Source organism: Girardinichthys multiradiatus, chromosome 12 (genome assembly GCF_021462225.1).
Source record: "Girardinichthys multiradiatus isolate DD_20200921_A chromosome 12, DD_fGirMul_XY1, whole genome shotgun sequence".
NCBI classification, from domain to species: domain Eukaryota; kingdom Metazoa; phylum Chordata; class Actinopteri; order Cyprinodontiformes; family Goodeidae; genus Girardinichthys; species Girardinichthys multiradiatus.
The window spans coordinates 14549817-14659986 of record NC_061805.1 but is presented as its reverse complement, the minus strand read 5'-3'; the positions used below and the strand labels follow the sequence as shown (position 1 = coordinate 14659986).

The following is a 110170-nucleotide window of genomic DNA, read 5'->3' as shown; positions in this document are numbered from 1 at the left end:
TGTTGTAAATTTTCTATGCAGATATTGCATAAAAACATACATAAGAACTGCAAAAATGATCACTATTTTATTGCCTTTATAGTTAAAATGTTTTTAATATTTGGCTCTATGAGAGCCATGGTCGAGGGGCCAACGAGTCAGATGTAGCTTAGACCCTGGTGTAGTCAAAGTCCAAACCCTAACCAATCGAGAATCTTTGGCAAGAATTGAAAATGGATGTTCATTGAATGAGTGACTGAGGTTGCACTATTTTCAAAGAAGAACAGACAAAAATGTCTGACTCTAGATCTGCAAAGCTGGTGCAGACATGCATCAAAAACATATGCAGCTGTAATTGCAGAGAAAAATGGTTCTACAAAGTATTGATTCAGGGAAGTCATTCAAAATCATCCCCCATGTTTGAGATTTTTATTGTAAAAGATATGAAAATCTATGTATCTCTTCAACTTCACAATTATGAACTACTTTGTGTTGGTTTATCACATAAAACATCCCAATTAAACACATATATCTAGTTGCAAAGTGACATGTGGAAAGGTTCAAGGGTATGAATACTTTTGCAAAGCACTGAATATCTGTACATTTGAAAGCAGAAATGAGCTTTCTGCAATAATTTTTGCTTTCTTATCTCCTGTGGAATGTTTAACATTTCTTGACACAAGTTGACATATTTTATGCAGCAATGCAGCAGAGCACCAGTCAAATGGTTAGAGTGCAGGGATGTTTACTGGGACGCCTATGAGTTAAATGTGTTTGAATTCCTGTGCTGATTAGTCCTAAACACAAGACATCTGAAAAAAAAAAAACGAAAAGAGGAGGAATCCTAAATACGTCTGGGATGTGTGTCCTACAGCTGTAACTTTCTTATGTTGTACCCCTTGAAAAGAAATCCTATTTTCACAGACATTATAAGATGAAGTCTTTATAAGCATAATTATAAATCAACTGCAGTAAAATAGGCTGACCAGAAAGAGTGTTGCAGTATAAGTTGACATGACAATTGGATGGCTGAAATTCCAGTATTCCCAAATTAATGTGGATTCCACATTTAAAGACAATTGCTTTGAGTTAAAAAAAGAGCGCCCATCTCCCTTGACACTGTGATTAGAAACGTCTTAATTAGACAGTGAGCTGCTCCTCATTCCACACAGCACACAAACACTGCCCTCAGACTGACTCTATAAATCACAACCTTGGGCCAAGCCTAAGCAACTCAACTATTGCCACACTAGAGCACAGATAATGAACTTTGCTCCACCAATCTCTTCCTGTGCCATCTGTCAGAAGTGATAACACCCTTCACCTAATCGCACCTCTGCATCATTGGCAGGTCGTAAAGCAAGGCCTTGCCTGCACTTTCTATTCTTAAATACAGCTCTTCAACGTCACCTCCACCACAGCACACAGATGATTCTTTGTTACTGCCTGTCTCCAGGATGTAATGTTATTTTTTCTAGTAGCAATAAGATCATGTGTACACCTGAATCTTGAAACGGTATATAAAAAATTCTTGTATACAGCTCTTTGCAAAAGAAGAATTCATAATTAGTCCTTTTCACATTTTATTGTGTTACAACCACAAACCTCGTTGTATTTTATTGGAATTTGATGGGATAGATAAAATGGAAGGGCAAAGGTACCTGGCTTTCTTTTTTGCTTTACAAATAATAATTGGTCAAGTTTGGCATGCATGTGTATTCAGCGCCTTTTAACCTGTCACACCTAAATAAAATCCATTGAAACTATCGCCAACAGAAGTCTCCTAAAAAGTTAGTGGGCTACGAGTAAAAAACTGCACATCCGCCTGAACATACTACCCCCACTGTGTCACATCATGCTGTGGGGGTTGCTTAAAACAGGGCAACTGGAAGAAAATATGTAGATGATGCAAAAAGATTTGAGACTGGGGCAGAGGTTCGCCTTTGAACAGGACAGAACCTCAAACCACCATGGAATGGTTAAGTTAAAATGTATTCATGTGTTAGAATGGCCTAATCAAAGACCAAACTTAAATCCAATTGAGAATCTGTGGAAGGCTCTCAAAATGAATGTTCACAGACTATTTTGCAAAGACAGAAAAAAACTCTAGATGTGCAAAGCTGGTAGAGATGTATCTCAAAAATACTCGTTTATGTAAACCTGGGCTACACACGAATGCCCCAGGCATCCTTTTCTTTCCATTCACAATTATGTTCTACTTTGTGTCTATCACTTAAAATTCAAATAAAATACAATGAAGTTTGCAGTTCAAGGATGATAAGTACTTCTGCAACCAACTGTAGACAGATATGGACAGTAGTGACCCGACTCAAGCACATAGCATTGTCTTTATTCTCAAATGCTTTTAATACCAGTTGGTATTAAAGTACCTTGAATCTGTTATTCATTAGCAAATAAATCACCAAGACCCTTTCATGCAATACAAAATGTACTGAAGGGTAACTGCATTGACCTAAGCGGTGAGAGCTTGCTTTTAAAAAAGGGTCGGATGTTTGCCTGTTGCATGGAGACTGCAATCCAGGTGATGCATCAGCCAATGGCAGGAAGCCAGAGCCGGGCATCAAGGTTGGGGCAGTTGATGGATTGGGAGAGTAGCACCAGCACTTGCCAAGCCATTGAAAACAGTAATAAATCACCAGTTTACTGCCAGTTGTGACTCTATGCACTCTCCAGCGTTTCTTCTGATGTCAGCAGCACATCACCATATCTAATCAGACACCAGCAACCCACGTTGGAAAGACGGGAGATTGAAGTGGCAAATGTTCCCTTCATCTCTGTAAACATAATTTACATCCAAAACATAAAAATAAATCATGATATTTATAGAGCAATTTATGGAGTCAAGTTCATACTCTGAAAGCTCAGCTTGTTGAACAATAATATTTTATTTAATGTAATCCTTTTTACGGTGCAATACGTGTTCCGCCCCTGTTAAAGCATTTACATTACAGTAATACAGTTCATCACATGAAAGTCAGGCACAGTGGAAGTGCATGATGTTGACAAAGGCAGGATCTCTGGATTTTACAAAGCATGATGTACAGCCAGGAATATTTACAGTTGTAACTTGTCTTGACAATAAACATAGTTGCAAGCAAGAAAAAAGATTTTCAGAAATCTTTTCCTCTGCTGGAAAAAACTCGAGCAAAAGCTCGAGTTAGTTTATACTGCAAGGTTGAGCTATGAAATACAGTTACAGATTTCCATTGATATATTCAGGGGAATCATAATTGTTAAAAAAAAACAAAAAAAACAAACTCGCCACATATTCCTCAACAATTATTTAAGAAGCTCATGTAACAACTGCCCCTCTCTGGACTATATTAGAAAACAGATCAAACATCCTTGTACAAAACACAATAAATCAATTAAGGTAATAAAAATAAGAGTACTTTGTAAATATATATTCATATTTTAAATTTTCTAACTGTATTTACAAGAAGAGAGTGAATGAGGGTGTTGCACATTTCTGGATTTGGTCCAAAAAAACCAGACCAAACAAGCAATTATGACCATTACAGAGCAACACAAAAAAGTCGAAAAAAATCCAACTCTCTATCAGTCCATTCCGTTCTCCTGATCGAACGGTGGAATGCCCAAAGTGAAAAGAAAATTGAGAGTCCATTCATTTTCCGAAGCTGCAAGAAATCACTACTCCTGGCAATAAAAAGTGCCCCTCATAACACCACTGCCACCAAGAACTGGCTGCAACCCGCAGTCCGAGTGGTCCAACTCAGTGTCCTCAAAGCTCCTCTCTCACGAAGGATCCAAGATATTTTTTTAGCTTCATTTCTGGGAATGTGTGGGGAGAAGTCCCACCCCATGAGGCAGGGAGCTGAGGATATGCCAGTGTCTGTGAGTGAAAAGGAGCTCTCAACGTTTTTTGATGGCTGCCCCATTAGAGTGAGGAGGGAATTTCGGTAGGCAGGGCTCCTCTGCTCCTGCGTCGTGGGAGAAAACCGAGTCCTCGCCGGAGGAGCAGGTAGAGCTCCGGGTGTCGGGGTAGCTTGGGGAATATTGGTCCAGAGGCACAGAGAGCTCCAAGTATTCCTGTAAGGAGTAAAAATACAAGAAAATGTTAAGCAATTCGTCATCCAACGCAACCACAGATGATCTGCTGGCCACCGGGCAGAGGGCAGCCTCACCTGGTTGGACGTCATGGCCAGACATCGATCTAGGTCCTCTACCAGCTGTTTGAATGTGGGTCTCTGAGAGGGCACAGCATGCCAGCAGTCCCTCATCATCATATACCTGCAGAGATCATAAGCTTCAATAATATAAAGCTCCTTGAATAACAATCTCAGCTTTATTCTCCGAGATCAAATCTCATGCTGAAAGAATGTTAAACTCGACAGAGGAGAGTTCAAAAAGCAGACATTCGGTCTCAGAAGGTAGATAACGTAACAACAAAACTGCACAATGTGTTCCAGCTGCAGCTCACACCGTGTTAAGCGTTTTATTTCATCGGTCATCACGCAAACATTTGGAGGGAACATTATAATGTTGCCAAGCACCTGGAATGTTTCTGCTATGTAACAACATGGGTATTATAAATATTAATGCCAACTTTCCAGGCAGAGAACAAGGTTTGAGACCAAGCTAAGAGTCATTCTGTGAGGGCTGGCATACCGATCTGTTAGTACTCTTTAACAATAATATTTTAGTGTTGGAAGGACTAGTCAGTTTAAACAACGGTTATTTATAGCGTAGACACTGCTACATGTATAGCGCCTTAATGTTAACACCTTTCCCTCAAACCCTGTCGGTTTTTGTCAGGCTACCAACCATAAACCTTCATGTATTTTAGTCGGAGTTTCTCTGATACAACAAACACAAATCTTAAAAGTGTGGCGTGTATTTCTTTTCTACTCCCTGAGGCCTTCTGTAAAGTTCTCAAGGGTTTGCAAGAGAACAGTAGTAAAAAAACAGCATCACAAAGACCAACTAGCCAGCTCATAAATATCATGTTTAAAGCGGGCTTGGTTAAACCCCGGTTTTCCGGCTTGGCACATCTCACAGAGCAATGTCCAACCGATCGCCTGAAATGTAAAACCTACTGAGACATGGCAGACCATTTCAACTAAGAGGCTGGGCTAAGATAACGGTGATCAGACAAGCACCTGAAACGGGGAAGCAGCAAACGTGTGGAAGAAGGTGCTCTGGTCAGATGACACAAAAATGTGGACTAAAATGGCCTACCTGCAAAATACTGTGTGGATAAAAACACATAACCTTTTAAAACACCATCCCTACGGTGGAGCAGGGTTAATAGCAGCAAAATACTTCGGGGACTTTTATTTTTATTTTTTTAAGTCGGCATGGATTGGGAAAACTGGTCAGAGTGGATGAGATGAATAAAGGTAAATACTACAACTGTGGAAGCAAGCTTGTTAGAAGCAACAAATTAATTAAGACTAGGGCAAAGGTTCACCTCAGAGAACAACAACCCTAAAAATGCAGCCAGAGCCATGATGGAATGATTTTGTTTAAAACATATTCATGTCAGAGGGTTGACACAATGCAGACAGCAAAGCAACTAAAAACTTGTGGAAGGACTTGAAAACTGATGTCTGACTAGAGCTATTTTATCACTGAAGGAAGAAGAATGCAGAAGAAAATTAGGCCATTCCATTTTTAAAGCTGGTAGAGACGTAACCTAAGCTGCAATTCCAGCAAAAAGTGGTTCTAGAAAGTCAGGGGAGCTAAACACAAAGGCACACCACACTTAAAATAATATTGGTATAACATATCAAAAACATTAATAATTTTGATTTCACCTCTAAATTATGCGGTACTTTTGTTTGGGGTCTGAGGCCAGTGGCTGTAAAACGACAAATGTGAAATGTTGCTGTGCAAGCATCTGGTGACATCGTCTAACTTGTTACTTTCAACAGTTTACCCCATGAAAGGTCACTGCTGTTTAAGCAGTCCGATCTACAGAACGATGCAGTGTTTCGTTGTTTCCTTACAGCTCGTGAGTGCATGTTGAAGGCTTGTCCATTCGGTGACCTTCCTTCAGCAGCTTGAACAACTCCTCCACTGGTACGCCAGGGTACGGAGAGCCTCCCAGGGTGAAGATCTCCCACAGCAAAACCCCAAATGACCAGCTGAAGAGAGGCCCAGAGAGAAGTGTCTCGTTTTATGATCATCTAAATCACACAAGCACCAAGGAATTAGGAAACTGAGATGAGACACTCACACATCACTTTGGTGTGTGTATATCCGGTCAAACAGAGCCTCGGGAGCCATCCACTTCACAGGCAAACGACCCTGTGAAAAAGACAAATGTTACTATGATTTATTAGTTACTTTCTATGAAGTTATAATAAGTGTTTTTTACACTAATACTCACATTGGTGGTCTTCTTATAGTAATCAATATGATGGATATCTCTTGCGAGGCCAAAGTCAGCGATTTTCATCACATTGTCCTCAGTCACCAGCACATTGCGAGCTGCCAAATCTCTGTGGATGCACTAAAAGCATAAAAACAGACATTATCAAGACTTAATCTCAGCCCTTGGGATAAACGTTGGGAGGTAGAAAGACTAAACGGTTAGAACGTCACAGTCTAAAGTAAGCTGTGAACTGGTTTGTACTCCTTGGTTACCTTTTTGGAAGCCAAATACTCCAAGCCTCGAGCGACTTGGTAAGCACAGGACACCAGGTCTTTGATGGACATGGTCTCCACAGGAACCTGGTCTGGGTTGTAACAGTACTCCATTCCCGGAGGGCGGCGGGCTCGCAAGTACTCCCTAAGGTTGCCCTTGGACGCATATTCAACTATGACATACAGGGGACCTAGAAACAGAAGCAAGCAAGAATATATGAACAAAAAAAAAAAAAAAACACACCTGCAGTTTGGGTTTCTGATTTATCCTTTAATAATATGGGTTAATATCTGTTAATTAAAACATTTTAAACTAAACAATAACAGCTGGCTGAAAGAGCACAATTACACTCTTTCTACACAAACTTGGCTGTTTGGAAAGATTTCTGTGTGGAAATTATTTCACAATCATTATGTTCTTTAATGCTACAGCTGGAGAGGCTACAGGATGGATATGTGTTAAGCAGCAATGGCAGACTGGCTGGCAGGGCAAACAGCCACAGAAATAAACCAGCTAATATCAGCTTGTTATATACTTGTTTTAGTCTCTAAAGTTTAGAACAGCTAAAAAAAGGTATTTTTCTTCAGCCAATATATGAAAATCTAAATATTTAAGATAAGATTATTATAACTGAACACATGACACCTATGCTCCGGACACCTTGCTGGCTCCTCACCCACCTCTGTTATGAATACAATCTTTGTCTGTTGATCCACCAGTGCCTCCACGGGAATTTTTCAAGGAACTCCTAAAACCACAATCCTCAACCAGAAACCTCTGTTCCACAAACACCATCTGTAGGAGGCCTGCATCTACAGCATGTTTTTTTTCCAGAGTCACGGATGCCTTCTTTGCAGACATTTTAAAGCTCTCTAGTGCCCGGTATTCTGAATTTTTCTCTGGGAAAACAGTCCAAGATGGAATTTTCTATACAAATTATCACACAGTTAGTTTTGTTTTTCTTTCGACTGATGCATTAAATTCACCACTTTTTACAGGGGTCTAAACAACTACAACCTCTTGTTTGTGGACAGTTTTTGCAATGACAACTGGCCATCAATTCTCAGTTGAGTTTAAAACTCCAGCACGTAAAGCCAAGACAACATTTAAAAACAAAAAGCTTACCACTCATCAGAATGAACTGTGAAAGCAGATTTCTATGGCTAATAAGTTAAACATATTAGAGCTAAAGGAGAGTAGAACAAGAAAACCTAACAATGTTGCAAAAAGTAATTAATCAAATTGTGTCTGTGTGGATTAATAAACTGCAATTTAATGAATGCTTTTAATTTGAAATGTGAGCAATGTCCATGTAGGGTCATTGAAGCTTAGATTTTTTTTAAGCACAAATGATTGTAGCGGAACGACAGCAGCCATAGTTGAATCAAGCTGCGAGCTCGGAAGCTGGTGTCAGAATCATTTATTCATGCTTTTCCACACACACCCCCCCGCCCCTCCCAAAGTGAGGCTTACAGCAGCACCATTGTCTGGGGGACAACTATGTGTGTGTCTGTGTGTGCGAGTTGACTGGAGCAGGTCAGTATCAGGCTCCTGTCCGTCTTCTCTTACCATCCTGTGTGCAGGCTCCCAGCAGATTAATGATGTTCTTGTGCTTCCCAATGATCTTCATCATCTCCATCTCTGAAATGAGGTCTGACAGGTCTTTCTCTGTAGCATCAGCTGCAAAGCATGACAAAAAAAAAAAAAAAAATCATCATATTAAAGTACTTAGTCCTTGCTTTGCTGGTGAAGTGGCAAAAAATAAGGCTTCCCAGTAATGACTTTGCGAAATATTCACACCATCACTCCAGCTGTTTAGTGACAGAGTGCTGTTTGTTGTTTTGTAGAATACTCCCTGAGGAAAAGCACTTAACAGAAGAAAGAAATGCTACTTTCCATCCATCTTCACTCCTTGGTGGTGTTTAATGAACACCATTTTATATGGGATGGCAAGGGTTCTCATAAATTTTTACTCTGCTCTCCCATTTGCTCCATGGCAGGGAGGGCATCCTTGTTCAAAGTTTTTTTTTTGTTTGCATGTCCCAGAAGTCTACAGATCTTCCTTTGTACCCATTTCTATAAGCTGAAAACTTTCCAATCTGCAAGATCCCCATGACTCAACTTATTTCTGTAAATCACAGAACTACAATAAAGCGCCAGAAGTTTACAGCACATAAACCTGTCAGGTAAACTACTTACGCTTCAACATTTTCACTGCAACCTTGGTCACACGATTTGGTTTCTCTTTGTCCAGACCCAGAACCTCCCCCATCATCACCAGACCGAAGCAGCCTTCACCCAGTGGCTTACCAAGAACAAGTCTGTGAGACGGAGAGGAGACAGTGGAAGAATTTCAAATGAAGCAACAGCATTCAGATGTTAAGTGAGTAAAGCTTGTTTAAAAGGTAAAAACCACAAAATGCTTCACAGAAACTAAAAAAATACAAAGTAAACAAAATAGCTAAAAAAAAAAAAAAATGAAAGAGTCTTAAAAAAAACTCACATAAACCAAACCAACATAAAGCAAACAGACCCTTTGTAATTAAAAGTCTATCAAACAAAACAAAAAAAAAAAGTTTTAGCTGCTTTTTAAAAAAGTCCAAAAGAATCACGGCAATGGCAACATTTCTCGATCTGACTAGAGGTGTGTAAAAAAATTTCCAAAGCGAATTCCAAAATATATTGGCAGCCAGTGCAAAGAGACTAAAATGGACGCAATATTTTGTCTCTGTCTTGCGGTCACATTTTAGACTGACTGGAAACAATCAAAACCCTGCTGGAACTGCTCAGGCATGAAGACAGAAACATGTGATGTTCATCTCCAGCGCCGCTCTCGAGACAACAGATTTAATCATAGGTAGAACATGTGCCGCAGGTAGCGTCACTGTCTATGCTGAGCACCAAACAGAAACATAGGAGCCACCACAGATTAGCTCAAGGCTTCTGATAAACTGCATTAAAACCTACTTGTCTCTGGGGATCTCCCAGCGGGGATCCTGTGGTAGCTCATATTCAGATACTCCTGACAGCATTGGAGTCCCACTGGAGGAGAGGCGGGAGGGACGAACTAGCATCACTCCAGAGTGGATGGAGGAACTCGAGTCCACAGACACCTGAGGTAAAAAAGGGGGACATTACTTCTCTCAAAGTGGAACAAAGACAGATAAAAAGGTGTTCAGGAAGCCAGTAGTACCCCTCGCTGCAATTACTGTAATAGAAATGTTCCTGTAAAAACAATAAGGTGGTGCACAGTGTACAGTTTTCATATACCTATACATACCTGATACAAGACCTTCACCAAATATTAAGAACCTGAAGGCTTTGTCAACATATTATCACGGTCATATCAACCAAAAGATAAGGTAGAAATATAAAGTTTCGCTAAACTAGTGTCACATACTGAAAAGCTTTGTGTTTATAAGACAAAATGAGCTGTAGACAGAAGAAAAGGTGAAAGAGTATAAAAATGGCAAACCCCCTATCTACTTTCTGTTACCTGTCTGCGCAGAGGAATGCTTTTGGCCAGCTTGTGGACAGCCAGCTGACCGTTGAAGTCACTCTTCTTTGAGGAGGCCCGAATCTTGAGGATAATGACAATGGTGATCATGATGGCGATTAGAAAGAAGCCCACACAGTAGATTACCACCTCCAAGTAGGTGCTGCTGGCTGGGGGGTACGGTGTGACAGCTAGATGTGGAGCAGGATGACAGGGGGCGGGAGAAGCACGGTAAGCAGTCGTGAATGAACTAAAGGAACATGTCAGTCCAAAAAACAGCTCACAGCAAGGAATAACCAATGCGGTTACACATACATATAAAATAAACCTGCATTGTTGTACAATGGTTAAAAGTCAGAGCCTTTAAACTGTATGGGACTGAGATTCAGCACACACCACATGGACTAGTCCAAAGGTCTGAAAACTCATTAAAAAGATGTGATTGTTTTGATGTCTGTCTGATTTCTAGTTCTTTATGTTTAGTGTATTGAAAAAATATTCATGCCTTCAAATTCTTCCCACATTTTCTCAAGTTAAAACCACAAATGTCACTGCATAGTGGTTGTTAGTTGGAAGACCAACACAAAGTAGAACATATGTTAGGCAGAAGGAAAACGATACATGGTTTTCAAAAATGTAAAAACAAAATCTGAATAGTTTGGCATCCATTTGTATTCAGTAAAAGCATATCCACAGCATGATACGGCTACCACCATGCTTCACCATGGGGATGGTGTTTGGGGTGATGAGAAGGGTTAAGTTTTCCAAAGGTTTTATATGTATGCCAAAAAGTGAAATGTTGGTCTCATCTGACCTGGCCAGAGCACCCTCCTCAATATGTTTGCTGTGGTCCCTACATGGCTTGTGGCAAACTGTAAGCATCACTTTATTTCAGCAATGGTTTCATTATTTCCCCTCTTCCATATAGGTCTGATATTTAAAGTGCTGAACTAACAGTTGTCCTGTGGACAGCTTTTACCAGCTGAGCCGTTGATCCCAGGAGCCTCTCCAGAGTTACCCTCACCTTCTTGGTTCCTTCTCCAATGAATACTTTCATTTCTCAGTCTCTAAGTTTTGGTGGACAGCCATGATTTTCAGTTATGCCGTACTCTTTTCATTTTCAAATGAGGCTTGGAACGGAAAATTATTTTATAACCTAACCCTTCCTTAAACATTCCAGCAACTTTATCCCTGACCCGTCTGCTGTGTTCCTCAGCCTTATCAGGATGTTCTAAGCTGGATGTATATTGGCATTAAATTACACACAGGGGGGGCTGTATTAACTAATTACGTAACTTGTGAATGCAACTGATTGTGCTGGAGTTTATTTAGGAGTGTCAAAGTAAAAGGGGCAGAGTACAAATGCCCTAAACATGTTTTATCATTTCCTTCCAGCTCCCCACCATACTGTACTTTGTATTGGTTTATCACACAAAATAAATCAAGGTGAACTGAAATATAAAGTTCAACTTGTTTCTTGATTTCCGAAGATAATGTGTATATGAAAGGTTGCAGCTCCAAGGATCTGACTTTTACACACAATCATTACTTTATACACAATTGTGTTTACTAAATAGTCTAAATCCCATTTTACATGTACTGGTAGGATTCAAGAAGCATTATATAAGGTATGTGCTCAGCCTGAATTAATTGGCTGATTCTCATGCATGAAACTTCAATCTTAAAACGGGTTGTGTGTTGGTTCTGGTAAATCAAAGCTCGTCACACAATCATTTTGGAATAAATGGCAGAAAAATATATTCAGCAAAGGAAACCGACAAATTAAGATCGTGTTTTTTTCCTCCCACTTGATAAAAGACACCAACATTTATTCATACCAGTAGAAGGGGTGTAATGGATCGCACTTTTCACCAAACAAACTAAAAAAACCAAATGTGTGGAATATAATTTTGTTTGAGAGGCAGCCTTGTGCACAGAAGCCACAAGCAAGGAGCAGCTGTGAATACAGATTTTGTTCATGCTTAGCACTACTGACGAACAGCACTTATAAACTCTAGAAATAAAAATATAATCTAAAGTCAGATTTAATAGAATATTACATTTCAGTCTCTGTTATTTCAGCCTGTTTTACAGATTAATTATAGGCCAGGATTAAGTCTGTTTAGTTAGGGACCTGCCTTTGCACCTAGATACACACGCTGCCAGGCCCAGACCTAGAGGACATGCTAGCCACAGAAAAGGCCACAGCTAAAGCATCGGGATGTTTTAGAACCAAAACTATTGTTGTGGAGGATGCAGGATTTACATAATTAAATGTTATCTTGAGCCATATATTTTTCTGTCCTGCTGATGCTTTGGAAACAAATTTCCAAAGTTTGTGAGGGGACACGAAGAGGAATTGTTGAGGAGCTGTTCGGCACAACAAAGGTAGCCTAGAAAGGAGACGAGGACTCAAAAGTTAGCTATTTTAAGCATCACTGGGGTATTAGAAAATAAAGGCAAAAGAGGAACAGAGATGTTAGTAATTATTTAAAAGTAAATGGCATTATCTGACACATTGAGACGTTCCCGGTTTATTCAGACTGCGAGACTTTTGACAGGAAGGCTGACACAACCGAGATGTTTTTATCCTCTGTTATGACAGATGCATTGGCAGCATTTTGGAAATCTGAGAGGTAAGGTAAGGGCTACATTTTCAAAGCAATACACAGAAACCATCTTAGTTTGTGGACTCTGTAACAATCCTAAGCATCTTGTATTTACAATGAGCAAATGTCAAATCTGCAGTAATTTTGTCTCATATGCTCACAGTAGGTAGGAAAGAAAAATGTAGTTTGAATGCTGTTCTGTTTAGGGCTGAAACAATTATTTGGATTAATCGTGATTAATCGATTTTTGAATTAATCGTTAGCTAATTTAGTAATCGAATAATTGTTAACTGGAGTATGAAGACTAAAACATGCTGTTTACTAAAATAACCCACTCACAGCACTGATTGAGCCACAACTGTACAAAAACATGTACATTTTGCATTAAGATAAAAAACCTTCTTCGTCTGTAAAATTGCTCTCTTCTGGTTCAAGTTTTGTAAAAAAAAAAAAAAAATCTTATTTTTCTTCTCTGTTTTTGCACTGAAAAAAAAAAAAAATCAATAAGAGTGTAACGTGGCATTTAAGTATGCTACTTGGGTTTTATCTGATCTGGATAACAATACGATTTTTTAGGTTGAAAAACATTTCTTTAAAGATCCAAAATGCAATATGCGAATGGCACTTTATGCACTTTTTTGTTTGCGACTTGCTGTGTTATTACATTTTAGGCAATACAATGTTGATTTTTGTTTTCACTAAATGATTATTTATTTGTTTACTTGCATTGTCTCTTATTTATTTCTATTACTCTATATTTCTACATAAAATAAGCTTAAGTAGTTCAATAAAAAATCTGCAGAGTATGCCAATCTTTTATCCAATTTCTCAATCGTCAGAATAATCAACGGAATACTTAAAATAATCGTTAGCTGCGGCGCTAGTTCTATTATCTTTTGTATTAGAGTTCAAGCTAAAATCAGTGTGAAAAAAAAAACAGCCACAAAGTTCTGGTCAGTGCATCTGTACAAAAAAAAAAAAAGAAAAGAAAAAAAAGAATCAGTGTCATTTAGAAATTCTATAAAAGCTTATCTTAAACATATTTGCCGACTGAAAAAAAAGGAACAAATGTTTTGTCTTTTGTGAGGAGCAGAGTATTTTTGCACTGGAATGAGTCGGTGTTGCGAAGCGCATCTCAAACTGAACATACTGACTGAAGTGCACCATTACACCCCTAACCAACACCAGCAACACAAGTGAGTTACACCTGTGTGAAAAGGCTGACTGACAAGCAGCTTGATAATTGGAGAAATGCCCATTCCAGCATTCTGAGGAATGAGGCACATCCTTCGCAGCGAGCCAATTATCAAAGCCAGCCACTGTGTTCACAGCAGGAAATGACATCAGCAATACATGTCATTTTAAGCCCTTGTCAAAGAAAATCAGCCTGGAATCAATTAAATGCAAACACCCGTTAAGTAGCAGAAAGGAAGATCATTCAAGGTGAAATCTGACCACAAAGCTGCCAAACAACCCCTTTATAAACTTCTAGGTGATATTTTACCCTTTAAACATATTCCTAGCCCTTAACAGCTCTTGGGCTGTTTGGCATTTGCTGATTTCCCAAACAGAAGAAACAGCAGAGCATGCCTCTCCAACTCTGCTCCATCTTAGGAGTTAAGATGGAACTGGAGTCATGCTGAGCTCAGAGAGGCACAGGCTTCCCCTCAGATTTGTCACATGAATCGTAGCCAGTCAAGACCCGGTTCAGGCAAATCCGAAGAAGAACAGCCAGGCTTGAGATGGAAAAAGGTGAATGACAAGTGTAAGAAAGAGACAGAACCACTGATACCTTCCAAGACTGTCAACCATGCGGAGTTATGAGAGAACCCGATAGAATTGCCCGCCAAGCACGTATACTCCCCAGCGTCATCAAAAGAGACATTTCTCAGTTGAAGGACTTCCATTTCCTTGTCCGTGGTGTTAAGGCCAGCAGTCTAGAAAATAAAGGAAGTAGACCCAACAAGGCCCAGGAGGGAAAAGGGACCATGAGTTTAGGATTCTGAAGGTAAAGCAACACAAGACCATCTAGCCAAAAGGCAACACACCAAAGAGACCCAATGGGGAGCTCTGTCAGGAAGAGCCCTCCAGTATCTGTTAGTGGAAAAAGGTTGTTAGACTGCGTCCGTACCGCTGAACCTCACTTTGGACCATCCCATCACCACCTAAAATACCTCAGTCTCATCTCCACATGCAAGAGATGGGCATGGAAGACTCCACAGCAGAACAGGACATATTTATGACTCAAACTTTGACAAAAGACATCACATACACACAAACAGGAGGTATGGAAACACAGATAAGCAAAGGATGAGAATCAAGAGGGGAAAAAAACATATATAGAGAGGGAGAGAGAAAGAGTTTGTGAACCGTGTAAAGAGGACTTTGAAGGGCAAGGGAGCAAGAGTAATAGAAGGAGGCAGGAGAGGCCCTTATTAGGGATCTGCACAGCACAGGCATGAGGCAGAAATGAGAGTGGGTCCAACATCAACCTGAGACTAAACACTTTCAACTGTTCTGCTGGGAATTTTCCATAGCGTCATTTACAGTCAGGATCACTGAGGAGAGAGGGAGGGCGGATCGGATGGAGGGAGGAGAGAAACAGCTGAGCTTGTCTCAGGTTCTAAGTTTTTGCAGGTGCTCCTAGAATCGCCTCCCATGTGTTGTCCCTCTGCTGCTGCGTGGTGGTTACCTGCAGGGTCATATTTGATGACAGTCAGCCAGGCCGACTGATTGGCTTCTCCTATATAATTGGACACTTTACATATATACTCTCCGCTCTCCTCCTCAGTCACATTGTAGAGGGTGAGCACCTGAGCGTCCGAGCTATTGACCCCCGAATGCTAGAAATAAAAACAAGTCAGGTGCAGCACAGGAAAATAAAAACTGCATACAATGGTGAATGCAGGATAGCATGGCAACAATCATTTCAGAAATAAAACAGTCAACAAAAAAGTACTTATTTCACAGGCAGTTCTGGGCTAAAAAACAATTCCACAGGGTTCCTGTACATTTGTCAGACCTTTTCCACAATTTTCATGCCTTTTAAGCCCATTTTTACATTTTAGAAATATAATCTTTACCACAAGCCTCATTCACTGCAATTCATGGCAGATACTGTATCCCTACAGTGGAAGAGCGTTAAAATAACCCTGGAAAAACAGAAAGTGGAAGGAAAGACGGGATGGGCAGGTCGACAAATGATTAGATGGACGACTGGAGAAATACACAGATGGGTAGATGGAAAGACAGACAAACAGACAGATGGACAGGTGGACAAACTGGATGGACGGATGGGCAGAAAACAATGGACCAACAGATAGCTGAATGAATTGATTGACCGATGGACAACTGGTCGGATGTTTTAATGGATGGGTGGACGGACAAGCAAAGGAATGGACAGAGAATAAATTTTGGGCCAGTGGATGGATAGATGTGGAAACAGAGGGAAGAATAGATGAACAGAGATTAATGGACAGATAATGGATTGACTGATAACTTGTTGATAATAGGGGAGGGAATGAAGTCTGCAAATACTAATAGATTTCCATACTCTATTTTCCTTTCTCCATAAAAGGAAAAGAGTCAGCTTCCATACTTTTAGAAACTGCACAGGAACCCTGTGCCTATCATACCAATTTAGCAAACTAATAAAAAAGTTACATGCATCAAACTGTCATTTACAAAAAGCATTCTAAACATAAAAAAAAAAAGAAAAAACAAGCCAACTCGGCTCCTACCTTCAGGACACGAACAAAGGGTAAACCATCAGGTCCAACACGGCTTCCGTTCACCTCAATATGTTTCAGCCACTGAATGTGAGGCTGAGGATCGCTAAACACTTTGCACTCAAACTCCACGTCGCTGCCTACCACTGCAGTGCGATTGGCTGGCAAGCCAGCCTGCAGGATTGGCCTGTGGGGAGAGCGTTCTGCAACACAGCAGAAGGGCAAAGAAATCTTAGTTTCAACTTTTGGTGCACGGTAAGGCAGACCCCAACACATAGCCCATTCTAAAATGGCCAAACTAACACTCAATGGTTTATTCTTACCTCCCCAACAACCCTACACCATTCCAGACCCTTTGTGAAGTGCCTTGAGACGACATGTGTTGTGAATTGGCACAATATAAATACATTAAATAAAAACTCGGCCTAAAAAGACAAACAAATGTGTATGTAAAGTACGTACAACTGACTTATAACCAAATAAAAATCAGACATTGATGCAGAAAACTGAAAATGGCCACGGCTGCTGGACACACAAAACCTAATGGTATTTTTCTAAGATTATATTTGATAGACCAAGCATGATATTTGTAAAGTGGAAGGAAAATAACCCATGGTTTTCAAATTACATAAATAAAAATCAGAAAAGTGTGTTAAAAAGGATATGTACCCTCTTAGGTGCAAATCAACATTACAAAATCTGAAACACTTTTACAAAGCTTGAGACAAATTCACATTTTAGAAAACAATTTAACAACACGTGAAACCCTTTCAGAAGTCCCAAAATACATTTACAAATGACAAAATCTAATGTAAAGGGAATGTACCAACACCGACGCTGACCCGGAAGTAAGGGGAGCACTCATGGTGATCCAAGATGGAAAGCAATCGAGTGGCGTTTGCCCCGTTTTCGGAACTACTCCTTCAGTTGTTTAGACACTGCACTGCAACAGGTGTGGCAGTTGCATATAATCATCCTTACAACATATTTCAAGTGCTAAAAGATCACAAATGATCAGACAACAAAATATGACATCATGAATACAGGTCCTTCTCAAAATATTAGCATATTGTGATAAAGTTCATTATTTTCCTTAATGTCATGATGAAAATTTAACATTCATATATTTTAGATTCATTGCACACTAACTGAAATATTTCAGGTCTTTTATTGTCTTAATACGGATGATTTTGGCATACAGCTCATGAAAACCCAAATTCCTATCTCACAAATTAGCATATCATAAAAGGGTCTCTAAACGAGCTATGAACCTAAATCATCTGAATCAACGAGTTAACTCTAAACACCTGCCAAAAGATTCCTGAGGCCTTTAAAACTCCCAGCCTGGTTCATCACTCAAAACCCCAATCATGGGTAAGACTGCCGACCTGACTGCTGTCCAGAAGGCCACTATTGACACCCTCAAGCAAGAGGGTAAGACACAGAAAGAAATTTCTGAACGAATAGGCTTGTTCCCAGAGTGCTGTATCAAGACACCTCAGTGGGAAGTCTGTGGGAAGGAAAAAGTGTGGCAGAAAACGCTGCACAACGAGAAGAGGTGACCGGACCCTGAGGAAGATTGTGGAGAAGGGCCGATTCCAGACCTTGGGGGACCTGCGGAAGCAGTGGACTGAGTCTGGAGTAGAAACATCCAGAGCCACCGTGCACAGGCGTGTGCAGGAAATGGGCTACAGGTGCCGCATTCCCCAGGTCAAGCCACTTTTGAACCAGAAACAGCGGCAGAAGCGCCTGACCTGGGCTACAGAGAAGCAGCACTGGACTGTTGCTCAGTGGTCCAAAGTACTTTTTTCGGATGAAAGCAAATTCTGCATGTCATTCGGAATCAAGGTGCCAAGAGTCTGGAGGAAGACGGGGGAGAAGGAAATGCCAAAATGCCAGAAGTCCAGTGTCAAGTACTGTGTTTTATCAAGGGCAGGGTCAATGCAGCTAGCTATCAGGAGATTTTGGAGCACTTCATGCTTCCATCTGCTGAAAAGCTTTATGGAGATGAAGATTTCATTTTTCAGCACGACCTGGCACCTGCTCACAGTGCCAAAACCACTGGTAAATGGTTTACTGACCATGGTATCACTGTGCTCAATTGGCCTGCCAACTCTCCTGACCTGAACCCCATACAGAATCTGTGGGATATTGGGAAGAGAACGTTGAGAGACTCAAGACCCAACACTCTGGATGAGCTAAAGGCCGCTATCGAAGCATCCTGGGCCTCCATAAGACCTCAGCAGTGCCACAGGCTGATTGCCTCCATGCCACGCCGCATTGAAGCAGTCATTTCTGCCAAAGGATTCCCGACCAAGTATTGAGTGCATAACTGCACATGATTATTTGAAGGTTGACGTTTTTTGTATTAAAAACACTTTTCTTTTATTGGTTGGATGAAATATGCTAATTTTGTGAGATAGGAATTTTGGGTTTTCATGAGCTGTATGCCAAAATCATCCGTATTAAGACAATAAAAGACCTGAAATATTTCAGTTAGTGTGCAATGAATCTAAAATATATGAATGTTAAATTTTCATCATGACATTATGGAAAATAATGAACCTTATCACAATATGCTAATATTTTGAGAAGGACCTGTATATTCGGCAACTTAGTAAAAGATAGATGGAAATGTCCAACGTTGACGGACTTTAATTTTGAAATTCCACATCGGATCTTGAGGAAATTCGATGAGTGGAATCTGAAGGTGTTCTCTTGTCATTCTGAAGTGCGCGTAATCACTGGAAACAATCCTTTTCATTGCTATAAACACAGTAATGTCTAAAATGTCTTATTTTTAAAGGGCTTTAATTTTGAAATTTCACATTAGATGTGGGTGAAATTTGATGAGTGGCATCTGGAAGTGTTCTTCTGTCAATGTGAAGTGAGACTGGTCACTGGAAACAATTTTGTTTTAGTAAGTGTGGAAGCTTAGGGAATATAAATGGACATTCACAAATAATGAACACACAAATTACCACATAAAACAGTGACAAAAACTAAAATGTCATCTACATATTCACAGGTGGACTTTTAAATATCTAATATAAATAACAGCAACAATGACGTCAATCACCACGAGTCAGTTCATTTAAAGAATATTGCTTTTACTAAGATCTCAGCAAGCGCCACTGCCGTAATTCATGATGCTTTTGTGCACAACAAAACCGCATGACGGCTGATTTGACCGCAGTAACACAGCACTTAGTGGCAGCATCTTAGCGGCTTTTACAGCTGGTCTGGCACAATCTGGCAACTTGTGGCACCCTCTGGCATCCTTGTGGTAACCTGTGACACCCTTGTGGCCAGGGACTCTTCAGAGTGCCAGAGTGTTTTTAAGTAATCAAATAATTCATTTTATTTTCTCTGATTAACATCACAGTAACCATTCATGAACTATAATAAACCGACTGCTTGTGGAATGTCTCTTCATCATCCTTTCAGCACGTTATACATACACATAATGCTATTTAGGAGATAGTTTCCATCTCAAGAAAATACAGCCAACCTATATTATGGGTCTAACCACTGTTTATTAAATATTAACCAATAATTACATCATCATTTGAAAGTAAATACGAATAACAGTCAATAGCTAATAACTAATGGCAACGTGGCAGCATCTTAGAGGCTATTACTGCAGGTCTGGCACCCCGTTGCACCCTGCGGTGACGAAAGTGCCATTTCTAGTTCCAACTGCCGTGAATTGAGCTTGCCGTCTCTCAGACTCTAAGGACTGACTACACGAAAAACAAAACAGAGTTAATCTACTCTTATGTGTGCCACAAAACGGGCAAAACGCCACTCGATTGCTGTCCATCTTGGGTCACCATGAACGCTCCAGTTATCACTTCTGGGTCAGCCTCAGACTTGGTACTTTCCCTTTCCGTTACATTTTGTTAAATTGTTTTCTGACATGTGAATTGGTCTTTGTAAAGTGTTTCAGATTTTGTAATATTGGTTTGCACCTCCCAGCCACCGTACTCTTAACTCTGAAGCTACATTAAAGTCAGTGCGACAAATTTCCTTCAAGATTCATGTAATTAGTAAAGATAGCCCCCCTGTTTATAATTTAATCTCAGTATAATCCATTAGGACATGGTCATCTACCTAAATTGACAGGCCAAGCAAGGAGAGCAATAATCGGGAAACAAAAAAGCCAGGAGGCCCCTGGGGTTGCTGCAGCAGCCACAGCTCAGGTGGAATAATCTGTTGACAGGGCAAGTATTAGCTGTGAACTTCACAAACCTGGCCTTTATCAATGAGTGGTAAACAGAAAACCAATGTTGAAATGAAGCCATTTCAAACAACAATAAGAAGTCTTGACTGCAGTGTGATATAAGCCATGTAGGACACATGGCAAAGATGTGGAAAAAGGTATTCTGGTCAGCGTGGATTTAAATGCAACCTTTTGGCCTTGATGCATAACATATGTGGCAGAACGGTGACACTGCAAATCACCCTGAACACATCATTACCAGTGTAAAATGTGGTGATGCTTTAATTCAGCAGGGTTAGGGAATCTGGTCCCAATTGATGGGAGGATGGCGAGCTAAAAGACAAATTAATCTTGGAAGAAAGCCTAATAGGAGCTGCAAAAGACACTGGGACGGAGTTTCACCTTCGAGCAGGACAACAACTCTAAATATACAGCCAGAGGAACAATGGAATAGTTTGGTCCAATGCATATCCATGTGCTAGAACGGTCCAGTCAAAGTCTAAACATAACTTCAATTAGGAATCTGTAGCAAGACTTGAAAATATTAAATGTAGCTCTCCACCCAACCTGACTGAGGTTAAACATTTTTGAAACTCATGCAACGTTTGCCCTGTTGGCCTATCACATAAAATCTGAATACATGAAAGTTTGTAATGTGACTAAATGAAAAGAATTAGCAATGTTTAAATTACATGCATTTAAAATTAAATTCCCAGACCATATGGTGCTTACAGAGATGGAGGACATAAAAGTGAAGTAAAGCTCTCTTGTGGCTCCACATTAATAACAAAGGACTCTACGGAAAACCCACAAATACAAAATCTGGAAAGATGTCAGCTGTGCAGGCCTCTCTGACAGAGAGATACTTTGGTACTTAGTGAGCTCTTGTGACTGTACTTTCTCCGTTCTGAACCAATCCAAGTGCTCATCGAGCTCTAAGCTTCTAAATAAGCCGGGAGGGAGAAAGCCCAGGGGACAGCAGCGATGGATAAAGTGGGACTGATTTATAAGGCGAATGGTGTAAGAGCAAGTCAGAGAGCTGGCCCATAAGAAGTAATCCCTTCTCCGCTCTACCCACATCCATCACGCAGCAAGTAAACATGACTGGAGTTCATCAAAACTGTGAAGTATCCCTGCACTGTTGGGATCATATTTGATTAGCTAACCAATTTATATAACTGGAGCCATATGAATTTTCAACAAGTGGTAAATCAAAGATTATGATATTACCAACTACATCCAGCTGATAGGTGTGATTGATGCTGCCATACTGGTTTTCCACCACACACGTATAGTTTCCTTTATCAGAGGGAACTACAGACTCCATGATGATGGTCCACACATGGTCCCGGAGCTGAAAGAAAGGGAAAAGAAATTATCAAGAAAACAGTTTATGCCAAGACAAATATTAAACAGATAATTATATAAAATACAGTAAGATAACTAACAAAATGCTTTAATTAGGACAGTAGCAAATGTCTGAAAGTCACCCGATTCATGGCTTACCAAACAAAGAACACAAGAAAAGGTGTATGTTTTTTTTAAGCATGTGCCCAAACCTGTCTTATTAGCACCAACTGATGTCTGGCTCTTTTTTTCCAGGACATGTTATAATTTTTCTTCTATAAATCTGCCAAGACCGGTAGTGTGTGATTAGCCAGCAAACCTCTAAGGCAATGGCAACATCAAACATACGTATACACAGACTGAGCCATACAGTCTCCCTCATTTAGCTAAGAAATGTGATGGAGTCCAGCTGCCTGCTGCCAGATGTGTTGTGCTTGGCTTCGCATACATGTGGTCTAAATTATTCCATCACTCCTGCACGGCTCCATGCAGATGATATGAAGAATAGAAGCCCTGCCTTAAAAGTAAGAGAGTTGGAGGGATGGCAGACTTCCCTTAGCTGCTTATGAAGACCTATGCACCATAACCTAAAGACGGCCAGATGGTTCAGTCTGCTGGCTGGCTTGTTTAAGGATTTAAGGGAGTCGAGGGCAGGAGACATCTAAGAGGAAACTCCTAAATGTGTCCCAGCTGGAAATGGAGATTGCTGGAGAAGCAGGGAAGCACGGTCCCAGACTGGGTTAGCCCACACCATGACAGGAAGAGCAGACATGGAGGGTAGATTGCTTCTTATACCGGGAACACGCACCCTACACCTGTGTGTGAACAACTACTTAATGTTGCAAAAGGCTATTAAAACAAGATGTTTGTCAGGTAAAAAAGGTCGTCTTCTACAGCAGCTTTTACCTTTTATGTTGTCCGTTAGCACAAAACATCCCCTGATGTGATCAGATTGTGTTAATAAATAAATAGCCCCCTACATGGTTTTACTCACAATAAATATCTGCAGCAGAGAGTTTTGTTTCCGCAGTGTCTGAGCCAAATGAAGGAGAGTTTATCAGTATTTTAACCTTCATTTCACCCACCACATGTGTAGCATTAGCAATCGCTTGCAGGCATTTTAAGGCCAAACAACATGTGAAAGAAATGTAGGCAGACTAATTGAGTTTAAGTGGTATGATGGAATGGATCCTCTAAATAACATTTTGACAGCTAAATTAATTTAGGGTATTTTACCCTCACAAGTAAAACATGCACTAAATATGTATAGAGAAGTTAGACTTTCAGCTCCTTCCTTTCACTTCTGTGTTTTCATAGGTTCTGCATGACTCACTTTTAAAAACGAAGTCTATTGCAGCGACAGTTATTCATAGAAAAGGGCCTGTGGGCATCAGAGTAATGATACTGGTCTGAAAAGGAGCTTAAATTATTATATCTATCCGAAAATTGTCAAAATGTCAGTTTATTTAATTATTTTTGTCCCAAATGTGGTGAATCACAGGAAGACTAGGGAACTCAGCAGTTAGGTCTCCAAGCTACTACGATATTTCTTCTGACTTTCTACCAGTCAGTCATATTCTACCGCTTCTTCCATAGTGGGTCGCGGGGAAGCTGGTGCCTATCTCCAGCAGTCTATGGGCAAGAGGCGGGGTACACCCTGGACAGATCGCCAGTCCAATGGGGGGCAACACACAAACAACCAAGCACACACTCATTCACACAACTACGGGCAATCTAGAGAGAGCAATTAACCTAACAGACATGTCTTTGGACTGTGGGGGGAAGCCAGAGTACCCGGAGAGAACCCACGCATGCACGGAGAGAACATGCAATGCAAACTCCATGCAGAAAGACCCCCGGCTGGGAGTCGAACCCAGGACGTTCTTGCTGCAAGGCAACCGTTCTACCAACTGCAGTCCCTTTTCTACCAATCAATTGAGAAATTGTCATGTAAATGTTCACCTTATGGACTAAAAATAGAGCTCGAGATTTCCTGATGTGGTGTGTATTGACGCTCGGGTTTGATGTTCCTTTTTTAACATGTTTCTCCTTTGACTATGTTTCCGACTTTGTTTTCTTCCTTATTTAACGCTTTAACATATTTCTTAATGGAAATTAATAAAATTATCCTGAGTTAGTGGTTAAAAAAAAGATATATGCAGTTTAGGGCTCCATCTAGTTCTGAAATGCAGTTGACTAAATGATGTCTATAAATGGTTATGATGTTATTTCTGGTAAGGCGTAAATCAATAAATAACAGATTGGTCTACAAACCAAATGTGTTGCACCCGGTAAGTAAATCCAGAGACGGGCATTCAAAGTTTTATTACCCCTCACAATGTTAAGTTTATCACAAGTTACTGCAGTATTTAAACATGAACATTATATAAATGAAGAAACACTAACAAACACTAATCACATCCCACAGTGTAAATACAGAAGGTAAGATGGAGAATTTACAACTGCGTGGATGTAATTACAGAGAGTGTTATTCTTCATCCAGACAGATGGCTAGAATTGCCCACCTGGAGGAATAACTATGGCACAGTATTCCTTTTTGGGGCATTGGGTTTCAGCTTGCATTGTTTCTCAGGTCAACGGTGAAACTTGCCACTGCTGTTCACTCTCTGAAAGCGTTTTTTACTCCAGGGGAGGGGGTTGTGATCAAATGTAGAGAGGACATTACAGACACATACTTGCTTTCGGTGAGGATTTGGATGCTGGTTCAACAGAAAAATGCTTAAAAGACAGTCTGCAAGAAGCTCTTAAAGACATATTTCTAAAAAAAAAATATTAACCTTGAAGCCTCCAATGCGATGGTCTCTTTTGAACTCCTTCCCATTCTTGAACCATTTCAGAATGGGAATTGGGTTGCCGCTTGCCTGGCATCGAAACTTCACGGTCTTACTGGCTGGAACAGCGTGAAGCTTTTTCTCCATTTTCTCTGGGTGAGCCCATTGTGGGGCCATTGCTAATTAATACAAAAAGAAACAAATAAGTAACAAAGTATATCACATTTTTGTATTTTCTTAGTAATAAATCGGACTGGATGGAGACATTTTGAACAATTTGAACTATGCATTAAAAAAAAAAATCCCAAATGGATGCAAAAAAACTGATTAGTTTAAATATGGGAAATTCAATATGAATGCGTACAAATTACACAGAGCTGTAACTAAATCTCATCTAAGCAACCCATAGTTGTAATAAAAATAAACAACTGTACCATAAGAACATTTTCTAGAACCTAGATTCTTTTCCAGGGTCCGTTCCAAGTGAGATATTTTACACCCTTGAACAAAACCGAGGGAAGGTAGTACTTATAGATTACCTAAAGTATTTATTGAGGGGTTTAGAGCATTGAATGTTTCAGTCTGCTTATTCTACGCATTTGATTTTCCCCAGTCAGTCTACATCATGGGTGGCCGTCCTGCATCTTTTAGATTGACCCCTAATTTAACACCTGAATCAAAGGAACGGTTCATTGCAAGGCCTAAGCAAAACTTCAATGCATACTGGAGGAAGTAGTTCAGTAGAAACGCATCCAAAACATGAAGCACACTGGACTAGAGTTATTTTCACTTTAAGTTAAACTGCAGCAATATATGATTTTATACAATCAAAATTTTCAAATCCAAACATTGATATTGGACAAAATGCATTTTTTTGCCATTTAAAATTCTGATTTAATTTTCTTTCATTTGAGGCTTGACTGATGATATCTCAATGACATCATTTTGTAGCGATCAATTCTACTTCTTTCTGACGGGGGATTGTGGACCATCTACACTTCCATAGATTGCTGACAGCTCTATAAAAAGATAAAACCGAAGGGAAACTGTCAGTAAAGTGAAGCTATGATGTTTAAGTTTCACTGGAAGATAAGTGGGGGAACAAACTCTGGGTCGACATCCTTCCCCTGCTTGGCAGCTGCTAGATTCTTTGTGGGCAAGTAGCAATACGATGAGGCCAGAGAGTCTTAACACTAGAGACAAATTGGGGGGTATCTAAGATTAACCACGATTAATCACCACAGGGACATTAATCACGTAAAAGTTGTCATTAGGGCAGCAGAGATCCTCTGATTCAGAATGAAATCATTCACCCAAACTGTGACCCACACACACAGCATGCCTATAATTGACTTATAAAGCTCTGAAATCACCCAGCAGCCATAACCGTTACTCAGAAGACCATACTGGGTGAGTCAGTATCCACCATTTGTCGCACTGGGTTTGGTAAAGTGCAGATATACAAACACTTACGCATCAGCTTTTCACTGGTCAACAGTTTATTTTCCTCTGATGAAGATTCTTCCTCATCATCATCATCTTCAGATGAGGCCAAAGCATCAACTAAAGAACAGAAACAACTAATAAGTTTAAGAGGAAGTTAAAATGTAGAGATCAACCCATTTAACAGATGGATTCAACAGGTCAAATACTAAAAAACAGAAATCAGTATCAGCCAGGAAAAGACTGATCGATGCATCTCTAGTTGAAAGATTGCATGTTTACACTTATTAAGGCTTAGCTTGTAAAGTGGATGACAAACAAACTGGAGTACAATCGATGTAACCAAGTGCAGATGATTTTCAATCTGTAAAAGTAATGTAGGAAAGTAAACACTACTTCCCATAAATAGTGTTTAATGTTGTATAAATGTCTAAATTTAGATTTCACAAAGAGCTCTAGGTGAGCTTGAAATAAACTGTTCTTATGAGTTCATTAAAAACGGATTGATTTGTGCTCTTTCATTGAAAGAGTAAGCTTGTTTCGTTGCACCTCTATAAAAGAAAGAAAAAGTCTAACTGCACAACAGAAAACTCAGAAAAGCGTTCTGATTTGTCCTTTAACATTTTGACACAAATTGTACAATAAAGTGAGCACAGTGAGGAAGCTTCTGGCCAGTTGGAGAGTTTGACGAGCCTAAAAACGCCCGTGTTCACAAGTTTACCTGTGACGTTGAAGTAGAGACTGTGGTTGCCAAAGGTGGTGCACGCATATAAGCCAGAGTCGGTCGGCTCCACCGCCTCAATCTCCAGCTGGCCGTTGCGAATGCGTGTGTGTTCTCCGTCCACAACAGCAACATGGTCTTTTGTCCAGTTAACGGTGTGGGGCGAGTCCTTGGGAGAGCAACTCAAATCCAAGCGCTTCCCAGGATACAGGGTGAACAGCTCTGCTTCCACAGTGACTACATTGGAAGCACAACATGGTTACTAGCTGCACTGATGATATTCAGTTATAACACCTGCTAAAGGACTTTAAAACATGGTGTGTATTCTGTTAAAAAATGAGCGTGTGACAGAACCCAATTGTCCTGTCACACAAGTTTATCTCCAATGCAAATCAAGTAGGGCTTCTATCTTCAAACATGGCCCAAAATGAATACCATAATACTTTACTTATCTGTATTTACCACTTTTGTGGAACCTGTCCACATAATTAAATCAGATCTCAAGTTAGTCAAGGCTCCATATTCAAGCAAAAAAGGAGCTCCTCGTAGAAGAGAGGAGAAATTCAATTACGGGAATGAAAAGAGGAAAGATGTCACGAAGAGAGACACCTGAGCCCCCCTTGTTCTAAATGACAAAGTAGACCGCTAGAAGGAGGGATAACCCAATTATGCGGACACATTGTCCATCACAGCGGTGTCGTTTGTCTTGTAACAAAGGTAAAGAGCATCACTGAGCAACTTGCTGAAGATTATTGCTTTAGTATGCATCTTTACCTCAGGATACTCTGAATAAAACCACTCCCATAAAGTATTATTTACCATATCAAACTATTGTTTGGTAAAATAAAGAAAACAAAAAAAAATTGTTGACATCAACCAACAACATTTTGTTGGAAGAAACTCACTTCACCCCTCTGTTTCAACCACAAAGAATCTCTAAGGTGCCCTAAGGCCGCACTAAGGTACATCCTTTTTCCACATTACCTCCACAGCCCCTTAAGCATCACCACAAAAATCGAATCAGATAATCAAATACTGTAGTCGTAAACAATCCTTCAGCATGAAATTGCTCTGAACCCTTTCCAAAGGACATCGTGTGATTTTTCTGCAACACTCTTCCTCCTGATCAGAAACAGAGAGCACATGTATACAGAAAAACATCCGCAAACCTGGCTAATCCCTCCCACCATGACAACAAAGGGCTTCAAACAATACAGGGGAAGAGGGAGCAAGAAGAGCAACCCAGTGAGCATGTGCACAGGAGCAAGTAAGAGCAGGCATGCAGTGGCAGGTTCTAGTGCCAGTTGCTATGGTGACCCCACTTGGGCCTAGTAAAGGTATTTCCTGGATCACATATGTCTGACAGGCCTTTAATCCCAGCAGGAAAAGGGGGCCGGGGGGGAAGGATCAACTTTCTCCACAAAACTAAAACCAGAGTAGGGAAGGAAGAAGAGGCAACATTTATTCCTATTTCTGGGATTACAATTTATATCAAATTTGCATGTCGAAAATCATTATCCACTCAAACAACAATCCTAAACAAAATAACCATCATCCTGAGGGGCCTGAAAACAACTTATTCTTAGGCACTGATGCAGATTTGCTGGGGGGAATCTCAGCTCAAAATAAATTTATTCAGCTTCTTTATCTTTATCTCCATTTTAAAAGAGGGACAATGAAAATCTCTTGAGGTTCTTGTTAATATCGGCATTATCTCTAAGCAGACATACAGTACATGTAATAAAAGGGCTAAAATATAACATACCGTAATATTTGCAGTTAAGCCAAATATTACAGCCCTGGCAGATTTAAGTGTTACATTTATCTTTTAATTAGACCAACGTACGTCTTCTGACTGGGAGTAATGTTAATGTTTTGGACTGGTTCACCAAGAATCCTGACTTGAGTCCAATACAGAATTTGTGAAGGGAGCAGAAGATTAGGGTGATGGCAAAGAGGCCTTCCAACCTCAAAGACTTTGCAAACAACAGCTGTTCAAAAACACCAGTGGAGACAAGCAAATAGCTGGTCAGAAATTATAAGAAGGGTTTGACTGTTGTAAAGCCAATCAGTAACAGCTGTTGTGGCTTACAGGCAGATAAGGAACATGCAAGAACTTGAGAGTAAAGTGCCAATCAGGGGTTTTTCCTATCAGTTTAGGTTCCATCCATACTAACAAGGATATTTAGGAAAACGGAGATTTTCTAGATGTGTTTGCACCCCCCATCCTACATGTAAACAGATATTTTGGTTGCAAAAACAAAGTTTTAAGGAGGTTTTTCAAAGTGAAGATTATGTTTGGTGTATTCATGTAGATAGAAAAATCATTATAAAATGGGATCATTAATAAACATTGATGCAGAGCTCACTTTGGGAGTGGTCAATATTGCTTTCTGTGCTAGTAAACAGGTGGAGCTGTTTTAATAGGCTTTTCCACATCCATCTAGTTTTGTCCTCCCTCTGTTTCCAAAAAGCTTTAAATGAAAGCTGAAAAGTTACTGCCTGAGAGAAAAGGGCAAACAGAGGAAATGACAACATGAGTTATAAATATTTTGGAGGAATCTTTCGCCTAGCATCCCTGAAGCCACTAATTCCCACAGTTCACGAATATTACGAATCATCAAGAATTGCTCCTATGTACCATTTTAGGATTCGTTAAGATTCTTGGAATTTTGGAAATTTTCTGATCCAACATGTAACGCACTAAGATTCAGTTACGACACAGGTACAATAGATAAATCGTGAGATTGGGTGTGATTCGCACAAATATTGTCAAGAATTCAGTACAATTTCCAAGAATCTATTAAGCATACAGCACCAAATTTAGGAATCAGTTTACAATATGCTGAATGTATCTAAGAATCAGGTACGAATTTGAATGTTACGATTCTTGACAAGTTCTATTAAAAAGTGATGAGGGACTAGCAGCAGTGAATGTTATTTGAATGATGACTGTTGATATTCAGAAATTTAAAAGCTTTAAGTGACTGTTTATGCCAATAAAATGTGCTTGTTTTTTGACATAAAATGTAATAACTAAATTTTACTGTGCGTCATATTTCTTATGTATTTAAAAAAACATTACATTATATTATATATATATATATATATATATATATATATATATATATATATATATATATATATTTATTTATTTTTTTTCTTATTATTAATTACTTTCCCTATCTTTTCATTTTCTTCCAAGAGCAGAAGAGAGATTTGGGGAGTTTTTGGGGGTACATTGGCCTTGAGCGGTCAAGACAATCCTTCTCCAATCCTTAATTGAGTTACAAATCAATTAGGAATCAGTTGCGATGCCTAAGAATGACCTGTTTATATTTGTTAAGAATTAACTATTTGTTTTTGGATTCTGTAGTTCGGCACCAAAATTTTGAATAGCTCAAGGCTTGTGCCACAGATTCCAGATGGCTCAAGAATTGCAAGAACTGACTAAGAAGGAAATACGAATCAGTTAAGATTTCAAGAACTTGTCACAATTCAACTGAGAATCCTAAAATTTGGCAATTTGTGTTATTCGTGGGCTGTGATGAACCAGAGCATTGAGCCACACTCAGCAGCTTCTTTTGAATTTTGATGTCGTTGTCGATGCCGTTGCCACTTACTGCCATGAATAGATATTACAGCATTTTTTAATCTGAATTCTTAAAAACAATGTCGGTGCAAATTTAGGGAAAAACAAATGGAGGTCATATTTGCCTAAAAGTAGTATGTTTAAACAAAATATATCTGTCTGGAGAAGACTAGCCAAGGTTATTGAGTAAGGTCACAGGTGGTTTGCTGTGCATATTTGTTTAAGCTCTGGTCTAATTACTGCATGACTGCTCACACAGTAATATATCCTCCAAGAGTTATTAATCACATCTCTTAAAACATGTAGATCTTACAGAAAGGGGAAGTCATGCAATGGCTAAAATCACCTGCAATAAAAGCAAGAGAATAGAAGTGTGGCAAAACTGGTGTCTGTTCCCTCTGGTTTTCTAACCGAACACACACAATAGAAATGCCATAAAGATCATGTAGAAAAGAGGCAGAATATGTTTCTTTTACAGTAATCCAACTCTTTCTCAGTTCTTCAGAACAACAAAGACATCCACATTTTTTATATATTCAAAACCAAAATCAATTCAGAAACTGTAAGGAAAAAACAGAGTAGCTAACAGCTTTCTATCCACCTATCTAGCTTAGTAACACAAAAGGACACTTGTTTAAAGAAAAAAAAAAAAAAGAGAAATCAACAAAAAATAAATGAAAAGGTTCTTATTTTTCAATTTTTTGTCTGGTGCAATAAAGCAGACAAATTAAAGATTTGAAAGCAGACCATAAACCTTAACACAAGGTAGCCATTGGTGAATTAATTGAATGCTAATAAAACACTAAAAATAAAACATAATCGGGAGCTTCCAGTCACATATTAAACCTACAGGGGTTGGGCAATGAAACTGAAACACCTGTCATTTTAGTGTGGGAGGTTTCATGGCTAAATTGGACCAGCCTGGTAGCCAGTCTTCATTGATTGCACATTGCACCAGTAAGAGCAGAGTGTGAAGGTTCAATTAGCAGGGTAAGAGCACAGTTTTGCTCAAAATATTGAAATGCACACAACATTATGGGGGACATACCAGAATTCAAAAGAGGACAAATTGTTGGTGCACGTCTTGCTGGCGCATCTGTGACCAAGACAGCAAGTCTTTGTGATGTATCAAGAGCCACGGTATCCAGGGTAATGTCAGCAAACCACCAAGAAGGACAAACCACATCCAACAGGATTAACTGTGGACGCAAGTGGAAGCTGTCTGAAAGGGATGTTCGGGTGCTAACCCGGATTGTATCCAAAAAACATAAAACCACGGCGGCCCAAATCCCGGCAGAATTAAATGTGTACCTCAACTCTCCTGTTTCCACCAGAACTGTCCATCAGGAGCTCCACAGGGTCAATATACACGGCTGGGCTGCTATAGCCAAACCTTTGGTCACTCATGCCAATGCCAAACATTGGTTTCAATGGTGCAAGAAGCGCAAATCTTGGGCTGTGGACAATGTGAAACATGTATTGTTCTCTGATGAGTCCACCTTTACTGTTTTCCCCACATCCGGGAGTTACGGTGTGGAGAAGCCCCAAAGAAACGTACCACCCAGACTGTTGCATGCCCAGAGTGAAGCATGGGGGTGGATCAGTGATGGTTTGGGCTGCCATATCATGGCATTCCCTTGGCCCAATACTTGTGCTAGATGGGCGCGTCACTGCCAAGGACTACCGAACCATTCTTGAGGACCTTGTGCATCCAATGGTTCAAACATTGTATCCTGAAGGCGGTGCCGTGTATCAGGATGACAATGCACCAATACACACAGCAAGACTGGTGAAAGATTGGTTTGATGAACATGAAAGTGAAGTTGAACATCTCCCATGGCCTGCACAGTCACCAGATCTAAATATTATTCAGCCACTTTGGAGGAGCGAGTCAGGAAACGTTTTCCTCCACCAGTATCACGTAGTGACCTGGCCACTATCCTGCAAGAAGAATGGCTTAAAATCCCTCTGACCACTGTGCAGGACTTGTAAATGTCTTTCCCAAGACGAATTGACGCTGTATTGGCCGCAAAAGGAGGCCCTACACCATACTAATAAATGATTGTGGTCTAAAACCAGGTGTTTCAGTTTCATTGTCCAACCCCTGTACATCAACTATTTATATAAACTGGTACATTCCAATCATAGGTATGTGTTTAGGATCCTCTAAAAGGAAAGTTCATCAGGATTGCCACATAAAGTCGGATTTCCAGCTTAAAATGTCAGAGAAACTTCACCAGTAAAAAAAGACAAAACATCTGCGTTTTTTCTCAAATTTCACTGGCCTAGAACATGCTCCAGCATACACTTGTTTCCATGTTGTATGGAACATTCTTCATGTGCAAATTTCTTTTTGTAAATATTGAATTTGGTGCCAAAACTAAGGATCAAAACCAAAAACAAAAAAGGAGGTTCAAGTCTCAAATGGCTTTCATCTCACAGCCATAATTTGAGTGGAGGATTAAACAAAGGTTTCTATGGACAGTTTCAGGTTTCCCAGAAAGCTCAGGATTGCGTCGACCAATTTCAGATGAAGCATGAAGTCAGAATGGGTTGAAATAGCATAAGTGACCTGGGCATAACCATAAACACACAGTCTGCATGTCGTTTGTGACAGCTGTCAGGTTTATTTTGTCTTGTGTTCACTAAATGGAGACACCACTGATAAGACAGTTTCAACTTCCCAGCTGCTAATCTTAACTCCAGGTGTCATAAAACAGCCATAAAATTGTTAAACTGGCTTCTTACTTCATTAAAATGAGAACCATTTGGTCTTAAGATACAGTTGTCTTAAAACAAGAGCAAACTATAACAAAATGCATTAAATTTTAACCAAAATGTTTGGCTAAAATTTCCTGGCTACGTTTCGGCGATCATGTTTACCATGTTTTAATCACAAACAAAAAAAAAGCTATTTTGAACTTTTCAAAAGATAATAGGCAAGGGTTCATACTTCATCTGAACTGCAGATGTTACGTCTCAGTTATTCTTGCTGGAACTCTGATCAGATTAAAATGGATTTAAGACTAATTTCAAAAACGACCCGCCTAAAATCAACCATCTGTTAAAATTTACGGACATCATTTCCAATCAAACTAATCACAAAAACCTTGCAAAGAATTCTGGAGCACAGAAAGTGTAAACATGGGGGAGTGGGGTCTATCACTGGAGGATCAACTAAAAAGAGATGTCGGCACCTGTCAGTTGAACTTTCTCTGGCTGTAACATAGGAAGCAATATGCCGCGTGAATCACTTCTGGGATTTCCTGCCCTCATCGGAGTGTTGGCTGATTTTAGGAAAACCAAGCTGGTTGACACACTGTAAATGGTACATTGGAAAACGATGTTATTACAACCTTTTTTTGCAGATAGGACTAGCTCAGGGGGAAGACAGGGTGATGTGCAAAGGAGGACTGATACCACAAAAGCGGGCACCAACAGGAAGCAGAAAAACTGAAACAAAGCGCGATAGCAATCACCCAAAAATTCAGAGAGAGAGTGCTCTTGGTCAAAGCACTCCAGTGGAAGACCTTTTCATTCTTAAATGAGCCACAGACAATCGGCAAGGATTAGCACTTGGGAGCTACAAGAGTTACTGTGTCATTCAAATGAGCTCAACCACATTTAGCTTTGACGTGACGTCTTTAATGGACAAACGTAGTAAAACCAAGACCACCAATTTCTACAGCCTGTTATATCACTGTAAGGTTCAACTCTCAGCAGTAAGAATGCTTTTTGTTAGAACCTCAGAGCATCAAGTGACTATTTTATCTTTCCAAACATTGGAAAACGTTTGTGGGATAAGTTAGCTGTAACTATCTGCTGGGTGCAACACTTTTAGCTTTTTGTCTGCTTATTTTAATTCATGTAGTAGTAGTGAGAGTTTAGTTTTTGACAAGAGTTTAAATAAAACAAAATCTTAAAAAGTACATAAACTAACTAAAAAGTAAAAATGGTAGCCAAGATGTAAAGAGTGTAAAATGAAAGGTGTACTGATCAGAATTTCGTGGCAGATCCAATCTCACTTTTTTTGAAAAGCTTTGACCTGATGACACAGATATCGGTCAATTCTGATTTTTATTAAAAGGACCATAATACTTGTACATATTAGAACAGCATCCAAAATATTTTTTCCAAGCCTTCATGACTTGAGCAGTCAATAATTGCTTTTTTTTATATAGAAGTGGAGGGGACCTCATGTGTGACAGAGGAGTTGCCTAAAAACTGGGTTTAATTAGAGCTACACAATACATGGCAATATCATTGTGCATAATACTAAGAACTGCTTGGACAGCAACAAATCCTAGCTAATTATTTATGTCCCGTGCTAAATATACTGGAGTATATTTTGTGACACCCCCAGTAGCTGCACAAACTACTCATTATCTGGGGTCTTTGTTTGATATGAACCCAAAGCAGAAAGACGATAACCCTTTGAAATTATTCTTAATCTATTGATATTTTCGTAATATCATGCAGCTGTAGTTTTACTGTTTTAACACCAAGACAAAATGATGCTGACTTTCAGATTTCTAAAAGGCTGCACACTTTTTTTTAAATCCTTCATGTTTCATGACAGAAGGTGAAAGCTCACAAGAATAAAACCAAGCAACTCTGCAGCGCTTCGGTTAGCCGTCCTGTTATCTGCTTTTTGCTTTCACAGCCTCAACAAACTGCAAACATAGTTTCTAGCATCTGCATCCCTCCTGTGACTTCTGTTAGGTAGCTTTGAGTTTTCTTCACTAAGTAACAGCATATAAACTGAAAAGTGTTGTCAGTATTTTATGGTAGCGTTTATGTACGCTAAATTTATTTATTAGATATAAGTTGTCCATGGCCAATCAATTCCTGCCTTCAGTTAATTTCTTGGAGCACCTCTAAAAGAAAGAGCTGGATAAGATTTGGAGTTATTGCACCAAGATGCTAGTATTTTTCTATATTAAGCTGTACTTAGACAAGGTTTTGATGTTTTGTAGGTGAAGAAAAAAAAAGAAAACATTTCATGTTTTTTTTCTAGGTTTTTCACTGGATAGAGGTGAATAGATCTAAACTAGAAAAGAGTAAATGTAATACAGATTATATCATTTTACCATGTACATGAAAATCAGCAAAGATATGTTCCTAAGTTTCTGTCTGGGAAAAATAGTCAAACTCTCTTGGAGAGCTTGGAGATGAGATGAGGTTTTCACAAACACGGCGAGAAAGTTTAGGAGGTCTGGACTTGTGTGAATGGCTGCTCCCCCCACAAGAACGTCAATGAACAGAATTTGTTTAACTCGATCAGAATTTGTTCTTTTCTTCTGGGAACATCACACAACAAAAATGGCAAACAACACAAACAAAGCAACTTGCATAAAACAAGAGCGTTTCCACATATGCATTTTGTTTCTCCAGCTAAGACAAAAGTAACTCAACCAAATGCCTCTGCTGTGATTGTTCGTCGACAGCTGAAGCCATCCGTCACCCAGCAGGGAGGCGGGGGGGAAAGTGAAGGATTCCCAAGCAAGATGTCAGAGGGGGAGTGGAAGAAAAAGCATAGACATAGATAGTACCTGGCCATTTGGTGATTGAGAGCATAAGACTTCCCCCACTCGGGTGAAAATTTATGGCTTACCTCAGAAGACAAATGTTCCTCTCAGAAAACCTATCCTTGAGAATAAGGGAAGGTTTAAAGTAGCATCCTTTCTTTAAAAAAAACGCTAATTTATAGTTCCTTGGCAGTTAACTCCTCTTAGTGACAACAAATACCTTTTCATTATGAAGCAGGGGCTGCTAGGTAGTGGAGCTGCCCTCAGGCTACAGATGGGAGTCATTTACTCCTCCCTGTCCCACTGCTGCCTTCAACACAGCCACGCCAAGTTTATTTTAAGACCTAGAGCCCACGAGAGACCCTCTTTCTTAATGACTTCAATTGTAATGCTGAACTTTATCATATTCTTTTGCTGGTTTCCACTTCCGAGTGCAGAGCATAAACATCCAGGCCCATCTACCCACAAGCCCAGGCAGCTATTACACTCCTGGACAGTTTCCAAGAAACACATTTTAAATGGATTTGATTACACCGCCTCCTTCCCCTTTTTAAAGCTCAACTCCTGGACCAGGCCGATGAGGCTAAATTCTTTACAGTAATTTTATTAACGAGGACAAAAAAAAAACCCATCAGATATAAACTCAGCTCGTTAGTTTGCTTGTGAACCAATTCCCAATAAGCTCAGAATAAGTCCTGTGTTCATTTAATGTGACACCAAAGATAAGAAAGTTGTGCTACAACTAGCACAGTGAAGGGCATTTAAATCAAAAACACACATCAGGCCAAAGTAGACAGGGGTGGTGAGTGAAGTCAGACGCTACAAAGAACAGACTTCTGCAAAGGCTGAGGCGTGTTGGGATTACATTCCTCTAGCGAGAACAAAGCTGTGCTTATCAATGGACTGCCTCCTCAAGGCGACAGCAAAGATAAGTCAGTCCTAACTAGTTTAATGCTTTAACTTGGACAATGGGAGCACAAAAATAAGGCAAACTTACCTTCATCTGTGTTAGCAGGCCGACAATGGGTCCTTAAAACCTGGGTGAAGAAAGTCAGAAACAGAAGTACACTTGGCCTCATCAGCATCCTGCTGAGGGAGCTACAACTGTTGGCTTTTCCACGACTGAAACTCCATTCAGATGCCTGGGGCATTAGCTGCACGTCATTCACAGCACAACACTGCAAAACAAATTAAAATGGAAGAAAATGAATTAGTGTCAAGACCTGTGAAGAAAATAAAATAGCAAAACCAAGGATGGAAGATTATCAAAGCAAGACATTTAGTTTTATACTGCTGAAGGACACTGAACCATGGAGATACAATTCCTTCCAGGATCACAGCTGAAATATCCCAGTAATATGAACTCTATGTAAAACATGAACCAGTAACCGGAACCCAAACCAAGGCTATTAAAATCTGCGGCCTCAAAACTAAACTGTTTTCCTTATGCTTCTACCCTGGTAAAAAGTCCTTTTAATGAGGTGCCAAAGAAAGTGCAGGACTGACCCGAGTTGTCTTTGGATGTAGAGCATACAATAATACCACCCAGCCTGTCCTCTAGCTACTGCTGCACACTGCTAATCAGAAGGCTCAAAAAAAGGCTATGAAGCCCTAGGTTACAGGCTTCCAAAGGAAAATTTGACTGTTGGGAAACTTTTCTCATCTCCAAAAACACAGGTCAAGGTGTGAAGAGTAAACAATCTGCTGACCATCACTCTCAAAGTCAGCACGGTTTTTACAAACATAGCTGATTCGCTATGAGCAACTAGGGAGACGCAGCTATTGTACTTTAAATGTGTACGTGCAGCCAGGCCAAAACTATTCCTCATTACTATTGTAATGGGCATTGTGAAAAATTATCGTAATAACCATTAGTCATCCTGTGATAAAAACTGGTATTGTCTGAACAAACCTTCCAGCGTTGGCTCCATGAGGTCATCAATGCATGTTTTTAGGTTTCAAAATGTGACTAGTGTTTGCATACCACTTACCAGCACAGATTCACTACTTAATGTAACGGCTCTAGTGAGGTCCCCTTTTTGATAACGTGTGCGTTTTTTCTTTTTATCTTTAGAGCAGAACCTGTTTTTGTGAAGGTGGGACAGTCTGCCATCACAGACATCTGGGACAAATGAATAAACACTTTGTTTTAAATCTACCTTATGGTTCTCACATTCATTCCTACAAACAGCATGTGTGGTGTTAAGCAGCTAACTGTGTATTAAATCATGAAATCATGGTAAACATTTCTTTTTAAGTTTGGTGTAAATACTGTGATTCTGTAGACTTTTTACTCATGGTTATCATATCAGTCTATGCCTGCTCTGTTATTGTAAAGACAGCAAATATTTTTGTCAATAAGGGGATTTCCTTACCCCCAAAAAGGAATATAATATTCTGTTCGTTTGCCAATTTCACTGAAGGTACAAAACCCAGACAAGAAACTGCAGCAAACAAAATTTGTTCAGATAGTTTTGGAAAGATAACGAAATCCAGGATGGCTTTGGTAATCGGTCTTGAACTTGTGTTGCTTAAGGGTTAAAGGATTCCTGGTCCACTCAGGAAGACTCTCACATGGGGGACCCCATCAAGCCACATCTGCTTAAATCATCACTTCTGCAGCATCTGTCCACAGAGCTTAACACGTCGCCAAAACTGACATGCATAAACCCCTAATTCTCCTTAAAAACTCTTTTAAACAAATAATTAAGAAAAGAGATATCCAGCCTATTGAGTAAAGAGAGAGTGAAACAAGAGGTGGCAGGTCATTATTTCCATGCTGACAGATCAGTCACCACCACACTAAAAATTACTCACTACAACCTTTTGGTCACACGAGATTTCTAAGAAACTCAAGTCTGAGATTAGAGCCAATCAATGGGAACAAAATAAACAAAATTCAACAAATTCTTTACAACAGGATCATGTCTAGGGGGGAAAAAAACACGCATTTTGGATTGACGTTTGCACATAAAGTCCCCGTAGAGAAGCAGCTGTGGTTTCCTTTTAGAAATAATAGCTTTTATGAATGTTCCTCTCTGAAACACTCATTGTGTTCCCCCTCAAAACCAATTCAATTTCACTTTCCAAGAATCGCCTAGTGTTCGAGCAGCTGAGCTGGGTCAAGGAGGGGGGTCCAAAGGGGATAAAGAAGCTTGCTCATCACTGCTCTGTAAGCTGTGAGTCAATGTTTGGTACTGCTCCAAGAAAAGCGTTTCTACTCCCACACAAGAGGAACCACAAAGATGACCGAGCCGCAGCTTCACTGGCCTCCGTCACCACATCAGTTCTAAATATTTAAAGTAGGAGGAAGTAGATTCTTTAAGGGCATGACAAAATATTTAGACATATTCCCTTCCGATGGAAGTACAAGCCAAACATGTAGACTTACTAGCATTCCTAGAAAATACTCATCATGACCCAAGAAGACTTTGTGCTTTTAGACCTGAACATTGGCAGGTGTAGAACACCTTAAATATTTGTTAACATTTAAATCTATACAAATATCAAAAGCCTCAAAAGACAATGAAATATGTATAATTGCAATATTCATATATTTTGGCATAAAACAATATATACATATTTTGATACACACAGGTCCAGGTACAATTATTTATAACATCAGATTAACATTTACTTAATTTGTAGAGAATTGATTAATTACTTAAACAATTTAAATCTATCTTTAATGGGTATAAAGTAATGCATTTAAAAAAATAACACACTGAACTTCATGTGGTAGAAATATAATACAATGAGTTGTGTTACTAAAAGCACAACAATGTAAACTTTTCACATAAATGTTCATATTGCAAAAATGACATGATAATGGCTCTTTCACCTTTTAATAAATAAGCATGAACCGAGAATTAGAATTAGGGAGGAGGGAATGCTGCAAGTCACTGACTGGATGCAATCTGCTGGGTTTCCTTAGACAGAAAAACTTTTTATCCAGTTTGAATAAATAACTGAATCTGACTGCACTATTCAATGGTTAGGATTAATTGGAATGTATGGACCTGGCTGTTGTAAAGTGCCTTGAGACGACATGTGTTGTGAATAGGCGCTATATAAATAAAACTGAATTGAATTAAATTAGGGATGGGTACCTTTGGCATTTGAACCAATATGGTACCAATACCCGGTACCTAGGAATCGGTATTGGTACTCAACAGTACCAGTTTTTGGTACTTTTGTGTGGGTTTATGTTGTAAAAATATTAATTCGTTTAATTTCTTTTTTCAATTTAACATATTTATTTCTAAATATATAAACTTCGTTGAATATATCCAAAAACATCCAGCTGTTTGTATTATAACATCGTAGTTGTTTCAAACATTTCTTCTCCCATGTTTCTGGCTGTAGACGATGATTCGCTAACGGATGCAGGCGTGCTGAAGGCAGGAGTTGTAGCCTTAGATCTGAGGCCGATGAAAATTGTGCACTCTTGAAATCTTGTGTTTAACCAGGCAATCCCTCAGATTAAAAGAATTCCCGCTGCTAGCGTTGTACTTCGCGTCACAAATATTGCAGCGAGCGTAATCTGCATCGTATTTGAAAAGTGGAGCCATACTTTTGAGCGCTTTCCATCAGCCATGCTTGGTGGACTGTAGCAGCGGCTACTGGCGCCATTACACTCTTGTCCGTGCAATGCTGTGTTCATCTCCGGCATGGAAAATCGCCTATTCTTCCACTCCCTCAGTGTCACAACGATGCATTTAGGTACCGAAACATTGTACCGTGTACTCTGTAGTACTGAAAGAATTCGGCCGGTACCAATAAAAATACAGAATTCGGTATCTATCCCTACCAAGAATTACCATTTACCTATAGAAACTGGAAATTCTCTCTGTAAGGAGTTTGAGACCCAAGACAGGGATCTGACATGTGGTAACCTGTCCTTTCTTAGCAGCATTCTCTGCTTTCTTTTTACCAGCAATGCCAACGTGTCCTGGGACTTAACAAAAAAACATTTAAACTTTAATTGTTTTCAAAGCCCTAACTGCTTTCAAATCAAATATGATCATGGGATTAGCAGTCTTTATTTCAGTGCTTGAAGACATGATCTTAAACCTGTGAAAACCTGAGTTCTGCTGTTTTATGTTTTCATTGTGCATAAGTGCTAAGAGCAAGGCACGGGTAGATCATTAAACATTTCATAAGATATCTTTATGTTGTCTCACCATCTGAGGCAATGAAAGTATGTCCCTGGACATTCGCCAAAAGAAAAAGGGGTTAGACTAAACTGATTAGAACATGCATGACACATTTAGCTGGTCTCATTATACAAAGACAAAGGTTACAGGCCTAACCCATCACACAGCCCACACCATAATTACCATTCACTGCCACCCATGCATAAAAATTCCTCAGCTCCCCAACTCTGTACCCCTGCCTCCCCACCCTTTTTCACTTCAGTCTGCACTTGTAGCTAGCACCAGGCCGGTCTGCACATGGCTGCAGCCCAGTGGACGCAAGAGCATCGGACTATTTCCCCCCCTCGAGGCTACTGTTTTCACAAAAACACACACCTTCCTGTTTTTTTTTTGTTTTGTTTTTACCCCAGACAGCCACACAATCAGGAGTCCACCAGCAGCATGCCATGGCAGCCAATCAGGTGTCATGTGCTTATACATGAATACAGAAACAATCGCCTTCAAGTCATCTGACACTCTGCCATTTGGTTTGCCACTCACACCCTTTTTAAGAACTGCAAGGGAGCTGAGACAATTTGGTCATGATGAAATATAGACATATTTCTGAAAGCCTAAAATAAAACTGAATGAGGTGGAAGGTAAACAAATTAAATATTAAAAAGGTTGGAACATGACTATGATGGATACACCTGTAAAAATGTTTAATTTAAATGTGTACGTGCAGCAAGGCCAAAACTATTCCTCATTACTAATTACATGTAAAAAAAAAAAAAAAAAAAACTTTTCCCCCATTGATTAACTCCTTGTAGACATGCTGCCTCTCCAAACCACCCTAACCTCCCTTTTCTTTAGTAACACCACACTTGGAGCTTTACATAACATCAAGCCCAGCCTTCATTACAGATGTTAAACTGCTCAACAAGAACCATCCACTGACATTTTAAGGAGGCAGCCTCCTGTGGTGAATTCTGTGCAGATTTACCATTAATGCCTGAGGATAAGAAGAGAATAAAACTAGCTGGTCGCTTTTTGTAGATCTACAAAACTCATTTAATTGTGTAAAAGGCGCCTCAGTGGTCATAATAAGCAGGAATAAAAGTTACCATTTCATTTACAAGCATGGGAGAGGTTCTGGTGTGGCTACAACCCACTGATAGTGCCTTTTAAAGGCAAAACAAACATTTAAAAGGCAGGGCATACTTTTTAAACAAAATAATTAAGTCCAATGCTAATATTTAATAAAAACACATTTACTTACTATCTCGGGGGTCGTATTCTTTCTCGAACCCTTTGTTTTTTAGCAAATAATTAATAGCATTACCGTTGAACCGCGGCAAACAATGGCTGGCCCCTTCAACAGGTAAACAGTGAAATGAAGCCGAATCAAAGAGCGAGGGAATAAAACTAGCAGCTCACCTTGGTGGCGGGCAGCTGTGAAACAGCCAGAGTTGGTCAGAGAAATAAGGAAGAATCATAAGCTGAGATTGGATACAGGGAAACTTACAGAAAAAAAAAACAACAACAAAAGCTGTTTATCCAGGCTTTAAAGTGTGCTCCGTTAATGAAGCCCTGCTGCGTCGAGCTATCGACTTTTAGCAAACTAGTTTGCGCATATCTCAGCCAAACTTCAGCGATGGACCAAAAGAATGTGGACCCCAACTCAGGGCGAAAAAAAGAATCAAAGTCGGTTTTTAAATTGTGAAATCTAAGTTTTTTAAAGCTTGGGTTTTATTCCGCTTAGAAGATTTTGTTGTATCTTACCTAAGCTAATCAGGTCCGAAGAAACTAAGCCAGAGCAGTTTTCTGTAGTCCCTTTATCCCAACACGTCTCGCACGCGATGAAATCTACGCTCCTTACTTGTAGGAAACTGCGTCTTAAACTTCACCAACTCAAGCCGACGAAACACCCTGGAAGAAAGGACCGCTCTGTGTCGCTCTGTTCACAAGAAAACTGGTGCTTAAATCAGTCTTGATGAACATTTTTCACCATTCCTGGCAGATAAATGCTACTCCACAACGAGCGAGTCCCGGGCAGCTGCAAACCTCCCCCTCTTAAATCTGAGCGTATGCATATTCTCTGCAGCCCAGGCACCACAGAGGCAGCACACACACACACACACACACACACACACACACACACACACACAGGCACAACGTCCGCCTTCTTACAAAGTAAAAGCTGAAGAAAAATCTATTTAGATAGATAGATAGATAGATAGATAGATAGATAGATAGATAGATAGATAGATAGATAGATAGATAGATAGATAGATAGATAGATAGATAGATAGATAGATAGATAGATAGATAGATAGATAGATAGATAGATAGATAGATAGATAGATAGATAGATAGAGGACATTATCTATCTATCTAACAAACCTCTGATGCCTCCACAGATCAGTCGCATTTATACTGGATTTAAATTACACACAAGAAATTTGATCAGGTCAATGCATGTCCAACTATATACTGGGGTTGGACAATGAAACTGAAACACCTGGTTTTAGACCACAATAATTTATTAGTATGGTGTAGGACCTCCTTTTGCGGCCAATACAGCGTCAATTCATCTTGGAAATGACATATACAAGTCCTGCACAATGGTCAGAGGGATTTTAAGCCATTCTTCTTGCAGGATAGTGGCCAGGTCACTACGTGATACTGGTGGAGGAAAACGTTTCCTGACTCGCTCCTCCAAAACACCCCAAAGTGGCTCAATAATATTTAGATCCGGTGACTGTGCAGGCCATGGGAGATGTTCAACTTCACTTTCATGTTCATCAAACCAATCTTTCACCAGTCTTGCTGTGTGTATTGGTGCATTGTCATCCTGATACACGGCACCACCTTCAGGATACAATGTTTGAACCTTAGGATGCACATGGTCCTCAAGAATGGTTCGGTAGTCCTTGGCTGTGATGCACCCATCTAGCACAAGTATTGGGCCAAGGGAATGCCATGATATGGCAGCCCAAACCATCACTGATCCACCCCCATGTTTCACTCTGGGCAAGCAACAGTCTGGGTGGTACGCTTCTTTGGGGCTTCTCCACACCGTAACTCTCCCGGATGTGGGGAAAACAGTAAAGGTGGACCCATCAGAGAACAATATATGTTTCACATTGTCCACAGCCCAAGATTTGCGCTCCTTGCACAATTGAAACCGACGTTTGGCATTGGCATGAGTGACCAAAGCTTTGGCTATAGCAGCCCGGCCTTGTATATTGACCCTGTGGAGCTCCCGATGGACAGTTCTGGTGGAAACAGGAGAGTTGAGGTGCACATTTAATTCTGCCGTGATTTGGGCAGCTGTGGTTTTATGTTTTTTTGGATACAATCCGGGTTAGCACCCGAACATCCCTTTCAGACAGCTTCTTCTTGCATCCACAGTTAATCCTGTTGGATGTGGTTTGTCCTTCTTGGTGGTATGCTGACATTACCCTTGATACCGTGGCTCTTGATACATCACAAAGACTTGCTGTCTTGGTCACAGATGCGCCAGCAAGACGTGCACCAACAATTTGTCCTCTTTTGAACTCTGGTATGTCACCCATAATGTTCTTCTTCTTCTTGTTGGTTTTATTGGCGGTTGGCAACAAACGTTTAGTAGCATTACCGCCACTTACTGGTATGGAGTGTGGTTTGTGTCGGTCTATCTATTTATATATATATATGTTTAATTCTACAAATTAAATAAATAAATATATCTTACCTATATGTATATATACAAATAGACATACTTACACATTACATTGTATTCTACCCTTCTATATCCTCCATACTTTCACAATTTTATCTACTATAATCAAATTCTATGAAATAATTTTGTTTTCTTTAAAAAACGAATCACTATTTGTACATGTTTACTCCCTAAATTCACCACCCATAATGTTGTGTGCATTTCAATATTTTGAGCAAAACTGTGCTCTTACCCTGCTAATTGAACCTTCACACTCTGCCCTTACTGGTGCAATGTGCAATCAATGAAGACTGGCTACCAGGCTGGTCCAATTTAGCCATGAAACCTCCCACACTAAAATGACAGGTGTTTCAGTTTCATTGTCCAACCCCTGTAGATCCACATACATTTTAAATTGGTCCAGTCCATTCCATACAGTCTAATCTTACTATATTGTTAAATTCAGATTCTGGAACATACTCTCCAATACGATGTAATGAGAGTGCAGTACATTTAACATTGGTTGATCATATAATGTCAGTTTTCAAAAGGTTGGCTATATATAGAGTCACACTGAGTCAGTGCACATGTCTGTTGACTGAATGTGTGGGTAATATTCTGAGAGTGTTTTTCTATGCAGTGCTTCAGCAAACAAACATGAATATTAATTCTCTCAAGGAAAGTAAGACCTCTCCTCAGTGTCCTGTGCAAAGGAAGCAGTAGGAGAAAAAAAGCTGTAATGTTCAGACATAAAGATTTGGCAAAGTTTCAAAGAGCATCAGAATTTTAAAGGTGTTGGCCAGCTCAGCACAAAAGCAGAGTTTGCTCTGACCGATAAAACATGACGTTCATTTCTGAAGACTTCATGTGGGCTTTGATTTCCTGTCAGGGTTGACAAATGACTGACAGCTGAGGCCTGGCTTTGTAGTGTGATTAAAGAATGGCATTACATACTGATTTGTTCTCTAACATATGTTAACCTCTTATCCTCCATGAAGTGGTTAGGTTGTTCAGGGGTTGTGGAGACTGACAAAGTTGAACTTACTTTATTATTTGCTTCAAGAAGCCACCCTGTTCAACATTCTGACTTCTGTTAAGAGCAAACATTGTTTTATTGCTGTTATATTGGCTCTGACAGAAGTCTGTCTGCTGTCTGCTGTGTCCCTTGGTCTTCTTGGTGCTCCTCCTTCACTAATGTCCTCTAACAAACCTCTGATGCCTCCGTAGATCAGTCGCATTTATACTGGATTTAAATTACACACCAGAAATTTGATTACTTCTCAAGGCGATATATTTTATTTAGAGGTATTAGACAAAAAAGGGCATAAGGTGAGTACAAATGCATGGCACACATTAAATGTTTGTTTGTAATAAATGTTGACAACCACGCCACACATTGAGGTTTCTGGCTGTAACATGACAAATGCTAAAACTTTTAAAGGTGTATGAATACTTTTTGCCAAGTAATATAGTTCTGAGTGGAATCAGGCTTAGTTCTTTTACACTACGCTTGTGTTTAAGAATGACGGTTTATATGTCTGACACAAGAAAGCAACATGTTAAGATAAACAAGGTCAATGCATGTCCAACTACATAGATTCACATACATTTTAAATTGGTCCAGTCCATTCCATACAGTCTAATCTTACTATATTGTTAAATTCAGATTCTGGAACATACTCTCCAATACGATGTAATGAGAGTGCAGTACATTTAACATTGGTTGATCATATAATGTCAGTTTTCAAAAGGTTGGCTATATATAGAGTCACACTGAGTCAGTGCACATGTCTGTTGACTGAATGTGTGGGTAATATTCTGAGAGTGTTTTTCTATGCAGTGCTTCAGCAAACAAACATGAATATTAATTCTCTCAAGGAAAGTAAGACCTCTCCTCAGTGTCCTGTGCAAAGGAAGCAGTAGGAGAAAAAAAGCTGTAATGTTCAGACATAAAGATTTGGCAAAGTTTCAAAGAGCATCAGAATTTTAAAGGTGTTGGCCAGCTCAGCACAAAAGCAGAGTTTGCTCTGACCGATAAAACATGACGTTCATTTCTGAAGACTTCATGTGGGCTTTGATTTCCTGTCAGGGTTGACAAATGACTGACAGCTGAGGCCTGGCTTTGTAGTGTGATTAAAGAATGGCATTACACACTGATTTGTTTTCTAACATATGTTAACCTCTTATCCTCCATGCAGTGGTTAGGTTGTTCAGGGGTTGTGGAGACTGACAAAGTTGAACTTACTTTATTATTTGCTTCAAGAAGCCACCCTGTTCAACCTTCTGACTTCTGTTAAGAGCAAACATTGTTTTATTGCTGTTATATTGGCTCTGAGAAAAGCCTCGCCTTTGGTTACTATCAGTCAGGAGGATGACATTATGGAACTACCTTTTAGGACGCTGTCATGCCTACAAAATAATAACGACTGGAAATTCCAACAAGAGCTAGCTAGAGCAACACTTTTTATCTTTAACAATAAATACAGGTTCGGTTGAAAGCTTACAGACCATGGATGTCAGTATGAATGTCATTAATATCTGGCTTTGAGTCCACAAGTTTGAATTTATTGTGGATTTTCTCTCATAGATACCAGTTCAAAATAAACAACATCCTTTTTTGAAGGCATTAACAGGCCTGTGATGAATTTTAGCTGAATATTTGAACACTCTTCTTACAGAAATGGTACAACTCAACTATATCGGTTGGTTTCGTGGCAAAGACATGGATTTTTAGCCTAATCCAAACATTTTTATAAGGGTTGATGTCATTGCTATTCCGAAAGCCTAATGTTAGCCTTCATTATAAATTTTAATGTGCGTTTGGGATTACTGTCCTACTAGAACATCAAAGTTTCAAGCATCTAGCCCTTGATTTGAGGTGAGGTTTGCAGAATTTGGTAGGATCCATATATATTATTGTTTACTAGTGCATCATGTACTAGAACAGCCCTCCAGCATGATGCTACCACCACCAAGCCTGACAGAGGGTACAGTGTTCCAAGGTCTGAAAGCCTCACATTGACCCATCCTGATCAAACTTCTTGCCACCGTGGCATAGCTCAATCCTTGTCTGACCATACTTTTTTTCCAGAAAGCATTTCAGTTGTTCATGTGGGTTGCTGCAAATTTCAATCTAGCTAGAAAATTTTTATTTTCTTGATTATCTTTCTTGGTCGGCACCCTCTCAATCCACAACGATTTAAAACTTGTTTCATGTGAAATATGAAGCCTATTGTTCTTCCAGCATCGTCCAGTTTCCAGATAGCCTTAAGCATTAATACCATGTGCCTATTTTTAGAGGTGATAGTTTGGATCAGATCAGTGAAACTTAAACACAGCAAGCTGTTCAAACAGGACAACGACGAATGACAAGTCCCGAGAATTGATTGTAACCGGGACCACCAATCCGCTTCTCTCAGATTCATTCTAATTTAAAAATTTAGATTCCTAGTTTAGATGCCCAGTCCGCCGACCAGAAGAAGAAGCCCATAAACACCAACGAAGATCAATCCACAATAAGAGTGTGCGCAACCATGGACAGTGTGTGATCAAGTGTGGCTTAACTTTAAAAAAGTAATGACCAGTCGGCTTAGTGCAACAATGCAATAATGCAATAAGATTATATCATGCAAAGAAGGGTGCACGACCATCATGATTAAACGCCTGCGGATTCATAGTGTAGAAGTAACAGAGTGCCCCAATTTGACGCGTTGTGCCGGCCATCCTCCATTGCGTCTTCCTCCAGCTCTGACACTTAGCCTAGCACCGCACTGCAGTCACAATCAAGTAAGTAAAACAATAAAATACATCGAATGCCAACATTGAGCAATTAAAAACTCAAGAGTAAGAAGTAAAAGATTCATAGAATTAAAATTTATCGAGAAGTTCAGACTTATTCATCCAGAAAGAGCTCTGCTTAGCTAGTTCATTTAAAACCATGTCCTTTTTTGACCCTGCCTCTTAAAAGAATTGGAATCGAGAATCGCTTGGAACCGGAATTGAAACTAAAAATCTCAATCAGAACTGGAATCGTTCAAATTCAAACGATGCTCAACCCTACAAATGAACATACCAGCATAACTGGTTTTGGAGTAAATAAAGCAGGCTGACATAAAAGTTCTGGTCTGACCCTGACCTCAACCCTGGTAAAAATGTGTGGACATTGCTTAAAAGCTGGATATGTTCCAGGAAACCAACTAATTTCTTTTATTTTTTTTACTTTTATTTTTTCCAGGCAATTATGACCAAAAAGTAAAAAAAAAAAAGAAAAGTAACCAACTAATTTAAATGAACTCTACCGTAATTCTCTGCACACAGAATTGTGTTGCTTGTTGATGACTTCAAGAAGCATGTGATTTTTCTGCAACTTCTTAAGTGACATTTATCCAAATATTAGACATTTTTAGCCTGCCTATACAAAGTTGAACCTGTGGATTGAATTTAAATATTTACAAAAGTTAGATGTCGTTTTATTATTCCACTCTGGGAAGGGATTCAAATGCATCCCCAAACCCCCCAAATAATGATGACATTCATGTCGATAATCAGGGTATGTAAACGTCTGAATGACATTTTATTTAACACCAGTGTACAGTATGCTCCAAAACGCTTGTGTCACCTTTCATTTGTTTATATTTTGCGTCACTGGAACCAGACATTCCAGTAATTTTAAAAGTGGTTCTGAGCAGTGAATTATTGTGTTTTTGAAAGCCAGTTCATATTTTTTGGTCTGATAGGCTGCTTTTTCTCCTTATTTTCAGTGGAGTTTTTTAACCCGACCATCGGGCAAATTTCAGTGTAAAGTGCAGTTTGTCTGAACGCAAACTGGAGAAAGTGGATGACAATACAAATACTAATCAGGAAAATTAACAACAATACTCTGATAAATAAGCAGAAAAAAAATCTTGATTTGGAAATGATGTTGAGAAAAAGTGTCTGCCATTTTCTTTGGTCTTATTAATAGATTCAGCTATTAACAGTTCAGCCCAAAATTATTCATACTCCTGGCAGAATTAGATTCAAAAAAATCTTTAAACATGTTTCTACTTACTGCAAGATATATATGTGTGTCAGGCATGACATGACAATGTGCCTTAGATTTCTGCAAGATAAAGAAATAATGCCTGTTGGACTTGTCTGAAAATTATTTATACCTGCTGCAAATTGTGAGTTTGTGGAAAATTCAACGTACTACACCATCGTGAACAGTCCACGTTGTTTCAAAGGATCCTAATTACTCTGATTAATTGAGAGTAGCTGTTTTCGTCAGTTCAACAGCAGTTCTCTGCAGCTGTAGCAAGTAGCTGGTCATGTCTAAAACAAACCACTCAGTGACAGGCTGTGGCTTTGAATTGTAGCTGCTCAAATATTAATAAAAAGAGCACCAAGACCTTGTCTAAAGGTCTTCATGTTCCAGTGGCCACAGTACATCTATTATTAAAAATCCAAGTTTCATGGTCCTTGGGTGTTAGGTTTTGGTTTGTGTTCTCACCATTTCCTTGTTGTTTATTATGTTCTATATGGTCTTGCCATATTCAGTTAGTTCCTCTGTGTTCATGAGATGTTTCCAGATTAGTTTATTCCTTTTGTTTAGTTTTTTGCTTATTTCTTATGTTCTGTTGCCTGTGTATTCTAGTTTATTCCCTTAGGTTTGTGTTTGTCTTTTCCCCTTGGTCAAGTAGTTCCTTGTGTCTCAGTTCAGCTGTGAATTAGTCTCCCTCCCTCAACTTCCCTGCTTTCACTCTGCCTCAGCTGCTCAACATTTCCTCTGATTAGTTAATTTGGCTCTTTTGTCATCTTCCACCCCTGCCTCAGTATTTAAGCTCCCGATTTCTCATTGTTAAGTGCCGGATTCTTCTGTTAAACTGTTATGTACTCTGTTCCTAATTTGACTGCCTGTATTTCTGCCTTTATGTCAAGAGTTACTCTTCCACTTTATTATTGAAGTTTTTTCAGTTCCACAAGTCTGTCGTGTGCTCTTGGGTCATTCACCAACCAGCAAACATGACAAGAAGATGTTCCACTGTGTGGAAAATCTCAGAGAACGTGGTAAGAATTTAAAAGTGACACCTGCACTGGCAAGGCTGAAGGTGGAAACGAATCCAAGGATCCCCACCAAGACTACCCTGATGAATATGAGCCATGCCAGTGGCAACATCTCAAAGCTGACATTCCAACAGACACTGTATGCTGTTGGACTCCATGGATGCAGACCAAGGAGGAAGCTACTTCTCTGAGTAAGACACACAAAAGCCCACTTAGCCTACGCAAAATCTCATCTGGGCACAGAAAAGACCACTTCTGTTTTGTGTTCAGGTGAAAAATAAATGTAATTATTTGCCCAGACAGATGTAGCATTTATTTGGCATAAAAAAGAAGCATTCAACCCAAAAAGTACAATCCTCGTGGTCAAGTATGGATGTGGGGTTGTTTTTAGTTGATGGGACAGGCCACCTAATTAACTCAGATAGCAATATGAAAAGCAAGACTACATCGAAATTCTCAACAACAACATCAGGCAGTCTGCAGAGGAACTTGGGCAACATTGGGTGTTTCAGCATGACAAAGACCCACTTCTAAAGTGGTGAAGAAATGGGTAACTGCCAAAATATTAACATTTTATATCAAAAGATGAATAGTCAAAGGTAGCAGTAGAGACATGCAAAAATCTGGTCAACAAATATATAAATTTTGTTGCTGTTATAGTGTTGAACATAACAGCAACAAATGCTGAACATGGCAAATTTAATGCAAATGGAAATAAAAGCAGAGTATTTTTGTCACAATAAGATTTCCAATCACAAAAAACAGATTATTGGTAGAATAAAAATTGTTTCAAATCCAAATCTTCCAGGGGTATGAGTGAACTTAACTGTATATAGTAACAACACTAGCTTCTTCTGATGTTTAATGTCTATGAAGTGTCTATGTATGGAGTGAATAAATGTCCAAAGCAAAACCCTGAAATGCTTTTAGAAAGCATGACAGAGAACTAATAATCAAAACTACTTTAAATGATTACAAGAAAGCCTGACTCACTGGAAGCATTATATATTTCCACATTGAGGTTTGGTCAAAATATTCAGCACCTTTTCTAAAGGGGGAGACTCCAGTCATTTTCACTCATCAAAGTCTGTTTATAGGAGTTGGGGAGCACTGATCCATATGTGTAACAGTTGTTTTAGTCTTTGCCCAGTCTTAGTTGCTCCAGAGAGGGCTGCTTGAAATAATGGACAGCACAAAAGCCAAGTAATCAGAACCAGTTCAAGAAAAAAAGAGATTAAAAAGAAGAGGTCTTTCCAGACTTTTGCAGTCAGCTCAGCATTTCTATCACATCGTCATTCACTCCTACACTCAAAACCATGAAATAAACCAGAAAAGAACTAATAAAAACAGGCGAAGCTTGAGAAAATTTTACAAAAAGGAGATTAATTGCGCAATAAACTAATGTTTCATGTACAGCACCGCCCATACTTATTGGCACCTCTGGAAACAATGTGTGAAAGGCTTTCCATAAATAGATTTTTATTGCAATAGCAAAATCTCACTTTAACTTTCTATAAAAATAAATATCAGAGTAAGTTTAATTAGTAACCTACTGTATAAATTGTTTCCCTGGTTTATAAATATGATGGGACACAGAGGCCCATTTCTTTAAGCCAGTCTTCAATATGGTAAAGACAAGAGAACATGCCCTTCCAATGAGGCAGATGTGTGGTTATCTTAATGAGCCAGACACACAACAGGACAGAGTTGTGGAAAAGGAAGTTTTTATTAAGGTATGGTGAAGGACCTATGATGTGATGTTTCTCTTCTGAATGTCCCGGAACCTTGTTTGAGTGGTTTCATTAACACTAAAATGGAAGGACATTTACATCAGGGTCTGGCGGACTGAAAGAAAACTGAAAATGGGTTATTTTAGGTCTTTCATCAGGATCTCCAAAACATTTGGCCAAAATGCCCCAGACATTATTTGTTTAACTGTCTTCTAATGTCATATTAGTCCACAGAGCTAAACCCAACAGAAATCCGGTGTTTTGGTTTTACTTTGTTATGACAAAATCTTTTGCATCATCAAACTAATTTTAATATCACATAAAATAACCAAACTAAACAGAAAAGGCAGTTTTCAAATGATGATTTGAATAACTAAAAGATGGTTGAGTCCAATTTCCCTTGCCATACTCAAGACCGATTGCTGCAACACCTGTGGAAATCACTTAAATAGCACCTGTCTGACATTAGTAGACTAAATGATCTCAAATACAACCCTTCATGCCTTTTCAAAACTCATTCAAGAACAGATGAGAAACAAAGTGCTTCACATCTATCAGTCTGGAGAAGATTATAAAGTTATTTCTAAGGCTTTGGGGCTCTGGTGAACCACAGTGAGAGCTATTATCTACAAATGGAGAAAACATGGAACACTGGTGAACCAAAGGGTGGCTGAACTACCAAAATTACTCCAAGAAAACCTTGATGGGTCATCCAAAAGGTCACAAATGAACCCCAGAAGAACATCTAAAGAATGACAGGCCTCACTTGGCTCTAGGGACGTGGAATGTCACCTCGCTGGGGGGGAAGGAGCCTGAGCTTGTGCGGGAGGTCGAAAGATATCGACTAGAAATAGTCGGGCTCGCCTCCACGCACAGCGTGGGCTCTGGAACCCATCTCCTCGAGAGGGGCTAGACTCTCTTCTACTCTGGAGTGGCCCACGGGGAGAGGCGTCGTGCTGGTGTGGGTTTGCTTGTTGCCCCCCAGCTCAGCCGTCTCGTGTTGGGGTTTACCCCAGTGGATGAGAGGGTCGTATCCCTGCGCCTTCGGGTTGGGGAGAGGTCTCTGACTATCATTTCAGCCTATGGGCCGAGTGGTAGTGCAGAGTACCCGGCCTTCTTGGCGTCCCTGTCGGGGGTGCTGGATAGTGCCCCTCCCGGGGACTCCATTATTCTGCTGGGGGACTTCAACGCCCACGTGGGGAACGACAGTGACACCTGGAGAGGCGTGATCGGGAGGAATGGCCTCCCCGATCTGAATCCGAGTGGTGTTTTGTTATTGGACTTCTGTGCTAGTCACGGATTGTCCATAACGAACACCATGTTCAAACATAAGGGTGTCCATCAGTGCACTTGGCACCAGGACACCCTAGGCAGGAGGTCGATGATCAACTTTGTTGTCGTATCATCAGACCTTCGGCCGCATGTTTTGGACACTCGGGTGAAGAGAGGGGCTGAGCTGTCCACTGATCACCACCTGGTGGTGAGTTGGATCCGCTGGAGGAGGAGAAAGCCGGACAGACTTGGCAGGCCCAAGCGCATAGTGAGGGTCTGCTGGGAACGCCTGGCGGAGCCCTCGGCCAGGGATGTATTCAACTCCCACCTCCGGGAGAGCTTTGACCAGATCCCGGGGGATGTTGGAGACATAGAGTCCGAGTGGACCATGTTCTCCGCATCTATTGTCGATGCTGCTGCCCGTAGCTGCGGCCGTAAGGTCTGCAGTGCCTGTCGCGGGGGCAATCCCAGAACCCGGCAGTGGACACCGGCAGTAAGGGATGCTGTCAAGCTGAAGAAGGAGTCCTATCGGCTGTGGTTGGCTTGTGGGACTCCTGAGGCGGCTGACGGGTACCGTGAGGCCAAGCGTGCTGCGGCCCGGGCTGTGGCAGAGGCAAAAACTCGGGCCTGGGAGGAGTTCGGTGAGGCCATGGAGAAGGACTACCGGTTGGCCTCGAAGCGATTCTGGCAAACCGTCCGGCGCCTCAGGAGGGGGAAGCAGTGCTTCGCCAACACTGTTTATAGTGGGGGCGGGAGACTGCTGACCTCGACTGAGGACATTATCGGGCGGTGGAAGGAGTAATCCTGCCATCACGCATTCCGTGGTGGAAACAGAGGCTGGGGACTCGGGGTTGGACTCTTTCATCACCCAGGCTGAAGTCACCGAGGTGGTTAAAAAGCTCCGCGGTGGCAAGGCTTCGGGGTTGGATGAGATCCGCCCTGAGTGCCTCAAGTCTCTGGATGTTGTAGGGCTGTCATGGTTGACACGCCTCTTCAACATTGCGTGGCGGTCGGGGACAGTGCCTCTGGACTGGCAGACTGGGGTGGTGGTCCCCCTTCATAAGAAAGGGGACCGGAGGGTGTGTTCCAACTACAGGGGGATCACACTCCTCAGCCTCCCTGGTAAGGCCTACGCCAGGGTATTGGAGAGGAGAGTCCGATCGATAGTCGAACCCCGGCTTCAGGAGGAGCAGTGTGGTTTTCGTCCCGGCCGTGGAACACTGGACCAGCTCTATACCCTCTACAGGGTGCTCGAGGGTTCGTGGGAGTTTGCCCAACCGGTTCACATGTGTTTTGTGGACCTGGAGAAGGCATTCGACTGTGTCCCTCATGATGCCCTGTGGGGGTGCTCCAGGAGTATGGAATCGGGGGCCCTTTATTAGGGGCCATCCGGTCCCTGTACGAGCGGAGCAGGAGTTTGGTCCGCATTGCCGGCACTAAGTCGGACCTGTTCCCGGTGCATGTTGGACTCTGGCTGGGCTGCCCTTTGTCACCGGTGCTGTTCATAACTTTTATGGACAGGATTTCTAGATGCAGCCAAGGGCCGGAGGGGGTCTGGTTTGGGGACCAGTGGATTTTGTCTCTTCTTTTTGCGGATGACGTGGTCCTGCTGGCCCCCTCTAGCCAAGACCTACAGCATGCGCTGTGGCGGTTCGCAGCCGAGTTTGAAGCGGCTGGGATGAGGATCAGCTTCTCCAAGTCCGAGGCCATGGTACTCGACCGGAAAAGGGTGGCTTGTCCTCTTCAGGTTGGAGGGGAGTTCCTGCCTCAAGTGGAGGAGTTTAAGTATCTCGGGGTCTTGTTCACGAGTGAGGGAAGAATGGAGCGGGAGATCGACAGACGGATCAGTGCGGCTGCCACAGTAATGGGGGCGCTGTGCTGGTCCATTGTGGTGAAGAGAGAGCTGAGCCGAAAAGCAAAGCTCTCAATTTACCGGTCGGTCTACGTTCCTACCCTCACCTATGGCCATGAACTTTGGGTCATGACCGAAAGAACGAGATCCCGGATACAAGCAGCTGAAATGAGCTTCCTCCATAGGGTGGCCGGGCACTCCCTTAGAGATAGGGTGAGGAGCTCGGCCATCCGGGAGGGGCTCGGAGTAGAGTCGCTGCTCCTCCACATCGAGAGGAGCCAGTTGAGGTGGCTCGGGCATCTATACTGGATGCCTCCTGGACGCCTTCCTCGGGAGGTGTTCCAGGCACGTCCCACCGGGAGGAGGCCCAGGACACGGCCCAGGACACGCTGGAAGGACTATGTCTCTCGGCTGGCCTGGGAACGCCTTGGGCTCCCCCTGGAGGAACTGGAGGAGCTGTCTGGAGAGAGGGACGTCTGGGCGTCTCTGCTGAGTCTGCTGCCCTTGCGACCCAGTCCCGGATAAGCGGAAGACGACGAGTACGAGTACGAGTACAATTTGTTTCATGGTCTGAAACATGCAAGTGTGATAGAAAAATAAAAAAATCTGTAAGGGGGCAATTATTTTTGCATATAAGAGAGTACTTTTCATCTTTACTTTAAAACTCAACATATTTTTTGTTTATGATACCAGAGATAGTGAATGACTGGTGCCAAAAGTCACAATGTCTTTAGGTTGCACCCAGTGGTTTAGGCTTCAAAGAGAGCAGTTAACTGTATAACCAGATGGAGCGAGGATCCGACAACCGCATACATACCAGAAGAACACCATGCGTGTTCATTAGAGCAACTAACAGTGAGAGTTCCACATGCATGTGCAGCCGTCAGCCACATCTGACAGTTTCAGCAACAAAACGCGACTGAGGGCATCTTTGATGCAGCAGCAGTTTGGACTCCGATCTTTTATTGACAACTGCTTTTAGTATGTCTGTGTGTGTTTGTGTCACAGACAAAGAATTCCTCTGAGATGTGCTCCAATCTGTTAACGATGAAGGCAGCACATCAAAGCTCTGGCAGAACTTCAACATATGGAGATTGTTTATGCATTTAGTTGCTTATTCTTTTTTACTGATGGCAGGAGATGAGTGATGTTTCAAAAACAGCTCAGGGCGAAATCAGTGCAGGACAGATGAGAAAAAAATCAAAAAAGGCAACTCAAAACCAGCAAAAAAAGTCTTCAATTTTGTTTGCTGCATTGACGAGGCATTATATTTTAAAGTACTTTGCAAAAGTATTCCTCCTATCCAACACATAAGTAAACTTTGACTTAAACCATTCCATTGTAGCCCTGGTTGTGTGTTTAGGGTTGCTGTCCTGGTGGAAGGTGAACCTCTGCCTAAACCCAATTTCATACACTCATCCTTGAGTGTATGAAACTGGTGTCCTGCACCTTTTTGATGTGTCTCTTCCTCCACACACCTGAGTCAAATAACAAGCATGTAGAACATGACTGCATGCTGAGGCTGTAATTCAGTAATTTGATTCAAGTATGTTGAACAAGAGAATCACCAAAACGTTGCAGGATACCAACCCTCGAGACCCTGTTCTAACATGCTTTCTTCGAATATTGCCATGTACTGAGTTCCAGATATCGTCCCAACTAATCTGGCCAGCTTCCTTGTCACTGATAAAGAAATCCACAAAGCGTTATGCTGCTACCACCATGTTTCACCATGGAGATATGTTCAGGGAGACGTTGTTACTTTTACACCACATAAAGCATTCTGCATGTCGGCCAAAAAGTTCAGTTTTGGTTTCATTTGATCAGAGCTCCTGTTTGCTGTGCCCCCAACATGCCTTGAGGGAAGCTTTTGCCTGAACATCTTATGGCTCTCTTTCAACAGTTGGTGTTTTTTGCTACTCTTCCATAAACGCCAGATTTATTGTGTGCATGTTTCCACTTGAGCTGCGAATCTCTGCAACTCCGTACTCTTTCCATGTTTTTTTTCCCACACGGCTATTATGAAGTATCACTACTCTTAATTGAGAAAACGTTCTGGCTTCTACCTGCTGTGGATAACATCAGTGGATAACTTTTTTTTTCTGTCTATTTCATTTTTAAATATTAAATCAGACGTTATAATATGTTACACAGTGCTTGACATAAACACAGATTGCATTACCCCCCATTACAAAATAAAAGCAATGCTGTAATAAGTGGAGCAAATTGAAAAAAGCCATATTAATCATTAACCTATCTCTGCGATGTGCACATGCCATGGTATCTCAAGAGACAGACAGCATTGGTATTGCTTACTGACAAGAAGAGACAAAAAGGCTATAAACCAACTGCATAAAGTTTATTTTATTGTTAATAATTACACACTGAAGTTTTTCCCCTGAGATGCTAAAACAGTCACAGTACATCTACAAAGGAAGAGATAATGTAAAAGAATCCTTCTCAGATATAAGACCAGACAATAAGGGCTGTTAAGTCAGTTAACCCTTTTGCTTAGAAGCAGTTTACAAAGGCTCCAAAATGAGTTGGACATTTCTGATGTCTCCTGCTTTCCTTTCAGCGTAAGGAAATGTGCCGGACACTGTTAAAGCCAGAAATACTTTATGCAAAAAGCAAACTGAAGGCAGGCTAGGCCACACATCAGCATAAGAACAAACACAGTCATGCAATCCTCAGAGTGAACAATATCACTTTGCATGACGATTTCCCTTGCAGTTTCTTCGTCGACCCAATGTGGTGTTTGATTGTCCTTCCTTTTTTGTGTTTGCATTCCATTGTTACTGAGCAAGTACAAATATCCTCCTTTGTACACAAAAAACCTCAGTCGGGCCTTCCACTGCGCTGGCTGTGTCCAGCCCTCATCCATCCATCAGCAGAGCCCCCTGTTCTACATTGGGGCCCCCCAAAGCACTGCTCACCACCCCCAGCTGGCTCTTTGACATTATGCTGTTGTGGCTTTTCAGGCCTTTATGCTGGCTGTTGTCTGAGGCAGATTGAAGACCCTTTGTGTGTGTCAGCCCCTGTCTGGGAGGAACCTGCTGGGCGGCGAGCAGAGAGACAGGAATGCGCATCTGAATGGACCAGTGTGTGCTGGGCACCTGCTGACAGAGGCACGGCGTGTCTCTATGAGTCTTAGTTCATCAGCGTACCCATCTTGTTCATTACACGTGCAGCTCGGTGTTGCATTGCCTATAGTGGGTCAGGCTGAATGGAAGGATTGTCGCCACCATTGTGACCATTTTGCTGTTTGCTATTGTTGAGGACTTCCTAACGAATGAGGTGTCCGCTCCTCTGCTTTAGGTGTGACTGATGATCACCTCTGCCCTTCAGCTTAACTCACAGAGGTCTGTAAGCAAGAGAAAATCTATCTGCAGGCTTCAATGCAAGTGATTTATTTGTGAATTATAAATGTTCTATAAATCATTTTATTTTTATGCTTTAATTTTATGTTATTACTCAATTACCAACATCAAACATGTTCATGTAATAAAACAAAAAATACATAAACACATAATATAATGCAGGCCCATGTAATGGGTTATATTTACACAAAAGACATTTTAAAAAATCTGACTCAATTACATATAAGCAAATGGTCAGTCACACAGCAAATTTGGGAATATCAACTTTTACGCTCTCAGTGGAATATTATAATATGAGGTGTGCCTTCGTCTTTCAAAGATTGGGAGAACGGCCTGATTATGTATTAATCAGGCCGAATAATGTAACTGTTTAGCTACTATACTGCTATAAATGGTTAACTTTCAAATTTATCCTACAATAGAATGTATTGGGATTTTATGACACAGCCACACAAAGCAGTGGAGTGTAAGGAAATGATATGTGGTCTTCAAGATAAAAAAAAAAAAAAAGATCTGAAAAGTGGTGCTTAAACCATTGCCTTCAGTATTCATCTTATCAAAGAAACAATAGTGGGGAAGAACCCATGATAACTAACAGTGCAGGCTGGAGAATCTTAGGAATGTACTCTAGTCAGATGAGACCAAATATAAACACTAGCCTAATGTAAAACACAGCTTGTACCCAAAAGCACAGTTGGTAGCACTGTTGCCTTGCAGCAAGAAGGTTCTGGGTTCGATTCCCGGCCTGGGGTCTTTCTGCATGGAGTTTGCATGTTCTCCCCGTGCATGCGTGGGTTCTCACCAGCTTCCTCCCACAGTCCAAAAACATGCCTGTTAGGTTAATTGGTCACTCTGAATTGCCCTTAGGTGTATGAATGAGTGTGTGCATGGTTGTTTGTGTGTTGCCCTGCGATGGACTGGTGACCTGTCTAGGGTGTACCCCGCCTCTTGCCCATAGTCTGCTGGAGATAGGCACCAGCTCCCCCGTGACCCACTATGGAATAAGCGGCAGAAAATGACTGACTGATATATATATATATATATATAACAATACATGTATATATGTGTGTGTGTGTGTATATATGTATATGTATGTGCATACAACTCTATATATACTTGTTTGAACTGCACCAATTTTCTCTCTTGTACTGTTTTCGAGAGCTGCTATTTTTCAATTTTGTTTTCGTTTGCTTTTTTGTACGATGACAATAAAGGGATTATAATTCTGATTCTGTCAGTTGCAGAAAAACAACCGTTTATCATCAATCTGATGGTCGTGGTAGCATCATGTTGTGGGGATGCTTTTCTTCAGCAAGGAAAGGGAAGCTAATCGGATGGGAATATTGATGTAGCTAAACTCCAAAACAGGGCAGACTTTCAACTACGAACAGGACAACAACCACAAATATACAGCCAGAGTTATGATGGAATGGTTTAGCTTAAAGAAAACTAATGTTTTAGAATGGTCTAGTCAAAGCTCAGACCTAAACTAAAATTGAGAATATGTGGCTAGATTTAAAATATAATGTTCACAGACACCCTCCATTCAATCTGACAGAGCAAAAGATTTTTCAAAGACCAATGGACAAACATACAGTGGATGTGCAAAGCTAATATGGGCATACCTCAAGATAAGTGCAGTTGTAATTGCTGCAAAAAGTGGTTTGACAAAGTACTGACTCAGGGGAGCTGAATAAAAAATTTGCAGGCCAAACCTTTCAGATTATTTATAACAACGGGCTGCATAGGTTAAATTAAGACAAGCATAGGTAAAAGCCCCTGCATCAAGGCCAGACTGAAAGAGCTGCTCTTTTTAGGACAAAAGCTAACCTGAACTAAATGCAAGGGTTTTTAGATACTAACTGTAAATATGATCTTTTTAAATGAAAGACATATTAAAACTTCCATAAAGTTTAGATAGTGCTGTCTCTAGTGGTTTTTTTCAGTGTGAATATCCAAACCGTTGAGTTTGCTCATAGACGTGTACCTTTGCATTCAGTAAGAAAGACTGTGGTAGTGAAAGTTATAAAACACAAACTCATTTAAGCATTCCCTAAATACAACATTTTTCTAACGTTTTATTAAAGATCAAAGATTGGGAAAAATTTTAGAGTCAGACGTTTGTATACATTTCTATAGTAACTGGTAGCAGCTTTTAACGTCAAACGTTTTGGCTATTTTTCACGTTCTTCCCACAAAAGTGGGATTTCAGCCCATTCCCCCTGACAGAACTGGTGTAACTTAATCAGCTTTTGTAAGCTGTTTTGGTCACACAACCCTCTCAAGCTTTGCCCACAATCTTTCATATAACTGCGACCAGGGCTTTCTAATTACAACCCAAACTAGAAACCTGCAAGCAGCTTTGAAGGCCCTGGCACCCCTCAGCGCAACTCGGGCTGTTGAGCGACCGCAGGAGCCTGGCATCACCTCATACATGCCACTGACGATGACACTGCTTCACGTCGTCACTAAGTGGTACTGTGAGCAACATATCATATGATCTTCGGTCCTGCAGAGTTTCGGTCTGGCAAAAAGCATTCAAAATTTCGAGTAAATCGGACCTTCCAGAAGGGAGCTGCACTCACTTGTTTGTTTGTGGGCGGGGCAAAAACAACATCATCAATTGACTGTGTCAAAATGTCCATTATTAACTCATGATCATGTATACTACATTTCAAGTGGATCCGATGATGAATGAGGGAGATATAGCCCTTGAAGTGTCCTAGGGGGCGCTATTGATCCAAATTTAAATGTAATCCAGTAGAGCTGTTTGGGGGGCTGACAAAGATCAAGAATATTGAGTTTGGAGTGAATCGGACCATGCATGTGTAATTTAGAGCCAAACGTATGGCCGTGGTGTGACATCAGAATTCGCCACGGCATCATATTCACACCCTCCAGCTAAAGCAGTAAGTACTGTCGACTGTCTAAGAGCATCATGTTATCTGTTACTTGGGACAGTTTCACATTGATTAGGTGAAGAACATCAAACATTAAGTCTGTAAAGGAAAACGTGATACTTCCTGTTCTCAGGGGGCGGGGCTTCGATGATGTCAGCATGTGATCAGTGAATATTGTTGAGGCCTAGAGGCAGATCAATCCCAGAAGGTTTCATTTTTCTGTGACTTTCCTTGTAGGAGCTATATAAATTTAGTGTTTTATGGCGAGAAGTCATATTTTGAGGCTTGGCCACGCCCACACGCTGTCATGTATCAAAAAGCTTTTGATAACTTTTAATCCCCAATGCCTTAAGAGTATACTGAGTGATTTTCAAGTCTCTAAATCAAAAGCTGTAGGAGGAGTTCGCTCAGATATGCGGGCTAAAAACGCCCAAAAGAGGGTCAAAATGGCAACTTCAATCCAAAATGGCTGACTTCCTGTTGGGTTTGGACCAATGCTCCAATAGATTTTTTTGTAGATCCTGAGAAGTTACATTTGTGTACCAAATTTCAAAATCCTCGGTAAACGCATGGCTTGGGGCTGATTTGTTTAAGTTTTCTAGGGGGCGCTGTGGAGTAATTAGGCAACGCCCACCAAATATGTCATCAGATCTCTGTTGGGGACTAGACAAGGTTCAATCACTTTGAATGTGGTGCAGATCAGATGATCTTTTGCAGATCAGATGATCTTTGTGGAAATTAGAGGCAAACGTATGGCCATGGCGTGACGTCTGAATTTGCGGCGCCGCCATGGCCACGCCCTTTTATGAAAAGTCATTGTGGTTCAAACGAAGTTTGACCCAGTAGTTATCTCTCTTCTGACACACTTTGAAGTTCATTGGGTCGTGAGGGTCAGAGAGGCACCTTTCCAAGTGAAAAAAGTGACTTCCTGTTCTGAGGGGGCGTGGCTTTGATGATGTCAGCATACGACCCCATAGGATTGTCGGGAACCCGAATGTCCTCCTTCATGCCAACTTTGGTGTGATTTGGAATTTTTTTGGGGAAAGTTATTGCAATTTTTCACTTTCGGAGCGAACGCCAAGTTCATGCCCTGGCCACGCCCCCTAAATATGGCAAAAAACTCACGATTTTGATAACTTTTAATCCCCCATGCCTTAACTCCATATTGACCAAATATGAAGCCGATAGCTCAAAATCCCTAGGAGGAGTTCGTTTAAGTTCGAGGTGAGTAAAAGTGAAAAACGGGCATAAATCGGCCTTTGACCCAAAATGGCCGACTTCCTGTGCATTTTAGGGCATACCCCCAAGAGACTTTTTTTCTTGTTTTGAGGAGTTCTAGCATTGTGCCGAATTTCAGATCTCTACGACTTACGGTTTGGGCTGTCTCACATTTGGGGGCGTGGCTAAGTGGTTTGACCACGCCCACTGATGACGACATTAAGGATCAAGAATTTCACGCGGGGGACAATTTTGGGTGAAGTTTGGTGAGTTTTGGGGTATGGCAAAGTCCCCATATTGCCCCGCAAAGAGGCAACGGAATAATAATAAGAAGAATTCGAGCGATTACAATAGGCCCTTGCAGTTTTCCTGCTCGGGCCTAAATATTGATTTTGTTGCCCTCAGGCCACTTTGTAAGTAATTTGACGGTATATGCTTAGTGCTATTGTCCATTTGGAAGACCCATTTCCAACTAACGTTCAAGTTCTTGGCTGATGTTGTAAGATGTTGCTTTAATATTTCCACATTTTGTTACTTTCTTATGATGCCATCTAATTTGTGAAATGGACTAGTCCCTCCGGCAGCAAAACACCTACACAACATGATGTTCTTACCCCTTGTACTTCACAGTTAGGAGGGTGTTCTCAGTTCTGCTAGCTTCCTCCTTTTTCCTACAAATGTAGCAATGGTCATCTTGACCAAACACTTCAGTTTTAGAGTCGTCAGAGTGAAGGACTTCAAAAGTTAAGGTCTTTGCCTTTACGGGCATTTGCCAACTTTATCCTGCCTTTTTATGTTGGTTTTGGAGTTATGGCTTCTTCCTCGCTGAATGGCTTGAAATGAGTCCATGTTGGCACAGGAATCATTTCACTCTAAGTAATGGCATTGTCTTGCTGTTCAAACACATTTATGTCTGGGACACAGAAAGTGTCTCGTTCCTGAGGACTATGATTGCTGGTGTTACCTTGGTGTCTGGGGGCAACCGTGGCGATGGTGGTAGGGGTTCGTCTGGTTGCCGGTTTGAACCCTGCTCTGTCTCTCTTTGTGTCATTCTGTCCTTGGGCAAAACACTTCATCCACCTTGCCTGCTTATGGTGGTCAGAGGATTGTATGGCGGCCCCACTTCTGTCAGTCTGCCCCAGGGCAGCTGTGGCTACAATGTAGCTCACCACTGTCAGTGTGTGAATGTGTGTATGAATTGGTGGATGACTGATTGTGGTATAAAGCGCTTTGGGGTACTTGGACCTGATAAAGTGTTATACAAGTGCAGGCCATTTACCATTTACTGTCTGGTTGCAAATAATTGTTTTGAACAGATCATCGTTCATTCAGGGGTCTTGAAATTGTACCCAAAAATGAACAAGACCTGTGCAAATCCACAATTCTCTTACTTTGAACAAAGTAATAACACATTCCTTCTCTCATTATTATGGCATTTAGCAAATAGAAACAATGTCGGTAATCCTAACTGTACTAAAACCAGAAAACTTTTGTCAGATTTTTGTCAGATTTAATGTTAATAGATAGTAGGAAAAACACAGAAACTGGCTGCATAGGTTAAATTAAGACAAGCATAGGTAAAAGCAGACATTAGGTGTTATTTTCTTTACAAGAAACAGCAGACAAACTTGCCAAAGTAAACAACAGGCTGGAAAGCTTTAGAGAACACAACAAGGGGTATATGGTCGATTTGGAAAATTTCTGTGGAGAGTAGGTGGGTGATAAATTATGGTGTGATTTCTAACAACAATCAGCCATGAATGGCCCCAGATATCTGACTCCAAAACCTCCATCAATTGCTGTTTAACTCATATGGAACAGCTTATGTTGTTTCTCTGGCAAAGCTTTTGAGAAGATTACATCTCCATAATCAATAAAATAGAAACTTAGCCATCCATTCCAGGGCGCCAAGAAAGAAAACATATCTGGGAAAATAATCTTCCCCCTCTAAGATTTACCCACGTAGCACGTAAACGGTACATAATTGCACCCAGGAACTTGTTCTCAATCATGGGTGATGTCTGCCATGTTTTGACATCAACCAGATGTGTGAATTACATTTTAGTTTAAGACATGGCTTCCATAGTATGCATTAAAGAAGCTGCTTTGGAGAATAAAATGTGAAGCTAACACACACGCATCAGTTGATTCTGTTTGTGTTTGCCTGAATCACATGATAACTTTGACATTTCCCATAATCACAGAGCTGTCTGCCTGGAAAAGCTGATTACTTTGCTTCTGCCTCTGGACTCATGGATCTCATCACCCACTGACCTGGAAAGTAGGCGCATAAGATCTGCAACATCACATCAACCAGCAGACAAGATGCTTCTTTTGAAGTGGGAGCAGGAACAAATTGAATTATGCGGCAACTCTGAAGATCAGCTCCCATATATATGATTACCCCGTCACCCACAGCAGGATGCAAAATGTGAGGCTGTTCCCCAATCCTGAGTATGGTACTCCATGTCTCTGTGCGTGTCCTTCTGCCAGCCATTTATCTGATTACTTCGAGACTGCTCTGATGGGCCCGGCTCTGCCAGGGCAGCTGGGAAGCTTTTGTCTAGGTGGACACAGAGATAAGGACAAGCTGACCCTTTCATCTGTGAAAACCTAAATTTAAGTACAACCGCAACGCATGGTTCTGGGTAAGCATGGAATAAAATATATTCCAATATTAACAATGGCTGGATATTTAAAAATATATATATTTCATTCTTTTTTCTTTTGTCTAAAAATTGTATCAAACCATCCATCCATCCGTCTGTCCGTCCATTCAATTTCCCATCCATCTTTCCTTTCAACCGTTCATTCTTCCTTCCACTGTGTGGTTTTTGCAGTTTCCAAATCTAAAGCCTAACAGCTGTTATAAATGTATGGTGGAGTTTTTTTTATTTCTAATTTAATTTGGCTTAAAATGGAATGAGCATGATTCAAGTTTAAGTCTGGAAAGGATAGTTGGATAGATAGATTCGCATGTAAAACGTGTAAAAATGCTTTAAAACAAAAATAAAACAACACAATATTTATTTTTGTGGTGATTTATATTTTTTCTTGTTAGACCCAAAATCTACCCTTTACAGCCTAAAGACATTTCTGAGCCTGCAGAGGGCCACAGCAAGGACACACCATTCTCATTATTTGTTCACACAAACATACCATATAGAATAAGGTTCCAAGCACAGACTAAGAATCCCTTCATGCAACCTTGGCACACCGACCACCTTCTATTTCAGAAGAGAATAACATCCAGGGCTGGTTTAACTTGGACTCATTATGGTGGAAGTGGGTTCCAGGCCCAGGAAGTTTCATTGCTTTCCAAATAAAGCTCGCTAAATAGAGCAGCCGTCCAAATTCCTCAAACTTCTGGAATCCTGTCCAAGACTTCACATTAAGTGAAAACTCCCAAAAGCCATCTCATCCAGGTACACCTTTTTCAAAGAAAGAAAAAACATCTTTTTTTGACATGAAAGAGTAAAGCAGACCTCAAATTCAAACCAGGTTGGGAAAAATTATCAATAACAACTGAGGTCTTTTGACATTCCTGCAGCGGGTTTTCATTACCTCACTGCTCACAAATCTAAAACATCACCTTTGATCATGTTTCACCGAATTTGCCGACGGGACACTTAGAGGATGCTATGGGCTGGCCTGTTAGTCAGGGTGTCATATAAAGCAGTTGCTCCTTTGAGAAAGCTTATGACTTCTTGTTTTTGTGCCATTGAGAGGAATCTGATTGACAAAAAGACCAAGAAAAACTCCTGCCTTCACTGCCACTTGAAATTCAGAAGGAGTGAGACCGGTTCCAGCTCCTCGACTGTGTGGAAAAAAGGAAATTATCACAGAGCATAAACAGCTCTCCAGGCAAAGATCCAATGAGCTGAAATACACCCTCTCACCCCAGCCCACTCTGTGTGCTGTGTGGCGTCAGCAGCAATGAGCTCCAGATGTGGCCTGGCACCCCTCCAGTCACAGCATGGATGTGGTTTGAAGGTAGTTTGGAAACACCACCCACCAGCGGACCCAATGAAAGTGCATCAGGATGGAGCAAGAAGTTTATGCCGTGGGTTCCGATCCGCGTGGGCTACAGGAAAACAGGACAGCTTTCAAGCTCTGCTCATCCAGAGGAAGGGTGAGGGGTATCTGCCTCCTGTACATGCATGTGTTACATATTTAGCATGCAAGAAATATACTTTGCTCATGTTGTGCATAAAGTCAGAAGATGCTACTAAATTACTTAAGAATCAATAAATCCTTTGAATCAGAACAAAAGCATGTAGAAACAATATGTCTGAAGACCGGTGTCTTTTTATCTTACTGTTATAGCTGTAGCTGCTCCACTCATGGTAAGTTTTTCAGGAGTGTGATGGAAAGACTAAACAAGTTCACTGTAGCTGCCATCAAATTCACATGGCAGCTTTACAAACTATCTTCCATTAGACAATTGCTCCCCCTACTGTTTGAGATTAAGATGAAAACTAGAACCACCTACCCACATCCTGGACAGCCAAATCAACATACAGTTGTCTACCAGTACGGTCCAAGCAACATGTTACTGTGTTATAGGAGAAATGATCAAAGTAATCGACCATTACTGCTGCAATGGGTTTGCTGAGGTGGCACACAAAGTGGACTTCGGACTACTCTGCAAAACTGTTCAGACATGGCATTAACATCCGTCCTTGCTGATTTAATCAACCAAATACGTTTTATTAAATTCACACATTATATTAAAATAGACAATAATAAATAGATCAAATTTTATTATAAGTATTTCTAAAGTTAGAAAAATAATTTTTTTAAATACCAAATACCTTATGAAATGATGGTGCTTATGAAAAGCAAATCAAACAAAAAAAATAGAGCATAACAGATAAAATCAGACTGTTTACACGTGGTATTAAACGCTGCTGATTGAGGCGAGTCACACTGACTGGTGGGGGATCCTTCTACGATGGGCTGTGCTCAGACTGCTGAGCTGATGGAGACACTACTTCTGAAGGTAAACTGTTCCACCTGTATGTACGGTTGTTTTCGGATGCAACAGGATGGAGGCTAAAGCCAGGTGTGAACAGGATCTGGCATGGAGTGTTTCTTTAAGGAAGTTTCTCCGATTCAATGATGTACCTGTTCCATAATTTTATTGTTGTTTCATTTTAGCAAACATAATGCCTCTGTGCTACATTTTGTGATCATTCATAATTCTACACTTAATGGCTCCATGTGCAAAGAAGATATTTCTTTATTGACAACACATAAGATATGAACATCAAAGATCTCTATACATTCATTCACGCTTGTTGTCCAGAATCATCTTGATAGTACAAGAAGGACTTTTATCATCCACAGGTAGGTACTTTTATCTATTATGAGGCAACTTGTTTTCCTTCCTCCTGTGGTCACACCATCTGTTTGTTAGCTGATGTTGACTCAGAAGAGAATCGGAGAGTGATGAACTCAGCGAGACACAGGACGAGAACCAGGAGGACAGCCCAACTGGATTTATCAATGTTGATCCACTTTTGTTTGTGTAATTGTCTGGGTTTACCGTAGTTTTTGACACAAATCTTTAATGTTCCAGAAAGCTTCTTTTTTTTTTGTTGTTGCTTGCAGTAGAAGCGGAACCAAGCTAATGCAGAAAAATTACTAGTTCTGAAATGTTATTAATTTTTACAGCTTGAGAAGTAAAATAAAAAAAATAAAAAAAACCAAACAGTGCTTGTAGTTTGAGGTTTAAAAGTTGTGCCATGTTCACTATGGTTCTGTCAGAACTTCCAGACTCAAGCAGTCCTCACCATGTAAAGTTTTCATCTTGGTACATTTTTATGATCTCAGCATCTCAATCCATCATGACCAGGGTGCTTTAAGGAGCTCCTGCAGATCTCCCTGCTGTGCCAGCTGGTGGGGTAACTGTAGCTTCTTGTTTGCCTGGCTGCAGACTGCTGGACAGCAGTCTTTTAGCAGCTGGCACACTTCTGCATGGTCCTGTTCTGCAGCCTGCTCAAACATCAAGCAGAGAAGTGATCACAGCCATTGATAAAATGTCATGCAACTGTTTTTGTGAAAAAGTGAGTAATCGTGTACCTTATGTAAAGGATTTGCACCATCATCATCACAGAGCATAGGATCTGCACCGTGCTGCAGAAGTAGCCTAACCACATCCAGATGACCGCAGTAAGCTGCTCGATGAAGTGGGGTGGCCCCGCCTGGTGTCTGAGGTGATGGACACGCACCGTTTTCGAGGAGAAACGTGGCCACAGTGAGATGACCACTACGGCAACCATAGTGCTACGGCAAAGCAGAGAAATTAGGACAAAACAAATTCATTTATTCGTGTATATTGGATCAGGCACAAGTCAGTGAGACACTGTAAGCCTGGTGATTCACAAAGAATAGTGTCATGCCTATAAAACTATTTAGTATCCAAAGGTTAAAGTGAACCAACTGGATTAAGGGCATTATATAAAAACACACACAACAAAGGTAAACAAAGCACCTAAACCAGCGATAAGTTCATATGTGTTTTAGAACCAACCAAGTCTTAGGACACTTCCTAAAGAAGATGGAATGGAATGAAATTAAACGGTAAATGGACTGAACTTATACAGCACCTTTCCAGTCATACCGACCATTGAAAGTGCTTTACTCTAGAGCCACATTCACCCAATCGCACTCACACACACACACATTGATACACCGATACACGGATCAACACGTGGTAGGAGGAAGCTGGAATCAAACCCACAACTATCGGATTGCAGGACGACAACTCTTCCCACTGAACCACAGTCGCCTCCAATCAACCAGTTTTAATTTAAAATAATAAGATAATTAAGTATGATAAGTAGTAGGGTGAGTGGGAGGCTGGACAAAAATAACACTGAATATAAATAAATCAAATGTATTTTATGAATAAAAGTCTTAAAAACCTTTTGTAAAGGTGGTATTTAAACATTGGCTAATTTTTTTAGGTCCACTAATTCATCCCTTCCTGTCCTCAAAGCAGTTCATGTCATCTTTATGTGGAATCGCATAATTTCCATTTAACCAACAGTAAAAGATCTTCCAAACAAGCTCACCAGAGCCGTGTACCCGGCTGAATCTTTCATGTTTGGGTCAGTCCCCTTCTGAACAAGGAGCTTTACTCTCTGCAGGTCTCCATCCAACGCAGCTGACCACATACCTGCAGAGAGGGGCGACACAAAACAGCTCTGTGCCTGGCTGGCTACAACTATTAATACAAGCTAGGGGGTAACACATGTAAGAATGGTTTTAGTTGTGAAAATGACTATTTCTGTTAGGACACCATAAATACACAATAGGCGTAACACCACAAGTCAGACAGATGAATGCAAACCTCTTTCAAAATCCATTTCATCCAGAGTCTGATGAACACTAGGGGAGGAGACGGCATGGGAGCAACATGAACACTGGTGTTTGTCGGACATGGCTGCAGTTGGAAGGACAGCTTACAGTTTAAACTCCAATTTTAGAGCTTAAGAAAACATGACAACATCGGACATACTTGAAGTTTATAACTTTTTGATGCACTAGCACATTTAGCACAGTCACCACTAACAAGAGAGGCTTTGTCACACGCCCAAACATTAAAGTTAAGACAGCAATTCCAAAAACAAAGCATGTAATGTAAAATACCACATGAAGCGGCTGTAACAGCGAGAACTACAGCTGACTGTAAAGAAACTAAACGAATTAGCTCATGATGGCTAGATGCTGCCGCTACAGTGCAGGGTGCGCACCATTTGGAAGCCGGTGAGAAAACCGGTGCACCGAGGAGGCGTGTCAGCAGGATCCCCCTGCTCGGATCCACAAGTATCCACTATTGTAAGCTTTTTTTTTTTCTTTTTTTTTTTACCTCTTCTAGCTGGGGGAGGTGTTTAAAGCAAACATCCATAAATTCGTTGTTCTTAGTAGAAATGAGCGTTTCAGTTATGTAGAGAGAAATCTGTATATCAACAATCAACATTTCAGATAGCTTAAACGTAATTCTTTTCAGCAGAAATGATCATTTCAGACATCCATAATAATAAATAAAATGATATTTAGGATATCCACAATTTATAGTATGATGGTTTATAGTATTGGTCATTTACTACACTGTTATTATTCTGTCTACAAACTACAACAAACAATTGGGTCTGTAGATGGGATCATCGGGGCTAACCATCCCTCCTTCCAGGACTTGTACGGCCCCACACACTAAACTGACTTTTGCCGACTGTTTCTTTCCCCAGGCTGTCTCTGTGATGAACACTTAACAGTCAGAGTACCCAGATCGATACCATGTATATTTGGACTAATTCAACCATGTCTTTCTTTCTGTTTTGTAAAAACACTATAGATTTACATACTAACACGTATTTTTTTATTTCCCTTTTGTATTTCTGAAACAGAAAAAGTCCTCATTGAGAGCAATTGGAACCAAAGCCAAAACGCGTTGCCTTCTGTTTAAGAGGAAACCTTCTCCCACTTCACCTCGTCATCAATCGTACCCAGGTTAACCCCCGGCTGACTGTTAAGGCATAGCTACGCCCTTTCTGACGCATACAACTAACGTCCTTACGTAGAGATCATTGGCCAATTGCAGAGTGTCACATAAAAATCACACTTCAGGTGCAGTCCAAATAGTTTGTTTTGTCTAACTGTATGTCAAAAAAGGAAACGCAGTGATAACTGAATTAGCTGTTAGTGTCATATATTAAAAGGTACCAAATCTACATTTAAGTAAATGTCCAGCTAATATTATTTTAAAAAGAGCCTATGTGAACTGGCGTGCTCGCATTTTCACAACGTATTTTGACAATTTCGCTTTAAATAAAAAGCATAGTTTCGTTGCATTAAAACTGCACTACATCACAGCACAACTCCGAGTATGTTGCATTTCCTTTTTAAGTCTATCAGGCGCTTTTACAACTGATGATAGTGACTAAAAATACATAGAAGCAAGTTTTTCCGGGAGGTTTTGAAGGCATCTTTTTTCTCGTGTTACTGTCTGGTGTAGCTAGTTGGCCAGCTTCATCTATTTCTGAGAGCTAGTAGATAACAGGCGGATAAACAAAAATCTGTTTTTTCTTCGAAATTATATTAACTTACTTAGAACCAAACGTACAAAGAATGAGAAGAGTTACCCTGTTTGTTAACGGGACGTCTAAAAATGGCAAGGTGGGTAAAAAGTCAGGCTGTTCAGTCAGTGTGGGAGCCTGGGCCGCAAAATATTTCCCCACTGAGATACAGGTGTATCATAATGGAAAACTGTCATTAATATGTAATATCACGCAGCTATATGACGTAAATGTTACCTTTATGGACATTGTTCACACGCTTAATGTAGCTCATTTTCTGGTTTCACATGTAATCACTGTTCATTACGCTTTTATTTTCTTTACAGGTGGTAGCAGTTTACGGGACCTTGTCTGACTTACTGTCAGTAGCGAGCAATAAGCTGGGAATCAAAGCCTCCTGTTTATACAACGGGAAGGGTGGTCTCATAGATGACATCGTCCTAATAAGGTAAACGCTTGCGTCCCGCAGCACCGATTACATGATGGATTTATCCTCAGATTATGTGCTAAATGTGTCAATCTGTGTGTCTGTCATCAGAGATGATGACGTGCTGTATGTGTCGGAGGGAGATCCATTTATTGGTGAGCTCATTTTTTTTGTTGCCACAGGACACTTATCTGCTGTCAGCCATAGTGTGGAAATGTGTTAAGCATTTATTTTCTTATTGTCAGACCCACAGCATGCAGTCAACGTTACATCTGATCAGCACGGAGCACACACTGACTGGCTGACCCTGAATATCGGTGGTCGCCTCTTTACCACCACAAGGTGTCTATGGTTTAGTCATTCATTTGAACGATATACGGTACCTTTCAAAAGTATCTGCACACAAAGTGCAACAAATTGTTAATGAAGTCATCTAAATAGGTAATAGATTCCAGCTTTGAAACTGACCTCGACATCTATCCAGCTGTTCTGTGAAGGCCTATGAGGTATGTTAGAGAACATCACATAGACCAAGGACCACACCAGAAAGGTCAAGGATAAAGCTGTTGAGAAGTCTAAAGCAGTGTTAGGTTATAGGACAAAATCCCATGATGTGAACATTTCTGTCCACAGTGTTCAGTCCATCTTCTGAAAATGGTAAGAGCAGGTAAGTACTGTAAACTTACAGAGACGACCTGCAGCAACAGGTTGGGTGCAAAGAGCATTGATCAGAGAAGCATCCAAGATGCCTATGGCTGCAGCTTGGGTGTTAGAATCTGTTAAAAGCCCTCATTAAAGCCGACATTTATGGTAGAGAAGCCAGAAGAAAGCCATTCGAAGTCCTGTTTGCAGCTTGTCCCTGCAGGGGACACAGCAAATATGTGGAAACAAAATGGTCTACTCAGATGAGACCCATATTTAACTTTTTGGCCTACATGCAAAAGCCATGTGTGGTGGAAACATATTCGCTACATATAATCCCCACAGTACAACATGGTGGTGGCACCATTATGCTGTGGGGATGCTTTTCTTCAACGGGTACAGGCAAGCTGGTCAGAGTTGTTAGGAAGATAGATGGAGCTCAGTGCAGGGCAGTCCTGAGAGAGAAAAGTGCTAATCTGCAGAATACTGTAGACTGGAGTAGAGGCTTACCTGCTAGAAAACATTTTGTTACAAAAAGGGCAAAAGTTCAAGGGATATGAATACTTTTGCAAGGGACTGTACTCTATTCCTGTTTGTTTGTTTGTTTGTTTTTACCTTAAATTATGTGTGTTCAGGAGTACTTTGGTCAGCAAGGAGCCTGAGAGCATGCTCGCTCACATGTTCCGTGAAAAAGGTACAGCTGCTTTGTCCACCAGCACACATTTAATTCTAATGTGAACCGACTGTTGTGAAGGGGATTTTTCCACATATGTGTTTCGCTTCAGATGTGTGGGGAAACAAACAGGACCAGCATGGGGCTTACCTAATTGACCGTAGCCCTGAATATTTTGAGCCGATTCTCAACTACTTAAGACATGGTCAGCTCATTGTCAACGAAGGAATAAATATCCGAGGTAAGCTTTTAGAGGAGACTTTAGATTTTCTTTCAACACTCATTAAAACAGTTGCCTACGACATACAGGCTGATGATATGGTTTCCATAAATGTTTTCTAGGGGTCCTGGAGGAGGCTCGCTTCTTTGGAATAGAGCAGCTGGCTGAACAGCTGGAAGTAGTAATCAAGGTATTGTGAAATTGCAATATGTCATACACTCCCTTTGTTTTTTTTTATCTCTCCACTTACCAGTTTATAAAATATAATATAAATATGTTTTATATAAAAACAGAATTCTCAGCCACCCGAGGACCACTCTCCCATTTCCCGAAAGGAGTTTGTTCGTTTTCTTCTGGCAACCTCCACCAAGTCAGAGCTCCGCTGCCAGGTAAGGTCAACTAAAAAGATTTCATCTCTCGCCATACTCGCTGTCTGAATTGAATGTTTAACCATGCTGCTCTTGCTGTTGTTAGGGTCTGAACTTTAGCGGTGCTGATCTGTCCCGACTCGATCTGCGTTATATTAACTTCAAGATGGCTAACCTCAGTCGATGCAATTTGACACACGCTAATCTGTGCTGTTCCAATCTGGAGCGGGCTGACCTTTCTGGAGCCAACCTGGATGTAAGTGTAAAAATTGCTTCTTCTTTTTTCCAAAAATAACTTTTGCGGTTGGTTCAAATAAAAAATAAAAAAGACTCATATGTACATTTTGGAATTTTGCTTGGTTATTTTGAAGTGCGCTAATTTACAAGGAGTCAAGATGCTCTGCTGCAACGCTGAGGGAGCTTCTTTAAAAGGATGCAACTTTGAAGATCCATCTGGACTGAAGGCCAATCTTGAAGGCAAGCTTTTATCGCAGATATTTCTCTAAAGAGCACATTCATCCAAATTTGTCATCTCATTTTAACCCTTTGCTTTTGTGATCAGGTGCGAATCTGAAAGGAGTGGACATGGAAGGAAGCCAGATGACCGGAATCAACCTGCGTGTGGCCACTCTGAAAAATGCAAAGCTGAAGAACTGCAACCTGCGGGGGGCCACTTTAGCGGGGACCGATTTGGAGGTGAGAAAAGGCCATCACAGGATGATTATCTTTTAAAAGCAGCTACAAAAGCCGAGTCAGAGGAGAAGCTTGTGAAAGACAATTTTTAAAGGTCAGAAATAATCACTTTAGGCTAAAATATAATTCATTTATAGGCTACTTTTAATATGCTACATTGTATGGACAAAAGAGTCTTTATCTCTGATAATATTGAATATCTTTAGTTTGTGGTTAACTTTTTTATTTATTTGCACAGTAAAAAAAAAAAACACCTTTTAAAAATCCAAGTAATACTTTACAAATAATTCAGTAAAACAATATTAAAAAAATGTTCATGTAGTTAAGTCTGTGTGTAAACTTGCACAATGTTAAATACAAATCTCTACAAAAGAAAAACAGAAAACTATGATACAGAAAGTTTCCTCCACATTTCATACAAAAAGTTTAACATTTTTGGGAGACTTGGGGTGAATACAGGGTCCCCTTTATCAAAGGGAAAAAATGACAATATTTAGAATAAAATAGTTGATGCAGTTGTCTGATATTCTGATCGTGTTTGTCACTATAAATAAAAATAAAAAAACGCTTTTCTGAGCATGAGATAAAGTTGACAATAAAAGATATTAGGGTTGATGAAAAGTAAAATATTTTTTGGTATTCTAAATTGTCAGGATCACATTTATCCAGACATTATTTTGCAAAACGTAACAGCCCATAATTCTAATGATAGGTTGCTCCCTATGCAGTATTACAATATATAAGGTGCTGAAACATTAAGCTACAATAAATCTGTATTAATCACTTCGGATGAACTACACTGCAAATCTTACTACTGATCCTAATACATATTCAAATATAATACATATACATTTTGCCAAAACAAAATGAATCACATTTTTTTACAGCTATTTCCTTTAACGAAACCGTTGTAAAATTTGTAGTATTATTGAAGTCTCGTACTCGTCATCTTCCGCTTTATCCGGGACCGGGTCGCGGGGGCAGCAGACTCAGCAGAGACGCCCAGACGTCCCTCTCCCCAGACATCTCCTCCTCCGGGTGGAGCCCAAGGTGTTCCCAGGCCAGCCGAGAAACATAGTCCCTCCAGCGTGTCCTGGGCCGTCTCCTGGGCCTCCTCCCGGTGGGACGTGCCTGGAACATCTCCCGAGGAAGGCTTCCAGGAGGCATCTGGTATAGATGCCCGAGCCACCTCAATATGATATTCTAGAATTGCGCCGCTCAAAGTGGCAGCAGGTTGGAGTAGCTCTGTTACTTTTGATTCTGATTTATTCTTTTTTGGGAACTATTCCTCTTGTGGTGGATTTTTTTTGGATGACTGTCCACTCCAGTGTCGGATGCTGTGCAGCTTGGAGGATTTTTCTTAATACTTTCTATTTTTGAACATTTGTTATGATGCATTGCCATGGCAACGGTGTTGTTTCTTACAACCGGGAGCAGCTGATTAATATCTCAAAAGCTTAAATAATACTTCAACTACAACCCCAAATCCCTGATGAGTTGAAAAGGAGACGCCGTGGATGCAGAGCAGGAGCTAAGAGAAGAGAGAGAAGGAGGAAGTTCAAACCATCTCTTCCGTCGATTATGATGGGCAATGTGAGATCGTTGGGAAACAATTTGGATGAACTCCAAGCCCTACAAAGGACCCAGCCAGAGTACCGGGCATGCAGTATCATGTGTTTTACTGAGACATGGCTGCAGGATCATATCCCCGACTCCAGCTCTCTCTGCCGGGCTTTTTAACCATACGAGCAGACAGACATTTAAAGAGGAGCGGCAAATGTAAAGGAGGTGGACTGGCAGTACTTGTGAACAACAGATGGTGTAATCCAGGACATGTAACTGTGAAGTGTCATCTCTGCAGTCCAGATATTGAACTGTTGGCAGTAAGTTTTCGTCCATATTATTTACCCAGAGAGTTCACCAGTGTTATTTTGGCAACAGTTTACATTCCACCTTCCGCTGTTGCTGACACTGCATGTGATGCCATCAGCTCAGTTGTTGCTAAGCTACAGACACAAAACCCCAATGCTTTTGTGGCAATTTCTGGTGATTTTAACCATGCTTCACTCTCTGCTACACTTCCAACGTTTCAACAATTTGTCAGCTGCTCTACCAGAGAAAACAAAACATTGGATTTGTTTTATGCAAATGTCAAGGACTCATACATCTCTACAGCAAGACCTCCTCTAGACAAATCAGATCACAATCTTGTTTTTCTCTGCTCGAAATATAAGCCCCTTGTTCAGAGGCAACCTGTAATAAAGAGGACTGTGAGAAAATGGTCACAGGAAGCTGAAGAAGCTCTGCAAGGTTGCTTTGAGGCTACAGACTGGGACGCACTGTGCCAGCCACATGGAGAGGACATCAATGCCATGACTGAGTGTGTAACTGACTATATAAACTTCTGTGTGGATAACATCATCCCCACCAGAACCGTGAGATGCTTCCCCAATAACAAACCTTGGATCACCAGTGACCTGAAGGACCTGCTTAACAAGAAAAAAAGAGCCTTCAGAGAGGGAGGCAGAGAATTATTGAGGATTATACAGAAGCAACTTAAAGTCAAGATAAGAGACAGCAAGGAGGTGTACAAGAAGAAGCTGGAGAGCAAGCTCCAGCAAAACAATATCAGAGATGTGTGGACAGGGATGAAGAAGATCACAGGCTTCAAGCAGAAGGATGATCAGACCGATGGAGGTCTGGACAGAGCCAATGAACTGAACACATTCTTCAAAAGGTTTCGTTCAGAAACAAGCTTCGCATCCTCCTCTCCTGCTCACAGCCAAACAGATATTCCATCTTCCTTTGACCCACAGGACCCACAGCTGTCCAGTAACACCTCACATTTTTTATCTTCCACCTCAGCCATGGACCCTTCTGCTTCTACATGTTTACCTTCAACCATATCAGAAGATGCTGATGCTCCCTTTGCCACCCCCTTCCACCTGTGTGTCTCAAGAAGTCAAGTGAAGATGCAACTGGAGAGACTGAATAGGAATAAGACTGCAGGTCCAGATCATGCCAGCCCTAGAGTCCTGAAGGCCTGTGCAGAGCAGCTCTGTGGGATTCTGCAGCACCTCTTCAACCTTAGCCTGGCCCAAAAGAAGGTTCTGGTGTTGTGGAAGACCTCCTGTCTTGTTCCGGTACCAAAGAAAACTCACCCATCAGTCCTCAATGACTATAGACCTGTTGCCCTGACATCCCACATCATAAAGGTCCTAGAGAGACTCCTGTTGGCCCACCTGAGTAAGCAAACAGTAAACCATCAGGACCCCCTTCAGTTTGCTTATCTCTGTGGAGTTGGAGTTGAAGATGCCATCATACACCTGCTTCAACAAACCCACTGTCATCTGGACAAAGCCAGCAGCACTGTGAGGATCATGTTCTTTGATTTCTCCAGTGCATTTAATACAATCCAACCTGATTTGCTTTGTCAGAAACTCCAGAAGACTCAGGTGGAGGCCTCAACAATCTCCTGGATCAAAGACTACCTAACAAACAGACCACAGTTTGTGAGACTGAAGGGTTATGAGTCTAACCAGGTAGTCAGCAGCTCAGGAGCACCACAGGGGACTGTACTCTCACCATTCCTTTTCACTCTGCACACCTCAGACTTCCAGTACAAGACAGACTCCTGTCATCTGCAGAAATACTCGGATGATTCTGCAGTCGTGGAGTGGATCAGAGAAGGACAAGAAGCTGAGTACAGGAAGGTGGTGGACCACTTTGTGGCATGGTGTGGAAACAATCATCTCATTTTGAACGTGACTAAAACAAAGAAGATGATTGTAGATTTTAAGAGAAACAGGAATAAGTCAAAAACTATTTCCATCATGGGAGAAGAAGTGGAGGTGGTGGAGGAGTATAAATACCTCGGTGTTCACCTGGACAACAGACTATAGTGGAGATACAACTGTGAAGCCATCTACAAGAAGGGACAGAGCAGACTGTACTTCTTGAGGAAACTTAGGTCCTTTGGTGTTTGCAGGAAGATGCTGCATATCTTCTATAAGTCTGTTGTGGAGAGTGTGATCTCTTCTACCATCATCTGCTGGGGAAGCAGCATCAGAGCCAGGGACTTAAAAAAGCTCAACAAGCTGATAAAGAAGGCTGGCTCTGTTCTGGGGACTCCTCTGGAACCTCTGGAGATCATTGTGGAAAGACGGATTCTTCATAAAATGAAGAACATTATGGAGAACCCTGAGCATCCTCTTCATGAGACTGTCCTACAACAACAAAGTGTCTTCAGTCTGAGGCTTCTTCAGATCTGCTGTAAGACGGAGCGCTACAGGAGATCCTTCCTGCCCACAGGCATCAGCATCTACAACGGCTCTTTGAGGAAACCTTCATAATATGAGCTATAACAACATTTAATTTCCCTTTGGGATTAATAAAGTATTTTTGAATTGAATTGAATTGAACAAAACGAATAAGTATACTCAGCTAAAAGTAAAGCAATAAGAGAAGGGGGCACCTGAATGGATCCCTGTGGGACCTCGCATCTTTTAGTAACAAATGGCTGAACAAATATGGCCTAGCAAATTATTAATATAATTCTAAAATTATTTGTAAGTTCTTTCGGCAATGTTTATTAAGTAAACGTCTAAGTTTAACATTGTCAAAATCTTTAGATCAATCATCTTCATCACTAATTGATGCTTTGCTAATTTTATCAACCAACACAAGCACAGCTGTTTCTATGGTAACTCATGCGATTTAGGTTCATATAAGCCAGTGGAAACTTGTAAAAAGTAGAATGGTTAAAAAAACCACCAAGACACATCAAAATACCTAATATTATTATATTATGGGGATCAGAAATCTCCTAACAAGTCAGTAAACAAATGATGGCGATCAAATGCTTAGTGCAAGATCTGTGGCCAGACCCCAACATGGACCTTTTCTCAATCACATGGGAGATTCTTGCTCTTTCACCATACATGTGTTATAGAGACAAAGAATATCTGTGTCTGTTTACATTAACATTAGTTTGAGTTGTGAGAACAGAAGTATAAAACAAAGCCCAGATTATCCAAAAAGACGGCTTATTGGTTTGTAATAAATAACTTTTTAATTGTTTGGTGATACTCTTAATTTTATATCAATTAAAAAACAATTATAGCCCATTGAAAAGCCTTACGATTGCAGGGAGAATGTTTTTTTTTTTTTTTTCCAACATTGAGCCAATCTAAAAGATATAATCTTTGTATAAAGAAAGTAACTAAGGAAACAGAACATTTTAATCAGTAATACCTGTTGGATTGTGTCCTTATTTAAAATCTCACCCCTGCTTTTGTTTTGTTCTTTCTTTATGCAGAACTGTGACTTGTCTGGCTGCGATTTGCAAGAAGCCAACCTGAGAGGGTCCAACGTAAAGGGAGCCATTTTTGAAGAGATGCTGACCCCGCTGCACATGTCGCAGAGTGTCAGATAACTCATCTGCAAGACCAGCTTTCTCTCTCTCTGTCTCGCTATATTTCCTCCCTCTTCAGCAGGTCATACAGCACGTTCCTCCTCACTGAATTTGGCTTTACCTGTCCCTGGCAGTCCGACAATATTATGCTAGCTTTGAATTTCTTGCACTATAAAGCTTCCAGGGTTGACAGGGTGTGTTTCATAAACATTCAGCTGCATTTATCACCAAAACTAAGTAATCTTCCTGGTGTGTGTTCTGTCCGGATGTAGTCCAGTGATTCTGCTTGTTATACGTATCATGTAATTTCTATTTACTTTATTTTACTTAACATGTTAACTGGAGTTCAAATCAGATTACATGTAAGCATTAAGGCCAAGCTTCACTGAATGCTGCTGTAGCAAAAACAGAAGGCGTTACTACACCAGTTACTGTGTCCGTATACAAAGGATTTCTCTTTAAATATGGAACCTAACGTTGCTGGATTTAACAAGCAACGCAAGCCAAAGCCATACAGCACAGCAGCGTAGTCTAAAATGCTGAAACTGCTGCCAGTGCACCACAAAACTATGCTACAGCTTGAGTATGCAATGCATGATTTTGAGCTGTGAGGTTTGTTAGTTCCTTCTTTACAATGCTGCTTTGTTTGTTTTAGTGCTCTGTGAATCTACCTCCTCCACCATTCCTATGTGTAAGTGATCCACAGTTGCATGCATATAAATGTTACATGGCTTGTTGAATCATTAATGTGTGTTTGGAACAATGCGCTATATACTCTTTTATATCAGCTACTCATGCTTTGAACCTATTTGCACATGTCTGTTACCTTGTTACATGGTATACCTTCACACCGAAATGTCTTGGTGCTTCTCTGACGTACAGTGATGTAAATGTAAAATGAATCCAGTGCTTCCAAAGCTTTGTCAGTGTAGCTCGATGTTGTACTCTTGTAAGATTTCTCACCTCGCTTTTAGTCCGTATCCGTTAGCGTGTGTGAAGACCTTTGTTTGTGGAAGACTGGTGAAGTTTCTCTGGCTGCGGTTCAAAGCTGCTCTGATGGAATACTACAGCCTTCACTCAGTCAGATCGTAGGTAGGTAGCCTCTCAGAATAAATAATGAAGGCAATCATGTTGTGTATTTATACTCAAGAGGTCAAGTCAATGGGAGAGCTATTTTTATTTATTTTAATACTCAATGAATGCAATATAGGCAAGATTTGTGTGTCAGATAAAGTTATGTCCTGTTATTGCACTCAACCATGGAAATATTTCCATGAAGGACTATTATAAATAAACTGCTACAAAGAGAGAAATGTTTTCCATTATTTGGTCATGTTGTTTTAGTCATTTATGTGAATAGTGGGGAGAACAAGTATTTGATACACTGCCGACACGGACATCTGGATCATTCAGATGGTCGTTGGCAAACTTCAGACGGGCCTGGACATGCTCTGGCTTGAGCAGGGGGACGTTGTGTGCACATCATCTTGAACTTGTTCCATTTTCTTATAATTGCTCCAACAGTTGTTGCCTTCTCACCAAATTGCTTGGCTATTTTCCTGTAGTCCATCCCAGCCTTGCGAAGGTCCTCTATTTAATCCCTGATGTCCTCACACAGCTCTCTGGTCTTGGCCATTGAGGAGAGGTTGGAGTTTAATAGAGTGTGGACAGGTGTCTTTTATACAGATAACGAGTTCAAACAGGTGCAGTTAATACAGGTAATGAGTGGAGAACAGGAGGGATTCTTAAAGAAGAACTAACAGGCCTGTGATTCTTATTGGTTGTTAGGTGATCAAATACTGATGTCATGCAATAAAATGTTAATTAATTACTTAAAAATCACATAATATGATTTTCTGGATTTATGTTTTAGATTCTGTCACTCACAGTTGAAGAGTATCTATAATAAAAATTAAAGACTTCTACATGCTTTGCAAGCGGCAAAATCTGCAGTGTATGAAATATTTGTTCTCCCCACTGTACATTCATTATTAATTGTGAAAACGATTTATAATCCCTTAAAGTGTTCATTCCTATTGCATTTATTTGCACATTACAGCTACAAGTCTTATTTTATTGGGATTCAGGCAATTGACCATCAGAAAGTAGCATAACTGTGAAGTGGAAGAGAACATTTACGGTACTTGAGTTTTCTCCATTTTTACAAATGTAAAACTGAAATGTATGGCATGCATATCTCAATAAAATCCAAGACAATCGACTACCTGCAGAAGTCACATGATTAGCAAATACCACCACACACTGTAGGTGGCTTGAATATCTAACAAATTATGAAAGAGTTCTGCATCACAATACATGGTACCTTTTGAAAGTATTCACACTGCTTGAAATCTTTTATATTTTGTGAGGTTACAACCACAGCCCTAAAGGAGTTTAAAGTGGGATCTTGTCTGAACAACACACAACAGAGCATAATTGAAAGGTAGATGAAAAATCATAAATCAAAGTCTTTTACAAATAAAGGTTTGAAAGACATTGTGTGCATTTTTATTTATCCTCCTAAATAAAATCCAGTGCAACAAATTGCCTTCAGAAGTCACCTGCTCAGTAAACAGAGTCCATCTGTGTGTAATCTAATCTCGGTATAAATCCAGCCAGCTGTTCTGTGAAGGCCTCAGAAGATTTTTAGAGAGTGAACATCAGTAAACAAACAGCATCATGAAGCCTGAAGAACACACCAGAAAGGTCAGGCGTAAAGTTGTGAAGAATTTAAAGCATGGTTAACAATATTTGAAGCTTTGAACATCTCACAGAGCCCTTTTCACTTCATCTAAAAATGTTAGGGGAATGGCAGTCTAGCTAACCATACCGACAACTGGGGTCTTATTTACAAAACATTTCGTAGGATCATACTAAAATTGTACGTACGCCCAAAAATCAGAAATGGTGTATGCCAAAAAAATCCAACAATGCGCATACATACCAGCAAGCAATTTCCACTTCATAAATCAAGGTTCTGCCTCATATTCTGGCCTCCACACACCCACATTCAACCATACATGGTCATTGCAAAGCACCTCATGAATGTCAGTGTATTTAAAGCTAATAAATGTTATTTTATGGTAAACAATGGCGACCATGGAGAAAAGAGCAAAGAAATGCAATTTCACCAAGAAATCCATGTGTTGGGAAGTGAGATAGAGTCCAAAAATACCATGTTTGGTAGCCACAGTAGTGGCGTGACAAATACAAGGAAGTTCTGGGAGTGGAAACACCTTGTTACCACAGTAAATTCAGAAAGTGGGACCACTGGCGCTGGAATGGGGGGGGCCAGGGGGCCATTGTCCCCCACTTTATGGCCCTGCCCCGCCCACATCATAGACTCAGGCTTGCCAGACTCGACTGTGCTGAGAGGCTGTGACTGACGTCTCTCTCTCTCGCTATCTGTCTCTGGGCCAGATTTACTAAACATTTTTGCCTCTTAAATCCAGACAGCATGGGCAAAAGCATCATTTAATGAAATGCGCAATAAGATCAGAAGAAGAAAATAAGACCCGCTGTCCAGTATACACGTTTCATGAATATGCAGTGGCCTACTAGGCTCAGCGCAAAAGATGTGAAATTCATGGTGGAGTCTGTCAATGTTTTGTGCGTCTCAAAGGCAGCCGCAATTTGCAACACCACTACGCACAGGTGGCAGGTATGATCGCTCGATCCTGCACCGCTTTGAGTACTCAGGTTTAGCTCCGTCTCAGAAACTATAACACAGAGAAGCATGGGAGGGTGGGAGGTGTAGTTGATCTGTGACTCTGTGAAGGTAGAGCCAAGCTGAATGTATCCTTGGCTTTGACTGTTAAATATGTATCCAATATCATATGGAGCCCTTATAGCAATATGAACGCAGCCATTCGCGCCGATAACATTTCGAAAGCCAGACGTTGTTGCAAAGTGCCTTTTAATGTTGGCTTGGTCTCCCACAGTGTAGGGAAATCTGACATATCGACTGGTCATAAAACAATGCCATCCAGGTATTATTGCCCGTGGCGCTGGCTGCGACATCCCACACCCATGGATAATTTCACAGAATTATGTTGTTCCTAAAAGTGGCTTCAGGCAGAGCCGGTCAATTAATTGTTGCTTAAACACATACATGTCGGCTAATTTGCACTGGTAAGAGCTGGTTGCCAGGAACCCCAGAGTGGTTAACACCTGTAATTGAACAGGGATTGCATGGTTCCGGTGGTGCTTCCAGCAGTGCCAATGCATCCATCGTGCAGCATTATGTACGAATGTCTTCACGGTATTTAAACGTTTACAGCATTCTGGTGATCACCGGGGAGAGGAATGTGATGGTGAGAAAACTTCCATGAAATATGCAAACTTCTTTTTATTTATGTGAAAGGTTCTTATGTATAGTTATGGTTCTCAAGCACAAGCATAAATAACACTGCGGGTTTGAATACGTGTGATGAAGTCAATCTATGATCAAAGTTTGATATGAGGTGAAATTAATTGTCTGAGAGGGATCACGATGCAGTATGGCTTCAATTCCCCACCTTGCCATCTGCGTTGTCCGTTCCCCCTGTCTCCAAAAGGAGCGTATGCATGGGTCAGTGTTTGCGTGAGGACTGCACATTCTCCCATAGTTTGATTTTTTTTTTTAGATCACAAACTTGGCGTTTAAAGTTATGTACGCAAGTTTCAGACCCAGCTTTGTGCTTACGCCACGTTTATAAATTAGATCCCATGAGGAGAGCTGTTATCAGAGAAGCAGCTAAGAGGCTCATGGCAATTCTGCAGGAGCTGAAGAGATCCACAGCTCATAAAGGGAAATCTGTTGATAGAGCAAATATTAATTATGGACACCACAAATCTGGTCTGTATAGAAGAGATGTCATGCCTAGCCTGTGTCTGTGTTGTGTTTTTGTTTATTTCCCCTAGTCTGGTTCTCAGTTCACCCTCTGTTCTGTGTTCAATGTGTTAATTGTTTTAACTCCCTCTGTCTCCCTGCAGTCTGGCTCACACCTGTTCCTTGTTGTCCCTAATTAATCAGTCTCTCTGTCCATTGGCTCTCCCTGTACTCTCGTTAGTATTTAAGCTCTCTGGTTGTTATTATTCTTCACTGGCTCCTGCTGTTATGTCCCCACTCATTGCTGAGTGGTAATCAGGCAGAACAAACCCTGCTCTGAATCTGCCTTTGTGCTTCCCTGCCCTTTTCTAACCCCAGCTCTGTTCACCTTTCAAGGTTGCTGCCAGTGAAGCCCAGCTCTGGATATCCTTTGTGGCTCTGGTTCTTCTTCCTGTTGGCTGTCAGCATACCCGTTCCTAGACAACCCACTGTGGTTAGTCTTGTGCTCATGGTGAATACTTCACTGAATTTACATTTGTCCAAGGACCGTTCAGGATCTGCAAGATCTGACTACAAGATCACTCATCGCTTCACCTGCCTTGCCTGTCCACCCTCCAACGCCTTCCACTGCTCAGAGGAATCCACTCACACGGGATGTTGGCCTTTCAGCCTCAGTCTTTGTGGCTTGCTCACTTCTCCCCAGAACCATCATCTTCATCCACAAGTAAGCCTCTCCCTTCCAATTTCAACATTCAAGATTCTCAGCCTGATAGTAATCACTCTCTGTTTTAGTGAGCTGATCCCAGAAGCCAACCATCTATGGAGTCCTGTCACTGCCCATACAATACCTTGACAATAAACTTGTTAAAACAATAAACTTGTTAAAACTTTCCTGTCTCCTGTGTGCTGCTCTAGAGTCTCCTGGTTCTGGGTTCAATATGACAAGAGATTAGTATCAGTTTGCACAAGCCATGCCTAACATGGCTTGTGCAAACTAATGATATGTATGTATAGTAGAAATCTAACAGCACATTACCTTGAAGACAACATCCCCATGTTAAAAATGGAGGCATCGTCATGCTGTCGGAGCACTTTTCCGCAGCATGGACAGGGAAACTGGTCAAATTTGAAGAGAAGATTGATGGAGCTAAATACAGGACAGTCCTAGAAGAAAGCTTGCTAGTCTGTAAAAGACTTGAGATAGTGGTGCAGTTTCACATTTCAGCAGGACAATGAAACTAAACATGCCCCCAAACCTACAATCTGAATCAGAATCAGAACTAGCTTTATTGCCAAGTTCGTGCATACAAACAAGGAATTTGACTCCGGTACACTTTGCTCTTTTGTTCTGTTTTTGCATTACAGAATATACAAATTTACAATGTACAATATACACATATATAATAAAAAGGTGCATTTGCAACATCTGTATGCTGTTGTTCTGAACTTTATTGAATGTTCAACATAGAAACATCATGGGGGAAGAAACTGTCTCTGTGGCGGCTGGTTTTAGTAAACAGTGCTCTGTAGCGGCGGCCTGAAGGTAAAGCTCTGAACAGTTTATGTGCAGGGTGTGTGTGGTCTGCAGAGATTTTTGCAGCTCTTTTCCTGACCCTTGACCTGTATAAGTCCTGGATGGAGGGAAGGTCAGCTCTGATTATTCTCTCTGCAGTCCTGATTATTCGTTGCAGTCTGGACCTGTCCTGTTTTGTGGATGATCCAAACCACACTGAGATGGATGAAGACAGGACAAACTGAATGATGGCAGTGTAGAAGATGACCAGCAGCTCCTGTGGAAGGTTGAACTTCTTGAGTTGCCTCAGGAAGTTCAGTCTCTGCTGGGCCTTCTTTCGAACAGTGTCTATGTGTGAAGACCATCTCAGGTCCTCAGAGATGGTGGTTCCTAAGAACCTGAAGTGGTCCACGGCCCATACAGTGTTGTTGAGGATGGTGAGGGGGGTGTATGGGGGTGGTGTTCTCCGAAAGTCCACCACCATTTCCACAGTCTTGAGTGGGTTCAGTTCAAGGTAGTTCTGACCGCACCAGTGTACCAGCCGATCCACCTGCTGTCTGTAAGCAGACTCATCACCGTCCTGGATCAGTCCAATGACAGTGGTGTCGTCTGCAAACATAAGGAGTTTCACGGACGAGTCCGATGAGGTGCAGTCATTTGTGTACAAGGGAATGGTTTAGATCAAAACATATTAATGTGTTTGAATGGCTTAGTCAAAGCCCAGACCTAAATCCATAGTAAGACTTTAAAATGTTCACAAGCACTCGGCATCGAATCCATCTGAGTTTGAGCTATTTTGCAAAGAGGAATGGCCAAAACTAATCTCTAAAGGTCCAAAAGCTAGTAGATACATTACCCCAAAACACTTCCAGCTGTAATTGCAGGAAAAGTGGTTCTACAAAGTACTGACCCAGAGGGGGTCAATACAAATGCACGCCACATCTTTCACATATGTATTGTAGACGGTTGAATTCAATTTACAATTATGCACTATTTTTGTGCAGGCCTTTCAAAAAATCAATAAGGGCTGTAACAGAACAAAATGTATAATTGTTGAAGGGTTACGAATACTTTAGCAAAGCACGGTATCAGGAAAAAGCTTCCTGTTTGTGGAACACATTTTTATTTACCTACGTAAAAAATCAAACACATAGTGTAAGCTTTTAAACAGCTCTGTGGGTTGCCAGTAAAGTCTGGTGTTGCTTAATCCCACTTTGCAGACCCCCCCCCCCACCTTCCACTTCTCCACCTCCTGTAGTGAAGTGATGGAGGTGACAAAGCGGTAGAGCCTTATATAAAGCACGGTGTGCAGCATGACTCGCAAAGCTCAACAGGGCAAGAGTGGGGAAACTCCTTGGCTTGTGAACAAGAGGTAACGTTCTTACAGGGGTGAGAGGTGTCAGCAATTAAGAAAAGTACAATGAAATGATTGTGTAGAGTAGAAAGTTTTATTTTTTCTCTGTCAGAATGGTTGCAAAAACGTGGACACTGTGGCTTCTCCTGGTGTGGATGGTGTTGTCCCTGGGCAGCTGTCAGCACTGGTCGTTCGGGCTGAGCCCAGGGGGAAAGAGGGAATTGGATGGCTTTCCAAACACGCAGGACAGGGTAAGCATCTGAGCACTTCTTTTAAACATTTATTTTTAATCACTTTGGTCGACATTCTCTGTATTTTCTCTCCTGTAAAAGACATTTAAGGGTTTAGCGCACAGGGATGCACCTGACAGCGTTCTGGGCTGTGCAGAGAAATCACCGTTTGCTAGAATCTACAGAATGAATGAACTTCTTGTAAGATTTGCACTTTTATTCTTTTATGTTTTCCTAATAGATCTGGCAGTATCTGAAACAAGTTATATAACGGATATAGTCATGCTCAAGTCTGTCTATTTTATTTGTATTTTTCTCTTCTTTCAGGCACATGTTGCTGAGAGGGAACACAGACACCAAGCAGTCATACAATGATTTTGATGCATTCATATTTCACAGGCTGTTGCATAGCATGATATCCTGTTTATCCAAATAATGAGTAAAAGCTTCAGAATATTTTGCTTCACTCTCTCACTCTTTTGGGAATTTTGGTTTTTGCAAAAAAAAAAAAACTACGAAGAAAACATGATTGCAACATAAATCAAAACACCTTTCTTTGTCTTTTACGATTGCTTACACTCTTTGAAGCATGGTGTTCAGTAATAAAGAACAATATGCTTCATCACTCAGGTTGCAACATTCTTGTTTAGTATAGCAGCTGACAGATCAACTTTGTGGGATGGATTTTTGCCATGCCTTTTGTTTTTTCCATTTTCACCATATCTTTATGAAATGGACTGGGATCCAGGCCATGTCAGTCAGTTGATCTGTTTTTCTGAGGAGAAGTTTCACCATCCTGATAAATGGGATACTTCATACTTCATACAGGTGTAAGCTTTCTTAGACTTTAGACCAAAAACTCAGTAGATGTTTTTTCTCCTCCAGTACACATCAGTCAAAAGTACTGGCATCATTGGCATACAGTATTTATACTCCTTGAACATTTCCATGTCATAACAACCACAAACTACATTGTATTTGATTGGGATTTTATTTGATAACCCCACACGAAGTAGTGTATAACTGTAATGTGGAAGGAGGTATTCAGACCCCCTGTATTAATGCTTTGTAGGACCTCCTTTTACTGTGATTACAGTTGATATGTATTTTGGGGTATGTCGTTACCAGGTTTGCACATCTGCAGGTTGAAACTTTTACCCATTTTTTTTTATCTAAAAATTGAGAGGATTTACGAACTTCAATTTTCAGGTCTTGCCACAAATTCAGAATTGGATTCAAATCTGAACTTTGACTAAGCCATTCTAACACATGAACATGCTTTAATCGATACTACTATATTGAAGCTCTGGCTGTGAACTTCTGCCCCATTTTTGTACTTTTTGCAGCCTGATAAAAAAAATTCTGGTATTGCCCTGCATTTTGCTGTATCCATGTTCTCATCAAACTTGACCATCTTCCCTGTCCTTGCTGAAGAGTAGTATCCAAATATCACTGTGCTGCCACATGTTTCACCATGGGAAAAGTGTGTTCAGGGTTTGTTTGTGCAGAGTTTGTTTTCTAGCACATGTAGCATTGTGCATGTATGCCAGAAAATTACATTTTGGTCCCATATTGCTGTGTCCCCTACATGGCTTGTGACAAACTACAAACAATATTTCCTGGGCTTTCTTAATGGCCTCTTACATGAAGGCCAGAACTGTGGAGTGTATGACTATTACATTCTCCCACCTGAGGTGTGGCTCTCTGATTAATGCTCTCCTGTCAACACAGCAACTTTTTTGTTGGCTTGTAGCTGTACCATATTCAGATGATGTATTGAACAGAGTTTGTTTTATTGCCTACTCCTGCTTTAAACCTCCCCACAATTCAATTCAGCTCAATTCAGTTTTATTTATGTAGCGCCAATTCACAACACATGTTGTCTCAAGGCACTTTAAAAAGTCAATTCAATCGAATCATACCGATTTCAAGTCAGGTACATACATTCCAATTAATCCTAACTATCAAAAAGCGCAATCGGATTCTGTTTATTATTCAAATTAGTTAAAAGGTTTTCTACCTAAGGAAATCCAGCAGATTGCATTGAGTCAGTGACTTACAGCATTCACTCCTCCTGAATGAGCATGTAGCAACAGTGGACAGTCGCTTGCATTGACTTTGCAGCAATCCCTCATACTGAGCATGCATGTAGCGACAGTGGAGAGGAAAAACTCCCTTTTAACAGGAAGAAACCTCCAGCACAACCAGGCTCAGTGTGAGCGGCCATCTGCCACGACCGACTGGGGGTTTGAGAGAACAGAGCAGAGACACAAAAAGAATACAGAAGCACTGATTCCTTTAGAATCTAAAGGAAAGAAAAAGTGAAACATTAATGGTTGTAGCTCCTTTAGTGGCTTCATCTAAGAGAGAAAGACATCTAAGCAGATAAACTCTGAGACAGTCAAGAGTATGAAATAAAGCACTTACAGTTAGTCACAGTAAAAGCTCAGCCAGTAGCTATGTCTAGCAGTGACAAGGTTAAACACTGAAAGACAGGTCCAAGTGTATCATTTGCATAAGGTGAGGATTAAGTTGTTGGCAACAGCAGCTCAGCCGAGGTCCTCCTCCAGGAAGGTGCCACAGCTAAACACAGAGCCAGGTCAGATGTAGCTTCTAAAAAGAAAGAATCACAACATGATCCGTGACCTGTCTACAGTGTCCCTTGGTCTTCATGAAGCTGTTTTTGTGCTATTTTTGCAACAAAACCTAAAGTGTGTATGATGCAATGAGCAGTTGTCCGTTTGGAGACAACCATAAATTATACTGAGTAATAAGTGGCTAGATTTGTATTTTTTCTTATAAATGACAGAACAGTGACAAATATGTATAGTAAAGTCAGGGGCTAGTGGAGGTATAGCAACCGAACTAGGTTTGGGTTACAACATCCACGATGCACACCAAAATTATCAAGCATAGCTGCGAACATTTGTGATATGTGAAATTGTAAGAGTTTTCTTAAAGTTACCTATGTCTCCTTACAGGAACATAGGAAGGAAAACAGGTAATCTGCTTATTAAATGCCTTATTAAAAGTTTAAGTGCTACACACACACAAGACCATGCTTCCCACCGACCTAAATGCTCTATTCAGTTAATGCTGCTCAAAGCCATAAATTTACTGATAATAATAAAGGAATGTGCTTTGCCTTCAGACACAAGGCAGAGCCAAGTATATAAGGATATGTGTTCTTTGTTCGGGTTCCACCTTCTTCATCCACGAGAAGAGTAGGATTGGGTCCCGGTACCGAAGTGTTGAACTATTTTTCTGCTTTTTAAAATATTTCAAATTTAATTTGTAGTATGAAATTGTAGTATGTCATTTATAGTTTAAAGGGTAAATAGAATCTCTTTGGCTGGAATAAAAGGACTTGAGTAACCAAAGCAGAACGGTTACAAAATGGCATTATTTCATTTAGAATAAAACTATTCTTGTGAGGTCCATCCAAAAAAATAACTAGCTGTAATACTGCATGTTCTCCCACCAGAGGGCACTAGACATGAACTGAAAACTGTCCTAAAACTTTCCAATCTTTCATTGTGTTGCTATGGGACTTGTTTGGGTAAGTCTGGATTAGAATTACGTAGAATCACTTATGATCTTTGTGACCCCTGCTCCAGGTTTGAGACTGTATCATATTTTGTCAGAGGCATCATTTTATTTATTTATTTTTAATTGTGTTTATTGGTAAGGATAAAATGAGCCAATTTATTAGCATGTTGCCTGCTTTTCTAAATTCATATATTATCTCCTGTGGAATAGAAAATAGTTTTATTAGTAGCGGATAATCTACATGACAATTATCTGGGTTAGGCGACATGTGTGCTTGCCAATACAGTATTAAATGTAAACAAACTGAATTAGAGATCGAAGTTAATTCATCATGGCGCTTTCACTGAGGGGCAACAGCCTGTAATATCCTGTTGACAAGCAAATGGGCTGAGCACAGTCTTATCTTCAATGCAAAGTGTGTTTTTTTCAAATTAGTTCAATCCACCTGTCACTCGGGCATTACTTAGCAAACACATAAGACAGAAAATCGTTTCCACTGGTTTCACATTGCAGATGAGATTTCACCCACTTTCACTACACCCAACACCACATGAGTGTAGTAGGTACGCTTTCTTAGAAAGGATCTGACACACATTCAATAAATGAAAAGCAACAGCACAGCAGCAGTATGTAAATGATTTACACAAGATCAATACCATCATGAACAATGAGTCTGTGCCAATTCACTCTTCTGTTTTTAATCAGAGGCATACAGCAATCGTCGCCTGCAGTTAAGCTGAAATATTAAATCGCTCAGAGAAAAATAATGTGCAACAATCAGAGTTGAAGACTTTGACAAACACACACACACACCGCTGAGCACAGGCCCCCACAGAGACGAAGCCCAATAATTACTTCTAATTTGTCTCACTCAGACCAGTCAGGCACATTAACCTAATCAGAAAGAACACTGACCAGAGTTTCAGTACATAAGCATGCCTGTTTTTGTTTTTTTCTTTTTGCAACAGGCAGACTTTTACACTACTAAAATAAGCTGTTAAAAATTAACCATTAACATTGATGGAACAATTCATATGGATCCACAGCTGAAATAGTTTCTTAGTAAAATTCTGCAGAATTACTGGAATTCCAACCAGTAATAAAATGCAGTTACTCTTATAATCATCTTGTTCGTCTTACGTTAAAACATATTTTAAGTATAACAGTTAGCTTGTGATATAAAGCATTACTGAAATATTAGTTGACTTTTTAAATTATTGGGGACAGGTCTCTGACTGTCGTCTGCTGCCCCCGCGACCCAGTCCCAGATAAGCGGAAGACGACGAGTACGAGTTTTTAAACTATTTTAACTAGGTTGAATGTTGACCTTTCCTCTGACAACCAGAACTAAGATGTGCCAATCATTGGCAACACCAGCCTCATGGTTAAGCAGCTGCGTTAGCTGAAAAGCTTGACTTCACCAAACTTGTTATTGAACAAGCCAAAGCTGGATGGAAACTTTCATTCTTGCTCCAAAACAGACACTTTGTCAACAACAAATCTTACGACAGTTTTTAAAGTTTGCAAAGTTTATATAAATTCCTAAAACAACCCATATAAACATATTAACCTCACCGTTATCGATTAAACACAACATAGAAGAATGAGAATGATGGTTGACTGAACCAACATCACCAGTTAAACTTTAATCAAAATGTTTAGGTTGGATTTGTTGTCAAAACAAAATAGCTACTGTTGTTAGAATTTAGCTTTTATTAAACATTTATAAACTAATGTGCTTGATTAAAATTTTAAATGTTACTTGCAAATAAAATGAAAGAAACTGTATTTCTTTTTTTACTTTCGTTTTTATTGTTTTATTGCTTTTTAACAGAACAGGAAACCAACCCACAAACATTAATGAAAACTGTTATGATTCTGGCACGTCTGCTCTACCCTGTCTCCCTGGCTGCAATCAGCAGATTAGATGCACCTGGTGGCTGCTGCAGTGTAGTGCAATCTGTGGAATGCCAAGCACCTGTGTCGACCTTGTTTCTTGCATCTGGTTTATGCCTCTGCCTGCCCCTTGCCTGACGCCTCTTGTTCCGATCGTTGACCCTGTTTCTGTCCTTGGATTATTGAGCCAGCCTAGCCCTCGGATTATTCAGCCCGGAGTCACTTCTTACCTGTGCTGTGGAGATCACCACCTGCCGCCCACTGAGGTTTCCCCTCTGGGTTTCAAGTTCCACTCACGACAAAAGCAGGTTAGTGGCTTTTTTGATCCCTGCAAAATCTGGAGAGACTACAAGTCACTAATCCCTCTTTCTGCCTCAGTGATTCCTGGAAGCTGTGAGGAGTGTTACCTGTGTGATGTTTTCCTGTTGCTGAATAAACCTTTTAAACTTTCAGTATTGTGTCTGGCTGAATCTTGGGTCTGCCTTTTTCTGATTCATAGAAGAAAAATCTGGCCAAAAATGGATCCATCGCCAGCACAACAGTGGCGTTCCCACGTTGATGAGACCCTTTCCTGGTTGGTTTCCGACATGGAGGAAATAATTTCCACATTACGTTCTGGCAATTTTGTCTTCGAGCCACCACCATCACAAAGAAACCGCGCCCAAGTAACACGGACAACAGCAGAGGTAAGGGAGCCACACCTCTCTCCGCCTGAGATGTTCAGGGGAGACTCAGAACAATGTCGAGCTTTTCTAACTCAGTGTGAAATTCATTTTGAGCTTCAGCCGTCATCCTTTCCCACTGAACGTTCCAAGGTGGCGTTTGTTATATCTCTGCTGGCAGGAAAGGCAAAACATTGGGGAACTGCTGAATGGCATAACAGGTCTGCATCTTGTAATCTTTGTGAAACTTTTTCCAAGAAAGTCATTCGAGTTTTTGACCCGGCCATTCCAAGTCGTGAGGCCGCAAGAGGATTATTGTCCCTCAAACAGGGTGATCAGCTTGTCTCGACCTATATAATCGACTTTCATTTGTTGGCTGCAGAGAGCCGTTGGAATGAGGCAGCACAAATGGATGCATTCATGAAAGGATTAAACGAAGACATCAAGGATGAGCTAGCGACCCGTGACTATCCTTCTTCCCTGAAACAACTTGAGGATTTGGCTGCTCGCATTGATATTCGGCTGGCAGAGAGAAGGAAGGAGAAGCGCCATGAGAAGGGTCGCTCATCATTAACTCAGGTTTCTGCACACCGGTATGAGAGAAGGAGTCGGTCACCTCTCACTGAGGAAAATGATAATTGTGAGCCCATGCAATTGGGCAGAACCAAGATTACCCCTGAGGAGAAAGATCGTCGGAGAAGATTCAAGCTCTGTTTTTATTCTGGAGAGAAGGGACATTTAGCACTCAGGTGTCCACTAAAAGGACAGGCTCAGCAGAGGAAGGGAGGTCTGTACTGAGCCAAAGTCAACTATCTGCTTGATCATATCCAGGGAGCCAAGATATTTTCTAAGCTGGATCTAAGGAATGCATATCATCTGGTCCGAATCAGAGAAGGAGATGAGTGGAAAACGGCTTTCAACACGCCTACAGGCCATTATGAATACAAGGTCATGCCATTTGGACTTACTAATGCTCCTGCAGTTTTTCAGTCATTGGTCAATGACGTTCTAAGAGACATGGTGGGTCAATTCGTATTTGTTTATCTTGATGACATACTGATTTATTCTCAAGATCTGGAAACCCACAGAAAACATGTCAGAGCTGTTCTCCTGCGTCTTCTCCAAAACCAGTTGTTCGTCAAGGCAGAGAAATGTGAGTTCCACATAACTACCACTTCCTTTTTGGGCTTCATCATTTCCCCAGATCAAGTGCTTGTCGACCCCTCCAAGGTTAAGGCCATATTGGAATGGCCTGTTCCAACTGATTGCAAGAAGCTTCAAAGATTTCTGGGCTTCGCAAACTTCTATAGGAGATTTATTAGAAATTACAGCCTGGTTGCTACTCCCCTAAACGCTCTTACCTCTTCCAAGGTGAAATTTGTGTGGAATAAGGATGCAAATAAGGCCTTCAATAGGTTAAAGGAACTCTTCACGTCAGCTCCAGTGTTACGGTCTCCTGACCCAGAGAGACAGTTTATCATGGAGGTGGATGCCTCAGGCACTGGGGTTGGAGCTGTATTAAGCCAAAGAGGTGAGGATGATCGTGTTCACCCATGTGCCTTCTTTTCAAGGACTCTGTCACAGGCTGAGCGGAATTACGACGTGGGAGACACAGAGTTATTGGCTGTCAAGTTGGCGTTGACAGAGTGGAGACATTGGCTGGAGGGGACTAAGGAGCCGTTTATGGTGTGGACTGACCATAAGAACTTGGAGTACCTGAAATCAGCAAAACGGCTAAACCCCAGACAGGCTAGGTGGGCTTTGTTTTTTGGTCATTTTAATTTCTCCCTATCTTACAGGCCAGGGAGTAAAATGGCAAACCTGACGCCCTATCCCGGATTCAAGAGCCTGAAGAATCTCAGTCTGTAGGTGAAGAGGAGTTTATCCTTCCTGAAACCGTCAGGTTGTCTGTGTCCCGAGTGGAGGTGGAAAGGAAGGTCCAGGAAGCCATTAGAGATCTGCCTATCCCACCATCATGTCCACCTGACCGCTGTTTTGTCCCTGAACGCCTTGTGCCTAAGGTACTGGAGTCTTGTCATTGTTCTCGTTTAGTTTGTCATCCAGGAATCAGCAGAACCATTCAGACAGTTCGAACTCAGTTTTGGTGGCCATCGCTGGTCAAGGATGTCAAAGACTTTGTTGCTGAATGCACTCAATGTTGTCAAGCTAAGCCTTCTCATCGCCCCCCTGCGGGGTTGTTGCACCCTTTGCCAATTCCCCCTCGCCCATGGTCACATATTGCGATGGATTTTGTGACAGGTCTACCGGTTTCTAATGGTCACTCTGTTCTACTAACCATAATTGACAGATTTTCAAAGATGGTTCATCTGGTGCCGTTGGAGAAGCTTCCATCTGCTAAGGAAATGGGTGAGATATTGACCCGAGAAGTTTTCAGGCTCCATGGAATCCCAAATGACATTGTTTCCGATAGAGGACCCCAATTTGTGTCACGTTTCTGAAAGGAGTTTTGTTCTTTGTTGGGAATTTCTGTTAGTCTTTCCTCAGGGTTTCATCCTCAGTCTGATGGCCAAACCAAGAGAGCCAACCAAGAAGCTGAAACCAAACTTCGTATCTTATGTGAGTCCGACCCGACCAAGTGGTCACAAAATTTGCCCTGGGTTGAATACGCCATACACTCTATGCAATCAAGTGCCACTGGTTTGTCCCCTTTTCATGTTGTGTTTGGTTTCCAGACACCCATGTTTTCAGTTCAGGAGAGAGAAGATAATGTTCTGTCCGCCCAAGCGGCTGCCCTAAGGTGCCAAAGAATATGGAGAAAGGCCAGGAGATCGATGATCAGAATGTCACTGGTTCAGTCAAGAATAGCCAATCGGAGACCCACCCTGCCCCTAAGTACCAGGTGGGGCAGAAAGTTTGGCTCTATGCCAAGGACCTCCCATTAAGGGTAGAATCCTGGAAATTGGCACCCCGATTTGTTGGACCTTTCCCATTCTCCAAGATCATCAACCATGTCGCTGTACGACTGAGATTACCAAACTCCTCGAGGATTCACCCCACATTCCACGTTTCTCAGGTCAAGCCCTTCGTGGAGCCCCGACTTATTGTTTTATTGCTTTTTAACAGAACAGGAAACCAACCCACAAACATTAATGAAAACTGTTATGATTCTGGCAGATCTGCTCTACCCTGTCTCCCTGGCTGCAATCAGCAGATTAGATGCACCTGGTGGCTGCTGCAGTGTAGTGCAATCTGTGGAATGCCAAGCACCTGTGTCTTCCCTGATATATACTGACTCTGACAAGCAGATTTTTGAAAAGCCATCGTGTGAGTAGATATCCAGCGTTCCTTCCTGTCTGATTATTGTTCTTGACCTTGCCTTGCCTTTTGGATTTATGCCTTTGCCTGCTCCCTGTCGGACTATTTGGATTTTGGTTGTCAACCTTGTTTCCTGCATCTGGTTTATGCCTCTGCCTGCCCCTTGCCTGACGCCTCTTGTTCCGATCATTGACCCTGTTTCTGTCCTTGGATTATTGAGCCAGCCTAGCCCTCGGATTATTCAGCCTGGAGTCACTTCTTACCTGTGCTGTGGAGATCACTGCCTGCCGCCCACTGAGGTTTCCCCTCTGGGTTTCAAGTTCCACTCAAGACAAAAGCAGGTTAGTGGCTTTTTTGATCCCTGCAAAATCTGGAGAGACTACAAGTCACTAATCCCTCTTTCTGCCTCAGTGATTCCTGGAAGCTGTGAGGAGTGTTACCTGTGTGACATTTTTCTGTGGCTGAATAAACCTTTTAAACTTTCAGTACTGTGTCTGGCTGAATCTTGCGTCCGCCTTTTTCTGATTCATAGCAAAGACATGACAAAGGTGACACCCCTATAACAGTAGGAAATAACCTTAAAAAATATAAATTACAAACACGTACATGGTTAGCATTCCTCCAACCACCTCTCTCTCCATGGGCCTTACCCTATTGTTGGGATTATGAATCTGAGAATATTATTTAATATTAATATTTTAATATTTTATCAAATAATATTTCTGTCTGTTAAGGGTTGTCCTGTGAATACCAGCCCAGTAAGGCGATGGTATCAGGACAAAATAGAAAGGTGTGAGACGAGCTCTGACATTATTGAACAGCATAAACTCACATGGAATGAATTCACACAATTTCTTAAAATACAAGAATTTATTAACAAAAATAAGTCAACTCAAAGTCAAACATATTTCAATCAACAAACTCTTTACTATGCTAAAACAATCCAACTAAACTATTAAGCAGAATTAAAGAATAACGAAGACTAATGGGCTATGTACAATATAAACAAGTTGATTAAAGATGATTGACAACCATGACCAAAAGAGTGATGCAACATTACCATGCAATGTTTATGTTTGAGAACCAAGGATTATATTGAAGAATCTGGAAATTAAGTTAAGTTAGTCTTGGAACTAACTTAGACAATAATCAGCATACCGTTAGACAACCATTCACAATGCAAGATCAGATAAAATATTATTTTAATAAAATAATGTTATAAATAATGATCTGCTGAATAAAACCAACCTTCTGGATTGCCATTTCTCAATGGTGTCTAATTAGCTGCCTTTATTTATTAAAATAATATTTAAAGAAATATTATTAAGGGAGTATTTTGGAAAAGAGCCAAATCTTTCTGGAGAAATGGGGCTTAATGGTGTTTATTTAGTTATCAAACTTAGTAAAATGATGTTTGGGGACTCATTATTTACTGGATTGAAAACTAAACCTTTCTGGGTAAATATTATTTGGCAGCAAGCACATGTCCTTAGCTGTGAGCAGTTGAAGCTAACAAAGAAGCTGATAGCTTAGCAACAGAATCAAACACATACCTTTAAAATACCAGGATTAATAAAAGGGTTCAAATGCATGAGCGCGGATGGCGCGTTATGATCAATGTTCTGTTTAAAATCCCTCCTTTAAATAAAGTTTGTCTTAACCTTAAAACACAGACAAAGAACACAAAACTGAACGTGTGCTGCAGATATTCTGCTAGCACCAAGATAGCAGAGTTCAACACAAACAAAACCAAACTTCATAAAATGAAAAACGTTTAGATCATTTCAATCTAAATCACTTCTATATTATTCTGCCCAAACCTAACCTCGTATGAGCTGTGCTGAGGAAAAGCTGTCCGGGCGACGATGAAATTTGAAGAGAGCTCTGTGAACAAAGGGTTAGCTTCCAGCTAACCTCTGGAGCTGTGGATAAAAGACGGCTCGTTGTGTCCGCCAACCACACTGCACGTTAACTGCCGTAATGCGGCTACTCGTTTGTCTTCCTCTCAGGCAAGGAAAACCGCTTCACTCGGCTTCTAGAGACAACGTCTCTGCAGGGACTTCTCTGGGTCACAGTTTGCTTCTGCAGGCCTCAGAGAGAAAGTCAAGCCAGGCGTGCACCTTAATTCCCGTTTTATGAATGAATACTGAGTACACAAACAGTTATTCACTCATACTTAACTTGTGCATATGATCGCATGATCTTATGACACTCTTGGATCCAGTTGAAGAGTTTATGTCTTTTTGCCAGCAAAGAGACATCAGCGCGCTGTTCCCCTCCTATCCCGATGATCACCGGTGGAAGAGGTCGGCTTGTTGGAGAGCGGGTGCTCTTATTCAGACAGTGGCCAGTCTGCTGCTACCCCACCTTTCTTCAGTTGCTGGAAGTCAGTTAAATGCAATATATTTTGAAAGTTCCAGAAGAGTCCGTACCAGAGTTTAATGTTGAAATCCATGGCTGGGTCCCAACACTATCCTAGAGAAAACCCCGTTCTCATCCACCAAGAATGTACTTCCCCCCGCTCCTCTCACAGCTCCATGAATATCTTGTTCTGGTTGTTCAGTCTGAAAATCAATGGTTCGTATTTGGCTATTTTATTCATTTTTCCCAACCATTCATTATATTGTATAACACTTTTTGTTTTCCAGTGTCTTAGTGCCAACCTGCACCATGTGATAAGTTCTAAACTACACAATAATGTTTGCTGGAACAACAGCCCACATCCCTCTGTTACAATGCCTAAAATACACAGGGCGGGTTAGAGCCTAGTCTGTCTTGAGTACCTGGTTGATGAGTACTATTATATTATGCCAAAGATTTTGTAACTTTTCACATTCATACAACATATGTAAAAATGTTCCCCTACTCTTCTCGTACCTCCAGCACAGCTCAGATCACAGAGCTTTTTTGCAAGGAGTCCAACAGGGTCTAGGATCCGGTTATTTCCTTTAATTTCTCCATAGTTATCTAATTTCATAGATCTTTATCCCATGCTCTCTCGAGACCCTCAGGTTTTGGTGGGTGAAAATGTCTCATAAAACTGTAAAACTTGGAAGCACCACCCCTAGCCCCTTGGTTGTTCTGTACTAGGTTTTGTAACTCTGTTTGAGATAACAGGGGAAGTTTTTGTTGCAGACATTATAGAGGTCTCAACTGTAGATATTTCCAGAAATCTCATTGAGGGATTCTACAGCTAGCTACTAGTTAGTATTATAAAAGACATAACATCCTCCCCCTCAAAAACATCCCCAATAAAATGAATCCCTGCTTCAACTCATGATTACCAATAACAAGTTTTTCTGCCCGCTTTCAATAATTTGTTATACCTTAAGGTTGATTTTTTTAGTAAAAGATGGGTTTTGGTCAATAATACAACGTGAGCTTGCCAAGTTTCTCTTGCAAACCTCAAAAATGGATTCTTTAATGGGCTTTCACCCCTGGACTGTGATATAAAAGCCTGTAACGGGATTGGTTCAGTAAGATCTTTTTGATCAGGACCCGGGGCCTGGTCCTCTGGGGTCTGTATTTTAGCCAGCTGGCTAAGAGAGAAGGCATAATCATACCAAACCAATCTTGGCAAGTTGAGACCTCCATCATCCTTTGCAACACACATTTTAATTCTATTTAAACAAGGTATTTTATTACCCCATAAAAATATATCTACTGCTTTGTTTTACATTTTGAGTAGAGAAAAAGGAAGGCACACAGGTAATTGATATTCAACATAGTTAATTTGTGGAGCCACTATAATTTTAAGAATATTTATTTTACCAAGTAGGGACAGCCCTAATTTACCCCACTTCTGGAGAGCGCTCTAAATTTTTCGAAGTATGGGGAGAATATCTTCTATCATAATGTCCTTTTAACCTGGTGTAAGTTTTATCCCCACGCATATTAAACCTGAAGGGTGCCATTTAAACTGCCAGCTCTGTCTAATACTAGGTGGATTGTGTAGACTGGGGCATTGCCTCCGACTTTCCCCAATTTATTTTAGAACCTGATAATATCTGTATTATTTCTAATGGCTGCTGCCAGAGGTTCCAGTACTAACGCAAAGATTAGTGGGCCCAAGGAGCAGCCCTGCCTTGTACCCCGGCCAAGGAGAAAGTGTGGGGACATCCTTCTATTTGCTAGCACCGAGGCCTTGGGATTACAACATAAGACTAATCCAATTTATCAATAAAAAGCCCAACCCGAACCTAGATAATGTCTTAAAGTATCCTATGGCGTGGTATCAGTACCAAAATTAAAACTAATGCACACCCAGCTGTGGCTACTTCATTGTTGCAGGAGGGTATATCCATTATGAAGCCAGCTACTGTTCTAATTAATGATAGGCCGGCGCCGGCAACTCACTTGCGTTAGCTTTGGAGAGGCTGGTGACCAGCATGCCTTTTTTCTTTTCTTCTTTGATGGTAGATGGCGTAGTTTTGTAACACAAATAAGCCACATAAGCCCAATATTTATACCAATATATTAATAACTTAAGAATTGAAACTGCTGTTGTAATGGCAATGATTTGTTTATTTTCATACTCTTTTAATGGACGGTCCTTTATTTTACCCTTTCTGCTCAGTTTTTCATGGTAAACTACATCCATAACCTTCAGGAAAATGAAATGGTACTTTTAAAGAGGTCATGTTCAATGCAATTAAAAATACTTTGTTGATCATCAAATGGAAATGATAAACCCAATAGGGATATAAATGTTTATCAAATATATATGTACTTTTTCTCTGTCTGGTATAAGAAAAATAAATAGCTTCTTTAAAAAATTTTAAAAAATGGCACTGTGCCATCTTTTTGTTAATCCTTATTTAAAAAACAGATAAAAAAAAAATATAACGGATAGTTCCCACAAGACCGGACCGGAAGTAAGTGACTCTGGTTCATGCACATTGTAAAGGTCCCGCAAGGCTCTGGCTGTGTTTTACCTGTCCTCTGTGTGACACCAGTCCTTTACCTTTTCATATCTGTTGTAATAAGAAGGAAGAGTGCATAGTGCTAATATCAATAGAGAAACAGAAATAATGCAGATTTCAAAGCACAAGATCAATAAATGAATGAAATATTTCAAATAATGCATTACACCATCATGACTAAGTGATCAACATTTATTTTGTGGTATTTTATTAATTGTAATGCAATATGGTTTATTAGTTCAATATTAATCATTAATATCCCAAAACAGCAACATTTCCCTATATACTGTTCTTCAAATTACCATTACTACATAATCTGATTGCAGATACATAATGTCAGGGACAAAGCCTGTAGCTTTTCACATTAGTTTCATAGAGTCTCCTTTTGCGGTCAGTTTAGGGAGTTGCTCTGTCGGTCAGCTTCAATCTGAGTTGGTTCTGTTATACAAGACTGCAGGTTGGCCTAGAAAGTATATATTTTACAGCAATCAGCTCAATACACTGTCAACTGAAAAACACCGTCACAGTTTGGTTCATGTTTGAAATGTCTGAAAATGTACCCTTACTGCTAATAAAGTGATCAGACGCTTAGTTGCAAAGTTTGCTTACCTTTACTTCTTCTGATTCTTGGTGTGTAATGAAAACTTCTCTTTACTGCTTTATCACCGCACCTTCTTCTGTAAAATATAATTCCAGTTTCAATTTGATTAGCTGCGAGGACACTACTGGGTCATGTCTGAATGCAAACAATTTTTCAAGATCTAATTTATATCTCCAGTTCCTGTAATCTTGTAGTTGTTTGTTTTTTCACATCGCATTATAGACATGTTCAAACAAGTGAAGCTTGACTTTATGTGAAGCTTCTCACCTCCTCCAGAGAAGTGAAGGAATGACCGATGTTATCAGCCACCAGTCTCATTATGGCTAGATTTAACATGTAGGTGTAGTGAAGCTCTTTCTTCTGCAGCTGTTTCTTCACTCCTCAAACGTTTTGCGCTTCTGAATTATATCCTGCGAGAGGTCTTGAAAAAAGGATACCCTCTTGCCCCTCCATTCCACATGCTCCTTCTCCGGGGCCCCCGGCAGCACAGCTTCTCGGGCTTCAAACCTCGGGATACGCACCTGGACATGTAGCCCTCTGTAGCCCTGCGGACCTGTTCAATGTGCAGTCTCAAAGCCTGTCTCAGTGTTCAAAGTTTCCTCCAAAAATGTCTGTACAAACTTCTGCACCCTCAGCGCCCTCTATTATTCTAATTATATGGACATTATTACAGCGGCTGGCATCTTTGAGATATGTTATTATTTCCCGAAGCTGAGCAATATTGGCTGCACCCACCGCGAGCTCCCGGCCTAGGTCCTTATCTTCTAAGACTGCAATACGATTCTCAGCTTCAGTCACTCGAGTTCCTTGCTTCTTCACCACTGCTTGCACTGCATCAATGCCGGACTTTAATCCATTTATACTGGAGGCGATGCTCTGTAACAGCATGTTGATACTTCATAGCTCAGCTACAATGTCCATATGTGGTGGATCTGGGGTGTTCGCCATGTGCTCCTCTGTGTCCTCCCGAGTCTGTCAAGTTGCAGCCCTCTATATGCTCAGTTTTTCTGATTAGGCAGTATCAACCATTATATCAAATGAGAGGGTGAACGGCCTTGCAGTGATCTCCTCACAAGGCCATCTTGGGTGCTCGCTCCACCGGAAGCCCAGAAGCTGTCTTTTTATTGAGCAGCTTAGTTGCAAGTTTGACTTTAGCATTAGCGTTGTCGTTGAACTAGCTAAAGCTGGATGGAAACATAAATGTTTGCTCCAACACAAAACCTTTGCCAACCACAAGGCTTATGGTAGTTCTTAATGTTTACTAAGTTAAAACATTACACTTACAAACTAATACACTTGATTGAAAGTTAAAGAATTGTATTGCCTAATAAAACTTCCATAAAAATGTTTATAGGGTAGCTTGCATGCATGTTAAATGTAAGCAGTTCTGTCACTGATTCATGCTTCAACGATTATGCTTTCTAAGAGTTATGACAGTTCTTTGTTTGTAACAAGTTGAAATATTTATTCAAAATATGACCCATATCAACATACAAGCCTTACCGTTCTCTGCGATACACAACAAATGACAAATGGTTGACTGAACCAACATCTTCAGTTAATATCATTATTTTACAATTTCCTAGGCAAAAAAGTTTTCTTGATTAAAATGTGTGGATGAATCAGCATTATCTGTGCTCATAATACAATAGTTTTGGCAGTGAAAACCCCAAAAATTAATTCTATATATTTTGTGGATTTAGTTTAAAATCAAAAACATATGGAAGAGACTGTATTGACCCAGGCCTGGTTGTTGGGTAGGTTGTTGTAGTGTCATCCTGATATGATATTTAAAGTAATAAAACAATAAAAGCAACAACCTGAAGTTACCTTTCTGTCATGAATCTGTGGAAAAGGAATGCACCTAACATAAGGGGCATCCACTCTTCAAGAGAAAGATAGGCGAGCAAGCAAGTTAACGATTTAACTAATTTGTTTAATTGACTCGTAAATGTGCAAAATTCAGAGCCCTGAATGTTTTGTCTGCTAGAAGAACAAAGATTAAAATGAGTTTGTTTTCACCATCAGATGTGCACACGACTATTTTATATGATTGCAGTAATAAACGTATTTCAACAAATTCTGAAGCTCTGTATTAATTTTTAAGATTAACATCCTTTTACAAATAATAAGGCAAAACATAAAATATACTTTTTATTGGGAGAGCAGGCAAAAAAAAAGAAAATTTAAATGCTCAATAGAACAGCTTGAGCACATCTCCAGCCAACTAGTTCATGTTGTTCCTGTGATCTGGTAAGATTGCTTAAATGAGAATCTCTCTCTAAATTAAAATGCAAGGGAGCCAAGATGCTAATCTTTCTGGAACTGCTCTACCGATGAGGAGAGTGTGGCCTGGTGGACTTATTAAGGGTCTGTCTCCAGCTGAGCTTCATTTCATAGCACAGTAATATGCCTCGAGCCTGGCTACAATGGTTAAAAACACAAAATGTCATAAGTCATGTTCCACTCATTGCTAAGTGCCACTGAAGCGCAGCAGCACATCCGTCATCTTTGGTGCTCCGTTCCTCACAAAACAAAAAATCCTGCTTCACTTTAGTAAAGCTGTGGGAAAAAGAGGCATGTGAGAGGGCTGAAATGAAAGGGGGCAGAGTAGACTGGCGTCTGCAAAAGGTCAGACCAGGCCAAGCCAGCAGAAGCATACAGTTAATTGTGCTCACAAGGACCTATGAGGGCTCTCCCACATGCTGAACTGCCCTTGGAAAACAACCTGCAATTAGGCCTTTTATTACACACACTTCACAAATCCTAAAAATTAAACCATAACTGGCAAACATTTCCTTTTTGTTCCATATTAATTGCTTTTCTCTACTGTGACACGAAAACAAATATGGTTCATGTGGGATTTTGCTGTATTAATATTAATCAGCTCCAATGAATCTCCTCCACATCTTCATCCTAAACCCTTTTTGCAGTTTGACATCTATTACACTGAAGACCTCCCCCTACATAATGCAAACTGAAACAGCACACTTAGCTTGACCTCAGACATATCTTATAAATATTATAAATATTCATATTATAAAAAGATTATATATATATATATATTTTTTTTTTATTATTATTTTTTTTTTTAAAGGACCCCTTAAATTCTAAAGTAGAACTGGAACCTTGCAAATGTATTCATACCCTTGGATCTTTCCATGTTTAGTTATACTACAATCACAAATGTCTGCGTATTTTATTGCAGTTTTATGTGATAGACCAACACAAAGTAAAGCACAATTGTGAAGTGGCAGGACAAGAATATATTGTTTTTAAAGAAATATGCAAATAAAAACCTGTTAAGTGTTTTGGGCATTTCTATTCACAGCTTGTATTTTGATAAAGCCAATAAAAACCTTATTCAGAAGTGACCTTATACCTAAACATTAGCAAACAGAACTGCTAACATAAATATAGCTGTTTTGTGAAGTCTTGCTCACATTAGTGAACAAACAGCATCACGAAGACCAAGGAACACAGCAGACATGTCAGGGGTGAAGTTATGGAGAAGTTTAAGGTAGGGCTAGGTTTAAAACAATATCCCGAGCTTTGAACTAAGCATTGTTCACTTCATCATTCAGAAAAGGGAAGAGTATGACACAGCTGCAACGCTAACAAAAAATGTCCATCCACATAAACTAATAGGTCTAGCAAGGATTAATCAACGAGACAGTTAAGAGGACCATGGTAACCACGGTGGAACTGCAGAGATCAACTGCTCACGTGGAAGAACCTGTTAACAGGATAACTAAAAACCCCACGGCAAATTTGTTTTTAACAAGGTAGCAAGAACAAGTCAAAAAGTTCTTTCCGGCCAGGACATTTTATACTTCACAAGAACTCAATTACAGGGAAGTCCTCATAGGTTCCTCTCACTGCAGCATTTGTCTGTGCAGTAACCATACTCACTTGAAATTTCTGACCAATCACCCAATATTTGTCAGACACAACGTAAGAAAAATGTTCTACAAGACGTGTCACAAACAAGTGAACTCCCAAACCAGTGCTGCAAGAACACACAATGTCACTTTTGCCCCTTCTCCACTGGCTTTTTTTAGGGGCGCAGCTCCACTCTACTTGGTCTCGCTCTACTCCGCATGGAACCTGATGTGTTTTCATTGACCCACTGACGGCTGGAGTTATGGCTTGAAACCCCGCTTCCAGCCATCAGCGTTGCTACTGTGTTACATTGTCACATTAATCTGCGCGAAACAAAAATATCTTTTTATCTTTTATACTATTTCACATATAGTTTCTACTCAGCCCTAATTGTACCTGCTCAGGAGTAGGAGAAAGTAGCTACCGGTAGGGAAAAAACAGTATTGGAAAAGCTTGCAAATCGGGACGAGTGGAGTGCAGCCGGCCTAAATAGAGCCAGTGGAAAAGGGGCATTTGTTCTTGTAGCTTTGGGAGAAAGAACACTTTTCTCTGTTCTTGCAATGCTTGTATAGATCTTTAGTCATGCACTCCACAAAAATGGCAAGAAGAAACACATTGTTGAAAGAAAGCCATGTCAAGTTGCAGTATGACAGGCCATGCAGAAAACACAGCAAAAAAAAAAAAAAAAAAGGAAAACACAGCAAACGTGTGGAAGAAGGTGCTCTGGTCAGATATAACCAAATCGTACATTTTTGGACTACATGCAAATTCCTGTGTAGCAGAAAACTAAAAAGGCACATTACTCTGGACAAACAACTCCCATAAGGAAACATAATTATGGCAGTTTCATGCTGTGGGGCTGCTTTTCCTTAGCAGGGACAGGAAAGGTTGTCAGGGTTGATGGAAGATACATGGCACTTAACGCAGGGCAGTCCTAAAAGGAGACTTAAAATCTGTCCTTGTCCTGGTGAACGTCCAGCAGGAAAAGTACCCAAATTACACAGCCAGAGCTACAATGGTATGGCTCAGATTTATGCATAGCCATGTGTTAGAATGGCCCAGTCAAAATGCATACCTAAGTTCAATTGAGAATTTGTAGCAACATTGAAAAGTGCTGTTTACAGGGACCATCCATCTAATTTGACTGAGCTTGAGCTCATGTATCCTTTTTTTTCCTTCACAATTCAGCTCTATTTTGTCTTGGGCTGTCATGTAATATCCAAATACATTGAAGTTTGTGATGGTAAGACGACAAAACCTTTATTACACTGTAAATTAGGGAACAACTTTAAAAACATCATTTAGATTTTAGGCCCAGACATTTTTTGAAATTACTTTGAAGTCCTAGGCATGGATGCAATAATTGCAAATGTCAAGTTAAAACATGATAAGGAAGTTTATTGTTTCAATGTAACATAGTTTTAAACCAAATATTACAACACAGGTTTTATCATTGAAGATAACAAATACGATTTAATGTGATTAAAATGCACAAAGTGTCTAACAACAGGTCATCAAGAGATATTTGCTAGGCTACAAAGTGCTCTTTACTTTAGACCACACCATAAACTATTACTCTATCAAGTGATATATATATATAAATATAGAGTAGAAGAGACCTGCTCTGGGAACCTCCTTTATTGTCACTTTTATTTTGTTTTATTGCAGCTGATATATGATTGCTGTACGGTTCATTTTATGGCAGACACTATCCCACACATATATAAAGTTCAGAGCCCGGCTGACGGCATGAGACATATACAGCTCCAGCCGAGGTTATCTGTGAACCACTGTTACAGCACTGGTGGTGATTTTAGATAATAATAAAAGCATTAAGACGGTTGCAGTAATTCGACTCAATGAGCACCCAGAGCCACATCTAAAGCACTAATACTGTCTCCTTCAGCTGTGTGATAAGCTTCTCAGTTGATAATCATTAACACATCACAGTTCACAATCTCCTTAATATTTTCATCAGTGTCATTAACATAAAGGAGGCGAATTCAAAGGAACATTAACTTTGTTTTCTCCTATACTCAGAGGTTGTTGAACACATTTACAGCGGGTTAAAGATCAGTGGTCCTCTGATAGCTGCACACTTCAGAATAGATGTAAGAGGTTTACAGAGAAAACATGTTTAAAGGCTGTCTATTTACCTGTAGATCCTTACACCACATGCCCATGTTAAGTGTCCTCAGTTGTCCAGCAGTAGTTCAACTTGCCCAACTTTTGTGCTATTTGTTATCTACTTCCTCTTCAGTGGGAACCCTCTTTAAATAAGAAAACTGGGTCAGGCCATTTAAGGGTCCATGACTTGCTTTTCACTGTTGTTTCATAGAGTTTTACTTTGCAAAGAGTGAACTGTCTTCAAAGTCAACAAAGAGAAACCACAAAAAATGCAAACAATGTGACAGTTTTGGGTAGATTTTTGTCAATTTTCTTGGGGCAAGATTTATGAGTTGATGGTGATAGATCCATTACTGAAGACTGACCCTTTGGTGACCTCTGTACTGACGGTAGAGAGCGGAACGATTTCGTACCTATCCACCGCCCCCCAACAACGACAGCGCAACACAGTGGACTTGAGCTGCTTCTGGAAGTTGCTGTTGAGGAACCCATAGATGATCGGGTTG

At 40.7% G+C, this 110170-nt stretch overlaps 5 protein-coding genes and 3 long non-coding RNA genes across 12 annotated transcripts in view; 4 read left to right on the top strand and 4 right to left on the bottom strand.

Annotated features, from left to right (window-relative positions):
* Nucleotides 1–2866: 2866 nt before the first annotated feature.
* Nucleotides 2867–43316, bottom strand: fgfr1a (fibroblast growth factor receptor 1a). 4 transcript variants are annotated; one of them, XM_047380489.1, is made up of 18 exons: nucleotides 43006–43316; nucleotides 37086–37266; nucleotides 26969–27205; nucleotides 26278–26367; nucleotides 24811–24983; nucleotides 21896–22019; nucleotides 16456–16646; nucleotides 15408–15558; nucleotides 10101–10297; nucleotides 9578–9723; nucleotides 8810–8931; nucleotides 8180–8290; nucleotides 6610–6800; nucleotides 6353–6475; nucleotides 6200–6270; nucleotides 5970–6107; nucleotides 4146–4251; nucleotides 2867–4050 (listed from the first exon to the last, which is right to left on the bottom strand). In XM_047380489.1, the coding sequence occupies exons 2-18, from the start codon at nucleotides 37237–37239 to the stop codon at nucleotides 3874–3876; spliced, it is 2502 nt and encodes an 833-aa protein (XP_047236445.1). In that variant the 5' UTR covers nucleotides 37240–37266; nucleotides 43006–43316; the 3' UTR covers nucleotides 2867–3873. The 4 variants fall into 4 exon arrangements, with proteins under 4 accessions (XP_047236445.1, XP_047236446.1, XP_047236448.1 ...); XM_047380490.1 differs by having other exon boundaries at nucleotides 10107–10297; XM_047380492.1 differs by lacking the exon at nucleotides 15408–15558 and adding an exon at nucleotides 14508–14652 and having other exon boundaries at nucleotides 10107–10297; nucleotides 43006–43314.
* Nucleotides 8863–66352, top strand: LOC124877370. The gene is made up of 2 exons (XR_007040503.1): nucleotides 8863–8993; nucleotides 65528–66352. It is a non-coding gene; the product is annotated as an uncharacterized LOC124877370 (long non-coding RNA).
* Nucleotides 66349–67672, bottom strand: LOC124877371. Its single transcript, XR_007040504.1, has 2 exons — nucleotides 67642–67672; nucleotides 66349–67407 (listed from the first exon to the last, which is right to left on the bottom strand). It is a non-coding gene; the product is annotated as an uncharacterized LOC124877371 (long non-coding RNA).
* Nucleotides 67673–68547: 875 nt separating this feature from the next.
* ankrd39 (ankyrin repeat domain 39) lies at nucleotides 68548–71102 on the bottom strand. Of its 2 annotated transcripts, none has more exons than XM_047381851.1 (5): nucleotides 71084–71102; nucleotides 70681–70773; nucleotides 70403–70506; nucleotides 69408–69611; nucleotides 68548–69320 (listed from the first exon to the last, which is right to left on the bottom strand). In XM_047381851.1, exons 2-5 carry the CDS (start codon nucleotides 70769–70771, stop codon nucleotides 69171–69173), a joined length of 549 nt encoding a protein of 182 aa, XP_047237807.1. In that variant the 5' UTR covers nucleotides 70772–70773; nucleotides 71084–71102; the 3' UTR covers nucleotides 68548–69170. The 2 variants fall into 2 exon arrangements, with proteins under 2 accessions (XP_047237807.1, XP_047237806.1); XM_047381850.1 differs by having other exon boundaries at nucleotides 70980–71091.
* Nucleotides 71103–72316: 1214 nt separating this feature from the next.
* kctd9a (potassium channel tetramerization domain containing 9a) lies at nucleotides 72317–82151 on the top strand. The gene is made up of 12 exons (XM_047382641.1): nucleotides 72317–72506; nucleotides 72733–72854; nucleotides 72945–72988; nucleotides 73079–73175; nucleotides 74111–74169; nucleotides 74261–74389; nucleotides 74491–74558; nucleotides 74662–74757; nucleotides 74843–74992; nucleotides 75108–75213; nucleotides 75299–75432; nucleotides 80747–82151. The coding sequence occupies exons 1-12, from the start codon at nucleotides 72459–72461 to the stop codon at nucleotides 80861–80863; spliced, it is 1170 nt and encodes a 389-aa protein (XP_047238597.1). The 5' UTR covers nucleotides 72317–72458; the 3' UTR covers nucleotides 80864–82151.
* Nucleotides 82152–82700: 549 nt separating this feature from the next.
* LOC124878167 lies at nucleotides 82701–86542 on the top strand. The gene is made up of 2 exons (XR_007040669.1): nucleotides 82701–86376; nucleotides 86445–86542. It is a non-coding gene; the product is annotated as an uncharacterized LOC124878167 (long non-coding RNA).
* A 1959-nt stretch (nucleotides 86543–88501) lies between these two features.
* Nucleotides 88502–89266, top strand: LOC124878166 (progonadoliberin-1-like). The gene is made up of 4 exons (XM_047381997.1): nucleotides 88502–88537; nucleotides 88632–88770; nucleotides 88852–88950; nucleotides 89077–89266. The coding sequence occupies exons 2-4, from the start codon at nucleotides 88633–88635 to the stop codon at nucleotides 89122–89124; spliced, it is 285 nt and encodes a 94-aa protein (XP_047237953.1). The 5' UTR covers nucleotides 88502–88537; nucleotide 88632; the 3' UTR covers nucleotides 89125–89266.
* Nucleotides 89267–108914: 19648 nt separating this feature from the next.
* Nucleotides 108915–110170, bottom strand: part of npy8br (neuropeptide Y receptor Y8b) — a 4624-nt gene continuing 3368 nt past the window's right edge. The window contains exon 3 of the mRNA XM_047381936.1: nucleotides 108915–110170. This exon is cut by the window's right edge and continues 1040 nt beyond it. Coding sequence (XP_047237892.1) covers nucleotides 109990–110170 — 181 coding nt within the window. The 3' untranslated portion in view covers nucleotides 108915–109989.

What these genes read in the sequence shown, in the direction of transcription:
- fgfr1a (XM_047380489.1), bottom strand. Translation starts at nt 37,239, where the DNA reads ATGCCCCAGGCATCTGAATGGAGTTTCAGTCGTGGAAAAGCCAACAGT. An exon ending in GCCTGCTAACACAGATGAAG is followed by an intron (nt 27,206 to 37,085) that starts GTAAGTTTGCCT and finishes CTTCCAATGTAG; the next exon opens with TCACTGTGGAAGCAGAGCTG. An exon ending in ACTATAAGAAGACCACCAAT is followed by an intron (nt 6,271 to 6,352) that starts GTGAGTATTAGT and finishes TCTTTTTCACAG; the next exon opens with GGTCGTTTGCCTGTGAAGTG.
- ankrd39 (XM_047381851.1), bottom strand. Translation starts at nt 70,771, where the DNA reads ATGTCCGACAAACACCAGTGTTCATGTTGCTCCCATGCCGTCTCCTCC. An exon ending in TGAAATGGATTTTGAAAGAG is followed by an intron (nt 70,507 to 70,680) that starts GTTTGCATTCAT and finishes CCCTCTCTGCAG; the next exon opens with GTATGTGGTCAGCTGCGTTG. An exon ending in CAGCCGGGTACACGGCTCTG is followed by an intron (nt 69,612 to 70,402) that starts GTGAGCTTGTTT and finishes GCTTTGCCGTAG; the next exon opens with CACTATGGTTGCCGTAGTGG.
- kctd9a (XM_047382641.1), top strand. Translation starts at nt 72,459, where the DNA reads ATGAGAAGAGTTACCCTGTTTGTTAACGGGACGTCTAAAAATGGCAAG. An exon ending in GGAGGGAGATCCATTTATTG is followed by an intron (nt 72,989 to 73,078) that starts GTGAGCTCATTT and finishes TCTTATTGTCAG; the next exon opens with ACCCACAGCATGCAGTCAAC. An exon ending in CGCCTCTTTACCACCACAAG is followed by an intron (nt 73,176 to 74,110) that starts GTGTCTATGGTT and finishes ATGTGTGTTCAG; the next exon opens with GAGTACTTTGGTCAGCAAGG.
- LOC124878166 (XM_047381997.1), top strand. Translation starts at nt 88,633, where the DNA reads ATGGTTGCAAAAACGTGGACACTGTGGCTTCTCCTGGTGTGGATGGTG. An exon ending in TTCCAAACACGCAGGACAGG is followed by an intron (nt 88,771 to 88,851) that starts GTAAGCATCTGA and finishes CTCCTGTAAAAG; the next exon opens with ACATTTAAGGGTTTAGCGCA. An exon ending in ACAGAATGAATGAACTTCTT is followed by an intron (nt 88,951 to 89,076) that starts GTAAGATTTGCA and finishes CTCTTCTTTCAG; the next exon opens with GCACATGTTGCTGAGAGGGA.